The following is a 120,540-nucleotide window of genomic DNA, read 5'->3' as shown; positions in this document are numbered from 1 at the left end:
GAGTCTGTGCAAGTGCCACGTAAGAGCCCTGGGCAACTGACAGATCACTTGCTGCAGCTTTGAATGCTGGCCACCACATATTTTGCGAGTCTTGGTTCTGGTTTAGAGAGATTTATTTCACCCTCACTTTCTGGGTTTACTTACTTATATCAGTGCAAGTTTGCTTAACACTAACAGTTGTACAGGAGAAGGCATTCCTTTCCCTCCCCCCTCACTTTAAATAAGAAAAAACTTAGTGTATTAGACATTGTGTAAAAATTCAAGACTAGTGCTTGACTTGGCCTCCTCAACAGAACATTACATGTATTTTTACATGCATCTTTACCCTCACTTTTGGTATTCTGGGTAAGTTGGCAGGGTCCAGTACAGTAATGCAAAGGATATTTCAAATTAAGACAAATATCAAATCTGTCTTATGCACATCTGTTCAATATTCTGCTGTTAAGAATTCTGCAGGCTCCTTCAGGTTCAGTGACTGCATAACAAGTTTCAGGAGATCCTCAGAACTCTCTAGAGCATTAAACACTGGTCAACCTGATTCTGAAGCAAAAGCAAAAAGTACAGATAACTGATGTATTCACATCAAAAAAGTGGTTTATAAACTACCAGTCCTAGAACTCCATGACTTTACTATGCATTTGTAACAACTTACTACCTTATCTAATCAAGGCTATTACCTCTGACACATTGTGTTAACTAGAACTTCACTGAGCTTGACAAGTGCACAGTGATACATGGCACATCCTCTAATTCAAAGGGGAAAAAGTTGAATTGGTGATGAAGTCTGACTTAAAAGCTAGATTTCATTCTATGGCCTGTTTCTCCCAACATCAGGATTTCAGAAGCAAAGAATGCTTACACCTGTGTGCACCACAATTTCTACTTAAAGAACTGCACTTTATCAATGAACTGATACTGTTTAATGTAGCAGTAGCCTTGAAAAATGAAATTATTTTATCCCCAACCAGCTAAGTCTGCTTCTGTGCAGCCACTCTCCACCTGTAACCTCTACAGGTAATACCACTTCCTTTCTACATAACGTTGAGAACATAAATATGCTAGAGACCATGAAGTAGCCTAGAAGAAGGGACCAGAGAAGTACCTATATCACAGACAACATTTACCTTACACTTACTGTATCTCTTGCAACACTATCAAAATCTCACTTTCAGCTGAGATTTAAAATAGCAGCTTAAAACTGCTTCTACTCAGCTGCAGAAATTTACAGATATAGTTACCTGCAGGGTATGAAGTTTCTAAGCCTCTTCTCATTGAATACTGCTGGTCATACACCACTTCATTTTACCAACACAGAACACAGACCATCAAATTCTTTCTCCAAATCAGTGACTGCATTAGAAGAGCTTATCTGAGAAGAGAATTGAAACTGCTGCAATTTGTATGGGAAACAATGCAGACTAGTCTTTTACACTGAAGATCACGTTGTTTGCCCAAGCATGCTTTGCCATGACCACTGCTCCTCACCTTGTCAAAAGGGAAAAAACATTAGGAATGATGGACACCTCCTAAGCAGACTTTACATCAGGACACTTAAGACCAAAATCCATGAAAATTCTGATACTCAAACTTGCACAGAACCAACATACTTGGGAACTTTGTTCCATGCCAAAAGGCCTTGGTTTCCCTCTCACAATTATATATGGACTGCTAGATGTTTGTAAGGAGGTAGTTAACCAGTTTCAAATGGTTTCATCTGACACTAAAAACTGCCCTCAAGAAGCCAGTTTAAAGATCTGCTGAATGATTTCAACTTCTGCAGTTTATTTGGCTCAGCTTAAACACGAAACAATTTATGGCTTACTGATAGCCCAAAGGAACCTAAACCTCATCCTAGTGTAGCACTCTAAAAATTAGCTCTGACTTAAGCCCAACAATTTGCAATTACTGAAAACAGAAAGAGCAAAGAATTTTCTCTCAAGTATCAGGATGGTCTCATTTTTCAGTCTGCCAAGCAGAGTAGAGGTCTAAAAAAGATAGACTACTTCCAACTAACAGGAGTTTGAGATCTTGTATCACAATCCAGATTCTCTCTTCCATACAAATCAAATCCTACAATAGCTTTTCACATGAAAAATAAAACTACCATACCTTTCAACTAGAGACAGACTTTAAAAATAAAATGTTTTTCTATCTGGTTCCAACATGAAGATATATTTTAAACCTGATTCTTATAGCCCATCCCTTACACACTACCAAAACAGTTTGAGACTGACAAAACTGGAAATTTGCTCCCCTCTCAGCTACAACCTATGAGCCTTAATATATATACCTGAACATTTTTCATTGCATCAATGAAGTTGTGAATTTCACCATTTTTCTTCACTAGAGGCAATCCTTTGCAGAGACTCCTAGCATTACAAAAACAAATGAGAGAAGTTGTAAAAGAACCCTGCAATTTTTTTAACCATCACCATTTCAACATATATGGAAATTCATCATACACATTTCAGTTGTGGTGAATTCAACTCTTATTCTGATGGGATCAAGAAACACATTTTGTTAGACAAGAGTATCAAAGGTCTAAAAAGCATTCCACCAAACTAAGCATCTCTAGCTGTTAGTTTAAGATAAATCAAGAATCTGTTTTATGATACACCACTGTTTCACATGCTTTGCCACACATCATACTGCAACTCCCAAGTCATCTAACCAGTTTACCTACTGGCACCACAGTCTGCCCTCTACAACTTCTCCAGATGAGAAAGCTGGCACTTGCACAACTAAATAAAGAACCAAGAAAGAAAAAAAAAAGTTGGTAAAAGTTAACCCAAAAGAAAAAATAGCATTTTCTACTGTCAAAAGAATCTAGTGTTAAATAACTAACCTGACAGTTTATTCTATATACAGAATAAAGCTGTAACAGTGATTTGTAAATTTATGCCGCAAGAGGTAGATTATTTTGGCAAATAATTTATATCTTCCAATTAAAAGTAACCTCAAAGAGGAAAGGTTACTGATAGCTGAGAAAGAGAATCAAGGTTATTTCTGTGGTGTACTCTCCAGCTACGAAAAAGTGGGCAAAACTGTTAAGCACATCAAAATGCACTTTTAAATTAGATCACCAAGCCTAATTTTATTGAATAGCCAGTCACATATTCTAAGAATGACAAACACACATCAATGCTTGCTACTTAAAACTAAGTCAAGTATAATTATGGTGCAGAGCGTATCAGCATATGTAAGTAAAAATAAAGGAGAGGGTGAGGAGGTAACTAAGAATCTTCTGTTATTTAATCCAGGCTGGTTGATAATAAGTTCTAGAAACAAATCTGAGTCTAAAATGCTAGATTTTGTTCTTAAAAAAAAAGTAAAACCTGTCTCAATTATAATTAAGACATTATTAATCAGCTGGACTCAGAGTTTCAAGTTGCTCAGCTTAACATTGTTACTTGACAACATTTAGGAAATCGAGGCATGGGGAGCTAATAAGCACAACTTAAAAACAGCCAGATCACCAAAAAGATGGCGCAGAAGTCCCTCCCATAAGCAATTTCTTAATAACCATTTACTACTTAGATCACATTTGTTTGCTAAAAAGCAGGAAAAATACTTTATCCTTTCACAACATCCACAGCAAACCTCAACACTACATCCTGCATAAGGAATCTCTCCACTAGTCCTAAGCCATGCTCATACCTGTTTCTTCTGATGCCTTCCTCGGCAGTTTTCAATGAATCTGCAATGACGTATTTATTGGTACGCCGGCCCGTTGCCTATTTGCATAGCACTGTGCTCACAAAGTTAAACCTCTAGCAAAGGAAAGTGAAATTTTACTGCTTTTACCGCAGGCATTGTGACAGTGTTACATAAAGATATAATGGACCAGCTAGCAATGACTGAAATTGGGACTCTGAGGAAGAGAAACAAGACCGGATTGACTTGTTTCAGAAATAAAGAGTACAGCAAGTCTTGACCACTTTGTTACAGAATCTTTTAATTGTTTGGTTAAAACTGAGCATGTTTAAAGACAATTTTGTATACTTCAGAATGGCAGATGAAACACCATTGTCCAACCAGCTGTTTCTGCATTCACTACTGACCAGAGACAATTGCTTTTGCGTGTCAGACAGCCAACAGTTAAGCCTTAGATCCTATAAACATAACTCAATTTGGATGAACAAGAAAACTCCCAATCCTCTTTCAGCTAGGATTTTAGGGCTTATTCAGTTGTACCACATGGGAAAAAAAAAAAAAAGTTAGTCTTCTTGTACGTAGTACTGAACAATGGGTTTTGTTTTTATAGCTACATACGATTAAAGGAAACTAGCTACATGTGAGGAATGCTTAGAAAGCCTTTACGCAGCCAAATACATGGCAGCACCTGGAAGATAGAGCTGTCAAATAAGGTCTTCCACTACATCTAAAGTTAAAGTCAGCTGACCAAACAGGGATCACTATGGCTTTAAGTAAGCTACCCATTTCTCCAAACAGAAATTCCACCAGGTTTGGTCAAACGCAAACAAGATTAGACACCTTCTACAAACAGGTGTAAAAGGCCTAACAATATCCACCAGCAGTAGACAGAATTTCCCTTAAACACCAACGCACAAGCCACCAGAACAGAAAGTGAGTTTTTAGGAATTGCTAACATACAATATTTTCTAATGTAATTTCCTAATCACTTAATATGTACTAAATAGATTTTCTTCCAAACATACAAAGACACATGCCAAAGTCAAAACACTGCACTGTTGCCATTTCTTCCTTTAACGGGAATTTCTCAAAAGTCACTACAATTACATGTAACTAAAAGGGTGTGCTGGAAAAATTACCAACATGAGTAGCAGTTGAGGCTTACATTTTAAGTTACTTCATAAAAGAATTACAACAGCACCAAGCTCAGTAAAGCTTCTCGGTATTTCTACACCGAAGAAAATTTAAATCTATTGCCCACTGATGAATGTATTTCTTAGTATCCTATTACAATTATTTTCTTTTAGCTTTCTCTCTGGCTAGCATGTGTTAAGTGAGGTTAGTGTCAAATTCATTTTCAAAATACTATGGCATGTTTATTACAGAAGTTATTTTTGCTGCTATCAGTGAGCTTCCTACTGCTTTTCACTTTTATGTCCTATTCTTATTCTCTGAATCTTGCATAAAAAATGCATGGCATTCGTAAAGCAACAGTGTGGATACACAAGGGATGAAGAACATAAAAGTATATCTGTGCTGGGTTTGTGTGTGGCAGGGTTTTGGTAGTGGGGAAGGGGCTACAGGATTGGCTCCCTGTGAGAAGCTTCTTGAAGCTCTCCTGGCTTTAAGTCAGATCTGCCTCTGGCCAAGGCTGAGCCAATTAGGGACAGTGGCTGTGCCTCTGCGATAATGTATTTAAGAAGGGGAACCTGGGAGGAGGAGTTGGAGTTGTGAAGGAGATACCTATGCAAACACTGAGGTCAGTAGAAGAAAGGCGGAGGACAGAGAGAGCTGTGCCAGAGCAGATACTCCCCTGCAGCCCGTGGTGAGAGGGCAGGCTGTGCCCCTGCAGCCTGTAGAGGTCACCAGTGGAGCAGATGCCACCTGCAGCCCGTGGAGGACCCCACATCAGAGCAGGTGGCTGCACCCAAAGAAGACTGAGAAGCCTGTGCTGGAACAGTCTGTTGCTGGGAGGACTGGAGCCGCAGCAGGAACCCATGCTAGAGCAGTTCATGAAGAGCTGCAGCCCATGGGAGGGACTCACGTTGGAGAAGGTTGTGAAGGACTGTATCCCATGGGAGGGACCTCACGCTGGAGCAGGGAAAGAGTGTGAGGGGTCCTCCCCCTGAGACGGAAGGGGCAGCAAAGACACAGGTGATGAACTGACCACAATCCCCATTCCCCAGTACCACAGAGTGGGGAGGATGTAGAGAAATCGGGAGAAAAGCTGAGCCAGGGAAAAAGGGAGGGGTAGGGGGAAGGTATTTTTTAAGATGTGGTTGTATTTCTCACTGTCCTACTCTATTTTGATTGGTAAATTGGTGGTGGTGTTCAAATTACACAAATTCTTTTCTTCCCCAATCAATTATGTCTCTTGCCCCTGACCTTAATGGGTGAGTCATCCCTCCCTATCCTTGTTGCATTTCCTGAGTCTGTTGTTATATTGTCTCCTGTCCATCCCTAAGGGGCAAGGAGAGAGTGAGTAGCTGTGTGGTGCTCAACTGCCCTCTGGGATTAAATCACAACAAATGAAAAAGGATAGGGAGCCCTGCAACATGTGGTGTCTTGTAGTCTTGCCAGGAGCATGAAAGTAGACAATACACCCTTCTTTGAATAGCTGGTAACTAACATCACATAGCACCTGTTGAAGCAGAAGGGCACCTCATAAAAGTTAGAGTAAACTTTGATAAAATTAAACAATTATACCAGTTCTATTTAAGAAGCAAGTTATCAACTCGCTCAAGGTCATACTGAAGTCATGTGACATGACTGGATGCAAAACAATTTCTGAAGCAGGCTTGGGCCTAGGACAAAATCCTCTGTCATACTAACTTTCATATGCAGATCAAATTTGAAACAAGAGGACATACTTAGCCTCCATTAATTTAAAACAATAGGACATAGTTAGCCTCCATTAATTTAATCTTCTGCACGTGTCCACACACTGAAGTTGCGAAGGAGTTTGAAGAAGTACTTAAGACAGGTTACAACAACAAATTAGCAAAGTGTTGTAAAACACAGTATCAACTGCAATTTTAGTACTGTATTCAGAACCTCTGAGCAGCTCTGAAATTCAAATATGATCAATGACACTTGGGAACATCTACTCAGAGCACCCACAACAGCTGCAGCCCTCATTTACTCCTTCTCTTAGAGACTAATCTCACATAAAGCAGGCAAAGGCAGATTCAAATTCACATAGTGTCTACCAGAAGCACACTTTTTAGGCATTTCACATCTCATCTTCCAAATCACAGACAAGTACAAAGTGGCAGTGCATGAACAGTTAACTAAAGACATCTGTTATCTGTAAATTGCAAGCCATTGGTAGTGCTAGTTATCCAGACCCTACTCACAAACCAGCTTCCAAGCTAAGGAAAGCAGAGTCTTCACAGCGACAGTAACAGAAACCCTTTTGACTGCCAGACTGAAAGCCAAAAGGCTGAGTTGGTACTTTTTGTAGAGGCTATCATTTTAAGAAAGCCCAACCCTTAGCCAGGCACATCTCTGCTCCTCAGTGATTTCCCTGATGGGGCAGATGGCAAGTAAGGGAAAGAGGGAATTAGAGGACAGTAGCCATAGGAAAAAAAACCCTAAGAAGACTTTTACTAATTAGTTAGGTGTTGATACCAGTGCTGTTTAGTGTCTTTGTTGGAGACATGGACAGTGGGGTTAAGTGCACCCTCAGAAAGTTCATGGATGACACCAAGCTGTGTGGTGTGGTCGACACGCTGGAGGGAAGGGATGTGCCATCCAGAGGGACCTGGACAGGCAGGAGAGGTGGGGCTGTGCAAACCTCATGAAGTTCAACAAGGTCCTGCACATGAGTCAAGGTGATCCTGAGCACAAATACAGGCTGAGCAAATTGAGAGCAGTCCTGCAGAGGACTTGGGGATATTAGTGGATGGAAAACTAACTATGAGCCAGCAATGTGTGCTCACAGCCCAGAAAGCCAACCGTATCCTGGGCTGCATCAACAGAAGTGTAGCTTGCAGGTTAAGGGAAGTGATTCTGTCCCTTTATTTCCCTCTCAGGAGACCCCACCTGGAGTACTGTGTTCAGCTCCAACATAAGAAGGACATTGACCTGCTCAAGTGAGTCCAGAGGAGGCCATGAAGATGATCAGAGGGCTGGAGCATCTCCCCTATGAGGACAGGCTGAGACAGTTGGGGTTGATGAGCCTGGAGAAGAGAAGGCTCTGGGAGACCTTCTGGCAGCCTTCCAGTGCTTAAAGGGGACCTAAAGGAAAGATGGGGAGGAACTCTTTATCAGAGGGTGTAGTGATAGGACAAGGAGTAACAGTTTTAAACTGAAAGAGGGTAGATTTAGGTTAGACGTAAGGCAGAAATTCTTCACTGTGGGGGTGGTGAGACACTGAAGCAGGTTACCCAGAGAAGTTGTGGCTGCCCCCTCCCTGGAAGTGTTCAAGGCCAGGTTGGATGGGGCTTTGAGCAACCTGGTGTAGTGGAAGGTGTCCCTGCCCATGGCAGGGGGGGTGGAAATAAATGATGTTTAAGGTCCCTTCCAACCCAAACCATTCTGTAATTCCCTTCAACACAGGATTACATCAACAGGAAACAGAAGGGACTATGTACACTCCATGATTTCTTAGAACAGGAATACACAATGTCAAAGAGCTCTCTACCCCAGAGCCATACTTAAAGGACGCAGCACTTCTAGCAGTAACACCAACACCCGAAGCCAGCCGATACGGGGAGGTCTCTCTGGCTGGGCGCCCCACCACCCTGCTCCCACGCCTCTCCGCGGGAGGGGGCTTCCCTCAGCTCCTACAGCAGCCGAGGGGTGCCGGCGCCTTTCCCGCGTTGCTGCCCTCCCTCAACGCGGCGTGTAACGTTTAACTTCCTCAGCACCGCCCCTCTTCTCAGGGAGCGAGGCCGAACACCGACGCCACCCCGATGAAATGACCCGCCTGCCTCCTCGGCGGCTTCCAGCAGCAGCCGCCCCGGCGCTGGCCGTAGCCCCCGCGTAGAGGCCCGGCAGCACAACCCGCGGAGGGAGGGCAGGCCCGCCTTCCTCCCCGACAAGCCCAGCTGCGACCCGCAAGGAGGCGGGCTCCCACCGCCGGCAATCCCCTTCTGCTGGCCCATGGTGAGGCAGGAACGCAGGCCGCTCCGCCGCCCTCCGGGGAGGCCGCGCCCCCCGAGCCACCCCCTGTGCCCCCGGGCAGCGGCCACGGCGCCTACGCATGCGCACTGCGCGCCCCGCCCGTCTCTCTCTCTCTCTCTCTCTCTCTCTCCGCCCCCCCCCCCCCCCCCCGCCCCCCCCCCCCCCCCCCCGCCCCGAGCACGCGAGCACGCAGCCCCCCCGGCAGGGGCTCTGAGCATGCGCAGCCGGAGCCGACGGCCGGCGGGCTTGGGCCGCTGCGCGGCGGGTGTCTGTGCGGTCCCTTCGCCCGTGCGGCGGGGCCGGGGCTGGAGCGCGCGTGCCGGCAGGGTCAGGCGGCAGCAGAGAGCGGGGCCTCCGCGCCCCGAGGCTGCTGCGGAGCGCCGGGGAGGCGGGCGCCCCAAACCCCCGGGACCTCCGGGGGAGCTGCGGGCTCGGGCCCAGCACAGCCCCCCCGGCGTCTGCTCCCGTTTCGCGCTGCAGGGACGCGCCCTGGCCCAGACGGTGCCGCGCCCCCGAGAGCCTGTGCCCGTACCCCGGGCGGTGTCTGTGGTTGCAGCGGTGCGAAGGCTGCAGCGATACCTGCTATGTCGTGCTCAGTTACCATGCTGTGTTGTGTATATATATTAGGTTAGACCTCCTGTAGGGCAGCTTTGCTTTATCTTGGAGCTCACTAATCCAATTTTTAAGAAGCAAACAGAAAATTGCTTCACCGCAGTGTTGGAAAGAAATAGTAATTTCGTTATTACGCTGTTTCACAGAGATACAGCCATAACCCAGCCACCAGGCTGAAGTGTAGCTTTATGGTTTTTTGAGCGCGGTGCTGATACTAAAAAGCAGTGCTTTTCACACTGGACACACAACGACAAGAGCCCCCTTGTAGCGTGGAAATTTATCACAGTGGGGAGATTTTACTACCTACCAGTGAAGGTACCTCTTTAAAGGCATTTATGCCTCTGTGAGCCCTGTCTCACCATGGTTTTAACTTCCCACTGGCAGCACCGTACAGAGGGCAAGAGGAAATGCAGAAGCAGTAACGTGGTGTGACCTGCTAAGAGGCGTAGCTCCAGTCTTCCCAGCTTTGTTCATGTCTCCTGGGGCTACGTTACCTGGCACAGGCTGGGCTTTGGCTGCAGTTTGAACATGTAGCATGTCTTCCAGGTACCTGATACCTTATTTGTTCCAATTAACACACACAGCCTGTGCTAGTAGTTTACGTTTGAAACCTTCGTTTGAAAGAAGAGGAAGAAAAATTTGTCGGGTCATGCCACACCTCAGGCTGACAAGAGTCAAGGAGTCTTACACACACAGGAAAAGCACTTACTCCTGGGACCAGGAGGTACCTGTTGGCTGCCCACAGCAGAGGGTCTGGCTCTGCCTTGCACGCCTTGCTGATTTTGCTGGTCCTGAATAGAAAGCCCCAACAGCCTCTGACTTGAGGAGACCCCATAAACCTCTTGGAACAGTTTCAGACCGTTTGGAGCAGATAGCTACCGCTACAGAAGTCATCAGCCTGCAGCTGCTGGGAGACATGGCTGGTGGTGGTGAATGGAAAAACTGTAGGACCAAATAATAACCAGGACTGCTCCACTCCAACCCATCTGGCCATCCTCCCTTCATATAGACCCTTTCTGTTTCATACCAGACTGGCAGCAAGGGGTTTCAAAGCTGGGGAGTGGTTTCATCTTCTTAGTGATGACATCCTTTCAGGACTTACCTATCATATCTTCCTGAGGGTAAAAAACATGCTAAAGCTCTTCAAGAAGACGGATGAACTTAGTGCGTACGTTTCTAAACAAAATTTCTTAAGGAGACTGCAGACTTACCAGGACCATAACTCCATGAATCAAAGATAAAAGTCATCGATGCTGTTTTCCCCAAACCATTTGGCAACAAAATACTAGAATTCAAATGGATTTTGAATGTCTTGGCCTGGGAGAGAAGTTTGCAGCTGCATCAGAAGTAGTGCCTAGTGGCACCTGGGGTACCACTAGTGCCAGCCTCAGGAAAGGGCACATTTGGCTCTGAAACCCTTTGCAGTGTGTTGGGATGGGTAGTTAAATTGATTTCTGAAGTTGTGGTCCCACTTCTTAATTCCACATGGATGGAAAGATTCGACCACAAATTGAAAGATGTGTGGAAGGATTCAACCACACATCCTCCTGCATGCTTTCTTATTTCAAAGCTGTAAATGTAAGGGAAGGGTCACAATTCCATGGTTTTATGGGTTTCTTCAGCACTCTCGTGAACATAAATTGAGCAACAAAATTATCTGCTAAGAAGATTTTCTCTACAGTTGTCCCTGTTCTTTTTTTCCATGATGGAGATTTTTAAAAGAGGAAGGACTGGTAAGAAGAAATATTTCAGATTATTAGAATTGCCCCTAAAGGAACTTGTAATAACATATTACTGCTTTATACACTGAGAAATTGAGGGAACAAGGGAAGAACATATTCAGGACCTTGGCAGCCCTTGGGAACCTGAGTCCTGGACCAAACCCTTGTTAGGTAGGGTGCCTGTAAAGCAGATGATCACTAAGCTAACATATGAGCAGAAACACTGCTGGCAGGATGCTAGAGGGGATAGAGAGCATCTCCAAAGTTAAGGCTTTTAGCCTGTTTTAGGCCAAAAAGAGATGTCACAGGACGAAGAGTCAAAGGAAGAAAGTACAAGAAGTTGGATGAGGAAGAAGTACTTCAGCTTCCTAAAACAAGAATGGACCACCTTGGGTAATCACAAATACAAGTAGAGGTTGGGTTTAATGTGGGAATACAATGGAAGGTTGATGAGGAGGATTGTAAACATGCTCAAGTGACTTGCAGCTAGGGTGTCAAAAACCACATACACTAATTGTTGTTTAGCTTTGTGTGCGTGATGGGTAGAATGTCTGCATTTAGATAACACAGGCCTGTGATAGACTCAGAGGCACCTTATCGAACATGCTTGAGGTTCCTGCCCTGCTGTGGGAAAGATCAAAGCGCAGTGGAAAACTATGCTTGCAAAAATCCCTGATATACATGGAAAAGCAGCAGGTTCAAAATTCTTTTTTCTTCTCCTCTTTCTGGCTAGTGAGGACCACACTCCATGGTGCATGTGTCCCTGCATGTGTGCCTCTGCCCGTGTGCTGCTGTGGAGAACCTCCAGAGTTGTGAGGTAATGAGAATAAATTTACTCTGTGCATTTCATCCATGGTTTTGTGGTTGTTTCTGTGTCCTGCCTGTGTCAGTTCACAGCATGTTAAATTAGACACATCTACTTATCAAATTTGTCTTTAAAACAGAGGTTAGAAATTTAAGGAAGGACTTTGCCCCAGAGCAACTTTTTTCTGGCACCAAACGTACTGCTTCCTTACAGTTTAACACAAGAAGCATAAGCAAGATTTAGCCTTACCTGGCCACCTCCTTTGAGCGCTTAGTATCTTGAAACTCATGAGAATTACAATATTATTTTCTCCCAGCTCTAAGTATAAGGTTATGCCATTTTTGTATTTTCTTCAAACAGTAGTTGGACTGTAGTACCGATATTTATTTGCAGTGCCAGATACATCTATGTGTCATGTGAGGAGGAGGCAGCAGGTTGTTACATTTCTGTATGGAAAAAGTCTTGGAAGTAGTTAAAACTGATACTAAAACTCTGTCTGAGAAACCAAGCTGGCAAAATAACAAAGTAGGAGACAGCCTTTATAACACAGTATGTTTGCTGTGAGCTGGATGTGTCATGGATGGAGTAACACACTTCCCTCGTAAGAGAGAAGTAGCAATATGTTTATTGATATAAAACAGTGATTTAGCAAAGTTTGATGCAACAGTGGTTTAACAAGGTTCGATGGCAAGGTTGATATTTACTGCATAAAGGACAGAGTCAGACAAAACTGTCGGGGAGGCCTTTCCGTTGAGTCATGAGGTTCAGGACCCCTTTGCTTTCTAAACTCCTTCTCAGAGATGAGTCTAGGTGCAGCTCTATCCACTCCTAGTCCCAGACTTGGTCAATGGTTTATGTCTAAAGCACAATCAATCCTTTATATCAGTTAGGATTTCAAATTTTAGCATGCTATTAGTCACTTACGAAGAATCTGTTGCAGCAAGGACTCCCTCAACCTCAAGGAGTAACCTTGAGAGGCATCCTGACTCAAGGGGAGATCCTGCCATGCAGCCTGCTGCCATGCAGAAGAGCTCAACAGGCCCTGGGCTGTCCACTACTTATGGAGTAAAATAATTAACTTATATTTACATATTGATTACAGAAGTTAAGTTTCTTCCAGGTTTGGCTTGAGTTGGACATTGACCAGCACCGTGGTTAGATGGGCACATTGTTCAAATTAGCCCTTGGCTATTGTATTTTATCTGTCTCCCCCAAATCCACTTTGAGTTGGATACAGCCATCATGACCGGACAAATTTATTAGGATCACCACTGGTGATTATCACTTGAATAGAGTTACAGGACATACAGATCAGGCTGGGAGGGAAGCACACCACCACACTCTGGCATCAACTAACCCTTCTCCTTCCACAGCTTAAAGTCACCATTATCTGTTGTTCCATGACCTGTTATTTTAAAAAGGCCTTCTTTTTGTGTCTTGAAAAAACAAGACAGCTCTCTCCCTCTATGGACTTGGAGCCCTTTTGTGCTTTTGAGGGTATGTGTGCGAGCATGTACCAAAGCAAGGGGCAAGTCCCTGACAAACTGCCCCAACAGGCTCCTCATTGATGCAGACTTTCCTTGCTGTATCAATTTTCTTTTTTCTTTTTTCGTTTTTCTTTTTTCTTTCTTCTTTTTTCTTTTTGAGCAGAAGGTCAGAAACTACCAGCACAACCAGTCAGTCAGAGGAAGATCAGTGGAGCAGCAAAGAAGCCTGGATGCCTTGGTGTATGGGACCTGGTCTGCCCAAACAATCTAAGAACAGCAAGGACTTCCCTGGCTTTCCTTGCAGCAAGCTACCTGACAACCAGGGGTCTGGATAGGAGGGTTTTTGTGGGCCATGCTGAGGGCTTCCTGGGAGTCACTGTGGATGGGCTGAGATTGTGACAGTGCTGCTCCTTCAGTGCTTGATTGTCGCTTCATTACCATGATGAACACCAAAGTCAGTCCGTTGATGGATATTAAAGGTAATTGCTGCAGTGTTTCTATCATGACTCAAGAAAATAAGATTTGTGAAATTTTCTTCTCGCCTCTACCAACTTCTGAACTCTTTTTTTTTTGTTTTGTTTTTGGTGAAACAAAGACAATATTAGCTGCAGTTAAAGAATTGAATGAAGAAATTTTGATTAAAATGCCCCCTGGTATTCCCAAACCGGTAGAGGTGAACCTCTCTCAGAGTGTTCTGCTTCATATCAAGAACAGAGGACAGTGGGCAGAGGAAAACAGACTTTCCTACTGTTCTTTGAATCAGTTAGTCACTGCATGAAAGGAAACACAGGGAGGTTTTATTTATGCACATACAGAGAAGGCTGTGGCTATCAAATCTGCTTTATTGTTTCAACAGGCTCTGCAACCATAGAATTAAAATGTACACACAAATGTTGCTTTGAGGTAAGAACTGTGTGTTCTATATGTATACTTAGTATAGCAGGGCTTTGATTTTTGATGAATTGTCTTCCAATTAGAAAGGGAGGAGACTGAAATGTGTTCTGAGACTTGAACAACTGATTTTCCTTCCCTGGAATGCATTTTAAAATCTACTGCACTGCTGGTTTTACATGCACTAAAAGGCATTCATTTTTTTGAGAGACCTGGAAAGAAAAAGAAACAAAAAAGGACCAAGACTTGAATTGCTCTTCACTTAATGATACTTTCATGCCAGTGTAAATAAGGTGTCAAATGAGGGTTTGAAGCTTTTAAAATAATATTTTCCTCCTTTAAAGCACTATAAGTCAGTGGTGAATCTGTCTTTAGTGGCACTGAATTGCAAGGTGGAAGGAAAGGACTGTTGGTGTGATTGGTGTAAAACCCACCATCACCACTTGATACACAGTAAATCAGGATAGACAGCATGAAATCTTTTTCACCCCAGCTCCAATGTGACATCATCACTGTTACAAAAAAAGCTTGGAGCCTGAATCCATTAAGGACATATCCTGCACCAGGTAGCAGAGTGCCTGTGCTGGCTCCCTCTCCCTTGCTCCATGCAGCCTGCAGTTCAAGCCTTGGATATTTCTGAAGGGGAGAGAAAATAAGAAAAAAAGAAGAAATGTGGCACAGAGCATCTCCTTGATCAGACACAGCACTTGGATTTGGAGATTTTGCTGTTTGCCTGTGTAGAAACCTGACTTCAGTGAGCACAGTCAGCTGGGAAGATGATGGATGCACAACAGACTGCCAGCAGGTGGTCCTGCAGCTTGGGGAGGGGAGTATTGCTGGCCTGCTGTTGAACCACAACTTCTTCCAGAAGGCCTAAACATCCTGCCCCATGCAGATTAATCCTGTGTTTCGGTGAGAGGGCCTGTACACTCTCCTGGCGCTCCACATGTTCTTACAAAGGTTATTATCTGTGTGAGAAACGCTCAGTTGCCAATTATCAAGGCTCAGACAGGATGCGGTGTGAAGCACTCTTTATTACCTTCTTGGAAGACCCAGCGCCCCCATCAAGTGAACGCACCTAACAGCCATCGTGCAATGGTTCATATCCCTTTCTCCCAACCGCCAGTTCCCTCCCCTGATTCCTCAGTGACTGAGTACTACAGGGTGTACAGGCTTCCCGAACCGCCTACCGATACGCCCCTTCATGTATGTGTTCATACGTCGCATGTTCATGGAAATGAACCTTGGCTTTCTCCAGGGCGGAGAAGTTAATATGCATGAGCTCATCACGCAAGCGTACTAAGATGGAAATGTTCGAAATTCAGGTTCCCCAAGTCTTTCGGTATCTGCATCCATCTAAAGCCAGTTCCAAGTACTGGGTCATCACAGCTGACGAAAAGACCACTTGTCTTCTAGCTCTAGGCCAGGGATTTCAATGGTTGTGAATTGCTCTTGATGATTGCTTTGGTGAATCGCTCCTGCCCTTCCCATCAGGCTTATTATGCGAAAACAACATTCTTTCCCTTACATCTGCATGTGCCCCAAAACCTGCTTTAAAAAATTTCTGAAGACGTGAGAGAAAATCATACCTAAACTAATCAGTTAGACACCTTCTATTCTTCTCCAGAGTACCTTTTACTGTTAAATTCCACATTTATTTTCTCTCACACTTCTTATTCCCATATCCATAATTTTCATGTTCTCAATATTGCTACTGTGCATGACCCTCCCATGTATACCACATACCATTGCGCACCCGTATTTTAAGTCAGCTCCTCTGTCCATCACTGTCTGAGCTTATTCCCCTTAGGGCAGGCTCCTAAAACCCCTGACTGCCAGCCCATGCTGTAGTGCCAGAAGTATCACAGAGATGTTTACAGCTGTGTCCTGGGTCACAGTCTTGTTCAGATCAGTAGGGCGATAATAAAAACTACATGTGACTGCAGAGGAAACTAAACAGTGATGGGTTGTGCACATTTTGAGTACACTTAAGCCTACAGAAAATACCCCTTCAGCATCACAAATTGTCACAGAGCTCATGATAACTAGGACTGAAAGAAAATAGCCATCCTCCATCCCAGGAAACTGGCCTTACATTAAAATATATGAGCTGTGGGAGTAATAAAAGGGGTCATCCAAGCCCGGTAAAACTAGTTCTGTTAATGACAGGCAGTTGCCCTGTGCTGGCACCAGCTGTGTGGTAGCACATCAGTGCCTTGGCAGAGCACCAAGCTTTGTGCCATCTCTGGGAGCCTGCCCTGCTGTGAATTTTGTTCTCCTACTACTGACCCTTTCTGTCGGGTGAGGTGAGTTTCAAAAGCAGCCAGCTCAGCCTAGTTTGGCCTTCGATTTTGCTTAACTGTTATGAATTTCTTTCTTGGTTTATCTTTTTTTTTTTTTTTTTCCCAGCAAGAGAGAGAGGAACTTTTCAGGACACAGGATATATCTGTATAGGTAGGATATACCTATATACACCACCCAAATAAAGCAGAGCCAAGGGAGTTTATGAGAGCTGCTGGAAAGAAACGAAAGACTCAGTATGTGAAAACAAAGTTAAATATATTGCTGAGGAGTTGCCCATCCATGAAGATGAGGGCTGAGATCTTCAAATCACATCATATTGTCAGTTTCTGAAGTTGCTCCTCTCATGCCGAAGCACATGTTTGAATAAGCTTTGACCCATGTTGAAAAGCAGTGAATAAGTACGTTTTCTTAGCCACCGCCTATGAAGACTTGGCCCAGAGCCACACAGTCCAGAAGTCACTTCACATTTGAAAACCAGATTTTGAGAAGACCTGCAGCCAGCCAGGAACTGAAAGAAGACAGACATAGTGATGAGATAAACTGGGTAGGAGCAGAGGCAGCAGCAGGAGAAAGAGCAGAGAGAGGGAGCTTTTTCACGTGGAAAAAAAGTAAGCACACTTGGGAGAAAAGGTCTGCTGCTGCCTATTTTTCCAGTACAGAATGAGGTAAGAGGAAATGAAGAAATATGAGGTCTAACCTCCAGGAAGAGACATGCTGGCATACTCCAGTGGAGAGACCACTTGCAGTTTGGAAGAGAAGGATCATAATTTCAAGACTGGCTGCACTTTGTTAGGCTGTATGGTTGGCTGCACACCTCTGGTCATTAAAAGCTAAGGAATACTACTTTTCCAGCTTGCCACCTAGACCTCCTCTTTCCTGAAGCAAATTTCAGGCAAAGGCTTTCACCCCCATGGCAGGCTGCTGCTAGTGCCAGGGTCACCACTGCTGCCATGCCTGCCTTCAGGCAGCGAGTAAGTGGTGGTGGATGACAGGGCACACCATGGAGGACACAAGGCTCCCTAAAGCTGCTTTGTAGCAAGGATTAGCCGCTGTGCTCTTAATGCGCTCAAGACCCCCTAATCCTGTTTTTGTGCTGTCTGGTTTGCCCTCCTCACCTAGGGCAGGCACACACTCTGTGTTCACTGTTGTCTGCTGCAAAGAGCTTGTTGAGCACAGAAGATGCGGTTGTATGAAGACCCTGCCTTCTGGAAGGAATCTCACCCAGGCTTCGGTGACAGGCAGGTGGCTACAAACGCCCCGATGATGGCACTGTGTCTTCGTCAGTCTGTGTGGTGGGAGGAAAGCAGTGGGTTACCTGCCTGTGATCAATGTCCAGCAGGAATGCTGGAGCTCCAAAACATGGTGCATGACCTGTCATTTCTATCTGCTAGTTACCACTAGTTTGCTGAACAGGGCGGTGCGGTCTGAAGGCTTTGCACAGAAGGAAGCTCTTGCGCATAGAGACTGTAGCCTGGACGCAATGGAGCTGGAGGCTGTGGCATGGACAGCAATCCTGGCTCTCCTCTTGAGGGCTGCAGATAGTCTGAAAGCCCCACATCTTCCTCCCAAGGACAGCTGGCTCCAAGTCCACCCCAAGACCATCAGCGCTCTCCTGCAAAGGAAGAGATGCACCCAGTCCTCATTCACAGCCTGTGGCCAAGCAGACCTGTTTCCCTTCCCCATGGTGCCTGCCTGCTCTCTGAGGCAGGATGAGCCGTGCTGCAACCAGTTGGAGACATCCCATACCCATTTTGGCCTGCCAGCTCTCCCTCTGCAGGTGGGATGACCACCCAGATCAGTAAAGTGCCATAGTGAAGCTCCACAGCATGCTCCTCTAGAAGGGTGCAGCTGTTGCCAGATGTCTGCAATGGAAGGCAGGCTGTTGTAGTCCTTGAGAAAATGTCTGTACCTTGTGCACACCTTTCTTCACAGAAACACTGGCCTGCTGCTAATGCAATTTCGATGTGCCTGGCTTGAAAAGTCTGCCATTTGCTGGCCAGCTGGCCAAATAGGTGGCTCACTGATCACTGACAGGCATTTATAATTACTAGTGTGTTCTACTGGATCCTCCTGGGAGCATGTCCTCTTCTGAAGTGGCTGCAGTTTTGCTCAGACAAATAGAGCTTACTGAAGTTGTTGGGGACATTTGAAGAACTTCGTAAAGGATTTGAAGAGCAAAGACAAGGCAGAGAGATGGGGGATGCAAATTTGCAAGCACTTTTGCTGGCTTTACAGGGAACTACATTATCCCAGGGCTTGTGACACATCCCCACAAGCAGTCCCGGACCTGGGTATCAGCAGCACCCATTGCTGTGCTGCCTGTCCCCACCCAGGCTCCCTCAGTCTCTGCTCTTGCAGGCACCTGCCTGGCCCTGTGCCCCAGTAGGGGATGATGAGGGTCTGTGCAGAAGACGACAGACACCATGAAATCGCTGGAGGGACACAACTACCATTGGAAGAGCTTGCATGTATGTTGGTCTGTGTGCTCAGGCTCATGGGGGTCTGCCACCCACCAGCTGTGGTTTCTCAGAGCAGACGTGAGTAACAACATGTGCCACTATGCTCTGCTGATGTCACTAATGCAGGGAAGTTTGAATTACTGAAAACACTAGTCACTTTAGGGTGCTCTCAGGTTTCAGCTGAAAAGTGCACTGAAATCCTGCAGAAACATTCAAGTCTCCCTGTGTTACCTGAACTGGAGCTGGTGTGGAGTGCGTAACCTCTTCCTGTCTTCTCAAAGTGAGCACTTCAAATAAATTATAGTATTTAAATTATAACTGGAACCAAGGCAAAACTCAGTCTAAAACAAAGCTTTAGGGTTGTTTAGATCTGAGTCTAGGCTCTCTCTAAATGAAATGTAGATTGCTGCTTGTATTTATAGTTGTGTTGCCATGTGCAGAGTGCTGTGCCAACGAGGCACCTTGCATCTAGCACTTTCACTTAAATGCTACTTGAAGAATGACGTTGTAAACCACCATGTATAAGGCCTTTGGGTCCTTGTTCAAATCGTTTTAGGGTGAGATGTTTAAAAGCACTTGAAAGCTCATTTCTGTTCTCCACTCTGCTTGCGGTGCAATTGAAACTCCACCAAGTAACATTTTGTATTGGAGCAGGACCCCTGGTTTTACCAAGTGCTACACAACGGCTCACCTACACAGAGATAGGAACCACAGCATGGACATGCAAGGAGGTAGCAACACATCTGTGTTCTCTGTTGCTGGCATTTAGCTACAAAGCAAGGAGATTAAACCTTAAAATACCAGCAGCTGCATGGCCATCAACCAATCTTGTAAAAGGCAGAGCAGAGATTTGAAGCTGTTGGCCACCTGCCTACCTTCACTGACGTTATCGGGGCAAGCCAGAGTTGCAGAATGGAGACAGCTTCCACTTTCTCTCCCCAAAGGATGTTTAAACTGTGAGATAGACAAATTTGATATCTAGCTTGACAAAGGACAGAAATAGTGGGGGAAAGATGAGGAACATTTTCCCAGGTGATTGCAGGAGCAAGAGTTGTGGTGAGCAGCCAGGTCTGAGCTGGAAGAGCAGAGAGGTGTCATGGAGAGAAGGTCTGGGTCGGGGAGAGGTGGGGATCATACACAGTGTTCAAGGCTGGGGCCAAGGGCTTGATCTGGAAAAATCACAGAGGACAGCAGAGAATCAGAGGGAGGCACAACCAGGGCAATGCTTGGGTGAGAGTGTGGGGGGAAGAGAAAGGGTGTAAGGCAGACAGTGAGGCATATGGACAGCAGAAGTGCAGACTGAGTTCTACCTGTGGCATGAAGATCTCCTGTCTGTTTAAAGAAAAGAAAAAATAGGACTGCAGTGATTGAGACAAGGTTTAAAAGGTGATTCAGGAGATGTGAGCCTCAAAAGTTACTTTTCTGCACCTCTGTGAAGGCAGTGTTGTACATGTTTGTGTGCCCCCTTAGGAGAGCAACAATGGATGATGGATATGACAACTTCCCATATCTTGCAGGGAAGTCTGTCTGCATAGCAAAAGAAGATTGGCAACAGGAGAAAAACCAGTAGGCTGAGGCTTAAACACAAGAAACTTGGGAGTGTGAAGTGGGCGTTCTGACCCTGTCCTACATTTACCACAAAGGAAGCAGATCACCTTTGCCCCAAAGGCTAATTTCCTGCTACATTTTGGAGAGCATTAACCTCTGGTGCATCCCCTTGGGTCACGCTGATAAGCTAGCTGGAGGAGGCAAGGATGGTAGCCAGGGGAGGTCAGGTATCAGCAGTACCAGTGCTTTGTGCACCATCTCCTGACTCTGGGCTGGGCGAGTAGAGAGGCGAGCTTCTTAGCTCTTCATGCTCCTTGCGACGCTTATAGGCTGGCTGCATCATGCCAGGTGCCTGAACCACAGGCTGCATGGGGGCAAACGCTGACACAAGTCAGCCTCCCTTGGAGGAGGAGGGAGGTGGGGGTCACACACCATTAACATATGTCAGAAGGTCATCAAGCTGGCAATAGTCCTTTAGCTAAGAGGACAGCAAACTCAAGATAACAGGTCCCAGGAAGCTTTGTTTGAAGCCTTGCTGCCCAGCTGCAGCACCACAGCTCATCTCAGAACAGGGCTGTCGAACTGGAGCTGGTCCAGAAGGTGCCTTTGAAGATTGGATTTTTTTCTGTGGTGAAAGATTTCACACCATTTCAAACCTGTGCTGGTTTGTTAGATGCCTAGAATAGATATAAAAGGGAGCAGTTTGCTCTTACAGAAGAAACTAGAGGAGAAAAAAACATGTTGCAATTTCCTTTCAGAGAGCTGTAATTAAGTCTCCAGTCAGGACAGTGGAAGCACAATTGCTGGAGAGCTTCCAAACCCAGAAGAGTGCCATGCATCCATGCATAGTGTGGGAAGTGACTGCACATATCTGGGGCATTAAATTAGATTCCCTAATGAGCTCTGAGCTGCTAGAGAGATCTGCCAGTGCCAGCAAACAGGAGCTCGCTGAAATAGTCTGCAGTGAAATAAGCATGGCCTGTTTGGTTTCCTGATCTTCATGCACAGAGGAAAGGGCAGCCTATAGTGCCCCAGAGAAATAAATATGGCTTAATGCATGCCAAGTTGAACTGAATGGAGTTATTTATGGAGGATATTGCAGCGCCAAACATACAGCTGGATAGCCGCAGCATCTCTCCCAGCTGAGCTGCATGAGGGGCAGTTGTGGGCAGCCTAAAACCTTCAGGTGAGGCTAGCATTTGTAAACATGCACTCCTGGCTGTGCCTGGGAGAAGGGAACGGCACAGAAAATTTGCTCATCAGCCCAGGACTGAGGACAGCATTCTGCAGAGAAATTCCTCCTGGTGACAACCAGTGATGAAAATCACTTTTTGTATTGAGCTGTGCCCTTAGGCTGAGCAAATTAGCAGGACTCATCAGGAAGAGTGAAAAAGCAAATTTTGTATTTGTCTAGGCTTTTTTACTACAAAAAAAAAGAAAATAACCCTTTGGCTCAGGAGCAACTGCTCTTTTTTTTTCTAATGAGTGGAATACTTCAGTGTGAAGTGCCTATCATTTATGAAAGTTTCCACTAGGTAACCTGCACAAGCACACCATAGGTATATCTGCATATATGGGATATGCTCAGTACCGCTTGCCTGCTGTGTTACCACTAGCACAGCAAGATGTATGTCCTGTCCTGCAGTGGTGCATCATTTCTTACCAGACCTTCTTAGTTAACAGTTTTTCTATCAGAACAGGCAGCAAGGACAGCTTTGTCCCCCTTGCAAAAGTAAGACACTCAAGGGAGAGTCTCCCCAGAAGTTACTTCTGCTGCAGATCCAATGATCCTCAGACTGCAGGGGCTCATCTGCCTTCATACAGTTTTCCCAGGCATCTCCATGAAAATGCTTAATTCTAGCCAAAGACAACCAAATTCTTTTTAATGCTGACAGCAGCAGTTTTGTTCATCCAGGGTAGCTGTAATTGGTAGAGGCAAGCACAAATACCCGCCCTGCAAAGAAACGCACTGCTGCCACCCCTCTAATAAGCAAGGCACATGTAGTGCTCTTGCATCCCCTCTGGGCTTTCCTGCAACCTGCTTCTGAGGAGAGTCTCTGGATTCTGACATCCCGTTTACTGCTTATTGTCTTTTCCCTACTTATTGGCTTTTCCATTGCCTTTTCCCTAATCACTGCCTTTCTGGCCTGATGCCTCCAGAAGGATTAGCTGCAAAACATCTGCAAGGGCTCAGCGGTGGAGGGCCATAGTTACAAGGTGCAAATACAAAGTGCTCTGCAGCCTGGACACTGAGGAAGGCTTTGCCATTGCTGGGACTTACTCTGGTTGATGTCCTGCGCTTGGCAGGTTATCAGTCCATTCCCTCCTTCCTCCCACTTTCTTCACCATATCATGGCTGGGGCCCTTCTGGAGCCCAAGCACAGTTTGTGGCCACATATCAAAGGTTCAACTTGCTTCGAACAACAGTTGCCTTGCCCCCATGACTCAAAAACTCAATGGGCACTTTTTACTTGTCTTATTATATGCTATTCTTAAAGTAAATCCAGATTACAATTATGGAAAGGTTGGGGGACCTGGCCCATGAACACAATGATGTGAACCTAAATGTCAGGTTTGTGTATAGTTCCCCTACATCCTTCATTCAAGGTTTCCTTCCTTATTATTGCTTTCTGAAGCTTAATAGCGTTTCAAGCTGTGCATCTTCAGGAAATTTGGACCTGCACACTCTTGTGCTGGGATTTTTTGGGGACCAAATTCTATTTTGATAAAACTCTCAAGCTTCCTCTTCATCATGAACAGCATGAACCTCAGATGCTCTTCTGGCAGGCTGGTCTCCTGCTGTGATGCAATACAGGCTGTTCTGAGCTTTTTTGTCCTCATGTTGCCTCACAATAGATGGATGCAACACCAGACCTTTCAAAAGCAAACTGTGGTGCTCCTTGCCTGGAGGCAGCAGGACTTCTGTGCTCATAAGAATGAGGCAGTCCGCTGCAGTCCTCCTACCAGGCCTTATGAAACAGGCAGCAAACTCACGCTTTGAAATCCCTTTACTTTCTCTAGCAATGTTCCAACGTTAGATATTAAAGTCAAGTTTTGCTGTTGTCATTAGGGGCACTGCATTTTGTAGATGTTTGGAAGGGACCCAGAGGCACCCTCCAACAAGTGAATTTTTCCTCTTGCAGAAAGGAGGCTCTTGCGGTGGTGTTCCTGGCCTGGGATTTGTTCCAGTCCAGTTCTATCATAGAATGCTTTGTGCATGGTTTGCTTCCAGTTATTATATTAAAAAACAAAACAAAACAAAACACTGATTTCTCTCAAGATACTCTTCTGAGCCCTCCCTCCCCCCTTTCCTGGGACTGACGTTGTTACCATTCCTGTTGCTTCATCCTTCTGTTGATGAAAATCAGGGCAATGAATCCCAACACACAAAAACATGGGATACTGAATCACATCCTGTGCCAGGAAAGCTTTCACTGAAACCAGAAGTGTCAGAAACAAATTGGTACATGACTTACAGTGAAAGGAAGTCAGGATGACTTTATGTATCTAATGAGCTACCAAGGCTCACTAAAGGACTGAAAGGGGTTTGCTAGCAGAGGATTGAGTATCTAGATATTTAAGCATCAGGAGAGGGAGGAGTCTCGGGTGTCCATGTCTGTATCATTTCCCTGCAACTTCTGCCCAATTCACTGCCTCTTGCAGCTGCAGAGAGGCGTTTTTATATCCCAACTTACCACATAGCCTCATGTGCCCCTACTCCATTCATTTTTTCCTCCTCCTGCAGTATCTGAGTGCTTACTGATCTTTAATGTACTCACCATCATGGCATCCCCACCATTGGGGAAAGAGAGGCACAAAGACAGCAAGTGATGAGCCCCAGGCTACAGAGGGGGTCTGTGGTGAAGCAGCAGTGTGTTGGCCCCAGGCAGATGTCCACATCTTTGAGCTGTCCCTCTCTTCCCTGGAAGTCCCTGGAGCAGGATGCGGGGATGTGTTGGGTCCTGCAATCAGGAGATGTGGCCAGACCACCTTGCTCTGTCTGACATTGCCAACATCTAACTGAATGTTTTTTGCCCAAGGTTTCTATTCCTCCAGGACTTAATACTTAAAACTAAAATACAGCCAAGAGCTGTCAGAAAAGCAATTAAAACCAAGAGACATCTTACCACTATTTCTGGGACTGTAGCAGACATTTTTTTTTTTTTTTTTTTTGGCAGGGCACAAGGTTCAGGCCTGTGATTTCTTCTTCAAAGCACTGCAGTGTGAAATACATGCTCACCCATTTATTTGTCTCCCACTTGATTACTGTCAGCTGAGGTAGCTACATAATACAATTCAGCAGCTTCTGTCTTATGCTTTATTTGTAACTTTGACTGCTCTAGCAAAAGTCTCAGAAAATCTACCCTGGCGCTGAATTTTCTTCCACTTTGTTTTTAGTGTATCTAAGGTAAACAAGGACTGAGCATTAGATGGAGATTATGGCAGCAGGTGTCAGAAAACCAGCTTTTTTAGGCACTCAGTGTGCGGGAGTGCAAGCTCCATCCATTTCACACATACATGATTTAAATAGTCATTAGAAATTCTAAATAATCTCTCCCTAGGCACTAGTTAATCTTCATTAAACATCTAAATACAGCGGCTAAAACTGAGTCAGCTCTTCAGTGGTCCCGGGTGGGAGGAACTCCCACCAGACTTTGGCAGCACAGGATCTGGCCTCACTGGCTCGGAGGAATGGGTTTGCTCATGCTGAGGGTTGCACACAGAAGGACCCATCCTCCACACAAGGCAGGAGAGCTCCTTCAGCAGGCAAGGAGCTGTGGTGTCCTGCAAGCAAGGAGACTGGCCCTTCAGCTGTTGTGGGAGAGCAGGGCAGCTCAGGGAGCCAGGATCTGAGGAGGCATCTGCCCGTGCTGTTCTTCAATTGCTGATGCCAGGGAGCAGATCCTGAGGCTTAGCGTTCAGAGGTACGTGCTCACTGCATGCAGTGTCTTGGCAGTGGGAACCACTGTGTGGCTGAAGGCCAAATACTGCTTTTCCAGCTCTAGTCCTCTGTCTCCAGGTCCCTGCTCTCATGCCCACTAACAGCTTCCTGGGTGTTCTTGCCCACTCCACCCCAGTGCCTTCAGGTTTTCCTTTCACTTCAAGTCCCATGTCCCATTCTGTCCTCCCTGTATATGCTTCTGTCACTATCCCACCCCAGCCCACCTTTAGGCTTGTCATTAATTTTTTCCTTGGAAGCCACAAAACTTTTGTTTCAGAGCTAGGAGAATCAGCATTGCTCTCCCCAGACAGTGCTTCAGTCCCTCACTGCTGGAGAGGGTGAGAAGAGCCAAAGAGCTCCCGTTCTGCAGTTCTGACACAGGCAAAACCCAGTGGAAACCAGACAGGGTCTTCATAACCTGTATGTGATGTCCTTCCTGCCCCTAACACCTCTAGTGATGAAAAAGGGCATCTCAGGAATCTCTTTTGCTCCATGCAACTAAACCCATCTAGCCAAGCAGCCTCACCCTTAATAAACCATGAAAAAGACACTGAGCAAAGGGGACATACCTTCAGAGGAAGTGCGAAACACTGAGACGTGCAGCAAAACACTTGGGTCCACAGCATGGGAACCTGCCTGTGTGCAGAGGTCCTGCCTGATGGGCTGGCTGGCCGTTTTCATCCTAACTGTATTAGTGATTTGCCTCAGGTTCAGAAGTGGCAGTGGTTCCCAGATAAAGTAAACCATCTTACGCAAATGCTGTGCTGATGTGGTTTGCAGTAAAGAGTAATACAAGCAACAAAACATGGTTCAGCTTGACTTATAGTGTATTAAAAAAACTGGCAGTAAAGAAAGCAGAAATTTGCTGTGCCCATGGGAGAGAGAGAAGGGAAGGTATCTCTGTGACTGCACATGTCTCTGCTAGTAAGATTATACAGGTGCTGTTATTAATGGCTTCTATACACCATACATCTTCAGCTATCCAAGCTTGTTACAACAGCTCTGTAAAACAGGGACCCTGCTTTGGGAGTGGGGAGCATCTGCAGGACCTTGCAGAACAAGAAGGTAGCCCCACAAGAGGTGCTGCACTCAGATGTGCAGTTTGCATAGCTCATGCTACATAATGAGATTTCCTTAGCAGTCCTGAGTCCTGCATCCTGGGTATGAGCGAGGGACTCTGTGCACATGTGTGATGGCAACCTCCACTTTGATACGGAAGACACTAGCAATCTCTTCTGTGTGGGACTGACCTTTCAACACCCTCTGCAGCCTACATATAGGGGAAGCCAAAGAAGCTGGTGATGAGTAAAACTGTTGGCATAAAGTTAAAGGGGCAGTTTCCTATCCCCAGGAGAGAAGCTGAGAAGCAGAAGGTTAGAAAGAAAGCAAAAACACCCACCTTTGCTCTACAAAGCCCCATTCATGCCACCCAGCTCAGCAAAACATTAGCATCACAATGTTCTTCTTGACACCAGGACAGTAAGAGAGCCAAGAAGGCATGCCCAGCACTACCACAGCTACTCAGCTAAAGGGCAGGCACAGAGCAAAGCAAAGCTTGAGCAAAGCTTAGGATGGGCTCTGCTTGCTTTCAGGGATGTGAGACAGTATTCCTAAGAAGAAGAGAAGGGCTTAGCACCCTGCAGGGAAGACAGAGAAACTTCTTTCTTACTTAAAAAGAAAAACTTTATTTTGATACATTAAAAAATCTATACATTTCTTAGACTAAAATACAGTTTTGCATCAGTATCCTGGCACAATGTCAGTTTACACAGAAAATCTAAGATTAGATCAGCACTATTAATTTCCCTTCTTTTCCTGCATTCACAGCTTGCAGTATAAAACATTTCAAGTTCTCAAGACAACAATAAACAGTGTCACATTTACTTTTTTCATTCCGAAAGGAGGTGGCATTCCACTGGAAAAAGGAGCACTTGTTAGTTGATCTTGATTCAATGTAAATCACTAAGACACTCCAGGGGTTTGATTGCCCTGTTAGAAGTATGAGTGAAAGAGGATGAAAAATTTGTTTCCACATGAAGCTTTGATGGACTGTGACAATGCAAGTACTGTCAAGCCTTTAAAATCTGTTCAGAAGATTTTCCTTTTTCCTTAGGGTAGTTGCTATAATCAGCAACACAATCCACCGTATAGAAGTAATTCCTTTCTATAGGTATAGGATTCCACCTTCTTTCTTGCTCTGAAGAGCTCCAGAGCAAAGTAAAATCAGGGCACAGGGGATGTCGCTGTGAGATGTCTGTGAATCGGAATGTGAATTTTCTTAACTACTGTGAAGGTCCTGCAGAATATTTTCTACCTGTGAAATCCTGCTCTCCACCTAACCTCTGGCAGCTGCTTTCTGGCCTACATTAGAAACAAAACACCTCCCTCACTCCCCTAGGACACACTATGACATTGTCTGCGGCACTGTTTTTCTAACAAGATATATTCTCCCTTTTCAGTTTGAGCAGGGGGGGACCCAACCAATGATAAGATTGGGCACACACAGTATTTATTTGAGAGTTAAAAATCATGACTTCCATTGGAATTCCAGTCAGCACCCAACTTCTGCTGGGTTTCAGGAGTAACCAGCTTCCTAATCTCTCAAAACCTTTCTGAAATATTTCCTAGCTGCCCCTATTTCACTCAATGAGCTTGAGGAATGGTAGCCACCTATGCTGCCGGCATCTTTCATCATATACTTAGACAGGCCAGAACTGTCTTTAAAGTTACTGAAATTAGACTAGTTCTGCTAAAGTCAGCTGGTAATTTTGCTCTGAATTCTTGCAATTTTGGTTCTAAGTGGAGTCTCATGTTTCTATAGAAGAGTACCAAATGCTTAAAACACCAAGTTCTGCTCATCATATTCGTATATGATGACTTGACCTCAATGAGAGAGGGGAGAACCTGATGGTGTTTGCTGATTTTCTGCTTTAACATACCTCTGTCAAATGAATGCCAGATAGTTTAGCCTCCAAATGGGTATTTTTAGATGAATTCATGCTACCTATTGTCCCTATAATTATTTTCATAATTCTAATGTCTCTGAAGAGCTTTGGCTTGATTGCATCAGCTTGTAAACACTGCAAGACACATCACAGCTCCATCCCAGAACAGAAATTCTGCCTTTTATACATGACCCACATCACAAGATACAAGTTTCATCTCTTCTCTCATCACTCTAAATATAAAAGCAAAAACTATACCTTGAGAACAGTATTTGCTACAGAACACAAGAAATACAAATATACTAGTCTCCATAATCTCTTGTTATGTGATGGATATAACAGCAGAGATGAAACAGTTGAAAGAGCATTTATAAATGAAGTATTTAGAGTAAACTTCCATCATTCCAATGAACAAGCTGAGTGCAAGAAATGCTTCAAATAAGTCTGTTGGGTTTTGTTTTGGGAAACAGGAGGTGTTTTTTTCCACAAAGATGATATAGGATTGCTGTGGTGATAATGTGACACACAAGCTGTTCAAGAAACAATTGACCAGTGATGTTTAGATTCAGTAAACAGTATCTGCACAGGCAAAGCCATGATTAAAAAAAGAAAGGATGCTGTTAGGTATCTACTTTTAAATCTTAAGAGTGTTTCTTAAAATGACTGTGCCATGTTCAATACAGCATGTAATATGTACTCAGAACAAAATGATCACTGGATGGTGATGATGAGTATATGTCTGCTACATGCATTTTATTCTGACTCTATAACACACATTCATAGAACACATCATAACCACTGAGAGCAAACCACTGAAGTGCATGCCCTGAGGGCACATTAAGTATGTTGTCTCTAACACTGGCTGCTCAATTGCCAGAACACTGATACAGAAAGGGCTCATTTTTGCTTTATATCCCCATTTTGTGCTGAAAGAGTAAGAGCTAGCATCCCCTGCTCCCTCCATAGAAGAGAGCACTGCAGAGCAGGCTAATTGCCCACTGCGAAAAAAAGCCCTTTCAGAAAGAAGTAACCACCCTGAGAAGGTGCTGTACAGAAACACAGAGAGCAAGTCCTGGACTAACTCTTGGGTAAGTGGACCTGTGTACTAGGTTAGGCTGGGATGAAGTTAATTTTCTTCACAGCAGCCCGCATGGTGCTGTGTTCTAGATTTGTGACCAAAAGTGTTGGTAACACAACGTTTTACCTATTGCTGAGCAGTGCTTGCACAGGGTCAAGGCCTCCTCTGTTTTCTCAGTCTGCCACCCCAGCATAGTAGTCTGAGGTTGGGCAAGGGGGTGAGAGGGCACCAGGACAGCTGACCTGAACAGACTGAAGAAATATTCCATATCATATGATGTCATACTCAGCAATAAAATTGGGGGTGGGGGGTGGTGGTGTGTGTGTGTGTGGTTCCAAAATAACTTGCTTGGAGACTGGCTGGGCATTGGTCTGCTAGTGGGAGGTGGAGAGTGATTGCCTTTGCATCACTTGGATTTTTTTTTTTTCCCTTAACTTAATGAACTGTCTTTATCTCAATGCTTTTGTCCTTCCAATGCTCTCTCCCATCCTGATGGGGGAACTGAGCAAGCAACAGAGCAGGGGCTTACCTGCCAGCCAGGGTCAACCCACCACAATGTGTAACTGGGTTATCTACTTTAAGTTCTCCCTTTTAGGATGTGCTTTCCTGATGAAGAAAGTCCTTGGGTTACCATGCCAAGCTAAGGCCACATGTAAAACCCTATCATGTTTTTGGCAGCTGGGAGTGTGAACACAAGCTACTGGAAGGCTGAAGATGCAATTCTAAGCTGGCCATACCATATGTTTAGTCTAGCACAGCAGCACTGAAAGTGTAGAAGTGAAGGGGCTGCACTCCTAACCACAGCAAACAGAGTGATGGAGTGTTATCTGTTATCATACAAAATAAAAAACCACCTCAGAACTTCAGCTCAGTGCCTGCTTCCCATCCCATTCAGTCCAGGTGATATCCTGAATCATTGCCTCAGGAAGGTGAGGAGGCATGTGCTAAGATTGGTGGGACAAAGGGAAGCTGCCACTCTGCCACTTGGCCCTCCTTTGCTGAAAGAGCAATACAGAAATGAGAGCTAAAAGAACAAAAAAAATTCTCTAGGGCTGGAAGAAGCAATAAAGGTGACAGATGCCTGCTCAACTTCCAAATGAAAGAGTAAAATAATGTGGGAAAAATTTAACAATTTAAAGAATGGCATGCTTTTTTCCTTTGAAACCTATCTGATCAGAGGCTATGATGTGGGCTGTCTGCAGAAACCAAATGCTGGGAACCATTAATCCCATTGGCTTAATTTTTAAACCCAAATTGTTCATCCCGAATCTCCAGTCCTCAAGCACTACTTGGTTCAGTGGACTTTCCAAGGAGATGATTTCTCTGTCTCAGCTGTCTCATCTGCTCCTCCTGCAGTGTTATTCCCAGTGCAGCATCACCCTCTGGTTAGTCTAGACTGCTTCTCACAAAGCAGTCAATATATTGCCTTTAATAACCAGCTGGCAAAAAAAGTGTTTAATCCATCACAACTGGCAGACCCCAGCACCTCTACTGCCAACTAGGGATTTACATGTCAAGTGTTCTCCCACTCCACTATCCCCACTGTGGAAGGAAAGCAGAGTCTAAATTTGTCCTGAAAAATTGCCTCTTCAGACATCAGTCTTCTGCTTATCTCCTTGCACAAGACAGAGCTGGAAGAGGGCAGCTTGCAGTCTGGTTGCAAATGAACTTCAAAGGACATTCAAAAGGGCTTTAAAGGGCCACTGGAAGCCTGCGTGTGGATGGAATGCCTTTTTGGCATGACTGAAAAGCTCCGCATGACGGATATACACTCAAGAATGGTGCACACGATTTAAGAACTTTATAATGATATATAGATTTGTCACTTAAACATTATAACTACCCATAGAAAAGTGTTGCCTGTATCTTTTAAACACCATGTAAATAAAACAAATTTATTTTTAAGACAGGATAAACTGCTATAAAAATGGTGCACAGTCAAGTCATACAAAAATACAAAATTTGTTTCCAACTGCAATCCTAGTTGCAATTACAGAGAAAAGCCCCCACCCAGGACTTCCAGTGAGCAGAGAACACAAACTTGCAGAACTGGTCATGGCAGAAATTTGTTGTCAAAATGAGCAGACTCCAAGCACCTTCAATCAAAGCACCTTCACAGCAACTTCCAAACAAGATGGAAATCAGTTCCTCTGGAACTACCTGGGTACTTGGTAAATCTCTTAGCCTTGGAATCTAGTTTCTACGATTTGTCAAAGTCTGGTTTTAAAATTTCTGTTGCTAAACCCCACTGATCTACACAAATACTGGTGTTCAGTGCCACTGCTGTCTTAGACACTGGTACAGCAGAAATGCCTCCTCTCCACAAACTTAAGGCTGCTCCAGTGCTTCTAGGTAGTCTGACCTCTTGCACTGAGAGGCCTTGCCAGTGCTCCTGTCTGAATCCCTAAATTGAAGCTCTAGTCCAGTTAGCACTTACGTGGATGTGTAACTTACAACTTCCATACTTAAGAGAGCCCTCCTGATGTCATTTGAGCTACCAACATGGTTCACTTAAATGAGTGTGTCTAAGTGCTTGCAGGATTGGATAATTCTGTCTCCCTGCCTCCCCAGCAGCTATAATTTCTAAATATATTTTTATTTTCATACCTTTCATATAGCTTGGGTTCTGTGATATGAAAAGAGTAAATCCTTTTAATTAGCTTACCGAAAGAAAACTAAACAAATTTGTTATCAAGTGACTTCTAGAAGCAGAAGTGAAATATTTCACTATTGCCAAAAGAGCACTGGTTAGCTACACGATACTACATATTTTTTTAAACCTTCAGCAGCAATTTAAAGGTCTGATCCTCTGAAAGGAAGCACAGATAACTGCTTACTTATTAAACTTTGATAACACAAGTTGTGCATGTGTATACCTAGACATACCTCTTTACTCCATCACAAAGCTTCTGTAGAAGGACTTCTCTCTTTCAAAAGATTTTCTTGAATGGAGTGATTGAACCATTGAGGCATTATTTATTTGTACAGAGCTTGTATTTAGTGCAATAAGTTTAAAAATTCTGCTCTGAAATATTCTTTACATTAACAAAAATAGTTTTTTTAAAAAAATTGTAACAAAAGGAGTATATAGCACAGACAGATCATGAATTCTTAGCAAATACACTTTTAAGCATTTACCATTACAATATGCTGAACAACTGAATATTAGCATTCATATCTGGTGAGCTTCCAGACTGAAAAGAAATGTAAGTATCTAATAATAATAAAAAAGCATGTTTTCTTGTCAATATTTGATAACTTTAGATAACTATCCTGGCAGTTATACTTCCAAAGAAATGTTTCTCTGCCCTTTCCTGTTTCAGCCACCTGCTACAGTACATACAAATATGGATGAAACAACAGGCAAGGAGTGGTTCCTTCCACCTCCCAGAGCTCTCTGGCATTAAATAAAATGAAGCATACAGTACTTTTTTGTACAGTAGTACAGTTCATTTCTCTTCCCACCCTCAGCATCTTTATGTTTAGTCATGAATTAATCATGAGTATGGCTAAGACTGAGCTTTAACAATCTGTTATTTCAATTGCTCATATGGAGAATCATTACCCTTCAAAGGAGCACTGCTGAAGCGTGAAGGAGGCTACTGAACTCAAGGGGAGGATAGAGGGCAACGGGTATGAGGGGTAAGTAGGGTAAAACAGGAAGTTAATTGCATATAAAAATTATCTGTCCCCATTTTGTAGTTTCTATTTAATAGGAGATGCAAGGGCTCCCACATACCTGAATACCTGAGGAGTTGGTTATTGTGATAACTGATACCAATAAACAAAACTGTGCCCCACCAGGGCTGTAAAGTAAAATGACTGCTTACAAACTTGTTCAAACTGAATGAACTCTCACTGAAACCACCTTTTGAAAAACTATATTCGAGACTTTTCTTGATTTGAAGGTTTTCTTTGCATGTAACTGTCCTGAATTTAATGCAAATTTAAACAAACTAAACAAGTAAAACTCTCAGCAGATTAGTAGTGTCATGGGAAATCTGTCTCCAAACTCAGTCATCACTTCAGATTATCTTTACAATGATACCTCTTCCAGATTTTAAAATATCAAGCAGATAAGAATCAACATTTCCATGACCACAATGAATAATTTAAAAAATCAACAATGATAAAGCTGCTCGTAAAAGCCACCCGTATGAAAAGAGTACATGTTTCACAAAAATAATTGTTAAAAAAAGTATTAAATCCCTGTTCCTTTTCTCTGATTTTGGCTGTTTGTTTATTTTTATATATATATATATATATGTATGTATATATGTATATATATACTGGTTTGGAATGTCAATGGGTTCCAATATGGCTGGCTAGTTTCAAGATGAACTTGCTCCAGAGGCCTAGAAAACAAAGTCATACAGTACAGTCTTAGACAAATGCCAAAGGACAAGGAGAAACTGAGTCAAAGGGGTCACTGGAAACTATAAAGAAAGAAGCCTGAAAAGTGGCTTTTTTTTCTTGTGCCTTGATACAAGAACAGAAGGTCCTAAATGTTTCGTCATCTCTGCTATTAACACCTATTTAAAATACAACCACACTTAGGGCATTTCACTTTTAGAACTAATTGTCATGTCTAAGAAATATTCGCATTTCAAGGAGACTGAAGCAAAATAGTAAAGACTCTCATTTTAAAAAAGAAAAATTAATCTAATTTTCAGGCACCCAATTTTGGGACTATAGGCACTACTAGTACAGAATATACTTATGAATGATCCTATTCCAGATGTAACCGCAGCCTTTATCAATGCTTTGGGGAAAGGTATCAGAAATTTCATGGAGGTGACTGCTGTGTCTTGTCCTTGTCAGGAAGTGAGATCCCAGTATTTCAGGATCTATTCAACAGGAGCTGAACGCCCAAAAATGGAAGACTACTTGAGAAAACAAGGCCCAATCAGTTCCAAACAAGACAATCACATGAGCAGCAGAACTGGGAGTAATTCAGCAGGTGACACTCAGGCTGAGCCCCAAGTGCTCAGTATCTTCTCCAGCAGTCCTAGTGGAGTCCTAGTCCCAGTGCCAGGCTCAAACACCTAGAGTCAAGTTCCTAAAAGAACAAGACCACTCGGCTTGTACATACTTGGTTTGTCGTTTTACAAGGTGGAGATAAATAAAGGTTTTCACATCCAAGCTTTAGGCAGTCAAGTACAAAAGTGTAAGTAATGGTCTGTGCTAGCACTAACAAGAATGTAAGTGGAAAACCACTTAAGGTAAACCAGTTTGAATTAGAGGCTAACACAATAAAATTTTGGACTGAGATTTTTTGTGCATGTGACTAGAGGGTTTGCACAGCCAATTCTCAAACATTTTAACAGCAGGCTTTACATCTACAGCATTTAGACCACTCTGAAAATCCCAACATCAGTGCCTGTTTGAACAGCTAGAATTACTCCCAGAAGAAAACAGTAAATGAGCATAGAATTAGGTTTTCAGATGTACAAACACAGCAGCGTTTAGGCATAAGCAAATCTAGAAACTGGTATGCTATAGTGAAATAGCAAAACACGCAAAGCCTCACATCTACCCACTCTACAGCAGGAACCCATTCCAGCTTGGTCAAAAAGTGCTCATGCAACATAGCTTCACATACATCATTGAAAAAAAAAATTCTACCGTTAGTATACAGTTATTTAGATTCCATTAGTTTAAAAATTTGTCCCCATGGTAAGGAACTGATTCAGGCCCCAAATACTCTGAGAAAATAATGATGGAAAAATATTTTATTTCACAAAGTCATATTGCACAATGACAAGTCATACCTTGCCCAGCCTGGCTCTCCATCATATGCTCTCAGTTCTCCACCTTCCAAACTCATCCTCCTATCTGTTATCTGTACCATGTATAGTTGTTCCTTATTCCAGGCTACTCAGACATGCAATGCCTTCCTAACAGGCACACCATAAGTAAAACAGGCTGCAGAAGCATAAATGATGCATTGTTCACTGTCTGTGTATCTGACAGTGTGAGATGGAAAGAGCACACAAAAGACAAGCAACATAAGTAGTTGGCAATAAAAACAAACAACTGGGAGAAATGTCATTTGAGCAGGTTGAAAGGAATCACTGTGTCCAATTCCTTGGCACTGTATAAAATAATTTGGTGAGAGCTTTAAACGCCTGGTCCTACTCTGCAACAATAGATGTGCTCAGTAGTGTTCTTCAGGCTTTTACAGTGAATGTAAGATGAATAAAAATTGTTCAGCTCAGGGCTGAAAAGTGGATTAAAGTCAGAATAGCACAATGAATTCCAGAGCCATCTTATTTTGAGAGTACTCAACAATTGGGGCTGTCTGTGTATACCACATAGCATGCACTATAATCCTAATGAAATGATATTGCTTTTGTTTCACATGACACAGTTCCTTTCATCTTACTTTTACAGGAGATGGTCTCAGCTGTGACAAAAACTCTGCCATCCAGGTGATAGGCAAGCTCACAAACAGAAAAAGCAGAACATCTTGAGTGATACAGAGAACAAAAACTTCTCCTGAGGAAGTGCAGTCAGTAAAGACAAAGAGGGAGAAGAAGTAAAAGTGAAACTCTTGGAGGATCGCCACCTCCTCATCTGCACCTACCATTGGTTTTAGCTCTCTGCCCTCAGCTCCACCTCCTCGGCCAGCTTCTTTCATAGATTTCCTACTATACTCCACAAACTCCTAAAAAACAATAATGAAGTGAAAAGTGTTTTTTTAGAGCAGACTCCAAACATCAAATCTCAAGACAAAACTTCAAGATGTTAACTGCTCAAAATGTCAACACAACTTGCTCCTCCCATTTCTCCTGTCCACAAAGTATCAAAACGTATCGAAACAGCCTGCTAAATAGCCACAAGGGTCTGCCTCATTTAATTCTGGAAGACAGACAGGTATTTGCTTTGTGTGCTGTTAAAACTTTCACATTTACCACATAAGCTCTCCTTCATGGAGATGGAAGGTAGAAGGGTGGTTGTCAAAAAAAAAACCCCACCCAAAACCCTGAGATCCCAGTTATCAAATCCTATTAAAAAAAACCCCAAACCCCTGAGATCCCAGTTATTATATCCTGTGAACTGCGTGTAATGATAGAACTCCATTAAACAGAGGCACCTGAAGATAATTACTTTCAAGGTCTTGTTGATTTTCCTAACTTCCCTCAATTCAAACTCTTAGCATTTTTCACCGGATCACAATCACCTATTCATAAAGATTAGCAAAGGTGCTAATTCAGTTTTATGTAATTTTTTTCTCTTAAAGGCAAGCATTCTGTAGTAGATTTCAGAAAACTTTAGTTGCTGGTGTTTTGTGATATCAGCTGCTGACTGAAGGAACCCACAATGCTTTAATTATTTATCTATGCTGTCTTCTGAGACAGCATTCTGCATTTTACTCTTATTCTGTGCTAAAAAGCAACTCATCAGCTACCATTTTATTTATTATATACTCTCGATTCTGTAGTGTTCTACCAAAAATTAATGTTAAATTCTTGGCATGGTTTTCCAACAAGTAATCAGAAAAAATAATTACACTAAGAAGTCATGAGAGTCTTTCTCTAGACTACACATGGGGCTACATTTTACAGGGACATATTCTATGGTTGCCACTTAAAAATATTGTCAAGAAAATTACCTACTCAACAACAAGCTGAAAGGGCTTGAGGAGCAGATTTTTTACATCGCGGTCTCTAGCTAGGGTGAACAGGGAATAAGATGGAACAAAAATAAGAACTGAATCATGCAAAGGGCCTTGATGTAGCATCTAGGCTCCAGGACAGAACATAAAACCTGTTGTTTCAGTGCATGAGACAGAGTCAAATTCTGGTTGGTATCTATCTGAAAGAAGAAAAACTCCAGCATGGTCACTACCTGTGTGTGGGGTAGAATACTCTGGCATTTTTTCTTTTCTACATCCCAAGAGAGGTCCTTCTTAGGAAAGTACAAAATCCAAGCCTTTACTCCTTGTTTTGCTGCTTTCCATTCTGCACTGTTACCATGTACAAGAAATGATACCCAAGGGTATGATTCTGCAAGACGAGACTGCTCATCTAACAGCCAGCAAACAGAAGCCAATACCAGTGATGCCACGGGAAGGAAGCATCATTACTTATCTGATGCTCATCATATCACACAGTTTGCTGATCAAGCCATAAACAAGACAATGAGGTAACCCAGGTAAAAAAATGACTGTATTAAACTCAGCTAGTGAGTTCATTCCACTGTCAAAATACCCGTTATATGGAACCATATCCTTAGACTTAGAGAGCAAGAGGAAACTTACCATGAGAACTTTATCCATGTAGAATTCCCTCCCAGGGCTCCCATCATTGTATTTTGTATCGATGGCAAAACATAAGAAGAGGACATCAACAACCATTTCATAAATGGAAAGGAAGCAGTGAGCAACCAGGAATGCAAAGAGGCAGACAATGATGAGTGGCAGCACCCAGATGGTGTAATCTCGTTGGTAATTCAGCAACATAATCCCAGCCAAACCTGTACTGCAGACAATCAGTACCTGAAGAAGAAAACAGTAAACAACTCTAATGGCAGAAGCCTTTTTTATATTTTTGGTTTGGTTTGATTTGTTTTTTTTAACCTATGTGCTTCTTGCTCTGCCAGAGCTAGAAGTAGAGGTTACAGATGCTACTGGTAATGACATCTTTACCTCCTGGATTCCCCACATCCCTAGGTGTACATGACATTTTATCCATTGGTCCAGCACATGTAAATCAGAAGTTTCAAACACATCCTTCTATACAAAAGGTATTTTTCAGAGCAAATTACATTTATATCCTGCTGTCATAGATTATTCCTGTAAAAAAACCCTATCCTGTCAATTATAAAAACCCTAGAACCTGATGCTACCAATCAACTAACATACAATTGATTTTTGGTTGCGGGGGAAAGAAGGTAGATCTTAAGAGGATGGTTATGTTTTTTCATTTTGCTGGTGGAAACAACTTCCAAGCTTGTTTTATCTCTGTACAGGGAAAATTAATCAGAATTCATGTGAGGCACTTCATGTAACAGTCTCCACGGAACTACACTATGTGTGAGGCCCTAACAGATACTTCACTGGGTACCGGGTTTGGTCTTCGGGAATAACAAAAGGACTAAAACAACTGTTGTGCCCACTCAGCATTTTGAACATTTCTGAACTTATTATTATGAACTGCAGCTAAACACAAAATTGTAAAATAGGTCAGCTTTACTGTATTATGAAAATACCAGGTGGGACTGGTAGAGGAGATGGGCTCACAGCCTAGCACTGTTTTAGCTGATACTATTTTTTATATGCTGCACTGTTTGTTTTAACATTTCTGTCACCTGTGCATTTCTCCAATAATTTGAAACACATCTTTTCAGGGAAATGTTTCCTAACACCTTTCAGACTCCTCCATAAAACCATGTTATGTAATTTCATGGTCTCCCAAGCACCTATATCTTCATTATGTGTTTATTTCTTCTCACATCTTATTGACCTAATTACAGGATTAAAAGTTCAGCCCACTTAATAGAAGTAGAGGAATGCAATAAGGAAGACAGTTCAGTCTAACTAGTGTTTGAATGCTTAGGCACTGGTCATTTTAAGTGGATTGGTATTAATTGTTTTAGTAAATAATGGCACAAAATAATTCAAAGCATAAGAATAATTCACTGGATTAAGTTTTCATAGAGTATATCTCCATCAGTTGGAGGCCCAAAAAGCTGACTGACAGCAACTATTATTCTAGTCTCCTTTTAATTCTCAGAGTAGAGGTAACTCAGTTGCTTAAGCTGGCAGTTCCTCACAGCAGGCTTCTGTACTACCTTCCAATCCAATTTTGTCATAAATGGTGATCAATAATGTGTCAATTTTCAACATAAACCTGCAGAGCCCTTACTAAACAGAATTTAGAAGAAATGCTTCCATTCCTTACAATTCTAGGTTTTAACCACAAAACCAATCAAAAACTTAGAATTTATAATAGCTTTTCTCTTGACTCCCTGAAAATAAATTAATGCAAAAGGTGTCATCTTCAGCTACTCCTTTCTAATCACTGTTACTTAACATAAGTAGATCATTTGTTTATCCTCCCTACCCTGGACAGTCCTGTCCTGACATGATGCAGTGATAAAGTGCATGAAGTGATAAAGTGCATGCTGAGAAACAGGAATTTTAATGCATTTTGTATTTGGGGTGCAAGCCATTGCTAAGGAAAGCTTGCTACTATGTAAGTCCGGTAACAACTGTATACATATAAACTGTATGCAGACATACCTTTCCTAGAAACAGCATAAAATCCCCAACTGTGTTTATGGCAGCCACTCGCAAAGCATTTTCCACTAGAATAACAAAGGCATCCTTTGCTGAGGTGCAGAAGTTAGTGCTGTTGATAGCTGTGGCTGTATATGCATTCTGGGAAAAGGAGATTGAAGATTTATTCATGGCATGATCAGGTATTTCAGATGGAGGAGGGGAGAGGAAAGGAGGGAGATATGACTCCTGAATAAGTCACATAAGTCATATGATGCTAATGAACAAAGATTCCCTTGAGAATTGTTGAATCAAGGAGTATGTACCAGCTGACAGAAGACTATACAAGGTAGAGAATTACTATTCTTCTCCTCCCTTGCTCATCATTTATGCATTAACAAGTTTATTCCAAAAAACTAATTAAACAGAATTTGCAATTTGTCTGCAGGAGGAGTTAAGCAATGGCACAACTACAGCAATTAAGTACTTAGAAAAAATCTTCTGGAAATATTAAAGAGAGTCATACAAGACCACCAAGATAATTTCTAGATACTTCAACTACAGTGCATTCAAGGTTAGCCAGGACAATTTTTAAGGATTATACTGGGGTTTTTTACCTGCTTTTTTCTGATTTTATTTTCTGTATTTCCACAATTTTCACAACAGAATGAACAACAGTCGAAAAGATATTAGAGATATTTATAGATGTACTTAACAGAGGTGGAACCACAGACCAATAAAACCTCTTTTACAAAGGGGTCTGCCCAGCTAGTGTGTCGCAACTTGCAACTCTTTTCCACTTCATAGACGATGATGACAATTTGATGTTATATACAGTTTTTCAATTGTGTGAACCTTAAATATTACACCTAGAAAAGCTCTGTTCTCTTTTCATAGCAAACATATTCTGAAACTCAGATGTAGTTTGACAGAGTGGACATAAGGGGGAACATCTTCAACCACTAAACAAGAAAGTTGAGATACCATATCCACAAAGATGAATACTGGGTATTTTTCACCTTTGCAATGTAAACAATGACTAATGGAGTGATTTGCAGTGTAATTTCAGTAATGGAGACAAGACTGAAGTACTGTCATTCAAATTCAGTTCCAAAGTATAATACATTATGTGTCTGCCTCAGACTGCATTCTGGGAAAATATATATATATCTATATCATCAGCCCTTATGTAAAACTTGAATATTGAAAATATTACCTGATTTAAGTACGTCAGGCACTTTTCTAGACACCAAAGGCAGCAGATGCAGGCTTTAAGCATACAGCGAGCACAAGCATTTTCCTAGGAAAGCACAAAATGTGGGAAAACAAAGAGTAAAAACAACAGATCTTAAGAAAACAACATTCCTTTGTGTTTCACTAACTGATACTCAGCTTGGTAACTTAAGCAGTCCCTCTCAGTCCCACCCTCCTTTAAAGACCCAATATTCCAAAACAAGACTTCCAGTCTCCTATCAGATTAAATTAGCTGTAAACACATCAGGCCATGAATTTCAGTAACAAAACAGAATATTTATCTTACTTTTCCTTTGAGTTGTGTATGAATATACATAAGAATCATTCGTGGTATCTTCACTAGTGTGATAATGAAAGACCCCTTTGCTACTGTTCCTAGGTGGTAACAAACAAGGCGATTAACAGATGCCAGAATAGGAGTAAATGGCAAATTCCTTTTCTCCCTGTTGAAAAACAGAAAAAGAATAGAATGATCAGTATGTATGTAATATCATCTAAAAGTGCTACAAATTCTCAATAAAATAACATGCGAAAGAAGTGTATTATTCTTATATTAGCTTGCAGGGTATATTGTTCTCTCCACACTGACAGTCTGTGCAAGTTACAGTTTTGGCTCTAATGCAGTAATAGGAATAGGATAAGGAATGACTTAAGGGTAGTCTTACTAGCAGTTGGCTGCATTACCCCTATTGCCAACTAGCAGTTTCTATAAAATTCAAAACCTTCCTAAAAGCATTAGAAACAATGCTAATATTTTTTCATATTAGCTAATATTTTTTGAACTACTGATAAACTTGCCTTCTCCTTCTTTCTTGTTCTGTTGGAGGTCTTTGTGTAGACTTTGGAGAGGATATTACTATTTTTATTTATTAGGTAAATTCTTCTCAGATGTTTTGCATTTCTGATTTAGCTATTATTTGCTCAAGGAACCAAGTATTAAGCCTTAAAACAAGCTATTTTATTGCAACATGGCTAGAATATTTTTAATCTGTCAGATGAATACTCACTTTCACAGTTTTGAGGCAATTCCCTCTGCAAGTTTTTATTTGTATTTCCTACCAAGGAAGCCACTTCTACTTCTCTCTCAAAGAACAGTTCTATTCAACATTTGAAGAATGACTTTTCTTCTTTATTAGAAATATGAGCATAATAATAAGCATCTTAAAGGAATAAGTGCTAACATTCCAAACATAAAATACCTCCCCAGCTTGGCAGAAAGCTACTTTCATGTGAGTTTCATTCAAAAAAGATAAAAAAGTAGAGTCTTGTCAGAATGTGTATGTAAATGATGACTCTAACAAGACCCTAAGTAATCTTGTGTAAGAAAGATTAATGAAGCACTGTAAATAATTTAAAGGGCACAGTGAGTGAGTATGTGCACACTTTGGAGTCATCGTTCTTCTGTGTCATTGTGTAGTAATAACTTCCCCAACTGGTACCCAGAACCTACAGTTTATTAAATGTTATCGGAGCACTGTTTTGGTTACCTCTGTCGTCTTGTTGGTTTCGGCTGTTTGGATTTGGTTACAAATTAAAGTTTATTCAAGTTTATTATCTGTGTGAAGGCCCTTTGGTATACCTCCATAACAATAAACAGCAAACCAGATTATTTTAGGACTTGATATGATTTTAAAAGAGTCAATACAATTCAACTGCTCTCCAGCTTTCACAATGGAAGCACTTATTCTCCCAAAAAGCTCTGTCCCCCATTACTTCTGCTAATTCCACTTCTAGTAGAGCTAAGTTGTTCTTACCTTGTAAAATAGTATGTCACAACAGCCCCTGCTACTGTCATCTGCTGACAAGCTAGGATAAACTCGCTGATCCAGATAAGTCCCACTGCATGGTACCACCACATGTATTTCAAAGGACCTACCATCTGAAATTCAACAAATCCTTCTTCATTTGGGACAGGACTACCTAGAAATAAATGAGGGTAAAAAAGGAAATGGTGCTTAACATCAACTCAGAAAGAAGGAAGCATATGGTATTAGCAGTTCATAACTGTCTACAGCAGAACCCCTCTAGCTTCTACTAATAGTTCTAAATGTCATGTTTAGGAAAACTGTTGATAGGAAAGATACAGCTTTTGAGACAATCAGGATAATGGCTACTGAAAAAGCACTAAAAACAAAATTCTGAGCATACTCAAACTCCTGCAACACTTCTTCTAATTTTTAGCCACATAGTGAAAATTTCAAAATCTAACCACCATCAAGTAGCAAAAAATTCTTATAATTAAACATAATAGAAGACTGCTTCAATCGTTCTTAATTTCAGTCTGCTGGTATGTTGAAATTATTCATACAGTGAGAATCAATATTAAACTTCATAGCTCCTTACACCTAGATGTCAACATTAACAATCGCTTTTGTCTTCCTTATGGTAAGTCTTTGTGCAAGTATTTCAACAATATTTGTAGCTTTACAGGTATTTACAGACATAAGGAGATGCTTTAGAGATTCTAAACATACAATTTAGAGATTCTAAACATACGATTTTATACATTCAGAAACCCACTACCTAATCTGAATAGCACTATCATATATTGAGACCGATAGCACATCAGAACTCTCCTAGGATAAGCTCTATTTCAATGTGTTAACTCACATTGAAATGTTTCATCTACAACAGTTACATGAACAGCTGATGAGATTCAGAAAAATACTGAAAGTAACATCACATGTACAAAATTTTGAAACCATTGTTTTGACTTAGCTATGTTTTTACACTTACATAAAAAGTATTTTCTTGTGAATAAATCGAACTATTGAAATAATTTTGGTTTTAGTGGACAAGCTTTTAATAAGTGTAGGCTTCTTCTCATACACAGATAATGTACACTTTTTCAGTTCTCCTGGTTTGGACTGAAAAGATCTGGCCCTATTTACACAAAGATTTTGTTTAACTAGTATCAGTGAAGATAATGAGTGCATATAAAGTTAAAAGCATAAATTAGTATTTGCTGAATCATGGCCAGTTGAAGAATTCTGTCATTAAAATATAGTATCAGCCTAAATTCTGCAACCCTGTGCTGTGGTCTTTAACTCACAGAGTGAAGCATGGGACTGAGACTCAACTCACTTTCAGAGGCAAACATTTTCTGCACATAGCACAGCATGTAATGAAAACTAAAAACTGCAACAGTAATGAGAACAAGAACACATGAATTCTACTACCTCCATCCCTCGCTAAGAATTCAGGCTATGAAATAAAAAATACTTACCTTGTATTATCCTGCAATAGCTCTGTAACCTGAAACACTGCTACTTATCAGTAAATAAGAAATTCCAAAATTCTAAGGTTTTAATAACTAATGATAGTCTCTATTGCCTACAACTTACTGCAAAATAACACAGACACCTCCCATTTTAAAAAGCAGTTGCTAGGTTTCTCTGCTGAACTAAGATTTGAACCTATAGGATTGATTAACTCTAGGAAGCTCCTGTCAGACCCTGAACACAAACCACGCTCTCATCTTCTACACTCTACACTGCAGGCAGAAATGGAGAGTACATTGGTTGCTCTCAGAACACAGTGTACAAACAGCAGAAAAATCTCCCTAATAACCCTAGAAAATGATGGAATAATACTGGACACTGAAGTTATGAACAAATGAAAACTACTTCCAGTATAATTTACGTTTTGGGAGACAGCAATTGTGTACAAGAGCGCCTTCATTAATATGTCTTCATCTGTGTGAGTACTGGCTACAATACAACACTTTATAAGATTAGCTGCAAGATTAGGCTGGTTTTAACCTGTTTGTGTAAAATTAGAGGGAATTACTTGAAAAATTGTTATAGCAGTCTTACTAACAGAGTCTTGTAGTTTGCAACATGCCAACTTGCAATCAAATCAAGAAGCCAGCCTAAGGCAGAAAGTAACATACTGGGAATGCAGACTCAAACGCACAACAACTTTCTTGAAACAAGTGTTTTGAAGTCACTGAAGCAGACAGGAACAGAAGCACAATATGTTGGGTTTTTTTCTAGAGGTTCCCACGTGCTTTTTAACCAACTCAGCCTGAAACCATACAGAAACGAAGTGGAATTTATTTAAAATAAGCCTGATAGCTGCTTACCTGTAGTACCAAGGAAAAGCAGGACTGTGATCCAGTATATCCAGAAGAGGATAAGCACAAAGAATGTCCAAAATGGCTGGAAGACTAGCAGCGGCAGGTGAATGAAGACCTTGCCAGCCACGTGGAACAAGGCAATGGTGAGAGCTACTCGTTTGCGCATAATTAACATTATCAGGAACAAGATGACCTAGAGGGTTAAGTTTCCAAATCATGTTTTAGAGAACTGAAAAATAAGCAAGCTATCATTTTGCACAGCTAGGATATTTAAACACAGCAAATTTAACACATGCTCTATCTGTAAACTCACAAGATCAATGTAAAACTTCTATCAGCTTCTTCTGGTGATAAATTATTTTTCAAATTCTACTTATGGGGAATTCCAATCTCATAATTATGTATTTGCAATCATCATCAGCCTCAGTGTGATGAGATCAGACCAGATGCTATCCTCAATTATGTTTTAGACACCAATGAAATCAGCAAGATTTAACAAAGAATACAATTTAACATTCACATTTGAGCATGGTGTGGTGGTCTTGTCATATAAGTTTGTCAAACATTGTCAATTTTTAGTAGTAAAGCCAGTGACTCCAAAACAAACAGCAAGGCCTAAAGAAGACAACTTGTTTCAGTAATCAGTATTTCACAGTGATCCTTCTCTAAATGGAAAAAGTTTGGGAACAACCGACTTCAGAAGTAAGAATGATCTAAGGACTTTCAAATAAACTGAAATCACTAAGTACCTCTGAACTACATACCTAAGAAAAATCTCCTAAGTAAAACTGGATTGGGAGTCCAATATTGTACCTATTCTTGGAAGTCCCTATGGACATTTTACAGTAGAGGAGAGTAGCTGCAGGGTTAGGAACTCTCTCCTGACTCAAAATCAGGTAATAGAGAAAAATGCCTGGAATAAATAAATAAAGAAATAGATAAAATCACTGCAACAGAGGTTGCAGTAGAAATAAACTCTTCAAAAATGTGTGCACCATAAACCTTTTGCCTGAATAAAAAAAATAGAGACCACCAGGAAGACAGAACAAGAAAGTAATATAGTCATTAGCAAAGCATACCGTGAAGACTGTAGCTGAAATGGCATAGATCAGGAGAGCCTGAAGATTGTCTTTGGCTATTTGAGTCTGAACAGCACTGGCAGATATTCGTCCCTTAGCATACAGCCACCACAGGACTCCTGTACCACCTATGTTTAGAGGAAAAAAAAAAAAGGATAAATGAAACATGCTCATGGTATGTGACACAGTCATGCTACCTAGTACCAAAGAAACTAAACAGTTTCTTCTTTTTAAGTCTAGTCTGGTACAGAATACTCAAGGGCACTGATGCTTAACCCAACAGGAACTTCTGAAGAGACAGAAGTGCTTAGTTCTCCTCTGCTGCCCTCTTCTCAAGTGGATATAATATTTTCACAGTCTCACCCCACTACGACCACTTAAGAGACTTACAGCTCTTTGACTCTGTCTTAGAGTGAAGTGAATGGAAGGACTAGTTCATGGGAAGCCCTAACAGCTTCCATTAGACAAGCAATAGAACAGAGGCACCTTTGGATTAGGATACAAAATAACAAGAAGAACAAAAGGAGGAGTTTACAGCTCCTGGGAAGACTAATCAAGAAGAGAAGGAACAGCTCTGATGTTGAAAACAGCACCTCAGGTTAATGACACATAGCTACACCTGCATCAGACAATGTCTTTTGGGCACTGGAAAAAACATTGGTGAAAGGCACAAGAGGCCAATATAATGTGAGGTAATGTCCTCTAACCCCTGTTACAAATCCTAGCCTTATGGCCAGAATATCATTCTCCTATTCTAGCTACCTTTCCAAGGTAAACTTTTCTTATACAGGACTCCAGTGTCTCAGGGAGATAATCTCTCCCCTCTGACACATTTTTTTTTTCACTTTTGAGTATCCTTCTCTGTTCTTTTGTTATTTCTGCATCAGATGCATGAGCTTATCTAGAGATCACAAGTCTTTGCTGAAGGTCTAAAATGGAGGATGCTCTTTTGGAGTCTCCTAAACAAACAGTGAATACAGAACAAGCTGTATGTCTCACAAATGACATGTTCTTATTCTGTCTGTGTAATGGATGCAATTTTTTAGAACATAACAACAGATGGCAATAAGATAAGTCATTCAATTCTTTCACTCATAATCGCTCAGCTTCTAAAGAGTATAAATGGAAAAAAAAAAATCTATTTTTTTCCTTTTCTGTGGTCATGGATCCTAAGACTAGTAACCAAAAAACCCAAGTGATCCTGAAAAAACAGATGGTCTGCTCATTTTTCCCCATCCCTTGCAGTCCTGAATTCCAAGAATTAAATTGCTAGTGCTTCCTAATTTGATTATTCTATTTTTGTTCCTTCCCTACAGTCATCTGCCCCTACATTTTGGCTTAGCTACTGAGTATCAATAATAGAAAACTTTAGTTTTACAAATGTAAAAGTTAATGTGATAAAGTAAGGCTGTTTTCATGCAAGCTACATCATTTTGGATGAGAAAATCTCTAGCCATTCCCAAGACGGCATGGCTGGTTGCATTTCATACATGACCTAGGTCATGCAGGACTTTTGAGTCATATGGAAATACAATGATTTGATAAGAAATGCTATAAAAGCACCTTCGCTTCCTCTCCTCAAGAACAGGTCTTAGATACACCTACAGAGCTACTCAGAGGACTGAAGGGGCTGATGAACATGTCAGGGTTTTATGGGCACATCTACATCCTAGTGTTCCCTGAGGCTGCATAAACAATAGTTGCTCTTTGATTCCTGCATGCTTGAGCACACTCAGCGAGTGGGTGTGCTGTCAGACACACCCAGACTAGCTGCCTCACTGACATGTTTGGAAGGCAGGTTAAGAAGCAGGCAACATTTAGGGCTGTGCTACTAGTACTGTGAGGAATATCCCATATTGCCTATGTGGACTCTACTGAGATAGGCTGACAGGAAGCTTGCCAGCCAAGCAGGGTGTGCAGCAAATCTCTAGGGAGCAATGTACTCTCTGGGAGAGGACTGCAATTACAAAGGTGGCATTTTTGAGATATGTCTTGCAAGGGACTCAAAGGAAAGCTGAAGGGAAATGCATGGTCCAAGATCTATTCAGGATGTGGCTGGCCTGAGGACATGCAGCACAAAGATTACAACTGGGCACTCAGAAACTGGGAGACAAACAAGACTTACCAAGTGATCCCAGAATGACAAGAATTGTTAAAATCCAGACAAGTACTCTTGAAATGTACCTGATTATAACCATCAAAATCATGGACAACACTGCAAAAGACGACAAATAAAATAAGCAGAGCAATTATTTCAAGTAGAAATAGCCTTTCTTACTCTCCCACTGCACTAAGATAACTGCCTTCCAACTGAAATTTTAGACAGATTTCTGAGGCTTACAAACTCACTGCACAGACAGTTAAGGAAATTAGGCACCTCTACAACTTCTGCTTTGATACTGTTGATTAAAACAAAGAGAGCATAAATACATTTACATGGTACATTAAATACAAGACATAATGAATACACACAGACAGAGATGTATTTAGACAATGACAAAACCGACAGCAAGACATGACAGTACTCTGAGTCTGGCACACCTCCTGAGGACCAGAGCAGAATTTGCACTCAAATACACTTGTCAAACAAGTGCAGATAATATGATGTCTGTGTATTCCAAAATGTAATGCCAGTAAAAAGTAAAAAACCTGTTATTTTCAACATTCAAAATGAGTTCTTTAACAAGCTTTGTTCACATCATTCCCCTGCCATTCAGGAACTTCATATTAACAAGTCTTCTACAATCCCAGCCAACTAAGGTTTAGTGAGTGTATGTATGTAAGTGCATGCACATATTTTTGCATATACATATTTGTGTACAGCAGTTACGTGAGAGCCACTGGCACCTGGCTTTCTGAATCACACAATCTGACCCATTGTTTAAAAATAAATTCTGTTTAACTATGAAGGTATGAAAAATATTTTTAAAATAAACTATATGTAAAACTCTGTAGTAACTTCTGACACTATCTAAACAGTAGCACTGCTAATCAGGCACTAGCTTTCAGATTCTTAACAGTCATTATCTAATACTGCAAGTGTCAAGATAGAACAATAAACAGCTTTCCAGTCATAGTTGAAAAGATACTCAATGGTCTTTTGAGGTTTTGGGTTTTTTTAAATGGTATCTAGCATACTTTTTTTTTTTTTTTTTTCAAACCACAAAGGCAGACTGAAAACAAAGGACTTCTTTATCTGGTACAGCTTTGCAGTGTTTCTTTCTAAACCACACACTGCTCAGACACATGGCTAATATCTGGAGCCTCCCATTTTAGGATTTCAGATTTTATACCTGGTAGGAGTAAAACAGACTCACTAGGAAAGTAATTTATGTGGGTGAGTAACGTTCCACCTTAATTAACAAGACTTTGTTAAAACAGCACTTCAGTCTAGTGCAATGTGTCACTCTATAGGCCAGAGGCATCTCACAACTGCAGAAACGATTCAGCACCTCCATATTGCTGGGAATTTGCCACTCTTCAGACAAGGCTGAGATTTTCAAAGGCCTGAAGTTTTTAATTTTGGGGGATGGGGAACAAGGAGGTAACATACAACAAATGGGCACCTGTTTCTTGTTTTCCCTCTGAAAGTTCTCATATCCCTGCACAAGTATGTTAAATGAAACAAAATAAACCCCCTACATTCTAGAAAAGTGTGCTGTTGTGTATTTCTCACACTGTCCTTTTTATCTGGAAAGGGTTTATTTGGACTTGGATTGGCAGAAGATGAATACTAGAAATGGGAAAGAGGAATATGATAATAAAAATTAGAATGGGGATGCTCTGTTAACTATACCAAAACTAATGCTGGCTAATGAACAGCCACACATCCTCTATCTTATAATCAGTGGAAGAGGAAAAAAACCAGGAATGCATATATATATTGCTTCTGAATAAGTTATCCATCTGTCAAATGAAATTTAAAAAAAGCATTCTGAACCATTTTCTAAGGGCTCATGCTATCATACATGTTTTTTGCTTATATTGTGGTTAGAGGGTGTTAACAATCTCCTAATGCAATACTAAGAAATAGCTAGTAATGAGAAAAACAATTACCTAGTGATAACAAGCAAAGTCCCATTATAATCTCTTTGCTGGTCATAACTCCACTAATCAGCCTGTGTAAGACACTACTGTCACTGACAAAGGTGATCAGGGCCTCTGCAAACTTGGCATAGCAGGAAATGTTCACAGGAGCACAGCGATGGAAGAATGGAATAGGTGCACTGGTGACACAAGAAAAAAAAAATCAGAAAAAAAATTACTCCTACTTAATATAAATGCCACATCAACACACAAATGAAAGGTGAATAGATGCAACCATTCCACCCTCATAACATCATAACCAGAAACCATGTATTGAATGCACAAGTGCTGCTGGAATGAGGATGATCGTAATGGGAAGTGATGCAGTTCTTACAAGTAACCCTGTGAGGCTGGAGTGCACAATCCAACAGGAAATTATTACCCTCCCACCCTTAAACGACAAGGCTCAGAAAAAACATATTCCTAGTTCCACTTAAACATCTCTCATTCAAGTGTCAGGTGGTAAACCAGCAGTATTCACTTAAGTTTGAATGGAATATTGGCCCATATTTGCAGCAAAAGAAATCCCAGAATGACAATACTCTTCTTGAAAGCACACATTTTATGCTACAAGACTTACAACCACTGCCAAGCAAAACCAGTGTATTTATTCTTAGTCTTTCCCCATATTAAACTTGCCCATGTATTAAAGATTACAATCACAGTGTTTACTTTTATTAACTTGTTCAAAATTATGCACTACATTCTTTGCAAAACATGCAAAGATGCCTCTATTGTTTAATTATTCCTGAACTGGTTTGGAAGCATCCTGCCAAAAAATACTGATGCTATGCATTAAACTCTGCAGAATGCTCTGCAGAACCTGTTATCAGGACCATCAGAGGAAGATACAAGAGCAAAAAGTTCACTTTAAAAGTGGGTACTTTTGTTTTCCAAGTGTTTCCCATTAAGTAGCTGCTTTTCTTGCTCATAAACTATGTCAGACCTCAAAGTGGCCTATTATATCTTTTGATCAATCTCCCCAATTACACTTCAGATACAAGTTCCATGAATTACATGTTCCTTCCTGTAATTGGATCCAATTAAAAAGAAATGTTATTTCATATTAAGTCAGTCTCTTCTTCTAAACTCTGTATTTGTTTCACCCTGCCCAATCTTCCTTAGTTAAAAGATTTCAGTGGACTGTAGCACATAATCTTTTGCAGTTTCCCCATTTCAGTAACGACATATAAATGAGCAATTTGCTGTACTCAGTAACTATTTGTTAAGCCCATGCATTTCCAAAATTCTAACCATAATTTTAAGCATGCAGTGAGTAAAGCAGCTGCCTTAGGCACATCCTTTCTATGAATTGTTTTTGGGGAAAAAAAAGACAACATGCTGTGTGTAATTATTCTGTACAGAATTTGGAAGAAATTATGATCACCTGCCATACCTGGCTTTTTAGCAGATCCTAGTTTTTTCTTTGAAGTGACTGACAATTGTAAATTATGTGGTTTTAAACTTACTGTGCTGAGTGGGTAAATGTATTTAGGGATGCTCATCACGTAGACATACACAAGTCTATGGGACTGGAGGGGATACACCCAAGGGTGCTGAAGGAGCTGGCTGGGGTGCTCGCCAAGCTGCTTTCCATCATTTACCAGCAGTCCTGGCTGACCGGGGAGGTCCTGACAGATTGGAAATTGGCCAATGTGACGCCCATCTATAAGAAGGGTCGGAAGGCTGATCTGGGAAATTACAGGCCTGTCAGCTTGACTTCGGTGCCTGGGAAGCTGATGGAGCAGCTCATCCTGAGTACCATCACACAACACATGCGGGACAACCAGATGATCAGGCCCAGTCAGCATGGGTTTATGCAAGGCAGGTCCTGCTTGACAAACCTGATCTCCTTCTACGACAGGGTGACCTGCTGATTGGATGAGAGAAAGGCTGTGGATGTTGTCTACCTCGACTTCAGTAAGGCCTTTGACACCGTTTCCCACAGCATTCTCCTGGTGAAACTGGCTGCTCAAGGCTTGGACGAGCGCACGCTTTGCTGGGTAAAAAACTGGCTGGATGGCCGGGCCCAAAGAGTTGTGGTGAACGGAGTTAAATCCAGTTGGTGGCCAGTCGTGAGTGTGTCCCCCAGGGCTCGGTTTTGGGGCCACTCCTGTTTAATATCTTTAGTGATGATCTAGATGAGGGGATCGAGTGCACCCTCAGTAAGTTTGCAGATGACACCAAGCTGGGTGGGAGTGTTGATCTGCTCAACGGTAGGGAGGCTCTGCAGAGAGATCTGGACAGGCTGGAGCGATGGGCTAAGGCCAACTGGAGGAGTTTCAATAAGACCAAATGCCGGGTGCTGCACTTGGGCCACAACAACCCCCAGCAGCGCTACAGGCTTGGGGAGCAGTGGCTGGAGAGCTGCCAGTCAGAGAGGGACCTGGGGGTGTTGATTGACAGCCGGCTGAACATGAGCCAGCAGTGTGCCCAGGTGGCCAAGAAGGCCAATGGCATCCTGGCTTGTATCAGAAATAGCGTGGGCAGCAGGGACAGGGAAGTGATCTTACCCCTGTACTCGGCACTGGTGAGGCCGCACCTCGATTCCTGTGTTCAGTTTTGGGCCCCTCACTACAAAAAGGACATTGAATTACTCGAGCGTGTCCAAAGAAGGGCAACGAAGCTGGTGAAGGGTCTGGAGCACATGTCGTACAAGGAGCGGCTGAGGGAACTGGGGTTGTTTAGTGTGGAGAAGAGGAGGCTGAGGGGAGACCTCATCGCCCTCTACAACTACCTGACAGGAGGTTGCAGAGAGCTGGGGATGAGTCTCTTTAACCAAGTAACAAGTGATAGGACAAGGGGTAATGGCCTCAAGTTGCACCAGGGAAGGTTTAGACTAGATATAGCAAGTATTTCTTTACAGAATGGGTTGTTAGGCCTTGGAATGGGCTGCCCAGGGCAGTGGTGGAGTCCCCATCCCTGGAGGTGTTTAAGAGTCGGGTTGACATAGCGCTGAGGGATCTGGTGTAGTTGGGAACGGTCAGTGTGAGGTTAATGGTTGGACTAGGTGATCTTCAAGGTCTTTTCCAACCTAGATGATTCTGTGATGGTCTACTTTTGGGTAGTGATGAAGACAGCAGTTAAGCCCAGCAAGGTAATTGTGAATTAGTCATAGTTGTTAGAAACCAAATTAAACCCATAATGATGGCTGCCCTATTTAAGAGGTTGCCCATGTATCCACTCAGCCTCTTACAACATAGCCTGTTTCGGAATATGCAGCATACTGCAGTTCACTATATGCAGTAATACTAGAAAAGACAGAAATTTGAGAGGTTTATTTAATTGTTAACTGCTTCAAATCTGCAGAAAGCCTAGAGAATTTAGAAGTTGTCAATATCAATAACAAAGCTCAAGTTTTGAGCTTAGAGTAGGCAAAGGACTGTCATTCCTCTATCCACATACAAAAACACCCATTTTGAAAAGGGGAACTAATGAGATTAAAATACTGTTCCAAAATACATCCCAACAGGAAAACATGCTTTTTGCGTACCAGAGTTTATATTACTCATCTAACATCCCTTATACTATAGCAATTTCACTACACATTTTACCTGTTTTCATATGCAATAATTAATTTCTAACTTTGTTTTAATTAATAAAAAAAAATAGGTTAGTGGTTCCTACAAGCTTTCTTGAGTAAATGGGACTTCTGAGAATCCACCTTTTGAGATCTGCTGTTGTTCCAGTGGTTCTGACTGAATGAGTAGGCAAGGAAAGGTGTCTTGTTTAATAAAAAATACAGTAACATCTATTCTCCATGAGCTGTGCTATTTTATATGGCCTCTTGATTATAACTTGGTATATTACATACTGAAATGGAATTACAATGTTTCTGAGAATAACAAGGTGATGCTTAATCATGAACAAGAGCGAGTAAAGTTCAAGCCAGCAGATGCTGGTGTTAAAAATTGTATTTTTAAAGCAATATTCAAATGAAGTTAAGAGACCCATTTGACTGTTCAAGTATTAGATTTCAGAGAAGAGCTTTTTCCTCTCACTGCTACACCTGGGCATATACAACAATCTGTTGGGGAAAGCCTGGTCAGAATGTCACTGCTAGCTGGTCTTTACAACCTCTGCAGGGCAGCCCCTTGGCACAGTTCAGCACAGCTGGTTGATAAATAAATGCTGCAGGAAAAAGTTGGATACGTTTTCCTCCAGGGTCCTCTTAAACAGCTAAGTCTTGCTGCACTGCTAGGCTGCACTGCTGTGTCAAAGTTGGACATAATGGCTAGAAGCTGAAGGATCAGAGTCCATTGAGGTGGAGCCTCAACCTGAAGGGTGTGAAGAAGCATGGTCATCAAACAGAAAACATCAAGGGACAGTCCTCACAGCATACACTACCTCCATCCCATGGACCTAATGGGAATTAGATGACAGTTCATACCTCTGACAGATCAAATCTGAGAACAGAAGTGTTAGGTAAGTTCTCCCTGAATGCCTCAGCCCACAGGGCGTTGGGTTTTCATTTGTTTGTCTCCATGGGTTTCCATTTCTCCTCCAAATTACACTAATTTACTCAAATAATTTAATGATAAAACCAGAGTGGTTTACAGATACAATATTGGCCTTTTTTGTCTTAGAGCATTAAGTTCAGACATTAAATCTCAAAAATATTCAAACATATTGTACATTTTATTCATATCAAATAAAAAAGGGGGAATACGCCACCTACACCATAGCTTTTCAAAAATAACTCGAGATAGTTTTCATGAGAAATTTACATAGTGTCATTAGAGCTCTGACACACTGTTCTATCCTTCTGTTTTCTTATTAAGCTATATTCACTCAGACTGAATGACATGGGAACACACAGTTGGAAAAGTCAGTATAATTCTGGCAAAAACTAAGACTGACAAGCCTTTTCAGTATGCAAGCTGGCACTGAAATTTTCATTTGTTTTTGTTACAGCTATAACAGCTGGTTAGCTGCGTGGAATATTAATCTGCTGTGGCGAAAAGTAAAAAAAGTTAATATTCCAGCTGCTATTTATTGTCACTACAACCTCAAAAATGTTATTCATTGGAGAGGCTACCTTGCAAACAACACAGACTTAAAATCTGAGTTTTCAGAACTGACACAATTATAACATTTAATAAAATCATAACAAAAAACTGTGCATAGGAAAAGACTCTGCAGTTACAACCCACTACTTAATATGTTTGAGAAGCTAAACTTTGTGAAAACACAACAGGATTTTTCTTGAGTGGAATTACTGACAGAAGGGTGTACACTTCAAATAGATCACTTCTTTTCTCAGCAATGCTCATCTCCACAGTTCCAGGCAGCACAGCTAGCAAAATTTCTGGAGCTACAAACTTTTCTATCCTACTTCCCAAAAAGCAGTCTAATACAACATTTTAAACAATAAAAGTCAAATCGATCTGTTTATAAAATACAGCCCTCTTTTTGGTACTTGACCATACTTATATTATTCATTTGGGAATGGAAAGAATAAAAAATAAAGCAATTTGCTAGATCTGTCTGGGTGAGGTAAGGTACAAGAAGTTAACACTGCAGAGAGCTGTGTGTCAATATATTCCTTTTCCTCCCAAAGATCCAAAGTGCTCCTTAGTTGTCTCTGATCTGCATTGCTGACAGGCAGCTGGCTATAGGGTGAAAGGCAGTAAACCAGCTGATACTCAGCACAGTGTCAGTTACATGAGGTAGAAGAGAACTTGAAGATACCAGCTCAATACCATCAGTAACACATGCGTGGATAGTCTGAGGTTTTTAAGAGTTGCTTTTACAATCTTTTAAAAACCTGGCAATATTACACTAAAACATCCACCTGTAATACAGAATAAATCTGTGCTGCATATTTTCTAAAGAACTGCCATGAGCAAAACAAATCTCTGCTTCCTCCACCCCCAATCAGTTAAGATGTTAGTATTACCTCTCTGGAACAGGATATTTAGGACATAACTTGGCAGCCCTTAGGTCTGTAGTGTATTCTGATGGCTGTAGTTCATAGCTACACAGAGTGGATCCTGTTGAGAAGAAGAGAAAAAAAAAGACTGGTGGGGAAAAAAAAATAAAAATCAAATATTCCTATTCTTTGCAAATGTTATTAAAACTGATATAGGGTCCTGATGCTGCAGCTCCTCATGTTATTACCACAATGTAATGCTACAGTTCCTCCTGTAACGGAACAGTGAATCAAGCCCAGCACAGGCTTCAGTGTAACAGAATGACACTCTCCATCTAGCTTTGGGTCTTCCAACATTTGTGTATTCGAGTGGAAAAGGCTAATTTACAATGCAGTGTAAAAGAGAAGGACACAAAGTACTTTGAAGTCATGTTCCCCTGCTACTCCACCATGTTTTTTCTTGATCATTTTTAGGGCATGAATATTACATAAGACAATATTCATTATAGAAAGAAAACATTTAAACTTTTTTTCGGGTTGGGTTTTTTTTGTGTTTTGTGGTTTATAGACTTCAGGAACAAAGGAACCAAACTGCTGAAGTTAGAAAGTTGGCTGAAAAATAACACAAGCCTGCATTAGATGTCCAAAACTTTTAACAAAGCTGAACTCTCTCCATAAACAAATCAGTACAGCACAATAAAGATTAAGTTGCCTACAACAAAATTCAAACATAATGTGAGGTTTGCGTAGTACCTGTCACTTGCCTAACAGAAGTACATTACCTAGACAGATCTTTTTCCATTTGTCTATAATCAAGATACTGAACATCTGAGCCAGTACTTCTAGGAATACAGCAACTACAAAATCAGATTGGAGTAGCAGTCTCTCAGAAACTGCAGGAAGTTAAGAAACCCTCCAACAGTATAAGCTGCTTATCGAAAAGTGAGTTTCTTCCCAGGTTTGTTGGTCAACAGATTGCTTACTCCCCAGTGCAAGGGCTCTGGATACATACCCTTTAGCGTTCTTTTTTCCCTACATAATAAATGAAGGACACTTTGATCATCCCTTTAACTATTCAGTTCTTTCCATTATGAAAGTCTCTCCAGTAGTACTTTGTAGCAGACAGTTCTACAAACTGGATCTGGATAATACATACAGATTTTTACCCAAATTAAACCGAGGCTTTTGACAAACAGCCTTATCTTGGCCTGCATGACACCAAACAGAAGTATTATTTGCAGAAATTGTAGAATACGATTTGCAGAAATCTTGCCATTGCCACACTGCTACCTCTATGAAGAGACATCTTCTATTTACAGACTGAAAGAGAAGACAGAGAGCACCTAAGCAGGCTATCCCATGCAGTCTCTGGAACACTACTTAAATACCACTTCTACCAATTAGTTTTTTGGGGGCAGGTCCAAAACACCAAATACACCATTGAAGAAACTTAGATTTCCTGCAAAGAGAAGGTTATCAGGTAAAACATCTGAACTCCATTTTCAATTATGCTGTTTATATGAATCCTTATGCCTCTACTTGCTCATGTGGAAAATGGCATCAGATAAACAGACATCAGACAGAAACTACCTTCCTTACATTGTAGTTGTAAACACGGTATGTAAAAGTAATTATTATTCTTTTTGGACAATACATTCTATGCTGCTGCAAAATTTTTAAATCTATTCTTATAGATATGAAAACTTCTGCATCAAGTGCATTTACAAGCAACTCCAGAATTTGATGGATGAGCAGCCCATAAAGTCACATGTTTATCTTGAAAACAGAAGGAAAAAGAAAACTGCAAATATTTACATTTATTTTATCTTGCTTTGAATATATCCCAAAAGCTAAATTATAAAGATGGCTGACAGTCAGCTGTATATGAGCCAGCTGTGGGCCCCAGTGGCCAAGAAGGCCAACAGCATCTGAGATAGTGTGGCCAGCAGGACTAGGGAAGTGATATCCCCTGTACTCAGCACTGGTGAGGCCACACCCCAAATACTATTTTCAGTTTTGGGACCCTCACTACAAGAAAGACATTGAGGTGTTGGAGCATCTCCAAAGAAGGGCAACAAAGCTGCTGAAGGGTCTAGAGAACAAGTCCTGGGAGGAGCGGCTGAAGGAACTGGAGTTGTTTAGCCTGGAGAAAAGGAGGATGAGGGGAGACCTTACTGCTTTCCTTATTGCTCCACAGTTTAAGTATCTTATGTAGAGCCCTCTGCACCCAAATAAGCCTAAGGGACATGGCTGATCTGTGGATGCCCATGCTCTCTTGTGAGTTCTAGCAGTCTGGAAGTCTAGAGAAAAAGGGTAGGATTTGCTATGGCCAGGGAACGAGGTTTAAAGGCTCTCTGCACAAATGCATACCTGAAGACCTTCTCTTTGGATCACAAATGTAACCCAAGCAAAAGGAAATGCCAGATCCTGATTTGCACACAGGTCACAAGCCATACAAGTAGGACTTGTAGACTAGGATAACACAACAAACCCCTGGCTGTGGAGGAAACCGGAAACACCTTGCCAGTCCCTCTGGAACCCAACAGCAAGTTCCCTCCTGTCATGCAGTGGACAACTCTGGCTGCCATTATCATCTCTCGCCTGGGAACCGCTCTTGGGGCTTCTTTGGAGCTTTTCCCTTCAGCGGCCTACCTCGTATCACATGCTTCTTTAGACTTCCAGACAAGCAGAAAAATATTTTCATGGAGCTTGTAAGACAAGGGACATTAACCACTCCACATCTAAAGAAACTATCAGTCCAACAGCTGAAATAATGCCCATGAGATTTATTTGTCCATTTGTCCTACATAATTAGGCAGAATAAATTTTTACTTTTCCCATTTCTTTTATTTTGAAAAACTTCCAACTTCTCCAATACTGTGTAGGAGAGTTTTACAAGCCAAATATGTGCTTGAGTAATCAAACTTAAGAAACTGTGGTAGCACCTGAGAAGGGTCTAGTGGGAAATGGGGCCAACACTCACAAAAAGGTGTTGGATTCACTAGCTCATCTCAAGTGCATCTATACCAATGCACACAGTATGAGCAACAAACGGGGAGCTTGAAGCCATGATGCAGTATGAGAACTATGACATAGTAGCTATAACAGAAACGTGGTGGGATGCCTCACACGACTGGAGTGCTGCAATCGATGGCTACAAGCTCTTCAGGAGGGATAGGCAGGGAAGGAGAGGTGGAGTGGCCCTGTACGTAAGAGAATGCTATGAGAGCTCAGAAATCAAGTATAGTGATAACAGGGTTGAGAGTGTTTGGATTAGGTTAAGGACCAATAAAGCAGATCTTGCTGTGGGAGTCTGCTATAGACCTCCCAGCCAAAGCAGTGAGGTGGATGAAGCCTTATATGAACAGTTGGGAGAAATCTTGCAGTCACTTGCCATTGTTCTTTGGGGGGACCTTAACCTCCCGGGTGTCTGCTGGGATCACAACACAGCAGAGAGGGAACAATCCAGGAGGTTCCTGGAATGTGTGGAGGAAAACTTCCTCACACAGCTGGTGAGTGAGCCGACCAGGGGAGGTGCCCTCCTGGACCTGCTTCTTGTGAACAGGGAAGAGCTTGTGGGGGAGGTAAAGGTTGGAGGCTGTCTAGGGTGCAGTGATCATGAGATGATTGAGTTTTCATTCCTTGGAGAAACAAAGAGAGGGGTTAGTAAAACTGCCATCTTAGACTTTCGGAGGGCAAACTTTGACCTGCTCAAAAGACTGATTGACAAAATCCCTTGGGAGGCTGCCCTGAAGGATATGGGAGTCCAGGAAGGCTGGACATACTTCAAGAGCGAAGTCTTAAAGGCACAGGAGCAGGCTGTTCCCGTGTGCCGAAAAACAAGCAGGCGGGGAAGGAGACCGGCCTGGCTAAACAGGGACCTTTGGCTGGATCTCAAGAAGAAAAGGAGAATCTATGACCTTTGGAAGAGGGGCCAGGTCTCTCATGAAGACTATAAAGATGTAGTGAAGCTATGCAGGGAGAGCATTAGGAGAGCCAAAGCGCACCTAGAGCTCAACTTGGCTACAGCTGTTAAGGATAATAAAAAATGTTTCTATAAGTTTGTTAACAGCAAAAGGAGGATTAGGGAAAATCTCCCTCCTTTATTGGATGCAGAGGCAAACATGGTAACTAAGGATGAGGAAAAGGCTGAGGTGCTCAACGCCAACTTTGCCTCAGTCTTTAGCAGTGGAACTGGCTGTTCCTGGACACCCAGCCTCATGAGCTGGGAGGTGGGGAGGGGAAGCAGAATGAGCTCAGCACAATTAAAAAAGGAGGTGGTCAGAGACCTGCTACACCACTTGGATGCACACAAGTCTGTGGGACTGGATGGGTTACACCCAAGGGTGCTGAAAGAGTTGGCAGATGTGCTCACCAAGCCACTTTCCATGATTTACCTGAAGTCATGGCTAACTGGGGAGGTCCCACTGGACTGGAGGGTGGCAAAGGTGACACCCATCTATAAGAGAGGCAGAAAGAAGGATCCAGAAAACTATAGACCTCTCAGTCTGACCTCAATGACAGAGAAAGTCATGGAGCAGATCATCTTGAGTGCCATTGCAAGTCATATAATGGACAACCAGGGGATCAGGCCTAGTCAGCATGGGTTTATGAAAGGCAGGTCCTGCCTGACAAACCTGATCTCCTTCCATGACAAGACGACCCGACTATTGGCTGAGGGAAAAGATGTGGATATTGTCTACCTGATTTTTGAAAAGCATTCGACACAGTTCCCCATAGAATTCTCATAGAAAAACTGGCTGCTCATGGCCTGGATGAGCGTACGGTCTGCTGGGTCAAGCACTGGCTGGATGGATGGTCCCAGAGAGTGGTGGTCAATGGCGTTAAATCCAGCTGGTGGCCAGTCACAAGTGGTGTTCCTCAGGGCTCGGTGTTGGGACCATTTCTGTTTAACATCTTTATTGATGATCTTGGTAAGTACATAGAGTGTATCATCAGTAAGTTCGCAGATGACACCAAGTTAAGCGGGAGTGTCGATCTGCGAAAAGATAGGGAGGCTCTACAGAGAGACTTGGATAGATTGGATCGGTGGGCCAACGTTAACGGGATGAGCTTCAACAAGGCCAAGTGCCAGGTCCTGCACTTGGGCCACAACAACTCCATGCATTGCTACAGGCTTGGGGAGGTGTGGACAGAGAGCTGTGTGGAAGAAAAGGATCTGGGGGTTCTAACTGACAAGCAGCTGAACATGAGCCAGCAGTGTGCCCAGGTGGCCAAGAAAGCCAACGGCATCCTGGCTTGTATTAGAAATAGTGTGACCAGCAGAAGTAGGGAGGTGATAGTCCCCCCATACTCTGCACTGGTGAGGCCACACCTGGACTACTGTGTCCAGTTTTGGGCACCTCAATACGAGAGAGATATCGAGGTGCTGGAGCAAGTGCAGAGGAGGGCAATGAAGCTGGTGAAGGGTCTGGAGAACAAATCCTATGAGGAGCGATTGAAGGAGCTGGGACTGTTTAGTTTGAGGAAGAGAAGGCTGAGGGGAGATCTCATCACTCTCTACAGCTACCTGAAAGGACATCGTAGAGAGGTTGGTGCTGGTCTCTTCTCACAGGGAGAGAGAACAAGGGGGAACGGCTTTAAACTCCAACAGAGGAGGTTCAGACTGGACATTAGGAAAAAATTTTTCACAGAAAGAGTGGTCAGACAGTGGAATAGGCTGCCCAGGGAGGTGGTGGAGTCCCCATCCCTGGATGTGTTTAAGGGTGGTTTAGATGAGATGTTGGGGGATATGGTGTAGGGGAGAACTTGTAGAGTAGGGCTGATGGTTGGACTCGATGATCCCAAGGGTCTTTTCCAACCTGAATGATTCTGTGATTCTGTGATACCTGGGATAGCTTCAGTACCAGGAGCAGAACAATCACTTTAGGAACTTAAGAATATGTTCTGCTTAAGTTAGGCATGGCTCCAAGCAGCTCCACATACCCCTTTCCACAGGTACATGGCAAAACACAGCCTGAGAAACTAGAAGCCACAGTTTTGATAAGGAAATTTATATGATCTTCCATGTATGGTCTCACTATTCTGAGTCTGACTGACAGTATGCATGTATTGTACACCTATGTGACATAACTGACTTCTAAAAGACCATATGATGAAGCAGATATTATAGTTTAAAAACTCAACATCTTATTCCATTTTAAGCATTCTCTCCCCTTCTCAAGTGACATCTTATTCATCCATCAGTAACGTAAGACCTCCAACACAGTAATCCAACCACAGGTAATCACAGATAGAGTGTGCAGAAATGTTAGCAGGAGACTGTTTAAATCACAACTACTGGCCTCTGTACTTTCAGTCCAGTGCTAATTCCTCTTGGGTTCTGGGTGTTTTATGAGTAAGTGTCACTAATTAAAACATAGCTAACATTATGAATACATGACTCACACATGATTATGTTTGACCAACCCACTCAATACAAGCTAGATATATTGACAGCTCGATATTGACCAAGGAGGAATTCACTGGTATTCAGGAAGGACAAGGCTCCCAGGCTCTCACAAGGCTTAAATTCTTAACACTTTTCTACTTTTCTCACTCCAGAGCTTGCCTCAAATCTATCTGTCAAACTCTATCAGCTCTAAACTGTTAATCTGAACCACATTACCAGTCCAAAGCTTCACACAGTGACACAGCTTGGTACACTACCAATAATTGCATATTATCTTAGCATATTATGGACTAGCAACATGGCATACAAAAGTGGAAGCTTAAGACACTGGTTCATGTATCTGTAGGGAATTCTGCTGCAAATTCCACAGCCAAAAATCACAGAACAGGCAGGATGCCAAGCACTACTTTCACAGAGGTAGTTAGTTACTATCCATTGCTGACTTCTGCGAGTAACAGACTACAATGCTGCATGACCTCAGAAAAAGCGTGCCAATGGGCAGTAATAACAAGACCCTCTCTTCATGAACTCCTGTCAAGTGGAAGAAGGTTCAGGCCATCGTGAAAGGAAATACACTGATGCTGACCAGACTTTCTTCATTCTTTGTCTGCTACGTCTCATAACTGTAATTACTGAAAGGGAATGAAAGGGCTCAAATGAATTTCTAATAATTATTAAGACTAAACTGTAATGTGATGTATGAAAGCTTTGCTTGTGCTTTGCTTCATAGCTTTGCTTGTGTTTTGCTTCATCTGTTTCTCAAGGACTCCTGACTTCTTAACTGTTTCCTTAGGTCTCTTCGTCTGTTTAGGTAAGATTAAAACATTTGTTAGGCTCCCTACGTAAATCACTGATAGCAGACACAAGGCCTTCAATGGACACTTGGGCAACTCCTAGAATGAGATAAGGGGGGCTCTAACAAAGAGACACAGAGACCCTATTATAGGGAAACTGATTTTGCTGATTTAGGAGGGAGATACCTGGACTTCACTTCACAGCGGATGCTCTGGAAAGAGGGTCAACTAGTGAACACCGTGAAGAAGACCACTTACTTCTTCCCTTGACCACCAAAGACCCTCACCCTATTTTCACCACGCATGCTCGGACTATGGAAATGAATTCCGGGAACTCATCATCGTAAGACACCCCTTTCCAGGAAATCTAATGAATGTGTATGGTTTGTGTGTATGTAAACTGATGTCCCTTGCTAGTTCTGGGGAGCCCTTATGGTGGAGAATCCCCAGGGCGACGCCAGTGCCACTGATAAAGAATACCTGCTTAACAGTTACATTGGATTCTGGCTGTGGAGTGAATTTCTTTGTTTCATTACAGTCCATCTGCAACTATACTCAGAGCACAAGCACTAAGAATACATAAAGTTTAGACCTGTATAAACTTCCTATTTGCCTATGGGATTTTAGAACAACAAAAACATTCCAGAAGCAGATGAGTTCACATTTAATGCTTCATTTAGGAATGAAGTAGCATTTAGCTGTGCACAGATCAGCATCAGAGCTGGAAATGAGTGAGAAATCAAGAACTCCACTTCTTAGCAATTGATTTGAATACAGCCTGAAGTAGCAGTTAATGTGGAGGCATCAGAGGACTGCACAAACACACCTAAACATTTCAGCTTTTTGCAAATGGTGTGGGAATAGAGCCAGAAAGCCAAACAAGGAGAGTTGAACCTTAACATCTAAACCTAATTTCTGGGCCCCAGTAGAGCCTAGAAAAATAGTGATGCCTTGAGACGAGTAAGAAGGCACAGACCACTTTGCAGTTAGGAATTCTCAGATTAATATGACAGATTTGTTCTCTCTGAAGAAAGTAAGCTTCATTCTCTAGATATATGCACTGGTGCCTTCCAGAAGCACAGTGTGTGTTTTAAAGGAAGGAAAGGACAGACTGTATATATCTAAACTTCTAGTTGTTGCAGAGCAACATACCATTACTTCTTTAAAAGAGTAAGCACCAGAGGGCAGGAGAAATTAAAGCTTGCTTTTATAAATAAACGTGGGACTGAAGTGAAAGTAAGCATTCTCCAGTGCCTGCGAGAATGTTCCAAGAAAAATCCAACACAAAACCCCATTACTTAGATGTTGAAATGTCTCCAGAATTGAAGACCACAAAGAGAACTACTGAGATAGGTAAGCAGTTGCTGTTACAACTAAACATACATAAAAAAACCCCACAATAAAAATCCTAGAGATTTTTATCCAGAATTCATATACATATATTTTGAGTTGTAATTAAAAACTCCAGACTATTCTCTTCTCTATCACTCATTCTTATGAACAGTACAGAAAGTTGAAAACAAATATTAATTTACCCATTCCTCTACTCTAATTTCTTCCAGTGCTAAATAAAATTAGCTACTCTGGAATCAAATTCAGAATTCACCTAGACCCTACCTTTCCCCTACTGTATCTTTAGCTCTCCACCACTTATACCTCAAGGATACCCTTGAGTACTAGCCTCCTATTAAATATCCAAACACTATTATTCTAACAGTTTATCTTTTGGTATCTAAAATATTCTCGTGGTAGTTAAGTTTCATAAATTAACCATAATTTGTGGGGGAAAAAATCTGGCTCTTTCACTGCTAGTAATGATATTTTTGACCTCTAGTTCCATATTACTCAGGTTATAAGATCAAGGAATCATATTTTTTTTAACCTTCTCTAAGCTATGCCTGCTTTTAATGACCTTACTATTCCTAATAGCTTTCTCTTTTCCAGGCAGAAGAGTCACTTATCTTTTCTTGTGATCATCCTTGTTTCCCTTCTCAGTATGTGTACACATACTGGGAATATACATGTATGTGTGTGTGTATAAGTTTAAAAAAAGTTAAGAAAACACTGTCAAGGAAGGACCAGAACATAGCCTTTATGATGCCAACAGAGCATGAGTTTACAGAAAATACAGTCCCTATTTTTTTCTCTTCACAATTAATAAACATTACACTTCTGGACAATGCTGTGCCTCCACCTAATCCTCTCCCTATCCAAGTAGCAATAAACATTTTAAAGTAAAACGCAAAATGCATAAGCGCTTGTTTCCCACTCCTTCATTCTGCAGGCATTCCTTTCCACTTGACATTTTATTCCACTGCAATTGATATCAGATTCTTTTCATGTAATTCTAAATAATTCAGTAGCCGCAGGAAGATTTATTATCTCACTGTTCCTCCCCCTTTCCAAATGGTTTATTAATGTAATCGATATCACAACACAGTATTACTGGAGGACTCCACATGCAGCCACTTTCTGTTGTGAAAATGATTTCATTCTGACTAGAGGATACATTTTACATTTCCAACACAGGACGACCCTGATGGGAAGTTCTGGTAACAAGGTAGAGTAGCAGCAGATAACTCTGTATCTCAAAACCAGTCATAGCGTACTTTTACTCCAGCCATTCAAAAAATGACACTCAAAATGAACACACTCAGGTTCCCAAAGACCTAGCGGTGCAGAAACCCTTTAACCATAAGATGTCTATAACTAATATGGTACAGCAGGCTTCAGTAAAATCGTAAGCAAAGGATTAAGTTTTAACTAGCACACTTTCACCAAAACCAAAGTGTGTGTGGGGAACAGGAGCAGAAGAAAGACATCAGAAGTTGGTAGCGATCAATGTAACTGCTGTTTCTAAGGCAAGTACCAACGGTAGCTGCAGAGACATATTCTGATTACTACACATGAAGATGTCACTGTCTTCAGACATAAGAAAAATCTTTGTTTCCCCTATGGTTCCTCCCAACAGCTCAGAGAGATGATCTGCTCTGACTTAGCCAGACTGTTTTCTTTATTGATTTCTTTCAGGGCAGTCTCCATAGCAGACTTAATGTAGATTTATCTCTGGCTCTAAATCTACCTGGACCTCAACTAGCCTGGCCTGGTGTCGTGGTTTGAGCTCAGAAGGAAACTGAGCACCATGCAGCCACTCACACCCACCCTCCCCCCAGCGCTAAGGGGAAAATAAGCAAAGACGCTGCTCACTCCCCGCTTCCCCCCCAGCCCTGAGAAGGAGGAAAGCAAAAGACCCAGGAAACTGAGATCAGGACAGGGAGGGATGATATCATCCTTTAAGGCACAGGCAAAAGACAGGCTCATTAGGGGAAGAAAAAAAGAACGCAAATTTAATACAGACACTAACAACACTTAACAGAGCAGGGCCATGAGAAGCATTACCACATGTTGGAAACACCTTCCCCCACCTCTTCCTTCTTCTTGAGATCAGCTTTGCTCTCAGTACCTCTACCTCCTTCTGCCCAGCAGCTCAGGGGTCAGGGAATGAGGGGTGCAGTCCGTCCTGCCGCTTCTTCCGCCTCAGAGCAGGGGGAACTTCTGGCATTCCTTCCCTTTCTAGTGTGCTCCCCCTCTCACAGGGGACAGTCCTCTGCAAACTCTCTCCGACATGAGTCACTCCCATGGGTGTCTGGGTCACCCCCACATGTTGAAATCCTCCTAGCACCAAACAGCAACAGCGGGGCCTTCTTCCCATAGGGTCCCAGCCTTTTTCAGGTGCAGTCACCTGGGTCAGCATGGGCCTCCCCAACAGGCCACAAATCGGTATCTGTTTCACCACAGACCTCCATGGGTGGCAGGGGGTGGCCCTGGCGTCTCACCATGGGATACAGGGGAGTCTCTGCTCCAGCGCACTTCCCCCTTCTCCTCCTTCCTTCCATTGACCTTGGTGTTCACACAGACATTCTCCTCACAACTCCCACCACTCCTCCCAGGTTCTCCTTCTTAAATACGTAATTGCAGAGGTGCAGCTAATTGGCCCAGCCTTGGTGCAGAGGTAAGTCTGACTTGGAGCCAGGGGAGCTTCAAGAAGCTTCTCAGAGGGGGCCACTGCTGTATCCCCTTTTCCTGCTACCAAAAACACCCGCCACTCACTCAAACCAGGATACCTAGCTACAGAATTCTGACAACTGAGACACGTGCCAACACGCTATAAAATAGAAGTTTCATTTTAGGTTCCTGAACTGGCATCCAGTCATTTACACAACAGGAGTATTAGTTCCCACAATGACCAGTCAGTATAGTTTTCACTGAATTAAACATGACAGCAGTTATGGCCACCTGTTTAGTAAATGTTAACAATAACATTTCATTATTCATTTGGCAGAGTCATATATGAATTATATCTTCAAGGATATTCCAACATGCTTTGGCAAGTCCTTGAAAACAGCACCACAATATTTCATTGACACTAAGTTTTGAAGCATCAAACAGCTCTCCAGAAAAAACAGCTTTCAGTCTCATTACTCAAAATGTATTATTTTTAAAGTGCCAAGACCAATGAAAACATTGAATCCCAAGTACTTCCTGCCTGAGACATTCTGCTGGGTGAGAAAATCCTGGGGAGACCAGTAGCAGCCGGTTCACAAGATACAATATTCTCTCACTTGTGTTCAATCTGTACCTCTACAAGCTCAAGTATCAGCATGGCTGTGTGAGAACAGCAGTAGAATATGTTCTCAGCCAACACTGCACCCTTCTGCATCACCTCCAAGAGTTGCTCCAGAACATTCTTGTACTTTACAACTTGCACCTTTGCATAGGCTGAAGATCTAAGTGGTCACCTGCGCAGCTTTTTCCTTCCCTTTTACCTCCTCTTGTAAAAAGACCCAACTGGATCCTGGTGTTCTGGGTGTCAATTATTCTGAACAGGTTAAAGGTGCATGCTTTCTTGTTTTCCTAAAGTTAGCAAGACTTTGTGAGGGACCGACTTTTCCTCTTCTTAGATGGGAAGGTACTGCAAACGCACAGCCTGACTGTGGGACAGCAAGTGGGGTGGGGGTGAGAGTGAAGTTACTGTCCTGAAATGGTGCAGCATTATTCACCAAATCAGCTCCCTTTTCCAAATTACAGCAGAATAGGAAGTGCATCACTGATTCAGGAAGCCAAAAGGCCTCTTTGTCATGAAATGATCTTCTTGCCTCAAGCAAGCATTTTCCCTGCCCTAAATAATTATTTATAATCTTGCTTACAGAAAAATACAAACTGTACTGCACAATAAGTAAGAGCTCTGCCATAATTGATCTGAACCTTATGGGTTTGCAGTTCTGTCATGTTGTATACAGGCAAGCAAGTGCCCATCCCACTTTGGGAAAGATACCATAAATGCTAAGGTAGCTGGAAGATCATACCTGGTATTGATAAAATCATCAATCAATAAAAGGATGCTATAGTATGTTTTGCTATGTTACGTCTTTTAATAAAGGTGTTCAGATAAAAAAACCCCTTTATTTGAACTTACCATACCACCTCTTGATGGACTGAAACACAGCAGAGGATTGTTTTGGGATAGGAGGGTTCTTAAACAGTAATGTATGAAAGAACTCCAAGGTGCATGGACAAGTCGGTGATTTCAGGGATGACATGTGAGCTAGGTGAAAATGGCTAGCTCTTCAAACACACATGCAACAACCTTCACAGAGCCTACCTCCAGCACAACTGCTATTTTCAGGTTGCAGGAAGGGTTAAAGCTTTCAGAAAGGCTCAGCAGAACAAAATTAAGAGTTGACTGCATTCTCTACCCATATACTTAAAACACTAAGGGGGTTTTCTTGTTGTGTGTTAGAAGTTTCAAGCCTGGGAAAATTCAGCACTGATTATCACAAGAAACCAAACACGTATGTCTTGCACTCCTTCTTCAGAACTTCACAGATGAACTCTAAATTCTAGCTAGATAACATCACAAACGTAGAAACTGCAATTAAGCTCTCTGCAGTCATGTTCAAAGTCCTTGGATTTGTTTATTATCCTTTTTACAGTGGAGCCTATGGTCCCTTGAAAGAGATTGCCAAACACTATCCTAGTAGTAATTAATTTAAACCTACTATCATAGTTACAAAGTGGCTCTCAGAAAAATTATTCTGTTTACTGAGTTTTGGTTTTGTCTACTTAGTTTTGGTACTAATTCACTGTTCTTGCTCTATTGCAAGATTGAATCATGCTTGAACTTTTACTATACATATGCAACATTTAAGGTGATCAATACTTAAGCTGTTCATTTGCTGCAAACCATCACTTTTTGGAACAGGCAGAGGTCGGTGAACATTTAAGCAGAAACATAAACATGAGGATGACAATATTTATCTGAACTGTGTGATTCCAGTCTTGCACAGAGTTCATCTACAAAAGGAAAGCTCAATTTAGTTTAGCACCCAGTTTTGGTAAGCCCAATATCATATAATGAAAATTAGGAATTGAACTCATTGATGATTCTGTTCTGCTGTAACACCAGGTTTCACACTTTTAACCAAGCTTCTGTAAACTGAAACAATTGGCTGTGATATAAGTTTTTTTAAAAAAATCTTTTATCTTTAGGTTTTAAAACCTAAAGCATTAAGGGAGACACAGTAAGAATGGAGAATCATAAGGACAAGGCACAGCATTTTTTAGGAAGAGTGGTTTTTGGTGTACTTTAAAAGACGGTTATACTGAACATATTTCAGACACAGTTAATAAGAGCCTTGACTTATAAACATAGAAACAGTGTTTGTAGTAAAACAAGGCATGGCTGCATTTCATTATTTCAAGAGGTACTTAAGAAACTCCACTACTAGTGACCTTTACTTCACACCAACAAATAACTGGCCTGCATTAGTTAAGAAAAAACACAACACACACAGATAAGGGGTAAAGAGTAAAACTGCAGGTATCAGCTAGATTCACTGTGGGTTTGTATTTGACAACAGCGCACAAATCACATGAGGAAGTTCCCACTCTTAAGACCACCCGCTGCACTGCCCTGGCACAGCTGTTTGTGCACCTCCACACATGCTGTAATGCCACATGATAGTTCTGCTCCCTCATTCAAGTGTCAGACACCCAGGCATCTGGTCACAATGCAGTGGGAGACCCAAGGGCACTAACAGTGTCCTAGGGCTACTTCAACTCGCTCTACTTTCAAACAAGAAGTACTCACATAACCTGTACCAGAACAGAAATCAACATTTCACTTCCTTCTATGAAAAATAATCAGTTTCACTGCTTTGAACTTGGTCACCCAGACTGACTCATCGCTAACCAAATATCTTGCAAAGAAAACTTACCACAACATATTCAAAGAGTAAGTAGGAAAGTTCAAGACAGCACACTCCCACTTGAATAGCTGAAAAGCCCTGAAATTTCCTCAAATTAAGTTTTTATCTTTACTTTCTTTTGGAAGGTCCAGAAGTTGGTTACCTCTCATAGATTTTATTCCATACATTGTTGAAGTGTGAATTGAGTTAGTAATATCAGTATTATTACTACTGAGAAAAATACCATTGTTAGGGGAGATGGGGTACAATATTTCATCTGTTAATACAGTTAGTTTCCTTTACACTTCTTTAAAAACCAAAAGTGTAAGAAAACAAAAAAAACAGGAATTGCACTGTAGCACTGAATGAAAGCAGGAATAGTTTCACATCCACAGTCATATTCTGTGCAGTAAGTGCCATTCAATAGCAGCATTTCTCTGACTAATCCCATATACACAAGGACATTTCAACATTACTGTTGAGCATCAATGTCAGAACACTTCCACAGGAGTTGAGAACGTACCCTACAGACAGACATTCCCTTGTAACACTTTGTACTCCTGTTTTAACAGTGAGCTTTCACAACTGTCCAAGACATGACAGAAGCATTTAAATACTGTAAGATTTAGTAAAGTTTTGCCTTAATAAGAATACCACCTTATTTCTATTGATGTTTCTTAACACTAATTTCATTTTTAGTTCAGCTAATGCACAAGTCTCTTTTTAATCCTATGAAAACATCTGGTCCATGAAAAAAACCCAACATGTTTTTTACATACCATTAGTTTCTGCAAATTTCTGAATATCAGCCAGAGTTTTTAGTTCTTTCCTTGGGCAAGCTGATACACACAAAGCAAGAGACTTGATTCTCTGATGTACTAGATCAATGTTGCATGGATCCAAGAAGAACACATACCTAGGGAAGAAAAAAAGGTAAATTCCTTCTATTTTAATTGTTACACTGAACAAAATAAATTTAATTTCAAACTAAAGGATTCAGCCAAGACTAACCTTCAGTCCACCCAGAAACACAGGAAATTTGGAATTATCATAATTGTGTGGGTCAAACAACATATACACCACAAATATATGGATATTTATATACTTCTGGATCAGAGAAAGGATGTTTACCAGATTCAAGTCCATTCAAATGGTGTTGTTCATAAAGCCAGCAGCACTTCTACCATGACTCTTCACTGATACAAGTCTAAATATTCACAAACAAAGCTTCACTCCAAGCTTAAACTTGACTTCAAGATTTCCAGCTTTTTCCAAAAAGACTCCGTAAGATTATACTTATGCTGCAAAACGCCCATGGCTGTTTTAATGAATACACATAATACCAGTAATTAAGAACAGCTTTTTGGCTTAGATTGATTTTCCGCGCCACCGGTCCATATGACTGAGCAGATTATTTTAGTATTTATTTTGAAATAAAAATTGTTCAGATATTTCAAGTAGAACTATCTCACGTTCCAGTGCAGTATTTTAAAGAGATTCTATTCGCTAACTTTTCATGATGAGTCACCGTCATTTAAAAACGCAGTGTGTGATGTTTTTAAACTAGCTAACACCTTCTGACTATACAAGTTTCATCAAAACACTAACACTACAGTACTGTCCATTCAAGGTGTAATACAGATGCAGAATATTCTTCTATTCTGAAGTTGAACAAGTCTTTCAAATTCCTACAATTCTGGTGATATACTACACATTGAAATACTCTCCTCATATTATCTAACATTATCATAGGAAAACAACACCAAACTGCCATATAAAATGACATTTCTATTTTTGCAGTCCTCACAATTGGAATTCATTCTGTAATCAAGAAAAATCCTTTCTGCTTCTAGAGAGCATTTAGGTCCTGCCTGAACCCTTTCAGTCTATACACCAATTGCTGTCTAACTTTCCCCCACAGAAAGACTGTTCTATTATCCAATCTCAGTATACAAGAATTATTAGTACTTAGTACAAAGTCCATCAAAACCCATGTCATCTATAGCAACTGTAATGTGGTAATAGACTACTTGTATTCATAAAACATTCTCTTCCCTTGCCCACACCTCTGTGAAAATTATCCAGTATTATTTCTGTTTTTTTACGTAATACATACTACACATCTCAGGACTCCATAGATCATGCAAGTGTAAGAAGCAAGCACAAACACGAAAACTTCTGTCCCACAGACACAGCCTGAGTAACTAACTGCATGTAAGCAATAAGCCACTAATTCCACAGTTTTCCTTTATTTCAAATAAATACTCTTGTTGATACCGAGACATACAGCACTTATGTTAACTGGACACTCCTGCTATAGCTTCCTCTTCATAAGGGCAAGTTCCTGTAGTTGCTATTCCATACCGAAAGGGTACATGGAAGGAGAATGTCTGCTCCTTTGAGGCTATCTGGTCAAAGGAGCTACAAACAAGAATCTACAGAGTCAAACCTGACTGACACAGAAACTACCTCCTGGTAAGGGAGGTAGGCTGTGATGGGACCAAACCTGGTCAGTGGCACTAACTGGTGCAAGTGTGAAAATTCTTATCTTTCAGTAAGATTATCTGGCTAAGCACCTCACCAAACTGTGATGATAAGGAAAAGAAGGGAGACTCAGACATAAAACTTGACCTATTAGTGTTAATGAAAACAATAACCAGAAACAAACCCAGACAATCATAATAATTGATGGCCTATCAAGAAATCGCAGGCAGGGACTTTGCAACTGATAAGGATGCAAACCCAAAGGTGCAGGATGCAGGAGGGGTCAGTGGGACTGTGCCAGCTGAGGGAATGTGTATGGGACAGCATTCAGGGAGGAACAAAGCAGAGGGCAGACAGAAAGGGGTGTAAAAGGTGCCAGTGGCATTTAAGCCAATGTTGGTCAGCACATTGTTCTGACCAAGCCTGTCACCTGATCACTGCAGTCTGTTCTATCTCTCCACTAAATCCTTTCTTAACTCTCTCTCTGCATAATTCCAGTCTCTATCCAATGTGCATGGGTGCTGCAAGGATTAAGTGCCAGTGTGATGGATCTGGTGCCAACAACTGGACTCAGACCAGGGGTTTGGGTACCTGAGGCCTATGGTCTCAGCTACCAAAGTAAGTGGGGTCTCAGTGCCAGTGACTAGGACCGGGAGGGGTCTTGGCTACCAGCCACTGGGGTAGGAACAATGTGTGTCCCAAAAAAAGCAGCTACAGAGGTGAAGGGCTCAGTGTAGGTGGCTGCCACAGGACTGTGGGTCACAGCCCATGGGGTGCTGGCTGTCAGCAGGGGCTGAACATCTGCACTGTCCCCAGAGTGGATGAGTGCATGTATAACTCATGTTTGCTGGCGCATCAGCAAACTCCAAGATGTACCAGCTGATGAGTAGGAGGCTCTGGGTCCAGGCAGAGGTGTCACATGTGTGGAGGGTCTGTGCTGGTATTTGGGGTATCTGTGGGTGTGTAGTGCCTGTGGGACGAGTGCATGAGTGTTTGCTAGTGAGCAGCAAGCTGGACCAGCTGCCAAGTAGGGAGGACCCATGGGGCAGGTAAGGGGGCCTGGAATCTCTGCCTGCCCATGAGAAGGTGGGGACATGGCTGTCTGTGCTTGTGTTTATGTGAGTCCTGCATTGTGGGTGCCATTGAAGGCAGCACCTTGTCAGTGCCAGTCTGTGTAACCAGCTGTGTCAGTGTCCCATGTGTTTCTGTCCAACCACATCCCTCAGCTGAGGCAGAGACCCTGGGTTCCACGATGTATTGGGCTGGGCTGCAGTGGCCAGACAGAAGGCTCTTCCAAGTGTCGTTTGACACGTATTACCTAAGGAAACCAAGTCAGGAGTATCAGCATTAACAAGCTAAAATCATCCAGCCCACTTCTACAGTGATTTAAACTCAAGGGCCAAGCTATAATTTTAGTGGCCAGAAGAAATTAGAATATTCTGTAAAATAAACACTACCATTTTAATTCAAGCCTGGAAATTTAGAAATACAGTGCAACTATAGTGCCATATGCAGTTTTGACAGAAGTGTGCTGTGTTACCCTTAAACAGACACATGTAACTCAAACACTGCATTGCGTGGTTCAGAGACAGTTCTAACAGCAATAAAGCAGCTGCAAAGCAAACTCCAAGCTATAAAATCTGTGTTTTCAGTCCATGGTCTAGCAAGACAGAAGTAAGGTTTTTTTAAAATTTCTAGCAGCTGAAACAAGAATCAAAATGCTAAGCACCAGCATTACAAAGGAAAAGGTATTTTGTTTTTTGTTTTTAAAGCTTACTTATTGAAAGTATGTGATTTTACTGCTGAAAATGCCATACTGTGTCACCACAGAACAGATTTTGTTTCTCACTAGAAGAATGTACTTACATGCTTTGTGCTGCAATTTCAGTTATTTAGAATCAACAATAGACTAATTTGTTGATAAGAAAGCAACTTAGATCAGCAATATAAAGACTGAAGTAAACCAAGTAATCACATTGTTAGAGATGCTTCACCATTGAGAATGAAAATTTGTTTGCTATAGAAAATTCAGTATATCAGATTTACAACCTAGGAAGAATCTTTATGTATCTTTATGAAGTATCAGCCCTGCAGAGAAGGACTTGGGGGTAGCAGTGGATGAAAAATTGGATGTGAGCCAGCAATCTGCACTTGCAGCCCAGAAGGCCAACTGTATCCTGGGGTGCATCAAAAGAAGTATGGCCAGCAGGCTGAGGGGAGGTGAGTCTCTCACACCACTCTGCTCTTCTGAGATCCCACCTGCAGAACTGCATCCAGCTTTGGTGCCCCGACTACAAGAAAAATATGGACCTGTTGGAGCGGGTCCAGAGAAAGGCCACAAAAATGATGAGAGGGCTGGAAGACCTCTCCTATGAAGAAAGGCTGAGAGAATTGGGCTTGTTCAGCCTGGAGAAGAGAAGGGTCCGGGTAGACCTTATTGTGGCCTTTCAGTACTTAAAGGGGACTTATAAGAAAAATGTAGACAGGCTTTTTATGGGGGCCTAGTGATAGGACAAGGGTATAAATTTTAAACTGAAAGAGGGTAGATTTAGATTAGATATAAGGAAGAAATTCTTTACTGTGAAGGTGGTGAAACACTGAACCAGGCTGCCCAGAGAAGTTTGGCTGCCCCCTCCCTGGAAGTGTTCAGGGTCAGGTTGGATGAGGCTCTGAGCAACCTGATCTAGTTGATGAGGTCCCTGACCATGGCGGGGGGGGTGGTTTTGGAAATACATGACCATGAAAGGTCTCTTTGAACCCAAAGCATTCTATGGTTCTGTGATTCTTTGATCTTAACAATCCACTTTTCTGAAAATCAGTTTGTTAAAAGAACCTCTCAAATACAGCGTGATGAAAAGGTTACTTGAGTAAAAATAACTGCATGTAATTTTTAATGTCTTCCTCCTGTCACCGTAATAAAAGTAACAAATTTTAAATTAATCTTTAATTTTAAGGTGATTCCTACACATAAAAAAAAGTAAGGGAAGAGTTTATTTAACTTTCGAAAAGCCATGGTTTCTGAAAATAAGGTCAAGTTGTCCATCCCGAGGCATGTAATTCAAAATAAACCTCACTACAACTTTTCAAAATGCATCATAACTTTTTTTTTTTAACAGATCTATACAATAACTTTTCTTATGCTTTACTACTATTTTGAGCTTATATTGCAATGTGTTTCTTGTTTTCACTTCCAAAAGAAAAATCCAGATTTCTAGGCAAGTAATTGAAAACATAATTTCAAAATGACCAGAGGTTAAGAAAAAAAAAAAAAAAAGCATCAACAACTTTGGCTTCTGACTGGTAACTTACTAGACAAGTGTCCTATTACCTGTTGATGCCTATGAAAAATACAGCGGTCTCCTCTTCCCTTGCAAAAACAGGAAGACAAAGCATCATCATTTTGTACACTATACCTTGATTTTGGAAGCATTACAGATCACATGAACAAGCCTATCTTACCTTTAGGTATTTGGTACACTCTTACGTTTGCCAGTGTTACCGATTTTCTGTCAGCCCTCAAGGCACCTCTTTTTACAAATGAGTACTTTACAGAACTGTTTGCTGTGATCTAGAAGTATCTTATCACAATAATGGAGAAGTTAATTAAGTGATCACACTCACTCTAAACAAATTATGGGTAGGGTATACACAGTTTCACTCAACCAAATTCTCTGTATGCCTGCTGCAAACTCTTCCTGGGTTTTCCCACTGCCTAAACCCCAACCATTTCCCTGAGTCAAAGGCATTTATTAAAGTGGAATGCCACTCTAACTCTTCTCTATAGTGGCACATGCACATCTCACACTGGAGTGAACAGTACAAACTGAATTCTGTCCAAGCAGCTACATACTGGTGATCAAAAAATCAGACTGAACTAGCATTTCACAGACTTCTATTTGGCTGCCATGGTATTTGCAAACAAAAGGTCATTTTTTAACCCCCTTATAACTGCCAGAACTTGAAAAGCAAGGAGCTTGTTTGAAACAGATAGGTTTAATGAGAATTCACTGCCAGGGCTAACTATAATCCTGTGTCTGACTCTAAAGCACAGCCTATTAAACCTGTACTGTATTTTTTTTGTAAAAAGATGCCTGATTCACTGTTGATGAGACCAGGCTTTAAAATTCCCCTTCGCCTCACTGGTTTCAGCGTATCTGATGCACATGGATCAAATCATATCCCTGAAAGAACTCTGCTCTTCACCCTTACCACCCAGATTTCCATACCCACACAGACCACATCCATTTCACTTCCTCATTACAGTGCCTATTGGTTGCTGCAATTTACAAGGAAGAAAATGTTATTTTTACAGATGATTTAGCTTTTCTGCCTTGGACTGGGAAATGAAGACAGAATTACCCTCCAAGCAGAATGAAATAAGAATAACTTCATATTACCAGAGCTTAAAGCCCTTTCTTTCTCTACACAAACTGAAATGTACAGGCAGGAAGAAGAGTTTATTTTTACAGTCTGTCCTAAAAGTACTTCAATAAAATAGCATGAATACTCCCATGGACTGCACCTCAGACACTGCAGGACCTCCATATGCTAGAGACAGATGCAGAGCAGATAGTTGCTTATGAAAAATTGCCAAGCAAATTTAAAAAGCTATAGAGTGTGAAAGTGGGAAGGATCACTCGCTTATGTAAGAACTGGCCTCTTCCAAAGGTGGGTACCCTGGACTATACCAGGCACTTCACTGTGAGTAGTTACAGAATAATCTGCCTTGGTAGAAGTTTTTCTCTCTTGTTTAACCAAATAGAGATGATATCCCATATGAGGGTATCCATTCATTTCCTTAGGTCATGCCTCAAGCCATGACGCCTGTATTAGAAAAACACAATCTTTTCGAACCTTATTAAGACTTTGACAAGCAACGGGCTCTGCCTATTAAATCTGTTAAAAATAGCCTCCATTTTTATTTGCTGTCTTTCGATCCTGGCCTTACAAGGGGAAATCATTTAGCAGTGGTAATGTTTCTCCTCATGATGGCCTCATTTCTGTCACATGTAGGAGACTATTACACTATTAATTGTTACATTTCAATAAGCTGAGTTTTTTCACCTTCACACAAACTCAGACACCATTTATTTCTAAAGGTAAGTTTTAAAATTATAATTTTAAAATTTGTATTTTCTCTCATGTGATGGTTTAGCCCCTGCCGGGGTCTGAGACCACATGGCCGCTGCCCCTCCCCCACAAAGGGAGTGAAATACAAAGCCCCGAGACTGAGATAAGGAAAGGTTTAATACAGCAGTGCAACAGCAATGCAGCAAACAACAACAACAACAATAACAGTAATAGTGATAACAATGAACAGAGCAAAGTATATACCGATACAGCAGTGAGAGAACCGGCTGCACCAACCCACACGATCACCGATTCTTCCCGCGATTCTTCCCGCGCTCGCGCCAGGACATGACGTCAGCATGGTGTCTGAATAACCCGGCTAGAGCTTCCCCCCACTGCTAGGGAAACTTAACCCTATCCTGGCTAAACCAGGACATCTCACAAGAATGACAATTTTGGACTGAATACATCTGATTTTAGAAAGCGCTAAAATATTTATATAAAAAAGTAGAAAAATCATGCTGCATAAGTTTTAAGCCTTTCAAGCCTCCCGGAAGCTGTGATTAGATTAAGAAATTATTCTTTTGACAGAAGAAATCTGTAAATGTTTCAGGCTATTTTATTTAACTCAGATTCTTCTAGCAACACACTACCTAGCCACATTAAATCTTAAATCAGATATTCAGAAATCTAACAGTATAGCAACTCAAAATAAGCAGATTTTAGGAAAGAATCCTTCCAAAATAATACATGCAAATTATGGATTTTTTGTCAGTCTGAAAGTAAAGTGTGAAGTAAAAGGCTACCATACTCAGAAATGAAAGACTTTTTAGTTCTTTGAAGTGATCAACAGTGAAGGAAACATCTTTTTTTTTGTCAATTAATACCACAGTTCTAAGGTTAGACTAAATAGTTTATTTTCTAAAGTCACCCAAGTTGTACAGATGCACTCTGAGCACTGACTGGCAGACAGACCTCAACAGACGTTCACAGGTTTTCAACCTGAGAGTTCAGAATTCTTGTTACTCAGCTCCAATACTACTATTGCAGTATGATGCTTTTCTGCACAATAGATAGGAAATATCTGCGCTGGTTCTGATCTGTAAGTATGTATTTTAACATGACACTGCTTAACAAGAGCTGCATGCTGCTTAAAAGTTTTGTGCATTTTCTCCACAAGCCACTTACGTATATTCTGCTTACAATTTAAATTTTAAAGTCTCATTTTAATGTGTTGGATATATCCCATATCCTCCTAAACTCCGTGGCAGAAACTGAGCGTAGAATATCAAAAGCAAACCATGCCTACATAGATATCAAAGGTCTGCTCCCAAATCTGAGAATACTTGTCATATCTAAAACTCTAACAAACAAGATTCTTCAGAGGCCTGATACTATCTCCTACATGAAGATGATGCTAAGAAAGGGAAATTCCTCAATGTCTTAGCTGTACTCATACTGCTTGCACATCTGTCAACATATACTCTCCAAGTACTGTTGCTGGTTATTATAAAAGATTGTTGTTCTCTAGGTGAGAAGAGTGGAGAAGGACAAGTAGGAATCAGCATATCTCTTTTCCCATTTTACTGAAAACCACTCTCAAAGGAAGAAAGGTTTTGCCTTTCCTGGTTTACTGAATGAAGCAACTGAATCACATACTCACTTCTTGTGTGTGAGGTCCAGACCACTGTTGACTATTCCCTCCACCTTGACATTTTTCTGTCCACAAATATTTCCATAACTGTCATATCCTGAAAGCAGTCTTGCAGCTGCTCCTGTAGCTATTGAAAAGCCACAGATAAAACCCTGGAGGAGAAAAAAACCCCACAGTTTAGTAATACTCTGACAGCTGGGAAAGTCACTTCAATTCATTTGTTTCTAAGCAGAGGTTCTTTAAAAATTCTTTCAGACTGAAAAAGGAAAGGACAAGGACCATCCATAGAGAACTGTTGTGCAATTATAAAATTGAATGCAAGCCAAAAGAGGATTCAGACATCTAACACATGCATATTATCCCAGCATAGTTAAGAATCTTGTAGGTGTTTTTTTGAGACTCCTACTGTCAGCAAGTGGTGCATGAATCAGAAGGGAGGCCAAGGGCAGGTAGTGAAGGAGAGCTACAAGCCAAGCTGGAGTTGTCAAGGGTTAGCATGCATCTTAGAGGATTCCAGACAGTCCAGATCTTCTTGCTTTAAGATTTTTTTTTTTCCTTCAAATTATGTGCTTTCAAAGATAAGCTAGAATGAAGAGGCTTTTCTGACGTAAGTTCCTTTTAAGAAAATCCTCTAAAGAAAGTGACCAGGTCAAGGCCACTATGGTTCCAGATGCTGGGTTCCAATGCAGGAAAGAAACAAGACACAGAGCAAGAGAATGCAAAATGGCTCAGAGTAATGTGGAAAATACCCAATGTCAGGCAGGTCTTGCTGTGAACTTTCAGAGATATTTCACTAGCAAAATCAGTATCAAGGCAGTGATTATGCGAACAGGAGACTTGTCCAAAAGAATCATTAGCTTTCTAGCAACACCACTGACAGGCAGAAGTGAACCATCAGCTCACTCCATCAATGAACTGTTTTTACAGATGAGGCAAGTGAAGGTTTGAGAAGGGGAAGCAGAATTACCAGCTGAGACAAATGCAACAGATAGCAGCAACAGGATCACATGAGATGATGACAACAGGTAATGAAGTTGTAATGGAACAGTTAATTTGTGGGTGGTTTTAAAGGTCTGAAGATACAGAAGAGTGACCTTTTCTTACGGACATGCTAACTCTATAGAGAAATTCCAGACAGCAAGCTGGTCATTATCTTTCTCTTGCCCATGCACTAATGCACTTATAGTCTTAATACTCAAAGTGAAAACAAGGGCAAAATAAGCAAAAGGATATCACAAGTAATAATTAAAGCTGATTTCCAGCACTCACTTTCAACTTCTCGGATCCCTTACTATTCTGTAAATGACACATACAACAGTACTCAGGTTCTTGGCTGGTTCAGTAATTTTTTCCCTACAGACAGGGTAAGGGAAATCATGCAATTCTTCCCTATCTAAGCTAATTTACAACAGTGCAGCTACGTCCTCCTGACCCATCACGGTACCTGACCCTTCAAGTGAAGTCACCTAGAACTACTAACAGGGCATCTGACCCAATAGGATAACTGCTCTGTATATCATATTGCTTAGACAGGAAAATATAGGACACTCACACACAGCAGACTAATTTATAATTGGGGAAGAGGTACATACAGACTGAGTAAGCAGGGAACATCAACAAAGGTAGTAAGACAACCACAAAAAAAAAAAAGAGGTGCTTGTTTCAGTACTGTGCTTTTTACAATTTCAAGATATTCACATTACAGTGTTTAAATCATACATGATCCGTATGATTTAAACAAAACACTATCATCTTTGTTGTTGAAGCACAGCCAATGATAAACACTTTGGGGAAAGAAAAAGAAATTTTTCAGTGGAGTAATTCCAAAGACCAGAGAACAAGGGACAGTGGAAAAGAGAGCTGACAGCACAGAAGTCCCAAACTCCTAAGGGCTACTGCTTGCAACACGGCAGTACAAGACAGTGACAGACATTCTGTTCAGGAAGAACAGCATACGTAGGTCCATGAAACAAAACAAGATGAAAAGAAGTGTATTTCTAGTTTTCACTGATCTGCAGCTTTTGGAGGTTTGGGTTTTTTAATATAAAGTGCACAGTGTTGTGAGTCTGTCTTGAAAAAGGTGATGGTTTCATCACACAGGACAAAGCTGGGATAACTTGGAAAGGAAGATCTTACCATTACTAATATGGTTGTTAATAGTAGGTGCTTCTACTAAGCATCCAAGAAAAAAAAAAGTCAACGGTTTAATATTCCAAATCTTTGTTTATGAGCAAAAAGTCTACTGTGATTCACAGAATGGTTTGCCAGACTCAAAGCTATTATTTCTGGGACATCCACAGTCCCATAAGGAGTATGAATCCAGTGATACCTCACCATGCTGAAAATAACTTAAAAATGAAACTGGAGTATCAGGGGAAGAGGAGCTGGAGCAACAATTGGCACAAACAATAAATCATGGATCCCCACCAAAGACCTTTAATACCCACCCAATTCTGTTCTACAGGTGACGGTTGCCATGCCAGTATACCCTGACCTTACCCAGTGAGTTACTGAAGGTCTTAAAACTTCTTCCTAATGAATTCAAACTCTTAACTCTTCAGAATCCTTTTTTTACTCACCATTCCTACGCAGAAGAGGATGAATAAGAGCAGCCATGGTACATCTGTGCAACTGTGGTCCTCCAGAGGCTTCCACTCTCGCTTGGAGCTCTTGTGTGAGAAGAGAGAGATGAGGTTAACAACACTTTCTAAAATTGTCTTCTGCTCATAATAGAAAAAGGCAGAAAATTATTTTTCAGGACATTAACATACAGCAGGAGTTATCTTTAAACTCCCAACATAGCTGAAGCAGCTTGGTGAAAAAACTTGAGTAAGGCTCATGAAAGACACTTCAAAGAAGTGCCTCCACTGAAAGCTAGATTGACAAAGAATTATTTATCCAGAAAATAGGTGATTTGTACAGGAATTTACAGGTATTTATCCACAAACCAGGTTATTTTCATTTATTTTTTTATTAACAGAAAAGAGAAGCTAATGGCATACAGTCAACAATATCTGCTATTGCAGTCTTCCACAGCTACCTCCCAGTAACCTGCTTTCTAAGAGGATAAAAGATTAAACTTTTCAACAGCTCCTAAGTTTTAAAACACTATTGGCAGGTTTCACAAGTAAAGTGCACATAGAAAGGAGGTAATAAATTGCTGTTAAAGGAACAGTTCTCTACCCACCAAAAGACACCTGAGCTTAACATTTCAGCAAAGAAATCCCTAGTTGGTATTGCCCAGGTGCCAGAAAGGAAAGCCATGTACTTAAAGGTTGAAATACTCAATGATGGCAGCTCTATTGCAAAGTATAAAGAGGCAGCTGTAAGCAATTCAAATAGTTTACTGCTCATGAGGTAAAATTTCACAGGTGTATACACTGCTAAGATAATTAAAGTCTGTTAAAAACAGTCATTTGCCATCTAGGCAAAATGTTTTTTAAGAAAAGAATGAGCATTGGCTATAGCACAAAACTAACCACCGTATCAGAATTTATCATAACAAAAATATTAATTATATGTACTTTTAAAAATACAGTTACACAGACAAGCTTTTTCAATTAGTTCCCAAATACTAACTGTTCACATATGTCTACTAAGACTCAAAAAATGCACACAGTTTTCATACCTGAGGAAGAAAGACTGATACAGGGAGAATACAGAACAGCTCTCTTCAGAGACAGCACAAGTAGTAACCTATTCAAATTTTTATTTTCTTTTTTCTCTCAAGACTCTGAAGTGTCTTCAACACTTTGTTGACAAGATAGCAAATGTCAGTACTGAATTAAAACAGAATGGTTGGATGAAATGTCAACAGCTTTTACCTCCAGTATGTTTTTGCAGATTTTTACCAAAAAAAGCTATAGCATGTAACTCATGTGATATTAGCAAGGTGTTGTTTTGGTATTTATGACTTTGGTTTCTGCTAATTCACAAGCACAAAGCAACCTTTTCAAATACTACCATTAGAAAACTACAAACTCAGTACAATATAAATTAAATCCTGCATGCACCATGTTTCAAAAAGAAAAGTTTTCTAAGTAGTCTGGCTTAGCATCAGGGCATTCCATGCTGCTTCTGCAGTCTTGTATTAAGGAAGTTCCACTTGCAGATGTTATATTTATATTTTTAATTCAAACTGTGCAAATTCACTCTGAGTTCTGAACAGTCAAACTTCTTACTGTACTCAAATAATCATTAGTGAGAGCTGCTAAAAGGTCACATTATGCACTACTACACTCATTCAACAAAACTGTCTTCTGATCTTGGTGGTTCACACTTTAACACACTATTCAAACTTAGCATTTGCAACAAGATTGTGTCATTTATATTGTTATAATTAGCATAATAATAATTGCATAAAATATGTAAACTTCATGCTTCCTACTCCTAAATCCACTCCAAGAACTCTGGATTCTTTAGCTATTTACTTTTCTTTACAAACAGTAGAGATAAATTTCAGCTATAGCTGCACCTTACGAGTAAGATGCCCTTCACAAAAGAAGAAGCAGTAAGATGCATCACATAGTGTGGTTTGTTTTGTTGGGTTTTTTTAATCCTCTCTGTACCATCTGCAAACAAAATCTTTTAATAGGATTTTTAAAAGCCACATCTTCTAGAATGGCTCTGGCAGATTTAGGTTGTCTGACTAGTCACAGTTACCATAAGTAATCCATTTTATTTACTCAGTGGACTGCAATCTATATGTCAAAAAGAAACTTTAAATGCCATGTTGTAGCACATAGTTAGAAGGTTACACATGAGGAATTCATTCTGTGTCCATAGTTTTTACTCAGCTCCAAAACATAATTTAAAAAAAGAGGAAGGTACTTTAAACAAAAAGTATGCTTGGAAGCAACTCAAAAGGCACTAGATACTTACCAACCTCCCACCTAGCAAACTAACATGGTATGAAATTATACATCTTTAGAACAACACCCTTCTCCAGTAGCCTGTCTCCAGACCTTGCTACAACCCAAGCTAGCTGCCATTATCTATCTGCTGTTTCCTTTTCAGTTGTTTCCTTGTATTCTGGATTCCCACTAAATCTTTTTCCATAGCTTTACAGTCCTTCATCCTCATCTTTGATGTTGGTGTCTATGCCTCTCTAGTGACTGCTCACCACTCCTTGTCCACTCTACAACCTTAGACAGTGATACTCGTGATTGGGCAACACAAATTGCTGATCTATGGCCAACATAAGGTCTAACAAACGTTGTTTGTTCTGCAGTCTGGAAACTATGCTTTGTCTCCGTTGTAACTGAAGCACCATAAAATTTTAGCAGACATGCTTTGCCTGTAATCCTAAATCACCACTTCTACAGATTTCAGCCTTTCCTCCATACAGATTAAGAGACTTCAGTATTTGCTGATGCAAGAAAGCTAGATAACCTAGAGGAAAGAGAATATTTTTGGAAATTATTTGATTCATTTTAAGTTTTCTCTTAAAACAGTGTTTTCATAATTTATGCTCTGCTCTCTATGGATATTCTTGTCATTAACAAAGCACAGGACTACCTGTGCATTGTTATGACAGCACAGAGAATCTATCAGCACAGCAGCACTATCAGTCAAGAGTGGAAGCACGCAAAAGAGCCTGTCTCTCCAAGACAAACTTGCAGGTTGGGAACACTTTTCCTGCCCATAACAGCTCTTTTGTGTTGATTTTTTAAGAGTTACGCAAGAACCCAAATGAGTGTGTTCAGAAGTTTACATCTGTCCATTTTGCAGAAGACTTAGCAAACTCAATGTTTCTCAAAAACAAATCAGAACTGTTGGCTGCAGCACGATTTTATAATTACATCTTAATTCCACACCTAGAAAGTTGGATGTTTAAAGTTAGGCTTTCTCTTGCAGAAGAGAAGCGTGAAGAATGCCAAAACATTAGCTGTTGGCTCTTCTAGTTGAATTCAGAACTACTACATGGTCCAAGACAGAAACTACTTGTATGTAAACACAAAAATAAAAAGGGGCTATTTTCTTGGTATTAGTTGCATCCAATCCCTTCAGAATAAACAAAGAACACCCCCCACCCCCCCCCCCCATGTCTTTCTCCCTGCCACTTCCAAAATATACCTTTGCAGCACCAAACAGCAGGTCTGAATTTATGTCTCTTCCACATCCTGTAATATACTACCTTACAGGTATCAGCATAGCACAAAACCAATGGTTACCACTTTCACTGTGAAGTGCAATAGCTGTACTGGATACTACCACACAAGCCCTCACCTGCCCCACCAGAGCATAAGAGCAAAAAAAAGTGTAAAAATACGGCACATCAGCAGGAGGCTACAGATGCAAGGAGTTACAGGGAATTGTTTTAAACACAAAATGTCTCGGGCAATGTACAGTTTGGGAGTGATGTGACTGAAGCAAGAAGCCAAGTAAAGAACATCTGCAGTATTATATGTATGGATAATCAAGCTGTGGGTAAGCAGCAAAGACAGAATTTGCCATCAACAGAGGATGTTGCAACATCATGAGAAAGGCAGAGAAAGAAATCCTAAAATCTTGTGGTGATCAGATTGTATGTTTCAGGAAGAAAAAAATGAAGCTACTGCTGAGGAAGATGGGATGAATTAAAGAGAACCCAGTGAGTAATTGGCCTCACTAACATCCACTGGATGAAAAGGAGATGCAGGGAGAGGTTAGACTCTAGGCTTTATTTCAGCCAGTGAGTTTAAGATAGCAACTGAAGAGTATAGGACTATTCCAATTTGCATATGAACACACAGGTTATAAGGATACAGTCATGGCTTCATTCAGGTAGTTAAGAGCAAAAAATAAAACCAAACCAGAACAAACTAATACAACCCTCATATTTTTCACCCCAAAACAAGTCTCAGAAGTCACCTCAGACAAAGGATGTCCCATCAAAATCCTATAGGAAGACTCAATAGTCATGAGGAAGAGCAGTCTTGCAAACTGCTAATCTAACTACCATACACAGTGTTAAGAAAGCAAAGAGAAGACAAAATTTTAAAGCAATGTCCACAGCCAGCAAAGCCAAACCGAATTAAACTTCATGAGATACCAGTTACATGAGCTGTGCTGTTCTGGCTCAAGAGAAGGCTTCCAAGTGCAGGTGCTCCAAACTCCTGGAAGGTCCACATTCAGGACAAATTGCTCATTACCTGTCCTGGTTTAACCAGGATAGGGTTAAGTTTCCCCAGCAGTGGGGGGGAGCTCTAGCCAGGTTATTCAGATACCATGCTGACGGGAGGTCACATCCTGGCAGGTCACATTTTCCTGGCGCGGAGCTCGGTGCACTCGTGGTTTTGTACATCGTGCTTCTCACTGCTGTATTTGGTAGCTATTTTGCTCTGTTAATTGCTATCACTATTACTGTTATTGTTGTTGTTGGTTGTGTTGCTGTTGCATTGTTGTATTAAACCTTTCCTTATTTCAGTCTTGGGGCTTTGCATTTCACTGCCTTTGTGGGGGAGGGGCAGCGGCCGCGTGGTCTCAGACCCCGGCAGGGGCTAAACCACCACATTACCCCTCCTTGTAAGTAATGTTAGTAAAATCTTACATGCAGATGAAACATAGTGACCCAATATTCTTCTACTTTGGCATTTAAGTTTCAATCAGTTCCACTTCAAAAATAACAGAAAATGAGACAGAAAAGTTGAAACATTTTTTAAACAGAGACGTGCACAAATAATTTTGACATTCCCTCCTAACAAGCAATAAATTCTTTTGGTTTAGTTTGTTTTTTTCTTTCAACCTGTTTCTAATACAAGACAAAGATGCTGCAAAACATCCAGTTTTCCATTTGCAGGTATTGAGAATAAGCTTTTGTATTTTCTACACTTAGAAATGGCCAGGTTTTTTTCTATTGAATACTGAATACAAAACATGGCATTTTGACTCATCGGTCTAAACAATCAGGCCTAGATTTACAAAGTTTTTTCAGACCCTAGAATACTCAAGTACTTCAGCATTCAGCCCATTCCCCCCTCAGCAGCTCATACCATGCTTTAAGGATGTGACTTTTCAGACCACGTCCTACTTCTAAAACTTCTGTAGGTTTAACTGGTGGGTTACAGTACTGCCAGACACAGACTTACTGTACAGAAGCTTCACCACTGCTTTCACCATTTACATTCATTCATTATTTGACCTTTTCTTAAAGACTGGATAAATTGACAAAATAAATCCATCCACTACTCTCCCCTCCCCAATGCACGCTGAATTTTTAACGACTTCTGGTCCTTAGTCTCCCTTCTGTATTACATCCACCTTCCAAGTTTTTAATATCTCATTCATGACAGCAACTGCACATCCTTTATAAAGATTTCCTAAGATCATTTACAAAATTTAAGAAAATTTTAAGATGCATCTCCTTTCACAGACCTGTTTTGTTAGGCTGTCAATTACAAACACTAGCATGAATATCTGAACTCCTGTTTGAACACCTCAAAATGGTGTCTGTGACTATTCTTTTCAGTGGGACATAGGTTTATTTTGTTTTTTAAGCACAGAACCTAGCTAAAAACCGAATCAATAGCTCTAGAAGCCATGGAACTAGCTAAGAACGATTTCCTCTGGTCTTTCTGCACAGCACAATCAGGTCCTCTGATATCTAACAAAGGTAAAGTTCTGATCATAGTTCTTCATGCAGTGGGAACAATTTCTGTTTTTTTTTTTTCTTCCCATTTAGGTTTTCTGATATTTAAGAATAACTCAGCTTTTGTTACCGCCCCTTTCTCTGTGACAATGGTTTGACCTCAGTCTTTCAATAAGCTCACAGGAATGCAATAGAACCTTTCAATCAACTATCACTGCTAAATTAGCAATCACTGACAAGTTAGCTAAATTGGATCAATGATTTTTAAGAGTTATTGGGGAGGGGGAGAACAACAAATAGTTTCCCGAAGCAATGAAATGTGTATGATCTGTGCCCGAGATTTTTTTTTCAAATCTAAATTACCAGCAGTTTAAATTACTACATAAGGATTATACAAGTTAACTTTTTTAATACCTTTAATTAATTTAGGTTTTTTGTTCTGCAGAGAGTCACTGTAGAAAAACTTGGAACAGTCATTGTTATAATTTCTAACCAGTTTCAATAATGATAAGAAGATACTGAAAATTCTGGGTTGCAAGTATTTTAGGGTTTTTTTGTTTTTAAATGAAAGGATAGTTTTTATTGTACTTTTAAAAATTCTCAGGGATATTATTACTGATATGGCAGTTTAATATAATTTGTTATAAAACCACATCCTAAGAACCACATTCATCTAACTCTGTCCCCTTTCAATTCTGTGTTGTTTTATCAACTTGATTAACATCGGGATTCAGAGTACATGTGACTGTAGCTCAATACAGGAGAGTAAACAGAAATGACTGCTGTTTGTATATGTAAATCAAGGAATTCAGAAATCACTGTGTAGCTATCTATCTACATAGGAGACAAACAGCCACAGTGTGCACACAGCATTAATAAGCAGTCCTTAGAGGCAAAAAAAGGATACTCATCCTGACCAATATCTTTTGTGGGAAACTGCCACTGAGTCCTGAAGAACCTATCTTTCCAGAATGAAGGCTGGTTCTGACAAAAGTGTCAGAGATTCAGCTGATTGTATGAATAGCATTCAGTTTATTCCAATAGCACAGTGAATATATAATACAGTCATTTTACACCTACAGTGCAAGTTCAATGCTTCAGAACTGGTCAGTCCATTTGCAACACTATACACACCACAAAATGACATGTAAGGCATAGTCTACTCTTGAGTTCTCCTTGGGAAACAGGCAAGCCAGGTTAAAGAGGTTGCTACCAGGAAGTCATACAGTTGAGAAGTTGTCCTGCAGGGTAAGTTTAAAAGTATGATTCACATGCTATTGAAACATCCCCACACTGCCAAAAAAGACAGTTCTTGAAACATTTGTCAGTGTTTCCTAATGACCATTTAAGGAGCTGATTCCTTACTTATTTTACCTATCTTCACAAGCTAAAGAACAGTCCCAATCACATGCTGGCCTTTACCATGAAGCATACCACATATGAAAAAGAGGAACCGTAATTCACTAGTTTACCAAAATGTTTCCAACACAAGTTTCTTCAGTTTATCAGAGAGTTTTTCTGTTTCTGTTTTCTGCATTTTTCTGTCCAAGACATGGCACGCCTTTCTACACTATTCAGTTAAGAGAAGAACTAGCAGCACTGTGTATCATCCTAATGAAACTTCTTCCACCTCTGAACAGGTCTTAACTCTAGAGCCTAAAGAGGAAGAGGAAAGGAGTCCTGACCCCAAGCATTAATAGTTTAGGATGTTTCTAGATCACTCTAACCTTAACCCTACAACCAAGACGTAAGTCCCCTATTCCATAAGCAGCTGCAGTCATTTCGACATCAAACTAAATTACCAGCCATTCATCTCATTATGAATGTTATACTGTGGTAAGATGACCAGTATACTGCATATGAACTACATTTTGACCACAAAGTGGTTAAAACATACATGATACAAATTACAGGTGTTGACTAGGTTTGTTTCACTATAAACATGAATCAGGAACTACTTAATGAAAAACAGAGCATTCCCCTGCATACACAGACAACTTAGTAGATAATGACTGATTTGAACAAGTGTATGAAATATCAGAATGTAAAATTAGCAAGTTTCACATTTTCAAAAAAAAGCATTAGGCAGCTTTTAACGTGTTAAATACACTGCATAAAGGAATTCATACTGAGAGGGAAGTAAAACACGTGGACATTTTCTAACACCTTCACAGATAAACAAGCCTACAGTCCCTGACAATGCCAATATGAAGGTCTGTGTTTGTTACCTCTAGGGAGAATGAAGTCTATAATTATTCTAGGGTCTTCTATTACTGTGAAGATTGGATGACACTGTTCCTAAAATAGCCCAAAAAACCTAAACCCCCAAAAAAGTCACACTCATTTTCCCACACAAGTACACTTCTAATAACACAAGTAGCAGCTCAAGTAAAATAGCTCTCTATATAAAAATCTTCATGTGGTGAATGCACTCTGTTTAAGCATCCAACACAAAGTCTTGAAGTGTTAAAACTATCTTCGGTTCATGCTGATTGATTATACAGCAAATTATTGGTATGCCTCCATTACTAGAGGAGGAACAGACACCAGCAAACCCAGACTTTCACTCTACTAAACTATACCAGTTCCCTGGAAGAATAAAATATGCTCTATCAATAAAAATATCTCCATAAACACGCCAAAAAAATTCTTAGTGTAGACTTGTCCTGGATCTACCTCTGAGGAAGGGCAGTATTGCTCCTACCCCAAAGAGCCTGCTGATGATAGCATTCTCATGGGAGGCAGACACTTGAATTTGCCCAGACTTAACAGAACCAAAGCCATGTCTCCTATTTCCAGGAGCAGGTGAGCTGGTCACTGTAATACTATTACAGCTACAAGTGGCAGTTGTCTCTAGAAAGAGTGCAAGACAATACACACTGTTCCCTGCAAGTGCTCTTCATCAAGACACCATCCACTGGATAACAAACCCAAATGCCTCTGAGCAAAAGGGACTACTTCACAGAACATGCAAATCACAATGGTGTCTAATGCCTGGTTTTGTGGAATTTCTGTTTCATTCTCATTCCAAAATGCTTTAGTTTTCAATGTACTGCAAAGCAGATGTTAATCATGCTTTTGGATTTTACTGAGAGCCACATGCCAGTACTTTACATATAAGCACCCATGTTCTCATTTGACTACATCACCATGTGCTCTCCCACGCCCTGTCCACTGAAAAGATGCATCTGCTCTTTATAAGCATGAAACTCAGAGTTTCTGCTAGGAAAAGTTTTCTGATGGTGTAATACTGCTTCAAAGTTATCCACCAAAGGGTAATGAATTTATACTTTGCTTGTCTTCAGAGACTAAGCGTGTAACCAATTCCCTGTGTTCACACCTGCTACTGCACTGATGTTCTCATACTCTACACACAGCATTTACAAGTTTTCAACATAATGTAAACAAAATTAAGAGCACATAAGACAGCACTTACAACATTACCGATGGTGTAATATAAAAATGTTTACCCTGAAAACTCATACGTGGAGACTTCACTTATGAATCTCATATATGCTGTGTTGTATACCATCTTCCACTCATCTTTCTAGTCAACTCCTACTAAACATCGCTTCTAAAACTGCTTTATTACAATGCTTCCACCTCAGTCTACAACTTAAATATTTATCTTGAAACATAACACAGCTGATTAAATAAAGAGCTGAAAAGATCAGCACACTTGCTGAGGTTTTGAAATTTTAGAAATAAGGTCATCTGCAAATAAAAGGCCAGTTTTTAATCCTCAGAAGTATTTAGTAATATGCTGGGTTTATGTGGTAGGGGTTTTTGGTAGTGGGGAAGGGGACTACAGCAGTGGCCCCTGTGAGAAGCTTCTTGAAGCTCCCCCAGCTCCAAGTCGGACCTGCCTCTGGCCAAGGCCAAGGCAATTAGGGATGGTGGCCATGCCTCTGCAATAACGTATTTAAGAAGGGGAACCTGGGAGGAGGAGTTGTGAGAACATCTGTGTGAACATTGAGGTCAGCAGAAGAAAGCAAGAGGAAAGGGGTGATACAGAGAAATGATTACTTGTTTTGAGACTTATTTACTTATAGCAAACTGCTTAGCAACTTATTTACTTACAGCAACTTATAGTATTACTTATAGTATTTTTGAATATTGCTAAGATTCCTGCTTGCCCAGACTGTTCTGTGGAATTTTACGAAGGACTACTGTGTTCATCAAAACAAAGCAGTTTACTGTGAAAATCTACCAAGAACTGCAGTGTTCAGCAAAGTATCATGTTTTTGTCCTTGGGAAACAGATGTGCTCTAAGTAGTTGGGTCTTGGTAATGAGTAAAGATAGCCATATACGGATGGTAGAAGTTCCATTGGTTCCCTTAGATAAGATAGAATGAGTAAACCAGCTGAAAAACACTCTTGATATTCAAGAAATTGGCCAAGAGAATATGCGCATGCTCCAGGGAAAAGTACAAGGTGAGAAAGACAAGCCTTCCTCCCAAAGACCCCCGAAGACGCCCCCCAGGAGGCAATACGCAGGCGCAAGGATAACATAAACTGCTGACACCAGCTTTTGAACTAACCCAGCCTTACTCATGCATATGTATATTTGTGTTATGCAATCCAATGAATATGTATATCCACACTCTATAAGTTTCTGGTAAAATGTGTGGTGGGTGTGCAAGCTTTGTGGAGAAATCCCCTTGCACCCTGGCACCGGAGTAAACACACCTGCTTTATAACTCTGAGTTGTAGAGTCTGTTTTCCACAAGTCAGGGGAGAAGTGCACTGGAGAAGAAACCCCCCTCTGTATCCCACGGAGAGACAGCAGGGCCACCCCTCCTGCCACCTATGGAGGTCACCAGTGGAGCAGATGCTGACCTGCAGCCTGTGGATGACCCCACACTGAGGCAGGCAGCTGCATCTGAAGGATGCTGCAACTTTGAGGGAAGAAGCAGCCCCTGCTATTGTCATTCAGCGCTGGGAGGACTGCAGTATGCAGGGGTGACCCATGACAGAGCAGCACAGGAACAGCTGTGGCCCATGGGAAGAACTCACAACAATGGAGGTTCATGGAGGACCATCTCTATGAGAGGGGAACCACACTGGAGCAAGGGAGAATGCAAGGAGTCCTCCTGAGGAGGAGGGAGTGGCAGACTGATAACATACCCCCATCCCCTGCCCCTTGCACCACTGTGGGGTGAGGAGGTAGAGAGACTGGAAACAAAAACTGAGCCTGGGGCAGGAGGGAGAGGTGGGGGGAAGGTGTTTTTAAGATGGGCTAATGCTTCTCACTGTCCCACTCTGTTAAGTACTGTTGTTGTTGTTGTTAGTGTCTGAATCAAATTGATGTTCTTTGTCTTCCCCTAACGAGTTTGTCTTTTGCCCCATATTTGGTGAGTTACTCCTTCCTGTCCTTATCTCAATTCCCCAGCCCTTTATTTTTTCCTTCCCATTCCTGAGGGGAAGAGGGTGAGCTAGCAGCTGTGTGGTGCTCAGTAGCCCATCAGGCTCAAACCATGACAAGTTACTGTTTCTTTTCTTCATTACAAGCTAAGTACTTACTTGAAAGCAGCAATAAATAAGGACACTTTATAAATATCACAGTAATATTTTTCAGGGGATTAAAATATCCATTTCAATGCATGTTTGGTACTTCTTTGGTGGTTCTTAACCCTTAATAAAAAGCAGTCATAAAAAAACAAAAAGAAAAACCAAACGCAACCGTTCACTTTTGAAGATATTTTGTACCTATCAAGTTACTTAATCACACTGAATTTTCTAATTATACATCAACCTGTTTAACAGATACTCAGATTTTATTCTTAGTAGACTGCAAGTCCCAAATTACAAAATATTTTCAAACTTTGGACTAGTAATGTAAAAGGATAAAAGACAAAAAAGTTTTCATATGATCTGCAGCTCAGAATCAGAGTTTTGTTTTATAACCAGTATCACACTGTAGAACCAAATAATAAGTTATTAGAATAATGGTAGAAATAAATTATTAACCTTGAAACAATCCGCTATTGTTTACGTGTGACAAAAAGCAGAAGCCTAGGTAAGATTAATGAGAAGTCAAGACAACGAATTGCGATGAACTGCCGTGTCTCCCAAATTAGGAGTAGACTATGTTAAAAGTAATTCCAGCAGGGGGAGATCGCGACCACCCACTCAGACCACCTACTGTAAAACTCAAAAGATGGCGGCAGAGAAGGCAAACTAGGCATGCATGCATGCTAATTTACATGCTAAACGTAGAGATTATGACCATTCGCATAGTAGATATGTATCAGTGTATTGAATATGTAAAGATTGTGTGTATAAATAATCGTAGTTTTGGGGACAGGCACCTGTGCATGCACATCCACGTAATAAATACAACTGTCTTCACTCTGTGTGTTAATTGGTTCTTTGCACACCAGGTGAAGAATCCAGTTTTTGGGACAAGAGCAAAACACTGTCCAACTACAATACACACTTTGCTTCCAAATGTGTTAGCTTTATCACATGACATTAGGAGAAGAAAAAAAAAAACCAACGAGTAGAACTCGCCCAGTTAGTGGTCTCCACAGAAGATGAAGGACATTCCATAGAAAATGCTGGCCCCATTCTTTGCACTCTCTTCCTGTGTGATGAGTAATTTTCTCCAAAAGAATTTTTTCACTCTTTTATAGTGTCTAAAGCCAGAATTCAAGACCAAAAAAATCACAGCTCTTCAATAGCTCATGGCCTGCACAGTACTGCTGTGAAAAATAACAATGTAGCCGCTTACTAGAGACATTCATAGCAGTTTGCTAAGTATTCTTTCTAACTGCATCCTACATTCAAATGAGTTTGTCAATTTAAAATTATGTATTTGTGTATTGCATTTACAACCTTGCAGAACTTCCTACCTTTCAAAGGCAAAGGACTGGTGGAGGGTTCTGTGAGGTTAGAGGCTTGTATTTGCACATGTCAACACAAACATAGTCCTTGTGGCACAAGACTATGAACTAACTGTTGCATACATTGGCCATGTGCATTCCTCCATGTCACTGTGTATGAAAGACAAAAGACCTGTGTTGGAAACTGAGAAGTCAATAGCCAAATTCAGTTACATTTAAAGGATGTCATCGCATAATAAAAACTTACCAGAACATTTTTTCCCCATTTCCTCTAACAAAGATCAGAAAAGCTTTAAGCTTACATTTGTGGGGGGTGAGAAGAGCTTACATACCTGCTTAAATACAAAATCCTGACTTACAGGTCCAGAATTCTGGCATAACAAGAAAGAAAACCACTCAGGATTACAGTAAGAGAGCAGTGCTTGAGGATGTTGAAACCATATTAGATTAACAGGAACTAACACTAAGAAGGCTCTAGCTGATTTATGGAAGAAAGGACAGGAGAAGAATAGAAAGGGAAGTGTCAAGCCCTTAGCTTATTACATAAGCATACTTCTTTGTAAGTAGGCAATTATTTTGCAGGTTTTCATAGCAAACTAGGGGAAGTCTGACAACACATTCCCAGGACAGGGTTACCATGACCTTGAACAACATACTCCAATGAGTTTCCTGGTTTGTTTCTACGGATATGTATACAACATGCTCTTCCTCAGTCAAATAATGTATCTGGAGAGCAGCAAGAGTGGTTTCAATTTAAAACAAAACAAAACAGGACAGAGTTCATTTCTGCTGTAAACAGCTGCTTAACTACATCACATTTATTGATGACATCAGGCACAAGTCACCATGGTCTGTTCAGCATGGCCCTCCACCATATTCTAGCAATATTACTGGTTAAAATAGCAACATCTAGAAAATGCAATATGAAATTTCAGACTTCCTATATACTGCAATCATCTCCTATACTTGCAGTGCATTGCACACTGGGTGTCAAAATCATATTGAAGGGGAGAAAATTAATCTTAGGACTGTAAAGCTGAACTTCAAAATGAAGTTGACCCTTTTCTCTCCTTAAATATGTATACAGATGTTCTTGAGGCTGTTGTCACACAATTGTACACTTTCATTCCACAGAAGAAAATTTCCTTACCTTGAAGATTGAAAAAAAACCCAACCAGCAAAAAGAGGGAGCCTAGGGACAGGAGGCCAATCAATGCAATAAAATTTATTTAATTCATAAATCTGTGAAACTTTAAAGTAGCTGGAAGACTCAAAAGACTCCTATTATATATTCACCAACACAGACCAGTTCTCTAAATCTTCTACACAAAAAGTCTCTCAGTATAGTTTCATCAAATAGAGGTAAAAATTAGCAATCAAGTTTAGTCAGTGGGTAGAAGTCACCTAGCAACACTCTGCATAACCATTTTTTAGAAACAAAGCGTAAGATTCACACAGCTTTCCAACAGCTCCTTCAAGTATCAAAGATTCAAATACAAAATAACAAAGACAGAATTTCTGTCAAGTTGGTTTGCAAGTTTTGATTTTCACAAAAGAAACCATGAGGTAAGTTCAAAGGGACAAAAATAGTCAGACCAAATGAAAAAAAAGCATGCATAGTTAGTGCAAAGCTCACCTTTAGAGACAACAGCATAAAGACAGTTAACAACTTCACTACATAACAAATTGTCATTTCTTCACAATGAAAATAAAAGCAGTCAGGTGAATAATACTGACTATACCCTCACAATTACTAACCTAAAAGTCTGATGGCTGACAGCATTCTACATGTCAATTAGATTACAATAACAGCTTTGGATTTACCATTTACTTTTAACAATGCAAGATAATCAATCTTTCCCCAAACTGTTGCCACTTTATCAAAAAAATGTCTTGTAGGGATGCAATGTCCCTTACTTGTTCTTAATCCAAACTATCACTTCTTGAAGTGCTTTAAAAAAAAAAAAAAAAGTCAATCTTTGAGTTACCTGACAAAGGAAATAATGTGCTACTTAAAACTTTCAAGATGTGACACAACTGAAAGATAATGTAAAGTTCAGAAGGAGCTAGTCCTCAGTGAAAAAATATCAATGAATTTGAAAGAGTACTTAAAAGTATCTATGTAGTTGAAATATTTATTTCTACATTAAGATCAAAAGGAATTATTTGCACAGGTTGTGCAGTTGCTTGTGACAGCATTTGTAAAAGGACACCTCACACTTCACAGCAAATGAACAGAGCTCTCAGACCAGAAATACAAAAAAGTAGTCAACAACTTCATGAGATGCCTGACTCATTAACACTGTTCTTGGATCCTGCTTCATCCTTCATACTGTATCTGCTTGCCAGAGGCTAGAATGAAAGCTTCATCTACTGTCAATGTGTTGAAAGGGAAATCAATCTTCCTAGCTCATAGAAGCAGAATTCACAACTCATTCTGTTTCTGCCCATCCACACTGCTATTCAGCTGGTTGTCTTCCATGATCGTAGTCACACCCACAATGAAAGGGCCATGTTTTGATGTCTCCTATATTGGGCTGCACAAGAACCTCTGACAACTGAAGATATGGCTGAACTACAACTAATGATCTGTATCATCCATAACAGCTCAGAAGAGATGTTTCATCAGAACTATGAAATTTTTTTAAAAGTTAGGAACTCTGCATTTATTCTGTGTTGTTTTGACAGCAAATGCTCAATGGAAAGTTAATGAATGACCTGTCTTCATCTCCTCTTATAATGGGAAGTTCTTTTAGTCTTGTAAAAACCAAGGCCACCACTAAATGCACCAAGAATAACATGAGTTTTGTTTGTTCCAGTCATGCCTCCATCTTCCAGCAAGATTTCAAGCTTCTCTCACACATATCTTGGATTAAGCCACTAACATACAAAGCTGTAAGGATAAAATAAACGAACACACACCTTATTTCCCAGTCCCAACACCAACACGAAGACCTCAGTTAATTGCCTTGTTTCCTACAGCATCTTGCAAAGCAAATGCCTTTTAACTACTATCAGCCACTTCAATTCAACTGCAGAAGAGCAGGAAAGAAGAACAGATTCTGTATCACAACTACTCCAAGAGAAAGCCGTTTAAGGCCCACTTCCTCCCACAGCATGTTCCCTTTTTGAAGTATAAATTTCTGTCCCCTCAGATATAACAATGTAAAATTTGTGAAGCTGTGTTATAAACTAGATGAGTGGAACAATCCAAGTTACACTTAAAGTAAGTTCACTTGCTTAAAAAAATACACCAAAAAACCCCAAAACCTGTATGGATTACTTCAAACAGATTTACTGCACAGCCTAACAGTTACAGTGACATAGGAGAAATTAACTCCAACAGTTATCTCCTGCAAATCCAGTTTTATAATGGACAAATGCTGTGAGATAGCAAAAAATACCATGAAGATGATGAAGAAGAATGAAAAGAAAGGGAAGAAAGTATTGCAACTCAACTGCAAATTCCATTTCTCTTCTTTAAAGAAAATAAAGATTTGAAAGAAATTTGATTATTCTATCAACTCATAGCTTAAGCACCATTTGCTCAAAAGATCCAAACATTCAGGAAGATTATTTCCAAAACAGCAAAACAAAAAAAATACCTGTGTCAAAAAGGAGTAGAAACTTTTTAAGCTTTGCCGCACAGAAGATCCATGATGGAAGAGATGCACCTAGACAGAAGCACCCATCTTGAGAAGCTCATGATAAATATATGGCAAAGGAGGACAGTGGGCTGAAACTACCTGAAGGTACTGACAACCAACAGCACTGCAAGACCGGAGATACACAGAGGTGGATTTTTTCTCCTGTCCTTTACAAGGCTTCTATCTCATACAGGTCAGCACACGTTCACCAAACAACTACAGTTCAAAGACGTGTTAGGAGGATCTGGTTGTGATAATTACCGAAGACTGCTCTAAGACAACAACTGTAAGATGCAGCTGACATTGCCTAAGGTTTTCCCAACAAGCTCAAGCTTCAAGATGGTGAGAGCCAAGACACAGCAATCACAAAAAAATACAGCTTGAATCCATCTAAATAAGTAGAGAATAGCATGAGCCCCTAAAGAAACGAAGAGGATGACACAGTTGTAACACCAAAAAGGAATAGGTAAACAAGAACTGTGGTTGTGACAATAAAGAACAAGTACAGATCACAGAAGATACTACACCAGGGGAAGTGAAAGAACTTCATGCGAGCATGGAATAAGACCAAAATGGAAAAAAAAAACCAAAACTGGAAAGAAGTATTCCAGATTCAAGTGTCTCAACAGGTAAAAAAGTATTGGAACAACAGGAAAGAATGAGCACACCTGGAAGAAAGTCTGGTATGGCTGTATTAAGATAACATCACTCATAACAGTTCAAGTTGAAAAATATGGTAGAATAGTAGATAAGTTAACAGAAGAGGGAAAAAGACTGGAAATACAAGCACAGACAGTAGTAGAAGAGAAGAAATAATAATGAGAGATTAGAAGGCAGTGAAGAACAAGAGTACTGTATTACAGAAGCCCAGGGAGAATAAGACATCAAGTGGTTTTTCAAGGATTGCAGATAGTATCAAAAGCAGCAGAGATCAAGGAGGGTAAGAAAGGAGGGGAATCCTTGCAATTTGGCCAGAAGGAGCCTGTAGATATCTTAATGAAGGCAATTTCAGCAGAGCACAGAACCTGGACTGGAATGAATTTCGTACAAAGAAAGAGGACACAAATGTAAATTATTCTCTTCAGTTTGGAAAAGAAGGGAAACAGACTAGAGTTGATTGTCAGCTTGAAGGATAGAGGATAGTAACTCAGAATAAAATTCGGAAGAGAATAAGATGGCAGCAAGAGGTAAAACGCAGAAATTTTGAATTAAACCAGAAAAAAATCATGAATGGGGCTTTGGGGTGAGGCTAAGCAGCTACAGGCAGAAAAAGCAGACAGAAAACACAAATCCATCACTGTAAGTAGCAGGCAAGAATGCCGAGCAAAGGTAAACATGCCAATTCTAATCAGTTTTTCTCTGGAAACCTTTAGATTCTGCAGGGGAAGAGATACAGGTCAAAGCCTAAGGCAGAGCTCTAGATTTGCCTGCAAAGCTAAGTTTACATTCGGGGGGGGAAAAAAAAAAGAAAAGGATAATTGAGTATGAAATAAGAGTTAGGAATAAGATGTCAAAGAAATCTGCCTGGTTCAACAAACCAGTCGCAGGTAGGTGCATTATCATAAATGAGATGAAGAGGTGGCAGTCATGAGAAATGGACTTGGAGATTCAGTAATCAGATGACTGGCAAAATCAAACAGAAGTAATCATTTCTCTCAGAAACAGAAATGGGGATTAGCAGATGATGATCAAATAGGCTAGAAGCTGAAGAATAAATTTAATGAGAAATCAACTTGAAAAACAAAGTCATAAGGAAAGAGGGTGAGGCGTTCATGGTAAGAGGAGAAACTCTATGTCAAAGGCTAAGATGAAGCTACACAGGGAGAAGAAAAAACTAAGCGAGGCAACATGAAGGAACGTCTGATGGATCCCTGCTTAAGGAAAACTTAAGAGAAAATAATGGAGGGGGAAGTATAAAGACAGTGGTTTATGAGGAACACAACATCTATTGTTAATGATAAAAGGGAGGATAAGACAGACATTAAGCTCTAATGTAATGCTGTATTGGTGGTAGCAAGGTTTCTGCGATCAATGTACCAGACAAAACTGTTGCTGATAAAATATTCAGCAACTAGCTTTTGATTTGGGTTTCATGGGGCGACACACAATTGGTCATGACTAAGAAATTAAACCATTCTTTATACTTCAGTTACATATACAGGATACAAAGCTCAATTACTGTACCATATCTTGCCACACGTAAGGAAAGCAAATGAAAGGTTCAGTAGCGTATATTAACATCATGCGCCCTTTACAGTGGAACACAAACTTTGCTGAAAAACAAAACCTGTTAGTTGAAACCTATGAACAGGACAGATATTTAAACCATCTGATCCTCTTCTTCTGTTGGCATAATGTTACCCACAAATAAGCCTGCATTTTCATTTAAGAAAAGAACATAACAGCGAACAGCAATTCAGAATCTAGCAGAAGATCTAGAAAGGGCCTATTAAAAGCAATTTGGATAGGAATCACAGCAAATAAAGTTGCAAAAGACTTCAAAACATCAACTTCACTCTCAGTGCTCCAAGTCTGTATCAGCTTTCCTTAAGCCACTCCTAACTGATGTTTATCTAACATTTTTTGTTAGCAAACCTCTAACAATACAAACTCCACAATCTCCCCTGGCAGTCTACTGCAGTGACCGAACAATTTTAAAACCTTTCCCTAACATTTGCATATATCTCCCTCTCTGAAATTCAAACCATTTCCTCATGCACCATAAAGCTGATTGCCTTCCTCTTTAGAGCACATTTGCTGTACAGAAAGGTTGCAACTGGACAGCTCTCCTTGCAGTGTTTTGCATCGGAAGGACAGAGCCCTTATTAAAAAAAAACAAACAAAAAAACCCCAAAAAACCAAAACACAACCCTCTGCCTGAACGGATGCACAACAAAAACCCATCTCTGTGATGAGTCATCTGTGACAGCAGAGACGGACTTTCCCACATAAGCAGTCTGCTGGAAGCTGGATTCAGTCACCACAAGCGACACAGCCAAAGGAAACTAACATTTACAAGCAAGCAAAGCACAGGCATAGCGTTAGTCATGATACTCGTCCTACAGCCTTCAGAAAGGAGCCGAGCAAAAAAAAGTATAGCCCTGGTCGTGTCATTCAAAGCGAAAGTTAAATGGGAAGCAGAGCAGCAAACTGGAGGGGTGGGTGGAGCTCCCGATTGTGCCTTGCTTAGCAGCACCACTCTGGGGGAAAAAAACCGGAGTCAGTAAGTGCAAAACAGAGCAAGGGGGGGGGAGGGGGATGAAAGAAAAACCGAGCTCGGAAATAAGAGGTGTGCATGGGGCCAGTCACACACAGGGAAAAGGATGCAGGGAGGCACCCTGAACCCTTGGCCACGGAGTGGGGAAGGGGGCTGGGATGAGGACTGTCTCGCTTCCCAGAGGCAGTGGACATGGGGGAGGCCCTGGACATGGCAAGTTTCCTCCCATGAGATGGCTCCTCTCTTTGGGGTGGGGCACTAGGGACCCCAGAGGAAAAGCTGCAGGGAAGGGGAGGGAGTGCATAGAGGCATGGCAGAGGGAAGGAGGAAGTGCAGAGCCGTAGGACAGGGGTGTGAGGCAATATGGGGATGGCAGGGGAGAGCTGTGACAGGGATCTGGAGCAGGGTATGGCAAAGATTGCAAAGCCATAGCAGGGCTGAGGGAAGAAGGGGCAAGATAATGCTGATCCCGACGGGAAGCAGAGCACAGAACAGTGTGCAGAGCAACGCAGAGGATGAAAGTGCATAGCATGGTGGGAGCAAGGCTATGGGGGGTGAAGAAGGGGTTGCACAGCCTTAAGGAGGAAGAGCAGTACTAAAGAGGGCAGCGAAATTCTGCAGTTATGTGCATCAAGGCTTGGGGGGGGTGTAAAGGGACTCACAACCATAAGAGAGCAGGACTAGGGAGGAGAGAGAAGGGGGTTCACAGGCATGGGAAGAGTATGGTTACAGGTGATGCAAGCGAGCATGCAGCCATGTGAGAACGGTGCTACAGGTGTAGCAAGGGGAAGCACGACCATAGGACAGCGGGGCTACAGTGGTGGGAAGGAGCAAAGTAGTACACAGCCATGGGAGAGCTGGGCTGCAAGGAGCAAAAGGGGATGCACGGCCACCAGAGAGCACGGCTATGGGGGAACAAGCAGGTGCACAGCCACGGGACAACACGAGAGGCAGACCTGGAGACCAGGAGAGGAGGGGCACAGCCGTGGGGGACAGTAGGCCTGCAGGCTGGTGTCACAGGGCCCGGCAGCTGGGGGCCGCAGGGGAGGGGAGGTGAGGTGAGGGGGAGGCAGCAGGGCGCGGCGGCGAGCGCGGGCCGCTCACCTGCGCGGCGGAGCTGCAGCAGCTCATGGCGTCCGCGAGTCTCTGCCCTGGCGGTGCCCGCTAGGCGCCAGGCGGCGGCGGGCAAGCGCTGGGCGGCCACTCGCCGCGACAGCACGCCCCGGGGAGGTGGCGAGGTGCGAGGCGGCGCAAAGGACCGCCGGGCCCGATCAGGCGAGCGCGGCTGCAACACCAGCCCCGCCGCGGCGCCCCCTCATCCTCCCCCCGCGGCAGCGGCGGCGGCCGCGGCTGAGGGGAAGCGGGCGGGCCCGGGGGCGGGGCCTTCGGGGCGGGGCCAGGGTACTGCAGCGCGGGGGGTACCTGCGCGGCCGGGTGGCGCCGCCCCCGCCTGAACCCGCCCCGCGCGTCGCTTCCAGTGGCGCAATCGCTTTTGTGCAGTCTCCAAGGCGAGGCCACGGCAGGGCTGGTGGCAGGCCCTGCCCTGCCCTCTTGTGAGGCCCTGGCTCCCGCCTTTGCGGAGCCGGACATGGTCAAACGTTCCTGCCTCTTTTTCCTCTCGACCCCCCCCGGAGGAGGGGGCGCTGCCCAGAGCGGGGACAGCATGGGGGACAGCTGTGCTCTGGTCAGGGTGGTGTCCGAGTGGTTGATACCTCTGAAAGGGAGAAGAGAGCTGCTTGTGTGTCCTTGTAGGCACGAGAGGGGATTTGAGGTGCATTTGCTCGCTGGTGGGAGATGCTTGAGAAATCCACAGCCCAGGGGGCCTGTGTGTTACGCTGCCATCAGTGTGGTTTGTCCCATTCTCCAGACTAGCTCTTGTCATTGGTGCAACGTGCAGAGTACCCAGTCATCTGAAATGGTAGCCCCGAGTGACTGCAAAAGACAAGAATCTGTCCCCTGAATTCACACCTGATTGACATATTTTTGCAGCTGGTTTTGGCAAGATTTGTAGCCTTCCCAGAGACAGAAAGGCAGGTGTCATTCTTCTGAGGCATGGGCCTCAGTAATCACAAAAAACTGGTTTCATAAACTACATCAGGATGATGTTTGCTGTGTAGTTAGCTGATACAAGTTCAGTCTTGGAACTGCAGGCTGGACCATGTTCCTAAGCCATGCAGGTAGCAACAAACGTCTCAGCTTCTGAACTAGTCAAGTCATTCCATGGCTGCATCTTACAATTTTTAATGGCAACAAAGGCGACAGTTTTTCTCAGAATGTTTCCTTTGGAAACTGGCAGTCTCTCTGAAGGTAAGTTTACTGGTCCAGCAGTTGTGTTTCAATGTGGCCTAAACATATTGAGTGATAGTCTTAAGTTTTTGGGGTTTTTTCCTGAATTTTAACACTGTAGCAAGCTTAATTCTATGAATAAAGTAGAATATCCACAATTAGAAATAACATCACCATAAGTTAAGTTTAAAATGATCCTCTGACAGGCAAAATTGTTACCCTGAACAAGAGGCCGTGTTCAGAGTTCCTTAAACTGTATGGGCTTGCTACCCGTGGGAAATGTATTGTTTGCTGGAAATCGTAGGCCACAAAACTGTTTCTCATCTCACGTTGCAGGCCCCACAAATAGAATCATAGAATCATTCAGGTTGGAAAAGACCCTTGGGATCATTGAGTCCAACCATCAGCCCTACTCTACAAGTTCTCCCCTACACCATATCCCCCACATCTCATCTAAACCACCCTTAAACACATCCAGGGATGGTGACTCCACCACCTCCCTGCGCAGCCTATTCCACTCTCTGACCACTCTTTCTGTGAAAAATTTTTTCCTAATGTGCAGTCTAAACCTCCCCTGTTGGAGTTTAAAGCCGTTCCCCCTTGTTCTGTCACTAATTACCTGTGAGAAGAGACCAGCACCAACCTCTCTACAATGTCCTTTCAGGTAGCTGTAGAGAGTGATGAGGTCTCCCCTCAGCCTTCTCTTCCTCAAACTGAACAGTCCCAGCTCCTTCAATCGCTCCTCGTAGGATTTGTTCTCCAGACCCTTCACCAGCTTCGTTGCCCTCCTCTGCACTCGCTCCAGCACCTCGATATCTCTCTCGTATTGAGGTGCCCAAAACTGGACACAGTAGTCCAGGTGTGGCCTCACCAGTGCAGAGTACGGGGGGACTATCACCTCCCTACTTCTGCTGGTCACACTATTTCTAATACAAGCCAGGATGCTGTTGGCTTTCTTGGCCACGTGGGCACACTGCTGGCTCATGTTCAGCTGCTTGTCAGTTAGAACCCCCAGATCCTTTTCTTCCACACAGCTCTCCAGCCACACCTCCCCAAGCCTGTAGCAGTGCATGGAGTTGTTGTGGCCCAAGTGCAGGACCTGGCACTTGGCCTTGTTGAAGCTCATCCCGTTAACGTTGGCCCACCGATCCAATCTATCCAAGTCTCTCTGTAGAGCCTCCCTATCTTTTCGCAGATCGACACTCCCGCTTAACTTGGTGTCATCTGCGAACTTACTGATGATACACTCTTATGTCCTTATCAAGATCATCAATAAAGATATTGAACAGAAGTGGTCCCAAAACCAAGCCCTGAGGAACACCACTTGTGACCGGCCATCAGCTGGATTTAACTCCATTGACCACCACTCTCTGGGACCGTCCATCCAGCCAGTGCTTGACCCAGCAGACCGTTCACTCATCCAGGCCATGAGCAGCCAGTTTTTCTATGAGAATTCTATGGGGAACTGTGTCGAATGCTTTTCGAAAATCCAGGTAGACAATATCCACATCTTTTCCCTCAGCCAATAGTCGGGTCGTCTTGTCATAGAAGGAGATCAGGTTTGTCAGGCAGGACCTGCCTTTCATAAACTCATGCTGACTAGGCCTGATCCCCTGGTTGTCCATTATATGACTTGTAATGGCACTCGAGATGATCTGCTCCATGACCTTCTCTGTCATCGAGGTCAGACTGACAGGTCTATAGTTTTCCGGATCCTCCTTTCTGCCTCTCTTGTAGATGGGTGTCACATTTGCCACCCTCCAGTCCAGTGGGACCTCCCCAGTTAGCCATGACTTCAGGTAAATCATGGAAAGTGGCTTGGTGAGCACATCTGCCAACTCTTTCAGCACCCTTGGGTGTAACCCATCTGGTCCCGCAGATTTGTGCACATTCAAGTGCTATAGCAGGTCTCTGACCACCTCCTTTTTAATTGTGCTGAGCTCATTCTGCTTCCCCTCCCCACCTCCCAGCTCATGAGGCTGGGTGTCCAGGAACAGCCAGTTCCACTGCTAAAGACTGAGGCAAAGTAGGCGTTGAGCACCTCAGCCTTTTCCTCATCCTTAGTTACCATGTTTCCCTCTGCATCCAATAAAGGAGGGAGATTTTCCCTAATCCTCCTTTTGCTGTTAACAAACTTATAGAAACATTTTTTATTATCCTTAACAGCTGTAGCCAAGTTGAGCTCTAGGTGCGCTTTGGCTCTCCTAATGCTCTCCCTGCATAGCTTCACTACATCTTTATAGTCTTCATGAGAGACCTGGCCCCTCTTCCAAAGGTCATAGATTCTCCTTTTCTTCTTGAGATCCAGCCAAAGGTCCCTGTTTAGCCAGGCCGGTCTCCTTCCCCGCCTGCTTGTTTTTCGGCACACGGGAACAGCCTGCTCCTGTGCCTTTAAGACTTCGCTCTTGAAGTATGTCCAGCCTTCCTGGACTCCCATATCCTTCAGGGCAGCCTCCCAAGGGATTTTGTCAATCAGTCTTTTGAGCAGGTCAAAGTTTGCCCTCCGAAAGTCTAAGGTGGCAGTTTTACTAACCCCTCTCTTTGTTTCTCCAAGGAATGAAAACTCAATCATCTCATGATCACTGCACCCTAGACAGCCTCCAACCTTTACCTCCCACACAAGCTCTTCCCTGTTCACAAGAAGCAGGTCCAGGAGGGCACCTCCCCTGGTCAGCTCACTCACCAGCTGTGTGAGGAAGTTTTCCTCCACACATTCCAGGAACCTCCTGGATTGTTCCCTCTCTGCTGTGTTGTGATCCCAGCAGACACCCGGGAGGTTAAGGTCCCCCCAAAGAACAATGGCAAGTGACTGCAAGATTTCTCCCAACTGTTCATAAAAGGCTTCATCCACCTCACTGCTTTGGTTGGGAGGTCTATAGCAGACTCCCACAGCAAGATCTGCTTTATTGGTCCTTAACCTAATCCAAACACTCTCAACCCTGTTATTACTATACTTGATTTCTGAGCTCTCATAGCATTCTCTTATGTACAGGGCCACTCCACCACCTCTCCTTCCCTGCCTATCCCTCCTGAAGAGCTTGTAGCCATCGATTGCAGCACTCCAGTCGTGTGAGGCATCCCACCACGTTTCTGTTATAGCTACTATGTCATAGTTCTCGTGCTGCATCATGGCTTCAGGCTCCCCCTGTTGCTCATACTGCATGCTTCTCATCGCACCCAAGGCCACTTAGTACATATTGTTATCCATACAAGTGTTTCTCATCAAATACAAGGACAAATTTGATGCACCAGACAGGCCAGCCTGTTCTTCAAACCATCAACAATAAGGAACTTCTAATCAGGAAGTACCGTCCTTGAAGAAGAGAAACATCCTGGTACATGGAAGCTTGTTAAAATTGTTTTATGGAAATAAGCTTAAGACCCCTGCCCGAATATAAACCCTTATCCTTTGAGCTTGTGCAGAAAGTTAACAAACCCACTAACCAATAAGGGATAGAAGTGATAAGCACCTAACCAATAATCGCTATAGAAAATATGTAATCATGTAGTTTGGAGTGTATAAATACTTTGACGTTCTTTGGTCTGGTATGCCTGATTTGTGGATGTTTTCCATCTGCACCCTGCCCAGGATAAAGCAGTATCTCCTCTCTAAACCAATTTGTGGTTTCAAGAGTCTTTATTTCAGGTAACAGTTTTCTGGCAACCCAGATGGGACTCTGCTGTCTGGGACACTGCCAATAGTGAGACTTGAAGTCCGTCCGACACTCCCCACCACCAGGAATCATGAGCGGAACTCCAGTGCGCACCAGATGGTTTCTCCGGGGACTTCCCTGGTGATTTCCCGGCAGGGACGGTGAGTACTTGACTGGAAGCAAGTTGAGATATTGCTCAATAAAAGGAATTTCCAAGTAAATCATACTAGGAAAAGTACATGTTGGTGGATAAAGGTTGGTTGCAGCTGGTGAGTGTTCTCCTGCGTTTGTATGGTGACAACCAGAGCAGGTAGACATGAGGGTAATGGGAAATTCAATGTCATCTGAAGGAGACACTGTAAGAGCCTCTCCTTTAGGTTGTATATTGAAACTCTAGCAAAAGTTTGGAGGCGGTCCATTAACTTGGAAAATGTTGGTTGAATATTGTAATCATTGGTGGCTGATGTGTATATTAGACAATCAGGAAGAATGGCCAAAGGATGGAACATTGAAATATAACACAATATTGCAGTTAATGTTGTTCTGTAGACGGGAAGGGAAATGGGATGAAATACCATATGTTGATTTGTTCTTTACTCTCAGAAATGACTATACTGGTGGAAAGGATTGTGGATTAATGGTTAATTATACGAATGTATTGAATTTGGATCATAAAAATCGAAAATCAAAAATGTTAAAGCGGTGCTGCTTGGCTTGTAACAGTATAATAAGTATAAGAATACTGAGAAAGAGGAGGATGTTCAGTTACTAGTAGCCCTACAGGGACCGCCGGCCCCACGGCGGCCACCTGATGTTCAGGATGAAGATGTGGAAGCGAGGGAAGAGGGAGAGCCTAGCAGGGAACCAGAGAGAGCATCTGGGAGTGAAAATTATAGTCCTGTAACCATTGTACTAGATGAGGAGGAGCTGTGCTGCAGGTACCTTTAAGACAGGCAGTAAGGCCTGCTGCAGAGCCAGTAGGGGCAAAAGTTCCTTTCTTGGTAGCAGATTTGGGAGCCTAGAAGCAAATCAGAATCAAATGGGGAGAAATAAGTGCCCTTTTGCTCCTCTTGAAAAAGATCAATGTGCAATTTTCAAACAAAAGGGACATTGGAAAAGGGAGTGTCCGCAACATAGATCGCAGACGAGACTCCCTAGGATTAATGAAAATCCTAAACTAACAGAATTGTTGACTTTAGACAAGGATTTCAGCTGACGGGGTCCGGGGGATGACTTGTAAGTCTTCCCAGCAGAACCCCTGGTTACCCTGAAGTTGGGGAATGAGAAAGTAGAATTTTTAGTTGACACTGGTGCAGCATGTTCAGCTTTAACCTCATGTAAGGGTAGATTGAGTAAACAAAGTATATCTATTGTTGGTGCCACAGGGGGTAGAGAAGTTAGGCCATTTTTCCAATCTATTAAATGTGGATATGGATCTCAGAATTTTATGCACAAATTTTTGTACATACCTCATTGCTGTATGCCTTTATTGGGAAGATATTTGTTAAGTAAACTGAATGCTCAAATCATGTTTGAAGGTAACCACATCCATGTACACATACCTGAAGAAAAGGCACTGGAGACGCAAGTTTTTCTGTTACAGCAGGGAACAGCAGAAGAAATTCCGAAGATACCTGAAGAGGTCCCCTTGTACAGGCATCTGAAGTACCAGGTCAGTCAAAATTAGCTTGAACCCGTGATAGAAAATTTTATGAAATATGGACTATTAAGGGAGTGTCAATCTGAATATAATGCTCCCATTCTCCTGGTGAAGAAACCATGCTCTAATGAGTATTGGCTGATTCAAGACTTAAGGGCTATTAATCAAATAGTTCAAGACGTGCATCTGGTAGTGGTCAATTCTTATATCTTACTGACTACTATAAGGGACACTGATCAATGGTTTACTGTGCATGATTTGTGGATGCTTTCCACCTAGCACCCTGCACAAAATAAAGCAGTATCTCCTCTCTAAACTAATTGCTGGTTTCAAGAGTCTTTATTTCAGGTAACAGAATGAGGCAAAAGAGGCCTTGTGACTAGAGAAGGAATCTTGTTAGGCTTCCAAAATAGAACAAAAACTGGCACGTGGGTGAACTGTGAATCATACTTTTCTTTTTCTTTAGCTTTTCTCACTTTAATGGCAAGTAACATCACTTCTCACAATTTTCATGTTTTCTAACACCTGGTTAAAATACCTTTTTACCACTTATATGTACATTACCATTATTTCTCATTGTTCCACCTCATTCTATCTAAATATTTCTGTTGTATTCAAAGGTGTGGCCATCAAAGAACTGTTTTTCAGGAACACTCTCTAGAAGGCATTGATGCACGGAAACAAACTGTACAGCTCGGAGAGAGTTATAAAGCAGGTATGTTTACTCCGGCGCCGGGGTGCAAGGGGATTTCTCCACAAAGCTTGCACACCAACAGCACATTTTACCAGAAACTTATAGAGTGGATATACATATTCATTGGATTGCATAACACAAATATACATATGCATGAGTAAGGCTGGGTTAGTTCAAAAGGCTGGTGTCAGCAGTTTATGTTATCTTTGCACCTGCGCATTGCCTCCTGGTGGTCGTCTTCGGGGGTCTTTGGGAGGAAGGCTCACAGTCTTCTTCACCTTGTACTTTTCTTTGGAGCATGCACAGATTCTCTTAGCCAATTTCTTGAACAATAAGAGTGGTTCCAGCTGGTTTACCACTTCTATCTTATCTAAGAGCACTAGCTTATTATTTTCTACTGTGCATATATAGTTTACAAAGACCCAACTTGTTAGAGCACATCTGCTTTCCAAGGACATGTCTCTTATTTTTGCCAAACATAGTAATTCTTGGTAAGTTTCCACAGAAAACTGCTTTGTTTTGTTGAACACAGTAGTCCTTGGTAAGTTTCCACAGAACGGTCAGGGCAAGCAGGATTATTAAGCAATGTTCAGAAATCATTGTAAGTTACTATAAGTTGCTATAAGTAAATAAGTTGCAAAGCAGGTGATCATTTCCTTATATCAGCATGTTTCTTCTGTCATTGACACAGGAACAGATAACAAGGAATCTGTAGTCAATTCTTGTGTAACTTTGGATGTGTCACTTCAGTTTCTCTGTTCCTCAGATCTGCCATTTATAAAATTGACTTTTGCTTCAGTATTTGTCTTTTTAATTTGCTTGGGTAACAGCAGCATGATGTCTATGCTGTAGATGTGATTTAGTCAGTCTGTTTAATAGACAAAGTTCAATTTTTTGAAATAGTCCTTTCATTTAGGACTTTCATATCAATAGTTTCATTTAGGACCTCAAAGTATTGTCATGGTAATTAAATACTGCCTCCTACTTTTTGCATGTAGACTAAACACATTCAGCACGATTATTGGAAGATAATAATGGATTAAAACACAGTCTCTGCCCCCCAGATTTGTGGACACTTGGAAAAAAAAAAAAGGCATTCTAGCCAATAAGCAAAACTGTGCAGCTGAGTTGGGGGAATGGTAGCTTTACAGTGATTTTAAAATGCCAGTCCTTGGTGTCTAGAGGAGCCTTTAAGAAAAAACTTGTGAAGACATACCAGCTGTAGCATAGGTACTGGGGTTTAGTGTAAGTATGTGACAACTGTAGAAATTATTTGGACAAATCTGAGTGTTAGAAATAATCACCAGAGTAATTGCCCTTATCTCTGCTTCTGGCCTGAGGAAATTAGTTGTGTTTTTGTCAGGGGTGCCATAATAGCAGCAGCAGTAGATGTCTGACTTTCATTAGTTTAACAGTGCTTTGTTTGGCCAGTCACACAAAGGAGAGGAAAAGTTAAAATGTTCTTGCTTATTCATAATTGTACTTGCTTTTATGTTTATTCAGATTAGTATTTCATGAAGAAACTAGAAGGGATTGAAATGGGAATTGCTGAATTTTCAGTGATACAGAAGCTGAACTTTAAGCAAATGCCTAAGTGCATTTTTTGAATTGTGCTTTATGGATTCCTTTCTGAAGCTGATTGTAATTTGCTCTAAGGTGTGGTTACATCACAAGCTACTAAAGTGCAAATCTGACTACTGCCCAGATTTAGTTAATAAGAATCTAGCTTTTTTTCTATGACAGATTCGTGTCTGTGCTTCTCCTCTCAGCCAAGAAGGATGAGCTTTATCTATATTTTCATTTCATTGCTAGACTCAGAATGACAGGTTAGAGTTTTTGAAGTACCATCTGATACTGAGAAAGAGCGACAGCGGCAGAGAGAAGGCCCTAAAATGACAAAAATGCCTTTAGTACTTGAGTAAACTGTAGGTTGTATCCAGACTGCTTCCACTTGGTGAAGTGTGGGGAGGACAAAAAAAAAAAAAAGATAAGGAAACATTCCAGAAAGCATGAATTGTGTGATAATATTTACCTTTTCTCACCAGGTGTAGGATCCTGACCTTAGGCACCCATATTTAACACCTAAGGATTTTCCAAGTTCCAAAAAAATCTGCCACTTTTGTTCCATGTTAATGAGAGAAATACCTTTAAAATAGCAGTAGATAAAATTCAGACCATTTTGATATGTTCTTAAGTATGAATTTTGGGATGTTTTCAAACAGGTTCAGTACTGGGCTAACTGTTCAATCAAGAGGCAGTCTAAACCTGGCCTTGCTGTTAATGAAAGGGATAAATTGCATCATGCAGACTAAAAATTCAGTATTGCACCAGCAAGGTGTTGTTACAGTCTGTGTATTAGCCTCCCTCTTCTACTAGGCTAATGCAGCTTATTATCGTCCTGCTGATTTCTTGCACCTGCCAATAAATCTGCACCTATGAATGCTTGGCACCACTCTGCATTTTAAAGAATCATGTCCTGCTCTTAGCCTCAGTATTCCTGTTTTGTTTTGTTTGGTTGGTTGGGTTTTTTTTTAATCTGTTTAGGTACAGAATCAAACACATTCCCTCCCTAATGTGCCAAGTGAACAAACTGTTAGTTTCATACATGTGTATTAGTGCAGGATTAGGAGTGGTTCTGTTGATTTCAGCAGAATACTAATGAAAGTACAACATTGCATTCCAGCAAACACATGGCATATAGAATGTCAGCCAGTCTCTATGAACAATGTGGTGATAAAGCCCACTGACCCAGTCAGAGCCTTGTGGCCCCATTTTCTTGTATATCTCAGAACCCACCTGAAACTGATGATCTTCCTGAAAACTACAACCATACCATTGCACTTTTTTACTGCTGGGGAACTACAGCATGGATGCTTGTGCCAAGTCACACAAGATACCAGTCACAAAGCAGAGAATTGAAGCTGTGTCTTACAAACTCCAGCCTGAACCCTGAAGATCCCGTCAGTTACGATTTTTAGTTAATCATGGCAAAAGCATTTGAGTGATCCTGTTTTGCAATTAGAATGACTGGATTCTTGCTGACTTTTTAATCTCTGACTAAGAAAAGATGCATATTGCTCAGTAAGTCTGAGCTCTCACAAATTAAAGCTAAGATTTTCTTCTTGCTGCCAGTTTGAGCACAGAGGAACAGGTCAATTCAGTGAATTTACTGGGAAAGTCAGAAAACTTGCTGTGATTCTACTTTGTGCTGTGGCACAAAGTGTGTACTTTGGTCACATTAAGTCTGTTTCAATTTAAGAACTGGAGACTCCAAGGAAACAGGAGGCAGCAGAGAACTTTTTGAATGAATCAGGAGGGTGAAATCTTCTTTCCCCAGTTCTGAATCAAAATTTTTGTCCATTGTACTCTTAAAGGTGTAACTTTTTGGTGAGACAACAGAGGTGTACAGTGGAGGTCCTGTCCATTGGTGGTTATGAAGAATGTTCAAGACTCATTAAAAGAGTAATACTTTGTTGTGTTGGCAAAATGGCTTTCTAAGTACATACTTTGTGCCTACAGTAGTCCATTCATGCCATAATGAAAGTAAAACAGATATCTTTTCTATATTAAAACATTGCTTTGCACTATTTAATACCTTTTGGACTTCATTCTGATGTTGGACACCTGTGCATGAAGAACTGTATGAATAGATCATTTCAGACAAGTGAAACACCTGTCACACATTTACATCATTATCAGCCTGAGCCAGAATCATGCTAGCAATGTGCGGCTGAAATATTCCATATCCAGTATCCAAACTCCTGAGAAATCCACTCTTCAGAAAATGTTCTTTAAAATAGCTGGGACAGTGCTGTTGTGTGGGGAGGTGGGGTGTCCAACTGATGTCATGGTATCAACCAGAAAAATGTGATTCGTTTCAGCTTTGTGAAAGTTTTGTGTTGCCCAAAGGAGACAGACAAAGCAAAGTGCAATCCTTCCTGTAGAGACAATATCATCATAATACATGATTATCCATTATGATCCTGTGTCATTTCACTCCAGGAGAATTATGGCTCTCACACTGAGGATGTAAGATTACAGATGGAGGACTGCCTGCTACAAATCTCCTGTAAGGCTGCTGCAGTAAATCTCTTGGAGAAAAGTCATTGCCTAAAAAAAACTATGCTAAAGGAACCTGCCATTTGTTTTCTTAGGGAAGATGGGAAGAGGGGCTGTGGAGGGAGGTACTGTTCCATTCTACACTCCGTTATGTTATGTTATGTTAATGTTATGTTAATATGTTATGTTACGTTACGTTACGTTACGTTACGTTACGTTACGCAAGGAAGCATTCATCAGGGAAGATTCACCTTTTTCTCAGAGTAAGACAAGAAAGGAGACATGGCAATATTCAATGTGTTGTGTCGCTCTGGCTTTCTGTATGGTATTTTGTATGAGAGAGAAAGAGTAGAGACATCACTCCCCAGAGCTGACTTAGGCTGTGATGGATTTCATAGCTTAGTTGTAGTAATGGCCAACCAGAGGTTGCTGGATTTGCACAGGTCTGGACTATTGGCTGTGGAGAGCATCTACAGGGGACTCACAACTGGCATTCAACTAAGGTGGAGGCTTAAGGACCAAACAGTGGTTTATCACAGACACAAAACCTTATTCATATACTCAGTGCAGATGAATAGACACTGATGGAGCTCAAAATATTGATGGGTATCCTGTGCACGACTTCTTAAAAGTACTCTTTTGAAACTTTGAGGCTGAGTTAAACCAGCAAGGGGGATAGAGAGATGGGACTCTGTCGTGGTTTGAAGTCAGCCGGTAGCTAATCACCATGCAGCCAGCCACTTACTTTTTCCCCCCCTCCCTGGTGAAATAGGAGAGGGACAAAAAAAGATGGAAAAAAGGGAGTTTGTAGGTTGAATAAAACAAACAGTTTAGTGATAGTAACAAAACAACGGTAACAATAGGAAGTCCAAACAGGTTGCTCACCACCCAGTGACGGGTACACAGCCCACTCCCAGCAACAATCCCAACCCCACCAAAGATCCCACCCTGCCAACCAGAAGCATAAATGAGAGAGCACACATCTCCTTTATATACTAGGCATAATATCACATGATATGGGATACTCCAATCACCAATCCAGCCCGGCCCTCCAGCTGTGCTCCCTCTCAGCCCAAGGAAAGTTAACTCTATCCTGGCCAAAACCAGGACAGACTGTCACAGGGCTCAGCATAATTCATCTCCATACCACATTTGGCAGTATACGTATAGCCAATGTAGCTGGCAGTGACAGCTAACAGAAGATATGAGGGACTTAACATTGAATTTCACTGGATATTTTCCTTCTGTGGTGGGTTTTAAAGGTTCCAGTCTCACTGCTTGGTTGTTCTTTGAGTGACTCATGTTCACCTTTAAAATGAGTGTATTAAAAATTTGGAAGGCAATTTCTTTTTATACAGTGCCCATCACTCCTCCCCCAATTACAAAAATAAGTACATATATATAAACAGGCATCAAGATTTATTTGAAATTGAGGATCTCAATTTGCATGTTTCCTACACATGTAGACATGCTTAACATTAAACTCATAACAAGCGCTTTGCTTAGTGAAAGCCTGTAAGTGGTCATAAGAATGTTTGACAATTGGGTGACACATTAATTTTTCTGGCTTGCAGAAAAGATGGAGATTTTCGGAAGTTCTGTGCATCCATCAGCTCCTGTTAATCTTGACTTTCTTTTTGAAAAAAAGCACATTACTTATTTAAGAAAATAATTTAAACTTTGCAAGTGGTAGAGCTTGTGTGTCTAGACTAGCTGGTCTAGTTGGAGGGTTTCTATCCTTAGTGGTTTTGGACAGCTGGATGGTACTGTGAACAATATATGTGCTCCAGTAGATGTAGGTTGCACCTGCTCAGCAGTATCAGATATCAGGCTGCCCATGTCTCTTGAACTAGTCTTGCGCCGGCTGACACAGCCTCATACTAACAGCTGTGGTGTTTAAAGCCACTAAAAGCTTGGGTGGGGAAAAAAAATCCTTGCACATCTGCAATATTCACTGTGGTATCAACATCAAAGAAAAAACATTGGCTGACAGTATTCTTGAGAAGAGCAAGTCCTATTAACTTCTTCAAGTGTTTTTTCTTGTCAGCACTTTATCTTTGATTACCAGGTCCTTGATTACCTGAAGAGTATGGCTCATCTGCAGAACTTGCAGATACACAGTTGCTTCTGATTGTTCACTCAAACTCAGAAGTATTTTACAGGAACATAATCAGTCAATTTTTTTTAGGTTTGTTTTGTTTTATTTTGTTCTGGCTACATCTGTTTTATTTGGCAAAGTATTCCCCTAACTACTGGAATCATATCAACCTAGTAAATTTTTTTGTAATGTGTAGAAAGCCAGGATTTGTCTGCGGGAATTGTGTTTCTCTGCCTTTCCCATAACCATTAATTTAACAGTACTCCAGAATGTTCTCGTTGCTCTTTGCTTCTTCCCAACACCATTCAAACTCCAGCCTCTAGTTATCTGCACCAGTTTTTCCTGCTATTAATACTTCCGTTGACAACTGTTTTAAGTTTCCAGATAAGAGAATACTTCCAAAATAAAAGCAGAAACAGTTTGCCTGTAGATAATAGGCTGACATGCCAAACATGTTGTTGCTTCACTTGAAGATACATTACTGTTGAGCAGGTGACACTGAGGAATAGCTCTTTTGCTGTGACATCATCACAGTTGAGACAGAAGTGTTTAACTTCTGTTGCAGGACTAATGAGTATTATATGAGTGATTAATAACACAGAACTGAGATACTGGGGTGAAGGGACTTGGGCAGCAGTCTAAGGACATGGGAGCAGGTGGGATGAGTGCTAATAACTGACTGAAGACGTTTTCTTTATCCCTCCTGTCACTGTCCATGTTACCTCACTGATTAGATTCTAGAAACCTGACCAAGGCAGCTAGCTAGGTATTGACCACAGAGCCTCTGACAGACCTTGGGTACAAACAGTGCAGCTTTATCAGTTTCCATGGCACACTGGAAAAACCCCAGGGCAGGATGCAGTGTCTGGTACAGATGGTCTTGTAGCTATTTCTGGTAGGAGGGATTGGGGAAGAGTGAAAAGTGTGTCACTTTGAAATTCAGAAGATTTGGTAAGACAGTTTTCAAGCTGAAAGATGGAAAGCATTTAAATATGAATATTTTTTTAACAGTGCCATGGGAACGTTGTATACTTTGGAGAGATGTAGTCTATCCACCAGGTCTATCCAAGGTGGATGATTGTGATAGCTCATTACCAGAAAGCCTCTTGCAAATTTTAGAAGCATATGAGGAAACCTCTCCCTTCTTGCTTCAGATCTTCATTATGTAGGGCCCAGAGCACATCCACCTTCCAGTAGTTTAGTTGGCTGAGTTAAATTTAGCTGTCTGAGCCCAAGGTCAGCTCCTTCACTAGTAAGAACTGTTGTAGACAAGGCCCAGAGGCAAGGGCCTGCCTCTCCTCTGCCTTGGGAGCTGCTCTACGCTACATGCTATATGCTGTTGGGTCCTACTGCTGTGGCATAACACGGCTGAGTAAGCGGATGTGTCAGCGCCTGGTCTTTACCTTGACCCAGACCCACTGGCTGGGCTGCCTGGCTTGACATCAGACTGCTTCATCTCTGGTCTGCCTGACCCTGATCACTGTCTCTGGCCCTGATCCTGACCCAGAATTGCCGCTCTGCATCTGTTTCTTGTTTGTGAGGTCACTGCTCAGGGGAGCCATAACAAGGCTCCTGGCTACGAGCTCACGTCATGTCCCTTGTGGACCAGCTGCTTCCTAATGCACTGTGCATTTGAGACAGGTTGAGGATATGGCAAGTCTGTGTTTGCAAAATAGGAGCAATGGATGAATAAAAATAGTGAAAGGCAGGCAGATTTCTGAGTAGATAGAGAAAACACAGGTTCTCTGACTCTCAGACGACTTATGTTAGACATTGGACTTCACACAATACAACCTCCATATCAGTGATAAACACTGACCATCCCTACTGTGGTGGTTTAGTTCCTGCCAGGGTCTGGGACCATGAGGCCGCTGCCCCTCCCCCACAAAGGGAGTGAAATACAAAGCCCCGGGGCTGAGATAAGGAGAGGTTTAATAAAACAGTGCAACAGCAACACAACAAACAACAACAATAACAATAACAGTAATAACAATGAACAGAGCAAGGTATGTACCGATACAGCAGTGAGAGGAACAGCTGCACAAACGCACATGCTCACCGAATCTTCCCGCACTTCAGCGCCTGGAGGTGATGTCAGCATGGTATATGAATAACCCGGCTAGAGCTTCCCCCCACTGCTGGAGAAACTTAACCCTATCCTAGCTGAACCAGGACATAATCCACCCCTTTATTCTATACCATCTGTGTCACATCCAGCTGCCATTTAGCAATTAGCAACAACGAAGAAAAATTAACAAAAGCACAGTATAATTCACGGTGTGTTTTCACCCACAATCGAGTCCCCTTGTGGTATGCATCGGACCTCTCCATGCTTCTGCATCACCCACCAGGTGCACTCAGGTCCTTGAGCAAAAGCAATCCCGTGGATGGGTTTGCCTTTGCCCAGCGCAGGACTAACCCAGACCATTTTTCCCAGCAGATCCCTCATGCGCACCACAGGGACTTTATCCCCATCTACAACACGTGGAAGTTTTGACTGAGCCGGGCCAGCTCGATTGGCAGATCCTCTTGTGTTGACTAACCAAGTGGCCTTTGTCAGATGTGTGTCCCAGTGTTTGAAGGTTCCACCCCCCATTGCTCTCAATGTAGTTTTTAACAGTCCATTGTAGCACTCGATCTTCCCAGAGGCTGGTGCACGGTAGGGGATGTGGTAGACCCACTCGATGCCGTGTTCTTCTGCCCAGGCATCTATGAGGTTATTTTGGAAGGGAGTCCCGTTGTCCTACTCAATCCTCTCTGGGGTGCCGTGTCGCCACAGGACTCACTCTTCAAGGCCCAGGATGGTATTTCGGGCGGTGGCGTGGGACACTGGATAAGTTTCGAGCCATCCAGTGGTTGCTTCCACCATTGTGAGCACGTGGCGCTTGCCTTGGTGGGTCTGTGGCAGTGTGATGTAGTCGATCTGCCAGGCCTCTCCATATTTATATTTCATCCATCGATCTTCATTCCGCTGGGGCTTCACCCGTTTGGCTTGTTTGATCGCAGCACACGTCTCACATCCGTGGATGATCTCTGCGATGGTGTCAATGGTGAGGTCCACCCCTTGATCTCAAGTCCACCTGTATGTTGCATCTCTGCCTTGGTGGCCCGAGGTCTCATGGGCCCACCGGGCTATGAACAGTTCACCTTTATGCTGCCAGTCCAAGTCCACCTGAGCCACTTTTATCTTAGCAGCCTGGTCCGCCTGCTGGTTGTGTTGATGTTCATCAGTGGCCCGACTCTTGGGTATATGGGCATCCACATGGCGCACCTTCACAACGAGGTTCTCCACCCGGGCTGCAATATCCTGCCATACTTCAGCGGCCCAGACGGGTCTGCCCTTGCGTTGCCAGTTGTTCTGTTTCCATTGCTGCAACCACATCCACAGGGCACTTGCCACCACCCACGAGTCAGTGTAGAGATAGAGCCTCAGCCGCTTCTCTCGCTCAGCAGTCTCCAAAGCCAATTGGGTGGCTTTCACCTCTGCGAACTGGCTCGATTCACCTTGTCCCTCAACAGCTTCAGTGGTTTGTCATGTGGGATACCACACTGCAGCCTTCCATCGTCGATGTTTTCCCACAATGCGACAAGACCCATCAGTGAACAGGGCATATCGCTTCTCCTCCTCTGGCAGCTCGTTATATGGTGGGGCCTCCTCAGCATGTTCCACCTCCTGTTCTGGTGACATCCCAGCATCTTTGCTCTCTGGCCAGTTTATGATCAGTTCCACTAATCCTGGGCGGTCGAGGTTCCCTATTCGGGCCTGTTGTGTTATCAGCGCAACCCATTTACTCCACGTGGCATCTGTTGCATGATGTGTGGAGGGAGGCTTTGCTTTGAACATCCATCCCAGCACCGGCAGTCGGGGTGCCAGGAGGAGCTGTGTCTCAGTGCTGACCACTTCCGAGGCAGCCCGAACTCCTTCGTACGCTGCCACTATCTCCTTCTCAGTCAGTGTATAGTTAGCTTCAGAGCCTTTGTATCCCC

The 120,540-nt window shown here is 41.8% G+C and overlaps 1 protein-coding gene and 1 long non-coding RNA gene across 6 annotated transcripts; one reads left to right on the top strand and one right to left on the bottom strand.

Moving 5' to 3' along the window:
- Positions 1-27,208: 27,208 nt before the first annotated feature.
- Positions 27,209-103,418, bottom strand: SLC44A1 (solute carrier family 44 member 1). 5 transcript variants are annotated; one of them, XM_074811658.1, is made up of 16 exons: positions 103,208-103,418; positions 82,405-82,494; positions 79,835-79,977; positions 71,397-71,533; positions 56,192-56,285; positions 50,263-50,432; positions 48,332-48,421; positions 46,207-46,334; positions 45,134-45,320; positions 42,804-42,969; positions 41,336-41,492; positions 41,012-41,095; positions 39,820-39,957; positions 37,837-38,073; positions 36,160-36,240; positions 27,209-33,928 (listed from the first exon to the last, which is right to left on the bottom strand). In XM_074811658.1, the coding sequence occupies exons 1-16, from the start codon at positions 103,232-103,234 to the stop codon at positions 33,905-33,907; spliced, it is 1,953 nt and encodes a 650-aa protein (XP_074667759.1). In that variant the 5' UTR covers positions 103,235-103,418; the 3' UTR covers positions 27,209-33,904. The 5 variants fall into 5 exon arrangements, with proteins under 5 accessions (XP_074667759.1, XP_074667761.1, XP_074667760.1 ...); XM_074811660.1 differs by lacking the exon at positions 103,208-103,418 and adding an exon at positions 86,859-86,878; XM_074811659.1 differs by lacking the exon at positions 103,208-103,418 and adding an exon at positions 83,454-83,604.
- Positions 102,065-109,661, top strand: LOC141917919 (uncharacterized). Its single transcript, XR_012621518.1, has 3 exons — positions 102,065-102,109; positions 108,036-108,203; positions 109,581-109,661. It is a non-coding gene; the product is annotated as an uncharacterized LOC141917919 (long non-coding RNA).
- Positions 109,662-120,540: the final 10,879 nt, after the last annotated feature.

The sequence above is a fragment of the Strix aluco genome, chromosome Z (genome assembly GCF_031877795.1).
Source record: "Strix aluco isolate bStrAlu1 chromosome Z, bStrAlu1.hap1, whole genome shotgun sequence".
NCBI classification, from domain to species: Eukaryota; Metazoa; Chordata; class Aves; order Strigiformes; family Strigidae; genus Strix; species Strix aluco.
The sequence above is the reverse complement of the archived record's forward strand: the minus strand, read 5'-3'. Positions and strand labels throughout refer to the sequence as shown.

What these genes read in the sequence shown, in the direction of transcription:
- SLC44A1 (XM_074811657.1), bottom strand. Translation starts at nt 103,234, where the DNA reads ATGAGCTGCTGCAGCTCCGCCGCGCAG. An exon ending in GTGACATACTATTTTACAAG is followed by an intron (nt 41,493 to 42,803) that starts GTAAGAACAACT and finishes GTTTTTCAACAG; the next exon opens with GGAGAAAAGGAATTTGCCAT. An exon ending in ATACACAACTCAAAGGAAAA is followed by an intron (nt 41,096 to 41,335) that starts GTAAGATAAATA and finishes GTGCTTTCCTAG; the next exon opens with GAAAATGCTTGTGCTCGCTG.